Here is a 144,179-nt window from a genome sequence, read left to right on the forward strand (position 1 = left end):
GTTGAAAAACCATGTACAATGTGAAAGTTGTAGATGACAACCCGCAATGCAGTGACCAAGCGAGTCATGGCAAAATTGAATGGAAAATTCTTCACAGTCTACTGTGATGAGACAATGAGTGAGAATAACTGGAGTCAAAACCCAGGTCGAACCTGTACTAACTGGGTAGGGAAGCCAGTCACTCTGAACCTCAGTTCCCCAGCTCTGAAATGGTTAAAATATGTCCTCTTCCTATTCTATAGGGTTGCTGTGAGGTTCAAAATGAAATAGTAAAAGAGAAAGCTTCTTTAAACAGTCAAGTTCAATCTAGCAGGAGAGACTGACTAACTGCAGGTATAGTTACACTAATAAGGTGATCAGAATGTCAAAACTGATCAAGCTGTCATCCTGTTCTTTTCTTCAGGCAATTAGATGTTCAGTTTATACTGATCCCACCCAGTTGCTGGTGAGTTTCGAGACCACTTGCCTCCAGCTAAAGTAGGGAGAAATGTGACCTTAAAAAATGAAGCTTTTCAGTTTTTCTGTATGTTTGAAAATTTCTATAATAAAATGTTGGAAAACTAAATAAATGAAATAAAACTTTAAGTCTAGTCTCAATGAATTGCTCACCATTAGCACATACCTAGTATGGCCTCTTATTTTTTTTAATCACTAAAATATAGACGATAGAGCCATCTCTTGAAATTCAACATCTATATGTCTGTTGAACAGCTACTATTGGTCAGGCAGTGTGTTAAGGGGATACAGAGAAAGAAGGGAGGGAAGATGTGGTCCTTAAGGAAACAGCAATCTGCTCAGGGAGACAGACTGATAAAGGAATACGTGTAACACCCCACAAGCTCAGAGGAGGAGCACTTAACACCTGAGAGAGAGGAGGTGTAAAGGTTTCCTGGGGGTGGGGTGGGGATGGGCAATTAAGCTGAGGGATTTAGCCAGGGGGAGTGGGCAGTAAAATGAGGCAGGCACAGTGTAAGGTGACATAAGGGCGACGCAGGCAGAGATTGTGAGCAAATGTGGGATACTGGAAGGAGAAGAGCCTGAAGAAGCAGCCAGGGCTTCAGGAAGCATCCATACCATGGAGAGTCTCTCTTCTTCCATTGGAAGTGATACATAAGGATAGGGTGCTGAAAGTGCATACCACTGTTGGATTTCCTTTTGAGAAATTGAGTTGGTAAGTGTTGGAAGGAGCCATTACTGGCAGGAAACAGTGATCATAGACAGTTTTGGTGTGAAATGCACATTGAATAATAATCTCTAAAGCTCTTTCCGTTTTAATATTGCATGAATTTAAACATGGGCTTTAGAAAGAGCTGAAGAATAGGAACTGCTATTTTCTTGAGACTTTGGAGGCACAGTAAGCACTGTTTGTCACATACTTTGCTCTGGTCAGAATAACTATTTTAAACCAGAGAATGGCTTACAGAGTGCTTGGGCTATGTTTCAAAGGCAAATATAAAAGCTCTGCACTCCTTTCTTCCTCCAAACCTCAGTAGCCCTGAGAACATTTCCCTAGAGGTAACCAGGAAGGGAGCCAAAGTTTCAGGAGGACCAGCAATTTAAAGGAGTCTGAGGGTGGAGAATGGGTGAGACTAGTTGGGAAACCAAGACTTCCTGATGTGTGGGCTAAGCTGAGGGTATTGGATCCTGAGCAAGGTGCCTACACCTGGGCTGAGAATGGAAGGGAAACTGTGCCCTCTTGGAAGAACTAACACTTCCCTGAGAAGCACTAATGCCATGTCACCCAGAGGCCCACAGTCATATCTTCTGTTTAAGAAGGTTAACTTTATTCAAAGCTACACAATGATTAGTCATTCCATAAGCCACACATAACAACTTCAGTAAACATTAAAACACAATTCCCCAGCAATTCCATTACCTCAACAGAACAATGGCCATTGTTTGATATACCTTTTAATTCTAGCCCTTACACCTATAGGCTTTTCATGGTGGTAACCATAGCATAAATGCCATTTAAAAAAACACTTTATTATATGTAATTCCAATATTGCTACATATACCTGCTATTGTTTTTAATAACAATAATATTCTAGTAAGTGGATAGATTTTAACTCACTAAACAAGGTTAAATTGTTGGACATTTATGTGACTTCCATTAAAAAAAAAATTAACTGTACCTATACCAGTACATATTTTAGAAACATTTAATTGACAGCTCTTTTACAATAAGCACCAGACATTTTCTTCACTTTTCTTTCTGAGGTTTGTGTGTGTATAAACCTAGAGGATGTCTTCAGTGTGCTGGCTGCAAGGAGGGAATGTGGTCTGCAGAACCAGGAGAAAATGAGAGAGAAAGGTCTGACATCCCCCAGAGGCAAGTAGCAATGCTCTCAGCTTCAGGGCCTCCTAGTCTGAGTTCTTGTCAGGGTGACGACCAGCTTGGTGTTCTAGGGACTGAGGAGTTTCCTGCATCTCAAGACTTTCAGTGGTAAAGCAACAAAGTCCCCCATATACTGGGGTGGGTTGGTCACTCTAGGCCTTGGTCTGTGGGGAGGGGAAGGAATTGAGGAGATGAATCATTTAAGCCACTCCTGTGTCATAAAAGCAGCAGAGAAATCAGAAAGCCTGCTCATGCACAGCAATGTGAAACTCTTATCCTTTATGTAGGAACCAAATTAGATATTTATCTCAAGTTATTGCTGTGCTTCCAAAAAAACCATTAATTAACTTTTTCATTTATTCAGTAAATATGTATGAAAGATCAGGCACTGTTTTAGGCATAAGACCTCTGTTCTTGCTTCCATTACTCTGTGTGTGTGTGTGTGTGTGTGTGTGTCTGTGTGTGTATTGGGGGAAAGGAAGCAGAAATAAATGAAAAAGCATAAAATATATGAGGATGGATACAATAAATGCAGTGACAAAAATAAGAAATTAATGCAATAGAAACTGCTGGGGGTGGAGATGTGCTACCAACTTGGTGTTGGAGGGAGGTTACTCCAAAGAGCTGATGTTTAAGATAAGCCAGTGATGAGAAGGGCTGGTCATGTGAGTATCTACAGGAGGCATTAGTGGCAGAAGGAGCAGCATGTGCAAAAGCCCTGAGTGGAAACCAGTTGTTCTTCCTCGGGGAACTTAATAAAGGACTTTGTACTGTCGGGACAGAATGCTGACCTAGAATCAGCCTTAGTAACCACCCAGTTCAAGTTCCATCTTCACAAACAAGGATGATAAGAATGCTGAGGTCCACTTGCATTGACTATAGCCTCTTGATCCCTAATCCAGTACTCTTTCCACCAAGCCATGCCACACTGCCATTTCTAGCTACTTGGCTTAATTTTCTCCTTCTGTACAACTGGGAGTAAATCAAAGAGATTCATTTATTTTGGATTTGAGAAAAATTGGAGTTGGAATTGTTTGTGGATGTGCACAAAGGCCAAAACATTGGCCTCAAGGTGAAGAGAGGAACGTTGAGGTCCGGATGAACCTTCAGTGGTGGCCTCCCATAAAGATACGCTTCCAGAGCATAAGGTTAGGACAAATTCTGCAGCCCACCGAAACTGAAAATGAAACGAGTCGGTAAGGTAGGCAGCCCTAACATACCTGTCACTGGCATAGAACTTGTTTGTGCCAGTTCAGACCTTGTGGGTGACAGAGGTTGAAAGGTCCAGGGTTTGGCCACAAATAGCTCTACAAGTTTAAAGGGTTGAGAAAGCAGGTCACGCAACTCTGGGTGTGCCAACTAAAAAAGGTTGAGGATGTTGGGAGCCAGGGACAAAAGCAAATTTAGTGACCAGTTGAAAGGTACAGGGCTGAAATCCTGAATCCTCGCTCCCTCATCTCCCGCCCCCTGGGTGGGTGACAGCCACCACGGATTAAAAGAACTGCAACGTGAACGGCGATTTTGGAAACTCAAAGAGTTAACGTATCAAAAACTAAAGCAGGGGAGGAGAGAAAGACCGGCGCCAACCTACGGGAGAAAAATCCTATTGGCATCGAGGAGGCAGGGAGCCAGCCCCTGGGCGCGGCCTGCAGGGGGCAGGCAATCCTGCCGGGAAGCGGGGACAGGACAAGGCCGGCGGAGTCCGTGCCGGCTCCGCAGCTACCCGCAGCCGCAGGGAGTCCTTGCCGCGCCTCCGCCGGCTGCACCCTCTTTGGCCCGCGGACTCCGTGTTGCGCTCCACCGCTGACATGTGTGCCGCCCAGATGCCGCCCCTGGCGCACATCTTCCGAGGGACATTCGTCCACTCCACCTGGACCTGCCCCATGGAGGTGCTGCGGGATCACCTCCTCGGTGTGAGCGACAGCGGCAAAGTAAGCGGGCGCGGGGTCTGGCGCACCTCGACGGGCGGGCGGACAGGTGGAAGGAATCTCGCGCTGTGCGCTGCGAAGTCAGGAGTTCGCTCGGTGCCGAGCCGGCGCCGAGGCTCCGGAGTTGAACTGGAGTGTTTGGTTCTTGGGGATCCTCGGCAGAGCCCTGGCGCTGGGTTTGTGGGCTGGACTGGGAGTAAAGAGTTCCCGAAGCTGGGAGCCGTGGAGTACTCCTACCTCCGATTGGTTCGACAGCCGTCCAGGCTGTGGTGGAAGAGGAGCGAGGCTGTGCCCTCGCGAATCTAAAGAGATCATCAATAAATTAGCACTTCGTTTCGTTCATTTCTGTGTCTCAGGCGCCTGGCACAGTGCCTAGCACAGCCTAGGCTCTCTGTAAATTTGATTGAATTTACTGTGACGATAAAACAGAAGGGTCACTTGATCAGCGTTGTTTAGCCCTTTCAGTACATTAGAATAAGCAAAGAACTGATTTCATTCACCTGATCATTCAGCAGACGAGTTACTAATAATTCAGCCTAGACAACTTGTAATATTAGAAAGAATAGTCCGAGAGAAATTACCCTCCTCCCCCCCCATAGCCATTTGCATCAAAGCAAGCAGTTCCGTTTTAAGGTTCAAAATGAGTTCTATGAGTATATCTTCCACACATCTGTTTCCAAAATCAGGATTTCTACAGACGACATAGATAACTTGACTGTTCTGTACACACCAATGGTATTGGCAGTGGCCTGGCCAGTTTAAGTGAAAGCCATTGCATTTTTAGAAGAAAAAATAAAAATAGTGATGGGATATTTTTTAGCTTTTCCCCAACTACCGGTTTGGCTAGCAAAAGTATATATATTTGTGACTTGTCAGCTTGAAGACGCTATTCCTGACTAAAGATGCTTCTGAGCTGATGACAATTTTGAATCGTGACTCTTACATTTGGGGATAACTAAACCTTGTTTTCTTATGGTGCTTAAAAATCTATACTCTCTGTACATATTCAGGAAGCCTGCTGTTGTGTTTCCAAGGCGATGAAACTCTCAGAGCTCCCCCAAATGGGGAGACTCCAAGAAATCCTGAGACTGATGAATTGTTGCCTTGGGTTCTTGACTCTCTAGTTTCAGGGAGCCCTTAGGCTTGGGGCAAGTCCCAAGAAGCAAAGGAACAGAGACTGCTAAACTGAGGAAAGATCAGAGGTATTTGCTTAATCACAAGGGGATGTTCAACTCTTAGGTTTCTGTTTAAAATATAAATTTCCATATCCAGAATTTAAACTGATAGAATAGCAGTCAGGAGAACTGGCTTGGGGACTGGCTTTCACCAGTGGAGAAGAGGAAGAAAAAGAAGTAATTCATCTAAAAATTTACCATTTATGGGGGTTGTCCAGAAGAACTGTCCTGAACATGCAATTAGTAGTTGAGTCAGGGAGTCTACTCGTAACTAAGGAGCATACTAAAGTTATACATTTAGAAAAATGCCGTTCCCCCACAAGATAAAATTAGTGAGGAATTGGATACAAAGGTGAGTTAATCAAGTGGATTCGATTTACAGCATAAAATGCCCTAATCTGTGAATGGTAACTATTTATTGCTATGTGCAAGGCAGTTGATTCCTGACTGTGTGTAAAGGTTGGATGTCATATATATTTCAAGGCTTGATTTCCCCCATTTTGAAAGTAGAAATGCCTCCCCTTTAGAGTTGCTGGGATAAATAAGCTATTTATTAAAAAAATTTCAAGGTTCTTACAGAAAATTATATTCCCATGAAGTAAATAAATATGCAGAATCATCTTGATCTTTACATTTTTACTGAGTTCCCAAAGCTGTTCTCAAACCTTAGGATGAATCAGAAACATCTGGGGTGCTTGTTAAAATGCCAGTTCCTGGACGTCATCCTCAGAGAATCCGACTCTATAGGCCTGGAGAGGGTGCCAGGAAGTGGCATTCCAACAAAGGCCCCTGGAGATTAGGACACAGGTAGTGTGTGGATTACATTTTGGGTAACCTCAGTCCACAAGTTGTTTGATGGAACAAGTTGTATGGGGTCTTGGGTGCTCAGTTCTCGATTACAAGCCCTGGACTAGCGCAGCATCTCAGAGAGAAGGAACATGACTTCCTCTGTCCTCCCTCTCCCTTCTAGACCTCATCTTTCATTTCATGTAACTTCAGTTAGGCTCAGAGAATGGTGATGACTAACTACTTTTAATTCATTAATTAAAGCTCACTCAAAATTAGGTTAATTTTAAAGATTCTTTAATCAATATTTTAGTATTGGGCATTTTGAATTCAGAGTTAATTTTTCTATGCAAGTGGAATGTAGCTTTTTAAAAGAAAAACTCCAGCACGTATAATTCATTTGCAGATAGGTAATTAATCTTGAGACACTGTGTGCTCAGATATTACTAAATTACCCGATTCTTCCCACATGCAACAAGGTCAGGTTGACTTTAAAGATACATAAAGATGTCTTGGGTCTTTTATACACACTTACCTGGAAGCAAGATCGAGGAAGAGAATCATTTTTGTGGTAGTGCCCTGGGGTAGCAGAAGTAAGTCCTATAGAGAAATAGAGACCTGAGTTCAAGTCAGGTATCCACTGCTTATCTACTCTTAAGTCCATGGGTGAGACACTTAACTTCTCTGAGCCTCAGTCTCCTCATTTGTAGAATCAGATTTACTTTTGCTAAGTTATTAAATAATGTATGAAAATGCCTGTCACTTAGTGGATGCCTACATACAATGTTCATTTTGTCCCCTTCCTTCCTCTGTACTTAGCAAATCCTTAACCTCTTGCTCACGGTAGCATTTTTGCATTTTTTTACATGGTGGCCAACAGGTGAAGGAAGCCATGCCCTGGGATGAACCATGTGGGAAGAGGGGGAGGTCACTGGACCTCTGGTATGCAGTCTCACTGCTTATGCCACTGACCCACTGTGACACAAAGATGCAGCTGGTAAGAAAGATCTAAAGAGCATTTGCTGCCAGGTTCACTAGCACATTGTTTTCAGTCTCTCTTTTAGTCTTTAGTGTGATTATTTCCTCTTAAAGAAGGGGAAGTTGAGACTTGAGAAATCCTGCATCCAGAGATGGATTTTCTGAATTAACATGGCCAAAGGCCATATTCTCTTTACTAGAGCAAACCACGTCCCTGAGGCACAATCCATGACCTCAATGAACTTGCACTTAGACTTATACCTGTAATAAAAGTGAATAGATTCCTGAGCCAAAGACTGGGCTCATTGCTGGAGATAACACTGATGAATGAAATGTGCAAACTCTGCCCTGCCCTTATGAGATAGATCATCTAGTGATTAACAGAATCTGCTATGACCTGTCAGAACTTGAGCTACTCTGGGGGTGGAGAGAAGGCTTTCCTGAGTGTGAAGTGACATTTAAATTGTGATCTGAAGGATGGGTAGAGTTGAATAGGTAAGGCAGGCAGGATTGGAGATGGGGAAGAGCCTTCTAAGTAGAGGGAACAGCCTGAGCAAAGCTCTGGGTAGGAAGGAATGATAGCATCAGGTGGTTAGAATCCAAAGTTCTAGGCAAAGGATAACACAAGGTAAGGCTGGAGAGGTGGTCAGGGCAAGATCTTGGGGGGCATAGGGAGCTGGGAGAGGCCTTATGCCATGACCAAATTTTGCATTTTTAAAAGATCATTCTAGCTTTAGGATAAAAAATGCATTGGAGAGGAGTTGAGTGTAAGTAAGGAGATCAGATGGAATCCTTTTGCAGTAGTTTAGGTGAAATGGGTGTGGTTTTAGAAGAGAGAGGCAGTGTAGTTTATCCATTAAGAAATGAACTCTTAAAAGTGCCTCTATCACTTACTACCTATGTGAATTTGAGCAAGTTACTTAATTCTATTTCCAAATTTTCTCATGTGTGAAATGATGGCAGTAGTCTACTTCATAGGGTTGTTAAAATGAATAAATGAATTAATAATTTTAAATTACACAGAATAATGCCTTCCATGTAGCACGTGCCCAGTAAACATCAGCAGTTATTATCAGCAATGGATATGGAAGGAGGTGGACAGAATTGGTAACTATTTAAATCAGATCAACTGGATTTGATAATAGGATTAGAAAGATGTTTGTGAATGTATTAAATAGTATGATGGGATACAAATTGGTTGGTAATAGGAAAAACTTGATGAAAGAAGCCAAAGTTGAACTAGACATTAAAGAACACATAGGATTTGAACATGCAGAAAAGGGTTAAATAGCTTTGGTGAATGGAACGAGTCAATGTTCTTTAATTTCCAAAACTATTAGGAAGAGCAAGAGTTGTATTTCCCTGAGACTGCATCATCATCATCTTGCTTTGCCAGGAGTTCTCACAGTCTGAATCACAAATCTCAGTGTTTCTGTTATCATCTTTTCCTTCTTGGGTAGGTGAAGACCTTTCTTCCTTCAAGCTTAGGGACTCAGAATATTCTATAATGTTGAAGAGGAATTTAGGCTAAGATATCCCTTCTGAGGCTGCTGAATCAGAGCTCCACTTTCATCAGAAACATGTGTTCATGCCCAAGTATCACATTATCATCTTGTGAAGTCCCATTTTCTGGAAGGCATATTGCTTTGTTCAGAATGCTTGTGGCAGACACGGTAGGTTACCCACTCAATAGCCATTACCACTTCTTCCTTATTAACTGACGCTTTTTGAATTTGATCAGCCTGTAACATACTTGGCTCATGGATACATCATAGTGTAAGCCAGTTGTGGTAATCATAATCCCATTTAGATACTAATTTTTCCAGCTTACTGGTAGCTAAGGGTGGCCAGTGATGACATTCTGGTATGCAGAAAGTCAGCTCAGAGGCCTCTGGAAAATGTTTTTCTCCCTAATTGGTAGACACAGATGCAGGAAGCGAAGTCTTCCTTTTTTGGATGCTTTCATGTAAGGACTGGAGCTGCTGCCACCACTGTTTGAGACTATGAGAAAAAAATTAAGAGGATTTCAGAGGCACTAACCTAGTCCTTCTTTGACCCTCATTGAATGCATATATGAATAGCATCATTGAATAGTTAACGATTCCTGGAACTGCCTACTACTTTGACTTCTTTTGCAAAATAATGAAATGTCTTTTATTGTCTGCACCTCTGTCAGTTGCAGCCCAAAGCACCTCTAACAATCACACTGCTTTTTCAAGGAATCATATTATTTTTCAAAGGACTGCTAGCTGCCCTCTCCTTTTCCATTTTCTATCTTCTCCTTATTGGCCCAAAATATCAGTGTCTTTTCAGGCACCCATGTCAGTAGTCAGGCCCAGCCAGTTGAGCTCTGGGATGTCTTTGTGTACACCGCTTTCCATTTTCATTGGCGCTGTCCAGCTTTCCACTGTCTTTTGCCTGCAATGTTACAGGAACCTCCTAACTGTTTTCTCTCCCCCATTCTAATATCTTCTCCACATGACTGACAATTCCTTTCTTGCAGCATGGGTAGGATTATGTATCTTCTCTTTTGCAACCACCTATGGCTCTCTATTGCAGCTAAGATCCAGTTGCCCCTGGAAGAAATTTTAGGCATGACGTTTGGCCCCAACCTGCTTTTATAATACTTCCTCCTTCTCCATCCTTCTCTCTGGCAAATGGGAGTAGGATTACCATGACTGGTTTATACCATGAGGTACCCACGATCTGAGGGATGTCTATCCATGCCAATTTCTCACTGTTTCCCAGCACATCATATCTTTTATGCCTCCATTTTTTTTTTTTTTTTTTTGGTGCCAATTTCTCAGCCTGGAATAGTCTTCCTTTTTGTAATCCCTTTTCCATTCCACCTCTGTCAGAATGAAATCTTGCTCTTCCTCCAAGGCCCAATCTGATACCCCCTTCTTTCCAAAGGCTTCCCTGGCCACCATCCTCCAGTTGAAATGAATTACTCTTTTTGTCTTCCATTAAAATTTTGTATATATATATTCAAACCAGTGTTTTCCTGGTGGTTAAAAGCATGTCTTCTGGAGTCAGGCTAGGTGGATTCAAATCCCAACTCTGCCACTTACTTGGATAGATTTCCTAACATATTTGAGCCTTGGCACCCTCATTTATAAAATATGGACAACACTGGCACCTTGAAGGAGTGGTGAGGCAGATGAGATAATGTGTGTAAAGCACCTGGCACATAGTAATTGCTCAATAAATATTGGCCATTGTTACTATTTTTCTTTTGCTAAAGTAATTATTTAGCTTTATAGAATGTTCTCACTCACTTACTGATTTAAAGATCTTTGACGAGAGGGAGGTGAAATGGAGAGAAGGTAACATTTATTAAGTCATAATTTGTGTCAGACACTGCCAGATTCTTTGTCCATCAACAGTCCTGAGATGAGACATCATCATTATCATTGTCTTCTTCACTGTTCCTACTTTACAAATGAGAAAATGGAGGCTCAGAGAGTTAACTGACTTGGCTGTAGTCACAGCGAATAAGTGGCAAAGCCAAGACTCACACCAAAGCCTGTCTAATTTCCAAGGTCCGAGCTGCCTTCCCTCATGAGGAGGGCTCACACTCTATTGTCTTTAAGGCTCTTCAACATAGTCTTATTGTTTTAACACAAAGTAGGTGGTCAGAAAAGTGAATGTGATGTGTAATACAGAGACATTTGTATGTGATAACTACAAAAAAAAAAAAAAAAAAAAGAGAGACGCTTCTAACCCCAGAGATTTAAAAAAAAAAAAAAGATTTGACTTATTCTTTGAGGCCTTGTCTGGGCATGAGTGGAGTTTGCCACTCCTCTGGTTGTGTAAAGTTGTCGATTAAATCCTAGAACTTCTTGGCAGTCCTGACTGATGTGGTGCTGTGGCTGTGAGGCAGCATAGGTGTATCTGACACATGGCTGAGTTCCTGGGAGGTTCTGACAGGTGCAGAAGTGGTGGGCAGGATCTCCTCTGGGCCTGGACATGCCCCTTGACTTACCAGGCATTGATCTGATTATTTAGGGATAAAGACCATGTGGACTTACCTCCCCTGCAAGAAGAGAAATCCAATTGGCCATGTATTTACAACCACCCTTTCTGTAGGAAGGATTTAAGGCATCTCCACAGGGCACAGGCAAGTCGTGATGCTTTTATACATTTATGAGAGAAGAGTCAGTCATTGCCATAAAACAAAGCTAGGAATTAGATTTAAAGTGCATTGTGAGATGACATACACTCTTATTGGCTTCTAACTTTCCTAGGATACATGCTACCTAGTTAACAATATCTGTACTAAAAGCAGTTGCTCGAGAGGAACACACATATTCTTGATGCTTTGTTCAGACAGGAATTTCTTCTAGATGGACAGTGTATCTTATGATTATACTTAACAACTTTCCTGTGCAAGGTAGAGCTTCCTAGTATTGGCTCGCAAATAGGACCATTATACCTGTACAACATCTCTATTCAGGCTTTATTTAAATGCTTTCAGTGATTAATATAACAGAAATGTATTGATCTACCCATTTGGATGCCAATAATGTTACTTTTCCCCCCTATTTCTCAAAATTAAAAAAAATCAACAATCTTTTTCAAATTTTTAAAATTTCTTTTTCTGTGTGTGTGTGTGTGTGGCAGAATTAGGTTTACTTATTTATTTTTATATTTTATTATTTTTTTAACAGAGGTACTGGGGATTGAACCCAGGACCTTGTGCATGCTAAGCACACACTCTACCACAGAACTACACACTGCCCCAACTATTCCTCAAATTTTAAGAGAACCCCTATTCACACAATTATTGGAAAGTCCATTATCGGTCATTTTCGGACTTCTGTTTTCTTCTGCTCTGTAAGGATTCTTGGAGACTTTTACGAATCCAAGCATCGATTCATCCCTAGATATTGATTCAGTTATTTACTATGTCCCAAGTGCTGTTCTTGTTCTGGTATAGAGCTGTGAACAAGACAAAGCTGCTGACCTCATGGAAGTTCACTCCAGTTTTGAAAAGGGATTTCCAGATGTCCAGTTTTAATTGAGGAAAACCCCTTATCTCTGCATCCCTGGGGACCTTGGCTGCCCTTGTCCTTTGTGACCACATGATGCTGCGCTTGGGTGCTGATCCCAGCCATCTGTCTGCTGTTACTGTGTTGTCCTGTCTAGGCTGGCCTTTCCCAGGGTCAGCTCAGTGGCAACTCCGCACCTCTGTGCTCAGCTTCTTCTAGAGCCACTTGCGCAGACTGCTGTGGTCATGCGGGTCTTAATGTTTAGCTTCCCCTCTAGGGAGGAGAAACCTGTTTCATTCTTTTGTCCTGCATCCAAGACACTGAGAAAACAAAATACAAGATAAATTCTCAACTACAACAGTAACTTTTAAAAATAAGAATTTCATGGTACATTTAAAATAATTTAATTTAAAGTAAGATTTTAAAAGTTTGATCAATAAAAAGATAAGTAGCATATTTTTTATATTAAGCAGTTGTGCATTAAAATGCTATATGAAAAAAAGGAAACAAATTTTGTGTGTAAGTCATCTTCTTACATTGCATTGGGCTTATAGCCCATGACACTGGGTTATAAACTTGGAGACAGGAGGTACATTGATGGTGTTATCGCTCCTGTTAACTATAATAATATCGAACATTTTGTTATACACTTGTTATGTGCTAGGTCCTGTGCTGAGTGCTTTGCAAAACATCATTTTTCTGACTATTTTTTGAGGTGAAACTGTTACCGATTCCTTGTTATGTTCTTTTCCTACCTGATTATTGTTCACATTGTTAAGGCGAAATTACTTTCTTAGCAGCAAACAGAAACTTTATTCATTGGCCAAGGAAAGGAGAAGGCAGAACTTATGCTCTAAAAGCAGCTTTTTCCCATTCCAGGCAAGGCAAGCTTTCTATAGAAAAGGCTAAAGGAGGTTATAGGATGCTGTGATCGTTTGTCATCCTGATTCATGGAAATAGATGATTTTCCAGAATGCGGCCCTCCCCTCTTTTCTGCCCTTGTATGATCCTTCAGTGTCTGGGTTGTGTGTCAGTCTAATCGATATGGCATGGGTGGGAGGAGGTCTTATTATTACAATGAGATGGTAAGGAGCTGTAAAGTTTGTCCCGGTTTTGAAGTTCAGCCAGTTTATACCGGTTTCTCATGGCTAAGCCTTTTTGTTTTTGTTATGTAAACACAACTAGAAGATACTGTCAGATTTCGTTTCTCTGCAAGTTTGCCCCAGGAGGGGTTTTAGCAGAAGTGGGGGACTTCCTTGCCTCCTTGCCTAAGACAGGTGCTCTTGTGCTTTATAGAGACAGTTTAGGTATTGATTGAGGACCCTTGGTTGCTCCCTTCAGTGACAAAACTTTCAATTTATTTTATTGACAAGAAAACTGAGACTCAGAGTGTTAATCCTAAATCTGAAGTAAATAGCCAATGACTACACACTGGGTGGCTTCTCTCTCCTAAAGCTATAGTGTAGCTCTTTATTTTCAGATAGTCAAACAGCAGAGTTACAACAGTTTCCCCTACTTAAATTGTTAATACAGATTCAATTGTTAAGAGTAGAGGTAAAGACAGATTCATCTCTTCTAATGTACTTTTTTAAGACTGAGCAATAAATATTGATCATCTCTCCCCAAAATCTTTCTTTGACATTGCTTCCTACCTTCTAAAAAGCCTCACTCTTTCCCTTTTTGAAGGCATTGTTTAGTTGACTTTATCACACTAACTTACTAACTCTAAAGGATAAATTACATTAATTTTAAATTTAACTTATAGAGGGGAGGGTATAGCTCAACTTGTAGAGCTGTGCCTAGCATGCATGAGGTCCTGGGTTCAATCCCCAGTACTTCCATTAAAAAATAAACAAATAAATAGATAAACCTAATTACCTATCCCTCCAATTTTTTTTGTAAAGTTTAACTTCTAAGTAAGATGTTTTCCAAAACCTTTTGACTGTTAAAGTTCGTGCCTCTGCTTGTGAAATGCTTTTTTTTTTTTTAAATCATGAATTAGTTATTTGTACATTGTTAGTTATTTGTACATTGTTACCTGAAACCATTTCACAATAAATACCCTTCATGTCTTCTCTTCTCATCATGGCTCTACTCAGGTTGGCATCACCATGAGATCTCCTGTAGTCACAATGCTTTTTCTCTTCTCAGCCTGTTACTGGGTTTTAAATAATTATTTTGATAGAATGAATTTTCCTTAGTAACCTCCACCTGAAAACCCAACCGTGCTGCTCTCAATTTATCGACCAGCTATTGATTTGTAAGTTAAAAAAAATCTTTGCAGACTAAAGCAATTATAGGCAATTCTAGTTTAAAGTGAGTTCTTCTAGGCTTACCTATATTGATACAGGAATTTTAAGAACCCAAGGTTTCCCAGTAGTTTAAATGGATAGATAAAAGTGTATCAGATGACCATATGACCCCCTCCATTCACCTACACCCCTATATACACACATATAAAACACATTTCTGGAAGGCAATATTGAAATGAAAAACCTAAATAACATGTTTCATAGAGTAGGACTGGAGAGTTGGGGATGTTGAGAATTTTTACGTTCCACCTTAAAACTTTCTGCATTGTTAGCTTTTTGTGCTTTTTTTGTTTCTGTTTTACTTATAATTTTACGTAAAATTCACCATCTTAAAGTGTTCAATTCAGTGTCATTTAGTACATTCACAGTGTTGTATAACCATCATCACTGTCTACTTCCGGAATATGTTCGTCACCCCAAAGGGAAACCCTTTCATCGTGAATCAGCCACTCCCTATTCCTCCTCTCTTCCCCTCAGCAACCACTAATTTGCTTTCTGTTTCTATAAACTTGCCACTCTGGATGCTTTATACAGATGGACACATTGAATATGTGACCTTTTGTGCCTGGTGTTTTTCACTTAGCTAAATGTTTTCGAGGTTCACCCATGTTGTGGCATGTGTCAGAACTCCATTCCTTTTTTATGGCTATACAGAATTCATGGTATAAAATGTACGACATTTTGTTTATCAAGCCATCAGTTGATGGATATTTGAATTGTTTCCACCTTTTGCCTATTGTTAATAGTGCTACTATGAACATTTGTGTGCAAGTTTTAAAAACCAGTTTATTGTTTAAAATCTTTTTGTGGTTTTGCATTGCTTAATTGTGTGATAAGTCCAGGCCTAGCCTTGCTGACTGTTTGCCCCACCTTCCACATTGTTCATGCCTTTGTGTCTTTGTTCTTCTTCTTTACCTTCTGTCTGCTGGAGGAATAAACCTTTCAAAACAAATTTAATTGTTACTTCCTCAATGAGGACATTACTAACATTGCTCCCACCCTTCTGTCCGTGGCAGAGTTAACCCTTGGCTCCTTTGTGCCCCCTGTTCTGTTTGGCACCTTTTTATGGCTCTTACTTTATTTTGTGAGTCTCCCCTATAACCCAGCCCTAAAGGCAGGGGCCGTGACTCAATCACTTTTGGATCCACAACTCCTAGCACATGATAGGCACTCAGATGAAATATTTGTTGGATAAATGGTACTTGGATTTTTTTTTTTTTTTTAACCGCAAGAAAACCAGGTTGGTAAAGTTCACTTTAGGAGTCACCAGAATGTACAGCCAACTAAAAATATCTTCCAAATAATCAATTGTTTGAATAAGAACTCTGAGTTTTTCTAATCTGGATGATCGATACAAGGTATTTGGCCACTGGGAGCTGTAATTCATTTCATGTCCTCGTAAGTAATTAAGAACCCTAGAAAAGTAGATTCTAATTGGAACTCTGAGACTTCATAAAGTTCTCAGATGCCTTTACCTCGGACTATGTCAAGGATCTGGAATAATGTAGATTATATAGGCCTGCTTACTCCCTTTGGTTTTATATTATGGTTTGTTAAGTGTTCACTTCTTCATAAGATGGTAATTTACTTGAAATGTTGCTTATAAATTGCCACTTAACAATTTGTAGTCCTGGAACATGGTAGATCCTCCATAAAGAGCAGCTCTTATTGTCCATCTCCTGCTCCATAATACTTGGTACTTTAGCACAAAATCAGCATTCAGTAAATGCTTCTTAGTGAAAGAATGAATGGAATGGGCTGCTTTACTGTGTAAAGTGTTCTTTTTCATGCCCAGGTAGTCCTGGCTGTATAGACAGGAAATTGTTAATCAGCATTCTCAGCTGGTTGTAGCCAATATGTGTGAAGGTGAAGGTGTGCCTTCCAGTAGTGGGGCAGATTTTTCCCTCTGTGCTATTTAACCTGGAAGTTGTTTCCCTTCTGCCATGTGGAGGGTGGTCATATGTAAGCCCTAACCCTTTTTGGAAGTGCGAAACACAGGGAGAAGCCGTTCCAGGTCCTTGGGACATGAGCATAGTATGCATTCATTACCCCTGTGGAGCTAGTACACTTAGAATTCATAACAGCTGATAATGGCTGATGAAGAGAAAAGGCTTAAAGAAGTTTGGGATAAAAGGGCAAGCAAAAGAGATGCAGATCCTGCCTTATAATCACTCAGAGTCAATAATCAAATGAGCATGAGTAGGTATATGATCTCTACAAAGGAAAAATGCATACTGCTTTGGAGGTGTGAAGCCAGAGGACTTGGCTTATTTTGAGGAGGTGCTCCAAGATACATCCCTAAGGATGTTACGAAACGACAGGCCAGTCAAGAAACAAGCACCACTCGGAGGGTTGGAGTACTCAGATGTATTACGCCGGCGGGCTCACAGGGGCTTCTGCTCCGAAGCTCTGAGCACCTCCAAGACGTGCGCGTGAGGTTTTATAGGGTAAAGTACAAGCTTGGGGTATTAGGCCAATAGGCATGGAACAGCTTTAGCAGCATTATCATCACAAAAGTGGAGGTGGGGAGGCAACAAACCAACATTCCAAAGCCAGATATGTATCTTTGAAAACCCAGCTGGCTAGCAAAAAACATGAACAGCAAACCAACACTGATAAACTTAGATTTACAAGTTAGTCTAGCAGAACTCCGATGAGTATTCCAGTCCTTAGATTTGTGAGTTATCTTGTTAGCCCAGCCCAGCCTCTCCTTCACAAGGAAGTGACATTTAAGTTGAGTCTGAAGTTTAAATGAAAGTTAACTAGGCAGAGAAAAGGAGGGGGAAATGCCTGTGCACAAACCCAGTGAGGTGAAGGAGCTAGGAACCTGTGGTGGAAGATGGATGTGGAAACAGCTGAAGTTAGACAAGCAGGAGACGCGACAGTGTCTTTATAGGCCTTTCCCTTTATCCTAAGGGTAATGGGAAGGCAGTGAAGAGTTTCAGATAGAGGAAGATAGATTGGATTAGCATTTTTCCAATAGATGAACAATCACACCTGTCATCAAAAAACCCACAAATAACAAATGTTGGTGAGGATGTGGAGAAAGGGGAACCTTCTTACACTGTTAGTGGGAATGTAACTTGGTGTAGCCACAATGGAGAACAGTAAGGAGCTTCCACAAAAAAACTGAAAATAGAACTACCAGTACTTCCACTCTTGGGTATATATCTGAAGAAAACAAAAACAGTAATTCTAAAAGAGACATGCACCCCAGTGTTCATAGTAGCATTATTTATAATAGCCAAGATTTTGGAAGCAACCTAAGTGTCCATCAACAGATGAATGGATAGAGAATATATATATATATATAAATGAAAACAAACCATACACATATATATATGCAAGAATTACAGAATGGAGAACAGATGAGAGCAGAGAAGGAGTAGTTGCAGGAGGAGATTAATTGGAAGATAATTACAGTGAAACACAAAAGAGACAAAACAGGTGGTAGAATTGGAGAGAAATGGGTACACCTGTGAGGCACTAAGGATGCAAAAATCAGTGGTATTTGGTGACAGTTTGAATGTGGAAGGAGGGGGCAACCTTCTCTTAGGTTTCAGGCTTATACAACTAGATGGACGTGGTGGCCATCACAGAAAAAGAGGTCAGACCTTGAGATCTGTTTTGGTTATGCTGAGTTGAGGTGCCCTTGTGACATCTACGTGGAGATGTTAAATAGGTGTTGGCATGCAGGTCTGGAGCTCAGAGGAGACATCTGAGTAGGGGACAGTAGAGTAATGGTTGAGAATAGGAAGTAAAGTCCCGTGGTTGGGTTGGAGGAAGAGAATGAGTAAGATGAGAAGGGCAGAGGAAATGACAAGAGGGTAATGTCATAGAAGGCAAAGGATGGGGATACTTCAAGATGGAGGGAGTAGAGCAAATGCAACAAGTTACTGAGAAGTAGAAGAGGAGTTATGCTGGGAAAATACACAATGGATTTAGCAACCTGAGATTATTGTTCACCTTAGGAAGACTTATTTTAGTGGAGAAGTGTCAATCAGCATGGGTGAAAGATAAGGAAATACAGATGATGATCATAGACAACTCTTATGAGATAATGAATGTGTAATATTTCTATTTATCATAAAGTGCCTCCAACAGTAATAAGATACAAATAAGTTACATATGTTTTATTCCCCAGTTAAGTTATTTGAGGGCTCTTTTACAAACATCTGTGCTTGTAAAAGTTACATAAGCATGCTAGTTTTGCCCATTTACAAATACTTAATTTGAGTGGATGCCAAAGCATTGGCCAACATATATGTGCCAGAGCTTAGAATTGGTTGCAGCCTTCTTAATAATCATTTTACTATCTGTATGCTCAGGCCACTCAAAATGGCTGTTTTCTTGCTCTCTGTATGTCCCAGCTCCACCAGTGCCCACTTCACCTACACCCTCCTCACCTGACTGACCTTCCTGCATAATTGCCCCGGGCCACAGCTGTTTCTTATCAAAGGGGTGGTGAAGGGCGTGCCCCTCTGCTGGTTTCCCTGGTAACCCGTAAGCCAACGTGGCTTGACGTCAGTTCCCCTTATAACTGCTCACCTCCCGCGGCCCACTGGGAGGGAAAACTTCCAACAAGTCCTGCTTGCCGCCTACTGCACCCGGTGGGGTATCACTCCAGGACCTGGCTTCAGACATGTAAGCTCCCCCGTTCATTAAACCATTGATGTCTCTGTCCCTGACTCTCAGCTCTTTCTTCAGGCTTGAAGCTGGGCAAGTTCAGGCCTTGCAGACCTGCGGGGTGCAGCCCAACACTATCTTATCTTGGAAATGTAATTTAGCATCTCAGTGTCGCTGGAAACCTTGTTATTCAGTCTGTATTTTTAAGTGTGGGATGCTAGTATTAAAGTTATTTTCATTTTATTAAGATCAAACAGGGAAGGCATAATTTTTCTGTAAGTTTAAGATTATTTTGAAATTAAAACAAACAAAAGCAGGTAAGACACTAGAAGCAGATGCTTCCTGTATTTAAAACGCAGTTTGATTTTAGGGAAGCATTTTAGACTTCTGCCTTTTCTAAGGGAATTAAGAAAACCTCACCTCCTCCCCTTCTGCATGAATCACTGCAAGGAAGATTTAATCCAGCTGAGAAAAACAACAAAAATGACTCACATTAAGAAGGAAAACTACAACCCTTATGGGTATGAATGGAGGCATGAACAATCATTCTTCTTTTCTTTCTCTATCCAGACAAGCAAGGAGGAAGGAGAAAAACAAGACTTATGCTAGATTTATGCCAATTGAAATTAGAATCAGGAAAACTATCCGTGTAATCTAGACAGGATTGGATGCTTCAAAAATGCCAAATCATTGGGCAGAGAAAGTGAGAAGACAATAAGAGAAAGATGTGGAAAGGGAATGATGTAACAATTATGACGATATAAACACACATTGATTTACAGTTTTTATGTCTTTGGACTTCCCCATCTTTCTGTCTGAATGCCCTTACCCCTCATTCTTCCCCATATATACCTTATCCATCACCTCCTACAAAAAACAACCTGGTTTTTCTAGTCTTCGCTGATTTCGCCTTTCTGTTTTCACAGCTGAAGTTCATAATGCCAGTTTGGCGCTTAGAAACGTGCCACTGTGTATTGTTTTCAATTTCGTATCTGCATGTAAATTGTATTTCTCAGCCTGAAAATAAACTCTTGAAGGCGAGAATTATTTCTTGTACATGTATCTGAATCCTTAACAGTTTGATGGGCATATGATATATATTTAAACAATATGTGTTGCTTGAATTGTTACCAGGTGAAATGTGTTACTGAACATGACAAGAGGTAGGCTAGGAAGTGTGTTTTATACAACTTCCTACCAAAACTTGGCATTTTTTTCCCTCCTAGCCTCTGTATATAATTTGATTGCCATGTACCCTGTCACAGGCCCTTGGTGAGCACAGGTGTGACTTTTCCAGATGAACGTCTGCATCCCTGAAGCTGCACGGTGGTGTGCTGGTCAGTATCACTTAACTAGCCATCAAGTCCATCTTGCCCTTTAGCATCAGCACCTCACTGCAGTTTCTGGTCCTTTTTGTATATGCAATAACTCTCAAGAAGTAGTTGAAAAACAACCCACACTTAGCAGTTTTATAAAATGTCATAGGGTTCTTGAAAAATTGATGATCCCAATATCCATAGCAGTACTCTTTACAACAGTCAAGATATGGAAGCCATCTAAATGCCCCTCAACAGACGAATAAAGAAGATATGGTAAAAACATATACAGTGGAATATTATTCAGCCATTAAAAAGTGAAATCTTGTCATTTGTGACAACGTGGATGGATCTGGAGGGTATTATGCTTAGTGAAATAAGTCAAACAGAGAAAGACAAATACTGTATGTTTTCACTTATATGTGGGATCTAAAAAAAACAAGCAAATAATAGCAAAACAAACAGACTCACAGATATGAGAACAAGCACGTGGTTGTCATAAAAAGGGCAGGGAGAAGAGTGAAATAGGTGAAGGGGATTCAGAGGTACAGACTACCAGTTATAAGTAAGTCACAGGGAGAAATGTACAGCACAAGGAATATAATCAATATTTTATAGTAACTTTGCATGGTATGTAATCTATAAAAATATCAAATCACTATGTTGTACATCAGAAACTAATGAAGTATTGCAAGTCAATTATACTTCAATTATAAAAAATGATGAGCAACTGACGATGTACAGCTATCAAAGCAGTTTCTTTTTACTGACATTGCCACTGTCATAAACTATGAACTCCTTGAGGGCAAGATATTTATATCTTGCTCACATCATGTCCCCGGGACTGGGCACATCATCTGGTAGACAGGATGTGCTTAGCAAATATTAGAGGAATGGATAAGTAAGATAATGATTGATTTATAATAAAGGTAAAAGATTATATAGAATTTATTATATGCCAGGCACTGGTCTGAGTCTTTTATATATACTAATTCATTTAGTCATTCCAACAGCTCTGTGAATTAAGTACCATATATCTCCATTTTGCAGATAAGGAAACTGAGTCATCAGGACTTTGTGCCTTGTTCAAGGTCACATAGTTGTTAACTGGTGGAGTTATGGTTTAAGTCTACATGGTCTGGTTCTAAAATCTGTACTTTTAGCAGCTCTGCTATGAGAGACATTAAATGCTGTACTGGTACTCAAATGTTTGCGGGTTCATGAAAGCCTTAGGATATAGTCATCAGTCTCTATTACAAAATTTTTGTCTGCTTTGGCTTTGTGTCCTACCAAAGAAAACTCCTAAGGCATTCTGGCAATTTGTCAGTAAACCTTTTAAATCAATTATGTCTCTTTTCCAGGATCACTAATTTGCTCATTCTTAATCTGGTTTTCAGGGACATGGTTATGTCATTATATGTCAGAGCTCTGGAACCAGGGGAGCAGGCGTTGGCTTTTTGGAGTGGGGAAAAGTAAACTAGTGTCAGTGCATGGCTGGCATCCTCACAGGAGAGGGATTTGCAAGGCCAGTAGCTCGGTTTGTTCTGAGTTTCTTTTATTAGCTTCAGGAGTTGAGTATGAGCTAAATAAGCAGGCAGTTCAGTGAAGCTCACACTATGCTGGCCCTGTGAAACCTAATGTCAAGTCTATTTAGAGCCACTTAGAGACAAACGAGGGGGTATCAGTCACAGGGACTATTTCTGGTTGGACTCATATTTTACTTTTAAATCTACTTTTTTGGACATAGAGCCACAGTTTGACTCACTTTGGCTGCTCTGAATGCATATTTTCTAGATGGCCATCATGATTTCTTTACATGTTCATACTGACTTTTAAGTAGGACTTGTAAATGAAACCTTGGATTGACTGCCTGATGTGACTGACTTAAAGAGCTGTCCCCAGCCGCAGGTACGAAGTCTTGGAAATTCTGTTTGGCAGAAACAAAACAAAACCAAAATTTTGCTTTTCTGATTTCACTTAACTCCCTGTATATAGTCAGTCTGATTAAGACAAACAAAACAAACCAGGCTAGTGAGCTCACTCTGGAATTAAAAATTGTAAAACATTTAGTTTTCTAGGGGCACTGGGAAAGTCTTTGTAATGAATGTGACAGGAAAAACTGTAACAAGGAGGTTTTCAATTTTACCATTTGTGATAGAAGAAATAGTAATTTAAAAATGTCTTCCAGCTCAGATAGCAGGTGAAGTTCCTCTGAACTTCCAGGAGGAGGCGCTCTTTCGCATTTCATACAGCTGTGTCCCACTGACCAAATGCGATGAAGAGACAAATTGTAAACAAACAGAATGAAGCATAACGTGTTTTTTTTCCCTTTAAAATTAGGGAGTATAACATCAAGTACCATTCTCTGGTTGCCATGAAAATACAATGGGAAAGTTGGACTAGACCCACAGGTTTGACTAATAAATGCTGTGCTCATGAAAACACATAATTATCCTTGAGCTCTTGGGATGAAACAATTGCAGTAGCTTGGGTGGGTGAGGGGGCATTTGCACATATTAATTTTAAAGATAGAATCCTGGTTGGCAAAAATGACTCTTCTAGTACTATATAAAGGCTACAGCAAGAAAAGGAATACATATAAAGATGGAGAAAAATAAAGCTCATTGCTGTCCTCATTCAGTACAGATCTTTCTTAGAGCTTAATAAATGGATTTTTGTGTAAAGGAAATTTTATAAATTAAATGCTGTGAAAAAATGTATTAGGCAGAAGTCAGGAGACCTGAACTAGAGAAGGGATTCTATTACTCAAAGGACTGTGTGATCATGAGCTAGTCAGGATCCTTTGAATGTCTTTCTTCCTCATCTATGAAGTGGAATTGGGGATGTGGTCCTCTATAAAGGATTTCTGTTTTCTTCTGTTGGGAGCTTGGGACCTTTGGGGTCACTGGGCATTTTGTCTGAGCTTACTGCTCATTGTTCCTCTTTTGGCTTAGAGCCTCTCTTTAGTGTCCCCCCACCCCCTTTTAAACCTTGATACTTCCCCTATGTCCTGCAAGAGCTACGTAAAAAGTCTTATACAGCACAGAGTTATCTGTACCTTTAGAGTATTTGCCCACCTTATTTATGGAAGCAGAAATCACTGCATTATTGAATGCTTACTCTATGCCAGGCTTTCTTTTGAACATTTTACTGGTGTCATCTCATTTAATGCCAGTAACAACTTTATGATGAAGGTGGTAGGTATTTTTATTCTCATTTTAAGAGTGAGGAGACAAAGGTCTAGTGAGGTTAAATAATTAATAATTGCCAATGTAATACAACTGATAAATGTTGGAACTGGAATTTTAAAAAAACCTAAAAAAAAAATCCATGCATGTGATCAGCAATTCAGGTTTACAAAAAGATACATGTAAGTGGCTAGTAAGTCCCCTTCCTGTTCCTGTTCCCTAGACATGACAATGCCCTTTCCAACAGACAACCGCTGTTACCAGTTTCTTACGTATTTTCTAGAGAGAGTGTACAAAACATACAAGCTAATAATATATTTTATATATTCAAATACTTACATGTTTTTATATTCATTTTTTCCCACAAATGGTGGTACACTAAATGCACTGTTTAATGCTTTGCTATATTGGCCCTCATCCATATGCACAGGTTGTGCATCCAGGGATACAGGGGGCCAACTCTGGGACTTTGAACATCCTCAGAGTTTGATACCCTCGTGGGTCCTGGAACCAATACCCCATGACCACTGAGGGATGACTCTTGGACATCCTTCCATACCAGTACATAAAAATTTGCCTAATTTTCTCACTTTCCCATGATTTTCCATTGCCAAGATGGGTCAGAATTTATTTAGCCACTCCCTAGTGATCAGCATGTAAATTATTTCATCTGTTTTGCTGTTACAGACAGCATGGTGCTGGGATGTGAGCTCAGGTAACCTGATTCCTGAGCCCTACTTCTTTGCCAACCTTCTAATTTGCTTTCTGCTAAGGAGTTTCCTTTGTAGTCTGAAAATGATGAGGACGAACATTTTAAAGTAGGGGAGCGATGTGTTACCAGTGCTCTATTGTTGAAGGAGAACTCTGGTGGCTGCAGGGAGGAGAGTCTAGATGGAGAGGAGTCTGGAAGTAAGGGGACTGTTTTTCAATCATTAATACTACTTACCCACCTCCCTGTTCACTATGTGGATAATGTGATCTCATAATTTGTCCACCTCCAGGGACCTCCATCCTCTTTCCACTCCAGCCACAAACATGTCCTCACCCGGAATCTTTGTAGCTCTGACCACGACCTGTCTCTTTCCCTGTTCCCAGTTTCCATGAGACTGGGCCTGACCCTCTTCTCCTTTTTCTGAATTTGTTAGAAAGACAGAAATAACAAAACCAGAAAGTACTATTTCTTGAATTCTCATTTCATGCCTGGCACTTCTCATTCATTACCTCTTTTAATCTTCTGAAGAATTATTAGTTTTACTTTATAGGTAAGAAACTGAGCCTTAGAAAAGCTAAGTAACTTGTCCAAGGGTTTTCAGATAGTAAGAAGCAGAGCTCAGATGCAGACCCAAGTCTTCATGTTACTGAGTCTGCACTCTCAGCCCTCAGATGATGCTACCTGGGGTTTTTTAGAGGGATGGACACCCTTAGCCCCCGTCCGGGGTTAAGGTGAGCGCTAGAGTTAGGGTTCACCTTAGGATCGTCCTTCTATCTCTCATGCCCAGCCTGGATGTGGCCTACCCCAGTCTGTTTAGGGATTCCTGGCTCCTAGGAGGTGTAGGGGGTGGGCACGAAGCTCAGCCCTGCCTAGTTTGTTGACATTCATCTTACTGGTTTCATATTTAAGGATAGGCCTTTGTCAGCCACTGTCTCTATTTTGAAATTCCCTCTCTTTTTAATTCTTGTTCTAATTCTTTTCTTCCAGCCTTTCTGCAAACATTTATTTGAGTTTCTTTGCGTGTCTAGCACTTTGTTTAGTGCCAGAAATACCAAGGTCTGAGAGCATCACTGACTTTTGAGGAGGTTATACTTTAGTGGAGAGACAAATACATGAACTCCAAATTATCCTGCAGTGAGATGAGCACTTGTATTAATCTCCTATGATGTTACCACAGACTTGGTGGCTTAAAACAACACACACTGAGTCTCTTGCATTTCTGAAGGTCAGAATTCTGAAATCAGTTCCTCTGGGCCAAAATCAAGGTGTCAACAGGGCCCCACGCCCTCTGGAAGCTCTAAGGGAGAATCTGTTTCTGTGCACTTTCTAGTTTCTAGAGCTACACTTCTTGTATTCTTGATTCCTGGACCTTTTCCTCCATCTTCAAAGCCAGCACCTTGCTTCAGCAGTCACATCACTTTCTACTTCTGTGTCAAATCTCTGTCTCCCTCTACCAAGGACACTTGTGATTACATTTAGGGCCCACCCTGGTCATTGAGAATAGGCTCTCATACCAAGATCCTTAATTTAGCCACATCTGCAAATTGCCATATACGGTAATATTCACAGGTTCCAGGGATTAAAAACCAGGTATTTTTGGTGGTCATTATTCAGCCTACCACACTGCTGTTGGCAAATGCATGCAAACAATGCCAAGGGGCAGTTTATTTACCTTAAGGGTTCAGGTCAGAAATGTCTCCTTAGGAAGTGGCTGACCCTTTAGCTGAATTCTTAAATAGCAGGTAGGAATGAGCTTCTATTCCATTTATTACTCCCCAGTCCAGTCTCTCTGACTTTAACCTTTCATACTTCCTTTCCTGGCTCTTCTCACCCTTCTAGATTTTTAAAACAGCCACAGACCCCAGGCTTTCCCTGTCAGCCGTTCTCACTCCATCTTCTCTTCCCCAGATATGCCAGCCTCTTGCTTGGGGTTCATGTTACTTCTGCACAGACGAATGACCCCAGTCTCCATCTCCAGACCTGGTTGGCCCCAGAGTTCCAATTCTCTGCCCACATCCACTGCTGGATAGCTCTGTCTGTGAGTCTTGCTCACCTTTGCTCCATAGCTCCAAACCAGCATCTCCTTTGGCTGTCATAATTCCATCCTTCTGTCCTAGTCTCTCTTTCAGAGACTTAGTCTTCATGTATATCCGCACCACTCCCTCCAGATCCACTGTACTACCAAGTTGTGGGGGTCCTTCCTTAGCATTCTGCTCTTGTGATACTTCTTGTCTTCTCTCTCTGCTCCTCTCTACACTGGCCATTGCCTCCACCCAGATAAACCATTTGAATGGTTGGCTAATGGTTCTTCCTGTCTCTAAACTCTCCTCCCAACTTACCTTACAGTCATCGTTCTATTAATTTTCATATGTGATTCTGTTTAAAAACTTCTGGAAGAAAAAATTCTAAACTCCTTAGTGTGATACTTTAGGGTTCTGCAGAGTCCAGACCCTCTATCCTTTATTCATTCTTCAAATGTTCAGTAGGCACCTCTCGTGTTCTGAGACTCTGCCAGGAAGTGGAGGTATAATAGTAAGTAAAAACAGACATCTCCACCTTTGTGGAATTTGTCGTCTGATTGTAAAGACAGGTATGAACAAAATAATGGTTATGAACATGTGTGAAATTGTGAAATTGCAACTATTGTAAAACAATAGCTTGGACTTATGTAACATCTGTGATGTGTCACCAATCTAAGCATTTTACCTATATTGTTTCATTTAATCTTCTCAACATATTCGTAACAATGACCCCCACTTTACAGATGAGAACACAGGCACAGAGAGTTTAATTAACTTGCCCAAGTTTACACAACCAGAAAGGATTGAAGCCAGGCAGCCTAGATTTTGTGCATTTAATAACCACAATGTTGTATTTTCATAAAGAACAGGTACCTGGGGCTTTGGGAATCATTAATTGGGGGTGGGGATATGAATGAGGGATATGAAGAATTTGAGCTAGTTCGGAAAGGTTTCCTAAGGAAGGTATAGCCAAACTGAAATAGGAAAGAAAGGATTCACTGGACCAGAGGAAAGGAAAGGTGTTCCATGCCAAGGGAGGGTCGTGTGTGTAAAGGCCCGATGGTGGGGAGAGTAGGGGGCTTACAGAGTCTGAAATGGGGCCAGTGTGGTGGAGCACACAGAGGGGGAAGGAAGAACAAAGCATGGATTGAGGCAGAGGTGGAATTACGCTGGGAGGCAGGTAGGTGCCAGCCAGCCCCGCCCCAGGACCCTGTAGACCATGTTATGTTTTTCTTGACCCTAAATGCCGTGGGAAGCCATTGAGGTTTTAAGCAGAGGATAAGAGATGTGACAAAGGCTTCTGAGTTGTACCCTGAATTGATGTGGTCTCATTCTCTAGAACGGGAATCCTGGAAAGGGACTAGGTTCAGGAATAACATCACGGACTTCGTTTTGGGCATGTTGAGTTTGAAGTGCTTTGTGAGAAATACTAATGAGATATCAAGAAAGATATCAAATATATGAATCTGGAGTCCATATAGAAGCCTGGGCTGGACCTTTTAAGTTTGGCTGAGCAGATGGTACCATGTTGAAGGAGATGGTTCCTTCATATGTGATGGTTCGAAGGATTCAGCCTTGTTTCATTGACCATTTGCTACAGAGAGATGAACTTGCTGAATGAATTCTCTCCTGTTAAGGAGCACTTTTAAGACCTATTTGTGAGTCTTGTGTTAATCTTTTACAGCAGATTTGAATGTGGGATGATAATCAGCCAGAGTGGGAGGAATTAATTTTAGATTCCTCTCCTTTCTGCTTTTTACAGTAGAATACTATTGGATAATCATTTATCCTTTAATGATAGGGACTAGTTTTTGGAAATTGTGGTTTGAGTGTATTAAAGGGAAACTGGCAGGAAAAAGAAAAAAGAAAAGCTATGTGAGCAGGCTTCTTAAGACTGCAGTGTACCCTCAGTGTTCAGATAAAAATGGATTGTTTTTGTTAGCTACTGCTGTATAACCGATTACCCCAACACTTAGGGGCTTAAAACAATAATTTATTATGCTTACTGTTTCTTTGGGTCAGGGACTCAGGAGCAGTTTAGCTCAGGATCTCTTATGAGGTCTCAATCAAGATGTGGGCCAGGACTGCAGTCATCTGAAGGCTTGACTGAGGCTGAGGGATCCACTTCCAAGGTTCAGGTTCGTTTACGTGACTGTTAGCCAGTGCTTACAGTTACTGACAGCAATCCTTGGCTTCTCCTGATAAGAGCTTCTCTTACGGCTTCTTAAGTATCCTCATGGCATGACTGTAGTTTCCACCATAATAATCCAAGAGTGAAACAGCCCGGTGGAGGGTATCCTTTTTATCAGCTAGCCTGAGAAGTCACATAGCATCATGAACGCTTCATTTTAAGCACATTACTAAGTTCGGCCCACCTCAAGGCACCTTTTAAAGAGAGGAGCGTCAAAGAATTTGTGGACATATTTTAAAGCCATCACGTAGATGTTTAGAATCTGAGCTGTGGATGGAGCCTCTCCTCTCACCCTGTGTAGGAATTAAATTCTGCTACAATGCCCCTGACAGATGGTCAGTCAGCCTCTGCTTGGCACTTCCAACTATGAGGAGTTCACTACATTGTATCAGAGAATTCCATTTATATCCAGTTTTAATTGTTAGATGCTTCTTCTATTCATGAACTTGAAAACACTATTGCTGAATATTTCATTATTAAAGCCAGTTCTGCTGCTCCAGAATAGCACCTTTATGTGACACCTTTTCTCTTACTTGCAATGATGGTAATCTTCCCTCTTCTTCAGAGAAAATACTGTCTGTTCCATTTAGAATGTACTCTCATGTTTTGATTTCAGGATTTTTCCACATCCTGGTCACTTTCCTATAAAAACATTTCAGTTCAGTTTATCCCTCGACAACTGAAGATCAACTACTACTGTACTTGAAGCTAAGTGTAAAAGAGCACCACAGAGTAGTCCTCACTTTGCACAATAGTGCAGGGTGACAAAAAAGAACCATGAAAGCAGAAATCATGCAAAATAATCTTAATCAATGGGAAAAATTATAATTATTCCGAGACCTTTAAGAACTTCTATTAAAATATTAAAAACTTCCTTTCAGATCTGAATGCATGGGGAAATGAAAAAAAGTGAAACCAGTGTTCACTCAATGTACTGTAATTTAAAACATTAGAAACATAATTAAAGTGTTTTCTTTGTTTTAAAAAAAACTTGAGTAGTTTGAACAGTGCTTGCCTTTTATCATAAAACTGATAATTCAGAGTGAGCATCTTTTGTTTGCCTTGGCAAACTGTCATCCTGCTTTATAAATCTGGATTAGCTTCCAACATCGTATCTTTTGAGCTCTTAATGGCATGAGTATCTCTGAGGTATTTCTCTGAGAGTTCCTTGAACATGAAGATTTTTGTTGGTGTCATTTCTTCCAAGACATCTGCAAATCACTATCCTCATTTGTGTCAGTAAGTTCACCTCCACTAAGTTCCTGGGGCCGTAGATCTAGAGTACCTTGAATGGTGGCAGTGTCCACATTCCTGATGATTAGCTGTTTCTTCCATAACTCTATGTTAGACTCAAGTTTCACCGTTTCTGCTATCACTTTTCGTTTCTTTGCTGCACTTTCATCTTTGTTAAGCAATTTACTCTTTCATTCATTTTACTCATTTTTGTCAAATGCCTTGTGAGTTTATTGCTGGAAGACAAGGGGGCAGCACGACTATATGCTTTGTTGCCTGTGGATGAACTGAGGCACAGTGAAGCTCAGTGACCCATCACCACAGACCTCGGAAGAAGTGATGTGATTGGTCACTCATGTGATATGCATCTGTTATGTATGTAATGATTTGTGGACTGAAGAGTGAGAAGCCGAGTTTGTACTTCATTCAGTCACTCACAGTTAATATACCATAGTAACTTTTTAGGGGCTGGTTTTATTTAACTCAACCATGGTATCTGAAATTTATGTATATGAGAACCATGCAAAGCAAGGACTGCCTGTATTTGTACAAATTTGACCTTAGAATCCATTTTTATGGGCAACTATTCCATACTGCTTATTTTGAACTCATGATTCTTGGCTCTTAGCAAGTCTCATATATCTTGGGCATTTGATTTTTCTTAAATGTAAATGTTAGATTTTACTTGCATTCCTTCCTGTTAAGCTTCCATCTGATTAGTCTTAGCCTGTGGCTGTCTGTAAAACTTGATTATGCTATCTAGGGGACAAACTGTCCCTTCCAAATTGTTATCCTTTTCACATTTAAGCTGTTAATAAGAACACGGCTGGGGCAGAGATCGGTGAAATGTCTCCAGAGCTCGCCAGCCATTCTTTTCTCATCCTATTAATCAACCCTCTGAGTAGGAATAGACAAGCAGATAGGAATTTCTCCAGCTCTTCTGTCATCCAGCTTGCCTTTTTTGGGCTTATCCAGCAAAGTTAACTGTCTGGTGCCATCAGATGTCTTTCTGAAATCAAAGCACACTGTGTCAGCAGTTGTCTCCTGAAATACCACCCTGAATATCATATCAAAAGTAAACACTCCTGATAATACCTCCTGTTTAAGGAGAACTTTCACAGTTCACCCAGCGTTCTCCACATCTCCATTAAAAAATACTTTGTCTTTATAGGGCTGAAAGGAGATGTGGCAGATGTTATTACCATATTTTCAAAGGTGGTATTTGCTTTGTTTACAGAGCTAGTAAATAGCAGACTCTTGATATTTTTAGTTAAGTCTAGTATGTTTTCTTCTCAGATGAAGTGCCTACAGAAAACACAAAAAAGAGGGTTTCTGCAACGTTCTTCCTTTGCTGATTTCTTAGACCAGTCTTCTAATCCCCTCCCACAGGGTCTTGTGTTAGTTTGTTGGCTGCCACAACAAAGCACACAGGCAGAGGGGCTTAAACCACAGAGGTCTATTGTCTCCCTGCTCTCAAGGCTGTAGGTCTAAGACCAGGGGCTTGGCAGAGTTGGTGCTTTCTGAGGGCCACGAGGGAGGGATTTTTTCCCAAGCATCTTTCCTTGGTTTGTTGATGGCTGTTTTCTCCTGGTGTCTCTTCATGTCATCTTCCCTCTGTGTGGGTCCCTGTGTCTACACTTCCCCCTTTTATCTGGACACTGGTCATATTGGATTAGGGTCCACCCTAATGACCTCATCTTAACTTGATTACCTCCATAAAGGCCTTATCTCTAAATATAGTCATATTCTGACGGAGTTGGGGGTTCAGGACTTTAACATATGAATTTTGGGGTGAAATTCCTCCAACAGATCTCTAAGGCAGATTTTGTGTTTCAAAACAATGGTCAAAGGAGCAGGCTTGTGTAGCCAGGGGAGGTAGTGCATGCCTGTGTTTTCTTATCTATATCTATGTATCTGATGCAGTCTGTTGAGTTAAACTTTTATGTTCAGTTGATAACAGTTTTCGGTTTTCAAAAGAGAGTGGGAGACTTTTCCTAAAGTCCTTCTCAATTATCTGTTTGCTGAATTTAGTCTCTGAAGATGCCTGTTGTGGGGCAGCTGCTGAAATTATTACCTTGTTTAATGATTTCAGGGTTCAAGTGTGTCATTTAACCTTGGCTCTGAGATGTGTGGTGAATTTGACTGAGTGCTTGGTGATGATTATACACCTATCTAAGCAGATTCTTTATTCTACAAATTGGTTAAGGCATCAGAAGATTCTGAATTTAGGAAACAAATAAATTAGGGAGTAACAATTTGTACCCCCAAAGCATTCACAAATTATCAGGTGCATGTAATGGTTGTTTAGCACGTTACTGACTGTAAAAACAAGGGACAAATATGACATCCTTTTAAATTTACTGGCATCAGAATACTATAAGTGTTTCATCCGTGTCATTCTATTTTCTCTTTGCTTCTACTCTCCTCTAGTTTTACTTGGTCTTTTGGGTGTTCCACAGATGACCAGTGTGAACATTTTACATGATACAGACTTTGCTGTTTAAAAAAAATAACTTTTAGTGTGAGTGGAGAATTTGTTTTCGCTCATATAAAAAAACAGTTATAATGTCTCTGTAAGGCATAATGAATGAAGACATGGTGAACCATTCTGTTATCTCCCCACCCCATTTTCTTCCCTTCCACACTGGGGAAACTATGATCCTAAATTTTATGTTTATCATTTCCTTACTTTCCCATGTACTTTAAATATTTGTGTTTATAAACAAATACACTGTTTCATAGTTAAAATTTTAAAATTTTTAAGTCATTGCAAAATTTAGAAAAATGTTATATAAATAGTATGAATAACTCTCATGTAGACTTCACCTAGGTCCCCCAGTGTTAACATTTTACCATATTTGCTTGAGTTCTTCCCCAATCTCTCCAGATATATGTAGATATATACATGCCAATACATAACACATTTTTTTTTGAGTAGGTTACAGATATCCTGTTCCAGTCTACATACTTCAAATGTATTTCCTAAAAAAATAAGGACTCTATCTTACATAGTCATGTGCAATCATCTAGATCAGAAAATAATCCACAGATCCATTCAAACCTTGCCCATTGGCCCAATAATATCCCTGATAGCTTTTTTCCCCCTTCTGGTTCAGGATCCTCTCCAGAGTCATAGTTGAATTTAATTGTCATCTTTCTTTAGTTGCCTTCCGTGTGGAAAAGGTCTTCAATCTCTTTGTTTTTTATGTCCTGGATAATTTTCAATAATACAGAATAGTTTTGTTTTTTTTTAAGGAGTATCTCTCAGTTTGGGTTTACCTGATATTTCCTCATGTTACGCATTTTTTGGCAGGAATGATGCTGTGTTCTCAGTGCATTGTTTCAAGAGGCATGAGAAAATGATTTTTCCCATTATTTTTTTTAATTGAAGTATAGTCAGTTCACAATGTTGTGTCCATTTCTGGTGTACAGCACAGTGCTTCAGTCATACATGAACATACATATATTTGTTTTCATATTCTTTTTCACCATAAGTTACTACAGGATATTACATGTAGTTCCCTGTGCTATACAGTATGAACTCATTGTTTATCTATTTTATATTTATTAGTTAGTATCTGCAAATCTTGAGCTCCCAATTTATCTTTTCCCACTCCCTCCCCCAACCCCTGTAACTTTAAGTTTGTTTTCTATGTCTGTGAGTCTGTTTCTGTTTTGTAAATAAGTTTGTTCTTTTTTTTAGATTCCACATGTAAGTGAATCAGTATTTTTCTTTCTCTATCTGGCTTACTTCACTTAGTATGATGATCTTCAGGTCCATCCATGTTGCTGCAAATTGTATTTTATTCTTTTTTATGGCTGAGTAATACTGCATTGTATAAATATACCACAACTTCTTTATCGAGTCATCTGTCAGTGGACATTTAGGTTGCTTCCATGTCTTGGCTATTGTATATAGTGCTGCTATGAACATTGGGGTGCATGTGTCTTTTTGAATTAGAGTTTTCTCTGGATATATGCCCAGAATGGGATTGCTGGATCATATGGCAACTCTATTTTTAGTTTTCTGAGGAACCTCCGTACTGTTCTCTGTAGTGGCTGTGCGAATTTATATCCCCACTAATACTGTAGGAGGATTCCCTTTTCTCTACAGCTTCTCCAGCATTTATCGTTTGTGGACCTTTGAATGACGGCCATTATGACTGGTGTGAGGTGATACCTCATTGTAGTTTTGATTTGTGTTTCTCTGATAATTAGCGATATTGAGCATTTTTTCATTTGCCTATTGGCCATTTGTATGTCTTCACTGGGAAATTTCTGGTTTAGTTCTGCCCATTTTCACTCATATATTTGCTAATATAAAAAAGAACAGTTGGTTTTTTCCCTTAAGTTGTATGAGCTGTTTATATATTCTGGAAATTAAGCCCTTGTCAGTCTCATCTTTTGCAAATATTTTCTCCCATTCTGTAGGTTTTCTTTTTGTTTTGCTTATGGTTTCCTTTGTTGTGCAAAAGCTTGTAAGTTTAATTAGGTCCCGTTTGTTTATTTTTGCTTCTATTTCTGTTGCCTGGGTAGACTGCCCTAGGAGAACATTGCTGAGATTCATGTCCCATTATTCTAGATGTTACCTTTGTTCACTTGGTTAAGGTGGTATTTACCAGGTTTGTCCACCACGAAGTTACTGTTTTTCTCTGTAAAATACATTTTGTGGAAGATACTTTAAAATTACATAAATATCCTGTCCTGTTCCTCAACAAATTTTCATTAGTTTTACATTCATTGATGATTTCTGGATGAATTATTTATTACAATGATGGTTTTCAAATGCTCATTTTCTAATTCTGTCATTCCTTCCACATGTATTAGTTGGTATTTTGCTGAAGGGAAGAACACTCTGTTATTCATTCATTCATTTATTTAAAGTCATGGATTCCTATTTTGTTCATTGGGTTTTATTTTTATTTTATTTTTTAAACTTTTTTTTATTGAGTTATAGTCATTTTACAATGTTGTGTCAAATTCCAGTGTAGAGCATAATTTTCAGTTATACATGAACATACATATCTTCATTGTTACATTTTTTTCGCTGTGAGCTACCACAAGATCTTGTATATATTTCCCTGTACTATACAGTATAATCTTGCTTATCTATTCTACTGTTCACTGGGTTTTAATTCATTTCTGTTATTGCTTATTCTGATGCTCAAACTGGCCTATATTTGGCTGGCAGCAGCTTCTTCAAGATGGTTCCTGTCTGGTTTTTTGTTTGTTTGTTTTACCATTTTCCAATTACATCTTTAGCACTTCCTCACTTTTTGACACAAAATTTTATTCCAGATTTATCTTATACTTTTCTTTGTTCTCGCTCTAGAGTAATTCTGGTTCTTTTCTAGTGGAGAATGGTATATAGAAACCAAGATCTGATCATTAGGGTTGCTGATTAATACAGGGTGTCATTTTTTTCTAGGCCCTTTCAGCAAATAGAGCTAGGAAGGATATACAAAGATGTAGACACAGACATACATACACACACACAGATACACACATTTTTCTTCTTGGTCATTTGGGTGTTCCACAGATTACCAATGTGAGCATTTCACATGCTATGGATTTTGATGTTTTTAAAAAATAACATTTATTGTGAGTAGAGCCAGTATGTGTACGTGTGTGTGCAAACACTTGTGCTTCTTAGCTCTGTCTGCATACATTTGCACATACATGCACTTACGTATTTGTTAATTTATTGATCAGCCTAAATTAAAAACTATGAGTTGACACAAATACCTCCAAGTCAAATGTAACATGACAGAATTTGTTTTAGCCCTTCCCCTTTCCACTTTTGAAACTCCTTTCTGAGAAGCCTGGCTCTCATTATCCACATATAATTTACATACTTGCTTATTACCCTCTTATGTAATCAGTCTCCTGACCCTGGTGGCTGTCTCCTCAGCCACATCCCTGTCCACTTAACCTGCCTCCTTGACTCTATACTTCTCCAGTCCCACTTCTCTTGGCCCTATTAGCCTTCTCAGTCTTGACCCTCTTCTTAGCCCCAGTTGCCTCCACATTCCTGGCCTTCGCCTCAGCTGTATTAAGGGAATGGAAGGAAAAAGAAAGACACCCAGAAATATTTTATAAAGAAGGGAAAGGGGAGAGTTGTTTTATTTATTTCTTCATGAAAGATAGTTTTTAAAAAGTTTTTTTAAATGAATAGCATAGTGTTTAATAGCCCTTACCTCAAGGCCGACTGTGATTCAAATTCTAAATTTACCACCTACTAGCTGTGTAAATCTTGGGCAAGGTACTTAAAAATCTCTGTGCCTCAGTTTTCTCACCTGTAAAATGGGGCTAGTAATAATGCCTGCCTCAAAGTGTTCTTGTGAGGTTTAAGTGAGTTAATATGTGTAAAGTGTATAGATAGTGTCTTGCACACAGTAAGTACATTTTAGTATTTTTATTATTCTCAGACATCCTACCATTATGAAATATGTTGATTTATTTTTCTAATAAAAATTACTTTTATTTATCAAAAAGTATGTTTTCTACAGCAAAATGGGGCTTGTAAGGCAGCCAGAACTGGTACTTTTCCAAGAGTTTTTTGAATCAGGCCCTGAAGTTACTACAGGAAAAATCGTTAAAAGTTGTTGCCAATTGAAAACCAATTATAAATTAAGATAAAGCTTCTTAGAAATACTAGTGTAAACCACTGGGATGGTTTTCAAATTATACAATTTTAATTTGCATGCATTTTTTTAGGAATCTGCATCAGAGGTTGGCCATCTGTGGCCCACAGGTCAAATCCAGCCCATTGCCTGATTTTGGCAATGATATGGCCAGTGAATTAAGTGTGGTTTTCACATTTTAAAATAGTTTTAATAAGTAAGAATATTTTATGACAAGTGAAAATTACATAAAATGCAAATTTCTTTTTTTTTAACAGTAAAATGCAAATTTCATTTTCTACAACTTAAGTTTTATTGGGGCATAGCCACACCTATTTGTGTATATCTTTTCCATAGCAGCTTTTGCTTTACAGTGATGAGGCTAAATAGTTATAACAGACAATATGGTCCACAAAGCCTAAAGTATTTATATTTAGCCCTTTATACAAAGTGTCCTGACTCTTGGTTTACACTATTAGAGAAGTAGTCAGAGAGGTCTGAAAGAATCTCAGGGAAGATGGGTCAAGTCCAACAGATACTCCTGCCTTGCCTGGTGACCTTGGACAAGTCGCATATCCTGGTCTGCTTCCTCAATTATGAAATGAGAATATTGGACCTGAAGGTCAAAGTCCTTCATGCTACCCTTTGGTGCCTTTGTAACATGAATTCACTTGACTCTACCTTTATAGGCTGACAGGTTTTTTTAAAAGGCAGTCTCACTTCATCTTTCTTTTCCATTAATCTGTTTGATGTGAATCTAGCTAATACGGCAATTTTCATCTCTGTCCAAAAGCTTCAGAAATCTTTGAGACCTCACATTTTTTTAATCTGATTTTATCTTTACCATTACCACACTTAAGAGTGGGTTTTGTGTAACAAGTTGCAATGTATATTACCTTATTTTGTTGGATGGCCAAGCTCTTTCACAGTGGCCCAAAGAGCACTTTTCTCTATTCCACAGCAACAAGCCTCTTGCCCAAATTTGCCATCTGGTGTTTGAAGCCTCTATCTTGTGGGGATTTTTTTCATTAGCTGACAGTCATTACTCATCTGCTTTTGGCTTTGGTATTTCCGACATTCTCATTATTGCTCATCCTAAATAGTCCCCATTTCAAATAAGAGAGTACTTGGGGTTGTTTGCTTAACATAAGGGATTCAGTTTTCTCATCGGGAAAATAAGGGGGTTGCATGAGAAGGTTCTTGCCAGGTGGCACCATCTGTGATTTTATGAAACCTGGGTTTTAATGACTTATATATGTGCTTGACAGCCCACCTAGACTGTGCCTGTGAAGAGGAAGGCCATGGGCCATGGTAGGCACTCTTGATGGTGAATAGCCACATACACCCAGGAGACATCAGGATAAGAGAGCCATTGCCCCATACAGGAAATGCCAGTGATATTTTGTAACTTTGCCACCTACTTTCCAAAATATTTTTTAGGAATTTCCTAAAAATAAGTATCAAGGCCATGACCTACAAAACCCCTCACTACCTTCTGCAACTCATTTTTTTTTATCACTCTGTCTTCTAGTCCTTGTACCGTATCCCACTGGCCTTCCTGGTGTTTCAAAACACACCAAACCTCTAATTTAAACTGAATTTAAGTATACTTATCAAGGTCCTTGTACTAGCCATTCCCTCTGCCTGGAGTGCTCTTCCAAGAATATACAAGTAGTTTACTCCCTCGCTTCATGCAAATCTCTGCTCAAACATCACCTCTTGGAGAGACCCCACGTTTTTTCTTAGCCTTACTTTATTTTTCATCATAGCACACACTAATATATGCAATATGTCTTATATTCATCTATCGATTTATTGTTCCTAGTCCCTGGAATAGTGCTTCTCACACAGGGTTCGCACAAGCACTAATTATTGAGTGAATACACGAGTAAGAGCAAGAAAAAAGCCTGTTAAGCTCTTGATTTGTGAATTAAAGTTCTTGCCAACGCAGGCTCTGGTGTTAAAATACAGGTCTGTCTATAATACAGCTTATAGTTTTTTGCCTCTTTGCCTCTGCTCTTGTCATTATTTACCCCTTCCATACCTTTCCCTCCAGCCCCGTTTACTTATCAAGTCCCACGTCCTACCCATCATTGTAGGAGTTCTGCTTTTTCTTTGAAACCTTCACTGACCACGCCCACTGAACCACTCTTTCTGAAGTGGTGAGGTCCATGGCACTGCCATTATGCCCTCCCCTATCTGATTCATATCTATATCTGTGTGTCCTAACTCCCCAGTAAGAGGCTCTATAATTAGATTATATTTATCTATTTCTCTTTTTTATGTTACATTTTCATATACATTTTAAATGGAACTGACTTCGTTTTAGATAGAATAGAACATTTACTATTAACAATCTGGAATCCAAAAAGCTATAAAGACGAAAGCAAAAATTACTCCCAAGTTCTACTATAAAGAGATGATAACCACTGTCAACATTTAGACATGCCAACTCAACCCAGCCTAACTCAGCCCAACGCACACACACGTATCCCATATTCTTATAAAAATTTGATACCGTACATTTTATCCAGTAACCCGTATTTTAGAAAAATCTTAAGATTATGTCAAGGATAATTCAGTAAATATAAGTCTTCACTGATACCTTTCATTGCTGCAGTGTTTAGTTATATTTAACCAATTCCTTGTTTGATTGACTTTTGAGATTGTTTGCAACTTTTCACCATTAAACAAATTTGATGTACATTTTTGGCGTAAGTGGGTAGATGTTAAATCATGATGGTGGAGAGCTGACAACAGAAATACTCTTCACGTTTTTAAACTAACGTGCCCCCTAAAAGAATTTTGAAAAATTCTATATGCTTTTGCATTTTAAAAAGATATTTGTAGTTTCTATTAAATTAAAAAAATGTATGAAGCTTATAATTTCTGGCAAATTGTAAACACATGTGAGTTAAAATTAAGCTGTGCCATTACTTTTTAAAATGTGTCTTGGAATCAAAACATAGTGGTTTGATATATACCTTAATCTATTTTTAAAAAATCATGAACTAGCTCCTTATTAATGATTTGAAATGCTACATAGCCCCTTTTTCTCCTAGAATTACTAATTCTATTCTCCTTTCCTTACAGAATTTGTGCAAATACAATATAGTTTTACACTTGAAAGTTTATTGCTCAACCATTGCAATAAAACTTGTGTGCATAAATTTAAATATTTAAAATTTCGTAGGACCATAGAAAAATTTTAAATGTGTATTACACATTTTGAAAAGTAATTTGTTAGATGTAAAATAAAAAAGGCAATTTTTTTCTTCCAACTTGGTAGTAAATCTATGGATGAGTATTACTTTTTGGTAGAATTAAATAGGAGCAGCATTAATTTTTTCTTATTTTTCGTTTTTATAGATGTACATATTGAGAAACATACTCACATAAATCAAGTAGATGGGAATGGGTGGAGTTTTATTATAGCAATATCCCTCAATTCTTTGAACTCCTTTTGAGTTATTTCATGAAAATTATATATTAATCTATTACTAAAAAATATTTCTAATGATCAGTGGATAAGCAATTAGGTCTCCTGTCAGTTGTATTGACAGTGAAGACAGTGCTGGAAAAATGTCTTCAGGCGCCAGGCACAGACATTGGTTGGAGCCCCTTTAAGCTTGATGATCATGGATATTCTATTTACCATGTGATGTGTTTCCTGCAATGCTGCTTGGTTCCTCAGGTGCAGCCCAGAGAAGCAGGGCTGGGTTCAGTCCGTGTTGAAAGTTTACCACATGTATGTTAACTAAAAGATGTAAGAAATAGGAAATAATAGCTGGTGAGTTTAAGCTGGACAAGGAAAATGGTGAAAAAAGACAGCTGATAGACTGGGGGAAAGTAGAGAGGAAGAAGTAAAGAGAGGGCTTTTGAAGGTGGATGGTTGACTGGAATAGCTGAAGTGGCAAACAGGAAAAAGGAAATAAATGGTGGTCAGTTGTGTGAGTCTGTGGTTTTAGAGGTAGAGCAGTTATGGGTCATGCACATGTCCAAGGTGTGGTCACGATGTGAAGTTCATAAACTTCACTTGTTCATCAACAGATCACTGAAGGTGAGTTCATGGAAGTAGGTGCTGTGATCTCAAGAGGGCTGTCCATGTTGTCGTGCCTAGGAATAAAGGCAGGACTTGCAGTGGGGAGGAGTATGGGGCAGGTATCAAGATTTGAACAATGAGGGAAAGGTTGGTAAAGGAGAACAACAAAGAGAGGGAAAGGATGCCTTGAAAGCTGAAAGGAGCAGGTCTTAAAAGGAGTTTTGTTATGTTTACAAGAAGCTGCAGGAAAAATGGTTTTCAAATGGCTGTGGTGCATATGGAACCTCATTGCCTGACACTAATGTATGAATACTTGCCATCTGAGAAGTGTAGAGAAGGCTGTGTCCTTGGGGATGGACAGTTCCCTCCTTCCCAGTTCCTCCCAGTTATCAGGAGGGGAAAACTCAGCAGATATTAAAGACATAGGGGGGTTTGCTGTTAGTAGATGGGCAGTAACAAGAGGTCACAGTGAAGTGGAGAGCTGCGGAAGCAGGCTGGGGACAAGGAGGTAGAGCTTTATGAAGATAATGGTGCAGGTCAAGTTCCCTGCTGTGTATTTGAGGAGCAGGTGATTTCTAGTTTTCATGTTGACTGAAGAAAACAGAAAAAAGGGTAGGTAGATGTATTCCAGCCATCTCTGAGGAGTAAGGGCCCTTGCCTAACTACTCAACATCAGCTATAAGTTCATTGAAGATATGTCTTGCTTGGTTGAAATAATTGAGGCTTACATGCTACAAACATGCTGAATTACTATTTTAATGTATTTTTGCTTTTTATTGCCAGTATATCACTGGGATTATTTTTGCATCTATATTTATCATTAATTAGTTCTTTAATAATTAAATAACAAAAGGCATTGGCTTGTAATTTTCATTCTCTGTATATCTGCATTTTTATATATGTGTGTTCTTTGTCAGCTTTTGGTATGAGAATTGTGGTAGCTTTGGAAATAGAGAGGTGTCCATTGTTTTCCATGCACTGGAGCTCTTAACAGGCATTGTCTGTTCTTTGTAAGCTGGAAAGAACTTTGCTGTAAAATTCTCTGAATATGCACTAATAAGGTCTAATAAGCACCTGGAATGTAGCTAATATGTGTGAGGAACTGAATTTAAATTTTCAATTTCTTATTTTTATTTTAAATTCAATTTCTCATTTAAAAATTGATACTCAGTGTTTTAGTATTTTGAGGATAACCAGGGTTTCTGAGCCCACTTTTTTTGGTAGAATATATAAAGTCTAAATATACAGATGAAGTATTTCTAGTGAAAATTTCTCAATCAGATTGAAATGTACTTTAAATGCAAAATACACCCTGGATTTTGAAGACTAAGTACCAACAAAAAATTAAAATGAATAACTTTTATATTGATTTCATGTTGACATGATAATCTTTTCTCATGGCCACTATCTTGTTAAATAAAATATGTTATTAAAATTTATTTTACTTGTACCTTTTTACACTTTTAATGTGGCTGTTAGGAATTTTAAAATTATAAATGTGGTTTGCATTTGTGACAGGCATTATATTTCTATTAGACAGCATGGTTCTGAACCATGACCTTTCCTGAAAGGTTAGTAAAACTTCCTCAGTTTCTTCTAGAGTTGCTGGTTCATGCAGTTTTTCTATCTCTCCAGGATAAATTTTGATTGTTCATATTTTCCTCAGAAGCATTTATTTCAAATGTACTTTCAAATGTATGAGTGTAGTACTTTACCAATATTTCCTTCCTTTCCTTTCTTTTCTTTTGCCTTTAATGGTAAATCAGGGATATATTGATAAATTCTGTTCTTGTGATTTTTTTAAATTAATTTTTTATTCTGCTTTGACATTGACTGATTTAATATATTTTTAGAATCATCAAATTACTTGTCCATATTTGTAGGAATTACATTTTAATTTTCTTTTCTGATAGAAATCCCTACCTTTTTTTAAAAAAAAGGATATCATCAGTGAGTAGAGTCAGTATTTATTTTCTGTTCCACAATTTTTTCCACAGTATATTGCTTTGCTTCTAATTTGTTAGTACATTTTATATACCATTTTTCAATATTTTATGTTCCATTAAACATTTATTTTCACAATATTGCATTTAAAAATGAAACAGGCTATTTCCTGTATATGTCTTTCATTTTTCCTTGTCCTTTCTTGCTTTTCAATCCATTTTTATAGAGAAAGCAATCACACTTTATTTAAAAAAGAATCAACAATAGATATATCTGGCATTTAACATGTTCCAGGGATGTGTTAACTTCTTCATTGAAATAATCATATTTAGTCTTCACAGTAGCTCTGTGAAGTATATACTGATGTTAGCCCCAGTTTGCAGATGGGGAAACCAGAACAAGAGGGACTGGGACCCATCCAAGGTTTCCCGCCTGTTACAGGTTCACAAGCCCCATGTGAGAGATCATTCTGTTAGTGTCTCATGCACAATGCTAGAAAAATACAGCAGACCTCTTTATAGCAGATGTCTAGCTTCAGAACATCAACATAGTTCATGCTAAGATTCCAATGTCAGGCAATTACATGCAACTATATTCAGTGTTAATAAATGCCCCATGATATATGTGCTCTGTGCTCTGGACTTGGGTTTCCTATAATATCCTAACAAAAATCTTTCATTCATCTGCAGTGAGGCACACTTTCTATAAACAGTTGTTTCCCTTAATTATTTGGGGGGGGGGGTGGAGAAATAGATACCAGTTAGCCATTTTTAATATCCTGAATCTTCAAATTAGAATTTTGGAAGTGTTATATCTATAGAATGGCAGAAAAGGGGAAATTTCATGCACTTTACTTCTTTGGGCAAGCAAAGGCGAATACTTGTCTTTTTGCCCATAAACTCTATCCCATTTGTTATCAAATACCTTTTAAAATTCAGCTATGGCATAATCTCTTTTAAGATTTAGTAACAATAAATGACTATGGTTCATTAATTTGTGATTCTTTTCTTTCTTTCTTTAAAGATAGTGTTTTTGGAAGAAGCATCCCAACAAGAAAAGCTGGCCAAAGAATGGTGCTTCAAGCCATGTGAAATAAGAGAACTGAGCCACCAGTAAGTCAGAGCCAACTTCTTTCTTTGTGTTTGATGCCATTAACCAGTCTCAAATGACAAACTTGCCTTGAGAGACAGGCTTTTTTTTTTTTTTTTTTTTTTTGGAGGGTGAGGTGGGAAAGAGAAGGTAAATAGAGAACATAGAGCTGAAGGATGGAAACTTTGAGAACTACAGGCTGCCATCGTTCATTTTTCCTTCAGCAAATATTTACTGAGCTTATTATGTGCAAGACTAGGATTTGGAGGTGAAAATGATCTACAAAGTCTTGGCCCTTACAGGGTTGACAGCCCATGGGGAACAGGGGCATAAACAGGTGCACAGATTCGTAAGCATGACAGTGATGCCTTCTGTAAAGGAAATAAAGAGGGAGCATGATAGAAATAAACTAGTGGGAGGGAGGTGGGGAGGTCTGGGGAGGAATAACTCTAACAGAATGGTTAGGGAAGACCTATCTCCAAAACTGCATTTGAGCTTTGATTTTATGTTCCTACTTATTTAGTGGTTCTTAATATTTGTACCAAACGTGTTTCCTGTGACTGGCCTGGGTTATTTTTCTTTTGGAAATGGGAATACTATTTTTTAAACTCAAAGATTTTACTTGGTTTCAAGCCAAGTGTGTTTCCAAAGTCAGTAAAAGTTCCAAAGTCAACTAAAATAATTTTCATCCTAAAAAACATTTTTATAACTCGGAAAGTAGCCTCAGAATAATGTCGTGAGAAGAACACTGAACTAGGAAATTAGACTGCCTGGTGTGCACCCTCACCTTACAGCTCTGCAGCTGTTGGGTGGAAAGCAAGCCCCTTCCCCTCTTGGAGCTCATCTCCTGGGCTGTTCACAAAAGGATTGTCCTAAGTAATGGTGGATGCCTCTTCCACTGCAGCAGATCTGTGACTTGGGCTCCCCCTTAGGATTGGAGGCAGAGGAGCTGGTCAGTCTAGAGAGACAGGGTGACTGGCCCTAAAGTTTTGTTGCACTTACATTTATCCTCACATCTCCTCCCTCCTTCCCTCTCCCTGCTGCCTCTCTGGGGGCTAGAAGCATGCAGGCAGTAGGCAGGCATATGAATCCACTGGGCATAGAGATCATCTCAGTCACTTCTGCTGTTACCACCTGCTTCCTTTGCTAGATTTTCATGTTTCATATATTCTGAGGAACAACTGACATTTATAAGTCGTCATCTTGTGTGCCTCTGCTGTGAGGGATTAGAAGAAGGCTTGGGAGTGAATGAGACAGAGGTTGGGAGGGGGTGAGAGGAGGCTGGAGTGGCTGGGGAATGGTGAGAAGGGTGAACACATCTGGGAGTCTTCATATCTTTTGTCCCTCTTTATGAGGCTGCTTTTGGAGTTAAATCCATCAAACAAATGCAGATTCCAGAGGACCTGTAAGCACTGCACACAGAAAAGTGATGAAGTAAGAAAAAATTTAAACTTCAGTGGAACACTGAAATCTTTGAAGAAAAATCATACATAAAATACAAAGTGATTCTTATATCAAACACATAACATAGGTACTGTTGAATTTCTTCAAGTCGGGATTAAAATACATGATGTCTCTGACAGTCTGTTTAATAGAGTCAGTGTATCTACAGGTCTGTCTCAGCACGATGTGGATTTTGTTTTTAATGAAAATTACAACTGCAGCATTCTGAGCAGTACATTGATAGGAGTGGATCAGACTGTGACCACGGACTGAGAGAGGTTGAGAAGGCCAGAATTAAAGTGGTAGGGAGGGTGAAAAACTCAGTATTCAAGATAAATAATAGTTTAATGCAGTATTTTTAAAAATCAAAATTAATGAAAAAACCCCGCAATGAACAAAATACCAAAATTTTTAATAAGGACAAGATACTGTTTGTTTCACACCCTTGCATTTTTGTGCGGCGAAACCGTGGTTTTCAAAGAGCCCTGGGTTCTCAGGTCCATGGGACCATCGCATCCCCAGCAGGGTATGTTGATGAGGGTGGACAAGAGTGTGTGAGCAGATTGAGTAACTCAGGCTTCATAAGGACAGTCACGTGTTTTGATTGTAGGGCTTTTATGAACATTTTCCACCTGGCTAAAAGACAGGTGGATGTTCTGATAAGTGTACACAGGGGCCCATATTGTTCTTTTTCCTCAGGTTCTGATACAGCCTAGCTAGCACCACAGGTTTGGAACCGAAAGTTGATGGTTTTTATCTGGGGGAAGCTGAGATTTTTTCTAAAGGATTTAGGATAGTGATTAAGTAAAGTGAAAACAGGAAAGTGGAAAAGCAGAGGGAGAAAGGAGAGCTTTTTCACCTTCTCCTGCTTCAGCCTCCAAGCCCCTCCACTTTGCCTGCAGCTTGACTTTTGATGGTGACAGTGTAGCTGTAAATGATGTGTTGAGTGGAAAACTTGAGTTCTAAGCCTGGCTGGTCCATGAATGAGCTTGCCATTTCCAAGCTTCCTTTTGTTCTCTCTGTAAAATGAGTAGCTGGACTCAGTTACCTCTAATCTCATGTGCAGCTCTGATAATCCACATGCCTGCATGTTATCTGTAATAATCCTGGACTATATAACTTTGATTATGTGACTATTTCTGTTAATAAGCATTTCATAATACTTTGTTCCCTAAATGGGATTGCTGGGTTTTCTGGGTGAAAGTTAGACTTCAAATGCAATAAAGCTTTGCTCCCAGTTGCCTCTGAAGACTTTGTACCTTCGTTATCTCCTCTACTTTTTTCATCTCTGCTACCTTTAGGACGTGCTCGGGTTTCTCCTACATGGAAGACAAAAAGGGATTTTCACTATTCCCCAGTGTCACCATTTTAACTTTCACTACCAAATAGTTTTTGCTCAGTCCTTTCTCCAACACCTGTCTTTCATGTTCATGGCTCTCTCCTCAGCACCTAGGACAGCAACTAAAACATACTGGAGGCTTGGTTAGTGCTTAGATAATGAAGGACTGAACCCTTGTGAAATCAAGGGTCTCCACAACCACTGTATGGAAAGGAGAGCTCTCACAGTCTTTGGCTTTTGTGGTTTTTGACACTAGTCACTGTCCTGTACCCCTTCCTTTCATTGCTGTCCCTCATACCTCTCTATCCTCCTGAAAATGACTAGATTGAGCATGACCTCTTCCTCAGCCTTACTCTTTAAGGGGAGGGTCCTGCTCAAGGTTTAGGGCTTTTTTGGCAGGGGGTAGTAATTAGGTTTATTATTTATTTTTAGAGGAGGTACTGGGGATTGAACCCAGGACCTCATGCATGCCAAGCATGCACTCTACCACTTGAGCTATCCCTTACCCACTCAAGGTTTAGTTTTGTTCTTTCTTCAGAAGTTTCTGGCACCACCAACTTCTCAGGTTACCTATAGAGGAGAGACTCTCAGATCTGATTCTCATCTTTAACTCTGTGTCCTCTCACCACATGTTTTCAATTGCTTTTTGGAGACTTGGAAGCCATATTTTCACTGTAGGCTTAGTATGACATTGCCCCTCCCTCAAAATGGACTTTCCTTCTAAATTCTCTGTACTCCATGTCATGTGTTCAGCCGCACATGCTCAAAACTTACTGTTTCCTCTCCTTTGCTACCCTGAGCTAATAAAAGATCAAGTACTTTCTCGCGTATTTATCCTTTTCCTTTGTGTTTCCATCACCATAATCTTTAGTCAGAAATGCTCTCATGCTTGAGAGATTGGAAGAGTGCCCCACACGTGCCTGCCACCACCAGATTCTTCTTCCTAAACCCAAAGTTCAATATTCTGTTCTGCCAATTTAAAAATTAAAAAACCCAGGATAAAATGTCTCATGACTGCCTCCCCCCTGCCCCGGCTATAGACTAACAAGTACATGTTACTTCACTAAATTGAGTATTCAAGACCCTTTCTAAAAAAAACTATTTTGTAGTTGACTTTTAGGAAACATTTTAATTTGGTAAAGTACAGATCTTAGTTATATAATTTGATGAATTCTGACAAATATATATCTATTTGTCAAACACACCAATCAAGATATAAAACATTCTACTTCATCATCCATGTCATTTTTCCTGTTAGTTTTATCTCTTTTGTTCAGGAATCAAGAATTTTTAAAAATGTTAATTACCAACTTTCCTTGTTTTTCATAATCTTTCTGTGATTGTTACAAGCCTCATATAAAACCAACCGCATTAACATGAGGCAAAAAAAAAAAAAAAAGATATAAAACATTCTCATCATCTTAGAAAGTTCCCTTGTGCTGCCTCCAGTCACTCTTTAGCCCCTTCATCTGATTTCTATCAGAGACTACTTTTGCCTGTTTCTGAACATCATATAAATGTAATACTTAATATGTACCCTTTTGTGTTGGCTTCTTCCACTCAACATATTTTTGAGATTCACCCATATTGTTGTGTATGTTAGTAGTTCAGTCTTTTTCATTGCCAGACAGAATTCCATTGTATCGATACACCACAGTTTATCTATTTTCCTGTAGTATTTGGATTGTTTCTAATTTGAGGCTAGTATGAATAAATCCTCTATAAATAATCTTATACAATCCTTTTTGTAAACGTGTTTGATTTCACTTGGGTGAATTACTAGGAATGAAGTTGCTCCTTCTGTCTCTCTGTCTGGGTCTCTGTCTCTCTCTTACATGTGCACGCACACACACACACAGATGTCCTCACTCACCTCTAATCTCCTCGACTAGATTATAATCACTTTGAGGACAAGCATAGGTCGTTTCTCTTTGGACTTGAGGCTTAGCACAGTTTCTTTAACATAGTAGATAGTTGAGAAATATTACTTGATTGAACAACTTAACTACATGAAGAAATCACACTGCTATTTCATTTTATGGTGGTGGAGACAGTAAAAGCCCCAAGGACTGAAGTGTCCTGGAGAGGTCAGTGACGAACAGGAGAGGCATCTGTATCTCTGCTCCCTGTCTGCATGCCCCCCATGCTGTGGGTCCGCTTACTGATACCTTCCTGACGTACTCGTAGGCTGTTACTGCTCTGCGTTTCCAGAGTGAATGAAAAGTTCTGTCATACAGAGGGTAGTGACCTCGAGTACAGAGGCTGCTGCCTGGGTTTGAATTTAGGCTCCAGAGCTGAAGTTGAATGATTACTTTTTTCAAGATATTTAAATTTCCCGAGCTTCAGTTTACTCTTACATAGACGGGGATTACAATGCTACTTGACAAGTCTGTTAGGACCATTACATTATCATTATTATTATCACTAATATTTTTGGTGTTAGGCAGTGTTTTTACAAATGCTAATCCTCACGATAGCCCTATGGTAAAACTACTCTCTCCATTTTATGTAAGGGGAAACTGAGTCACAGAAAAGTTAAATAATATGTGGCCTATCCCACTGCTGGTTTATGGTGGGGCCTAAATTAAAAATCAGGCAGTCTCAGTCAAGAATGTATATACTTAACCCCTGTAATAGACTGCCTTCCCCAAATAAAATGAGGCACATAGAACGCTGTGCCCAGTGCCCAGTATGTGTCCGTGTTCAGTAAAGGTTACTTGCTTCACCATCATCATCATCATCACCACCATTCCTAGGTCTCTTTTTTTTTTAAAAGCATTTATAGATAGCTGTGGCTTTGTCTTCCATTTAGGAGGTACACATTTGAATTCGTATAGTATAAGGGATTCTTTGTTACGTCAGATTTTAAGTTCAAATTCCTACGTATATAGAAATGTAACTAATGTTTACTTGGGGTGATGGTGGTGGCACAGACTGTCCTTTAACAAATGTCTGTTTGGATGTGATTAGACACCAGTAAGCTGGATTTTTCTTTTTTAGAAAAGCTTTAAGTGTTCGTTAGCATTTGGCTGCCTCTCAGTTCTGTGGGTAGTGCCTCTGCGAAAACTCTTAAAAACATTAGGGAGACTGGGAGGGGCTGGGGTCCCACATGAGATCCCTGGAGTGGCAGGCCTGGACAGCACCTCCCCACCTTTGCAGGAAGCCCCTACCGCCTCCTGGCCGGACGTTTCAGGGTTGATTTTTGTTCCTTTCAACACCCACGTCCACCCTTCTTGCACAAACACACCAATGACCAGACTTTTGAGATGTCCTTTTTACAGTTTTCACACCTTCTCTGAATACTTCAATTTTTCCTGCCCCACACCCTCCAGCTCATAAGCATTCCGTGTCTCCTGGAATTCAGACTGCGGAAAATTCCGTGTGCTTTTCAAAAGACACTGAAGCTGCTTCATTGGTGCGTGCAACGCTGCCAAAAACAACACAACATATATTCTGTGTCTGAAGCCCATGCTGAACACCCAGGAACAGGTCTGCCCCTGGGCTGTTCCTACAGACAGAACCAAGGAGCAGACGCAGGCGTCTGACCCCTGGGCTCATGCTCATTTTTCAGGCAAAGTGACTCAAAACCATCTGTCCTAAAAGCAGCATAGCCCTCATCAGCCACCTGCCTGTGTTTCTGAAAATGCAGACCGGATGTGGAAACATTTGGCCCCTCCCGGCTCTAGGGCTCTTTGGAGTTACTGGCACTGTGTGCAGGAGGCATCACGGAGCCCCCACATAATCTAGTAAGGAGCCGTCTCCCCTGTAACCAACAGCACCAAGATGCCAGGCCCAGGCCGTCCTGTTTACAACAGTGGGTACCTGGTGGCCCACGCCAGGCTTGACCCCAGCCGACCTGTTTATAACCCTGCACCTCCCAGCAGTCACACAGACAACTCCCGCAATGAGAGAGGCAACGGCTAGGCCCTGAGGTCTTAGCTGCATAGATCCTGTTTCTTTACAAGTGGGCAAAAAAGACCCGAGCCCCAGGGTGTCTGGGGTCCCACATGCCTGACCCCATGCCTTTGATTCTCTGCGTGTGCTCAGCTGACGGCCAGGACCTGGAGGACGAGAGGGGCTGTGCCATCTCCCTCTGGCGTGGTCCATGCAGGGAGGGTGCGACACTCCCCAAGACTGAGGTCACTGCTGGCCCATCTTGGGGTCAGGGCCCAGGCTTCAGCCAGAGGGTGTGGCATGGGTGGGGCCGTGGCCTTAGCCAGGGAAGCCGTTTATGGAGATTTACGAGCCTAAGTGCCTTTAGCACCGAAGCCACTCCCTTTGCCTGTAAAAGGCCAATGACCACAGACAGACCTCTAAGGTGTTACTTCACTTAGTTTAAGTCAGACAGAGAAAAACAAATACTGTATGTTTCCACTTACATGTGGAATCTAAAAAATAATACAAATGAACAAGCATAACAAAACAAACAGACTCAAAGATCAAGAGAACAAACTCGTGGTGACCAGTCGGGGGAGGGGCAAGTCAGGGATATGTGATTAAGAGGTAAGAACTATTATGTATAAAATAGATAAGGTACAAGGATATATTGTACAGCATGGAGAATATAGCCAATAGTTTATAATCACTATAAATGGAGTAAAATGGAGTACAGTCTATAAAAATTATGAATCACTATGTGGTACACCTGAAACATAGAATATTGTAAATTAACTACATTTCAATAAAAAAGAAGAATCGAAAATTTTAAACATGTTTCCAGGACTTGTGTTATAAGGATTCATAGAAAGAGCAAAATTAATTGGTGGAGAAACAGGAGTATTCAGAAGCATCTGGAGAATGGCTGTCGAAACACTGTGACTGGATCTTCTCAGATTGCCTGTCCCTAACCAGCCTCAGTTTGCTCTTGCTGCTTCTGTTTCAGAACTCAGCTCCTACATCACATAGAAAAGGACTAGAATTTTTGCATCCAACCAAGGTCAAGATGACCATTGGGACTAAAATGGTGGCCACTCTGTTTAGTGACTTGTGTGTAATTCCTCATCATGGCTCTAGAAGTTTTGACCTCCTCTCACATCTTTGCTCGCTGTCCTACAAACCCCAGTTGTGAGGACAAAATCTTGATTAAATTGTCTTCACTCCTTGCTTGTGCAGTGACTGCTTTGCTTCTGCTCAGTGCTGTGCTTTTTCCTCCTTTCATCATTGTCTTTGGTTAACTTTACACCAGCCATTCCAATCTAGGACTCTGTCTCTCCTAGAAGAGTTCCATTTTTATTTCCTGACCTCTAAATAATAGGATCATTTACATTCATCTGATTGCATCTGCTCTAAACCTCGGTGGGATAAACAAAGCACTGTCTAGAGAAAACGTGATTAGAAGATGTTATTAAATTCTTTTCTCTTCTTAATTTCCAGTGAGTTCTTCATGCCTGGGCTGGTTGATACACACATTCATGCCCCTCAGTACTCTTTTGCTGGGAGTAATGTAGACCTGCCACTTTTGGAGTGGCTGACCAAGTACACGTTTCCTACAGAACACAAATTCCAGAGCATCGACTTTGCAGAAGAAGTGTACACCAGAGTTGTCGTAAGTATCCTGCTTGTGCGTGCTGGTGTTACGCTCAGTCATCTACAGAAACATCCATTTCTTGGGGGCAGATTTACGGTATAAGACACAGGTGGTTAAGGTCATAACGGACTGTAGAGATTTTTTTTAGTTCTTTGAGTGAGTTTGTGACCACTTCACCTACACAGTTAGTCACTAACAAAGAGACAAGTTGAATCTAAATCCCCAGATCCCCTGGGTTCTCATTACTCTCTGTCTTTTCCTTCTTGTGTTTTACTTTACTAAATTTGGGCTTAATGCATATGTGTGTTCCTTTACTCCTGCCAATCCACAGTGCTGTTCTGGGTACCATATGGAATAGCTGTGTAACCTTTGGAAAGTTCTGTGACTCATTTTCCCCATCTGTAAAAAAATAAATACTTTTTTTTTTAAATAAATGGAGATAATGATAGTACCTACTTCATAGGATTGTTATGATAATTAAGCAAGTTAATATTTGTTAGGTTCTTAAAATAGTGCCTGACATATGTATCTGCTTTAAAAATACCTGAGGAAATCTAAAATTAAGATACCACATTATTTTGGTAGGGGAAATAGGAAGGCCCCCTCTTGCGGGGCCTGTGGGACTGTGATGAGCGTTATAACCACTAGAGGGAACTGTGGAGCTGGCTCAGTCGGAGCAGTGGCTGTGGTGTGTGCCCACTATACATTGAAGGCTCTGAAAATGTCCTTCCTTCTACCCTCTCAAGAAAATCAGTTCCCTTTTTTCTTACTCCAGCCCTATGCCCAATCCACTCAGCAACCAGCAACCGCCTCTGCAGTTGAGAATTAAAGCTGAAAATATCTTATCTGACCACTACCTCTTATTCAGCACACTGAGTCTGAACATTGTTTGTTGGACCCTTAGATGGTTTTTCTCTTAAAGTGATGGCTATATGATGATGACAATTTTATAAGCCTTACACAGTGACTTGGCCACTCTGCCAGTTTTCCAGGTCTTGGCATCAGTCAAGCCTTGAAGAGTAAAAGCAAGTGCTATCGTTTATTCACTTGCCTCGCTTAATTATAAATGCAGTGTAACTGTGGATCTTACATATTTAGCTGGCATCCACATGACACCAGGAAGACTGAGGACTGAAGCTATGTATGAAGTTGCTGGTGCACTGTGTTAATGAATTGTGTTAACCACACCAAATCTTTTTATTTTCAAAGTTTATTTATACCTTGCATTGTTCTAAAAAAGGGTTAGAGATATCTTAAAATTGCATTGTCTACAAGAGAAGAAAATGAGTCACAAAATCACAGCAAGGAGGGAAAAAAAGGAGGAAAAAATAAAATAAAACCGAGAGGGGTCTATGTGCTTATTTATTACAAACTTTTGGCTTTAAGTGTTTAAGTATTTTTTTCCCCTCCTCCTGCTTCCCCCACCCACCCTGGCCTCTCTCCCTGTTTCTTTCTCTTACTTTTACTATATTCTTCCCTCTAATCTGCTCCTTCTTGTGGTATCAACTCTTAGAAAAATGGTGAAAGTTCTGTATACACTTTGTGCTACATTCTTAGAGAATGCCAGTGGCTCAACTTTGCAAGTTATTAATTCACTCTCAGTGTTACTGTTCTCAGGCAGTGTTACTCACTCTCAGGCCTGTTCCTCTTTCAAGGATACAAAGCCCTATCCTATACATGTAACAATGCTCATTTTAATTCATTTTATGCCACTTGTTGCATTGGTAATTCTGCTTCCCTAGGTGTTCATTCAGTAACATTTACTAAGCACACACTAGTATCCAGGCACTTTTTTGATTGCTAGGTATTGAATTTGATGCCTCTGTCATGGTGTTAACCTTTCTTTTGGGTGTGTGATTCTGATACAAGGGTAGCTCACCCTTTTCTATAGCTGACAGGCTCTAAACATCCTTCACTGACAGCCAGACATATTTTATTTCATGTGCAAAGTGTGTTAAACTTTGAAAAGACTGACATAAAAATCCAGTTTTCCTAATTATCTTGATCTTCAGGACTGACATCACTGGTCTCTCATTTTTTTAAACAATTGGCTGAAGCTGAATAGAGGCTGCCGCCGTAGGGCATGTTCTTCCCTATCATCTTAAATCCAAACTCTTTTCCTCCTGCAGACATTTACGTTTCTAACCCACCCCCATTCCAGTCAAAAGGGTCCTTTTATTTCATAAATGAGAAAACTGATGTTGAGAACGTAAAGCAACTTTCTCGAGGTCACATAGCTCCTATTATGCAAGAAGCAAGTAGGAACTCCAGTGCACTTTTTCCTCTGCCCTTTAAAAAGCTTCCGCTCTGTCGGGGCTGGGGGTATATGGGATATCTCTGTACCTTCCTCTCAATTTTGCTGTGAACCTAAAACTGTTGTAAAAAATTAAAGTCTTAAAATTTAAAAAAAGAAGAAAAAAACGCTTCCGCTTGAGACAGACCCGACTCAGGTCAATCAGTACTTTTCCAAGTGCTCGGGTAAGTCAGACACTATCAGTTCCATTTTCTTTCCTAAAATCTTCCCACTGCCTCCCTTTCTGTGTTTCACTCTGGTCGTGATTGTCTCCAGCGCTGCTGTATTCTGGGCATTCCCTTTGCTTCTTCTCTGTGTTTAATTCCCATTTTCTGGATCCAGGAATTCTTTTTTTTTTTTTTTGCATCACTTTCACATTTTGTTAAAACACTCCTTTAGGAGCTTTCTAAGCTCTTAGAGGGGAGAGATGTTCATGTCTTTGTGTCTCTAATCATATCGCTATTCTACCTTCACACTTGACTGATAATTTATCAGGGTATAAAATTCTACTTTAAAAATAACTTCCCTCCAGAATTTGGAAGGCATTCTTCAGCTTTCAGCATCACTGGTGAGAACACCAGTACCACTGTGACTCCTGTTGTCTGTCTGTGACTGGTTTTCTCTCTCTGGAAGCTTTTAGTATCTTCTCTTTACTTGCAGAGTTAATATCTCACAATTATGTTCTTTATTTGGCTTCTGTTTCTCACTCACTGAGCTGAGCATTCTATGAGGATTTTCAGTTTGGAGACTAATATTATTTCTCAAATAATTTCACCCATTTCCTTTTCTTAAAAAATTTTTTAGGATTCTTATTCTAAATGTTAATCCTCCCAGATTGAGCATAATTTTCTTTTCTTTTCACCCTTGACAGTTTGTCTTCCCTAAGAAATTCTCTTCTAATTTAACCCTTCTGTTGACTTTCATATTTCATTTTTGGTATTTTTACTTTCAGCGAGCTCTTGTTCTCTGATTTCCATGGCATTCTGTTCTTGTGGATACAGTATCTTATTTCTTTGAGGATGTTAATCATAGTTTTTTTTTTTTAAATCAAGCTTCCTTATGACCCTACAGGTTGCCTGTTTCCTCTGATATTTTTTCCAGATTCTTCCTTTTTTATAGTAGTTTTCCTTCAGTATTCATTGAACCTTACATGTACATGCATATTTAAGTGTGATGCTCTAAGATGCCGACTGGAAGATCTGGGGTGGCCCTTGTTGACTGGTGAACTGTAGGATGAACGGTGAAGGCCGGGAACAGCCCTTACAATTGTAGGTCCTAAATGTCATTGTGAGGACATCTTTCTTAGAGCCATTCATCTTTTCTAAGAAGAAATCCTTCAGTCCTGCCAGGAGTGGTGGAAGTAGTACATGTGCATTTGAGGGAAGATGACCACGGATCCCAGAGGCCAGATACCCACTTAAACCCGTTCTTTTCAGCCTGTGCCTCACCTTGTGCTTTTGGGCCTGTACTCTCTAAATACTATCCAGTTTCAACAAACAGCAAATTTCTTCTGCAAGGAACAGGTTAGGGGTGGTTGGCTGATCTCAGCAGGGAAGAGATGGGTCCTGCCAGGGTTTAATCATCTGTAAACAGACTTTCAGCCAATTCCCTGTTAACAACCACGCGATTCTCTTTCCGAGCTGCCTCCAGGTTCTTATCCGAGTTCTTTTCTTCCAAGAAGATGGTGAAATGTTTCCTCTGCTCACATCTCCTCTCTCCATATGGGTTTATAAATTTTATACTCCTTTATTTTAGTGATTTGCAGAGGAAGATAGATGGATACATGTGATCAATCTGCCAGGTTGAACTAGAAGTCTGGCTGAATAATTTTATCCTGAGATCACTAGAAAAATCTTATGTATTTATTGCCAGATGCAATAAAGTTTGCATATCCTTAAAGAATCCTAAAAAATAAGAAATTAATTAGTATCATATTTTATACTTTCTGTAACACAGAAATGTGTGAATCTAGGAAATCAAAAGCATCAACCTTTCCTCCAGCTAACACATTTGAAATATAAATACTTTTGCCATTTACCTTAACTATATTTCATATCAAGATGGCATGCCTTTAAATAAAAACCTCTTAAAACTGAAAACTAGAATTCTATTTTCATCTGTAAATGCCATGTGACTTTTCTGGGCACAGGCAATTCATGGTTTTTGTGATTTATTTTTAGAGGAGAACACTAAAGAATGGAACAACCACAGCTTGTTACTTTGGAACAATTCACACTGACTCATCGCTGCTCCTTGCGGAAATTACAGGTGAGGAGATGAAAGGATGATTTACAGGCACATGAAGCAGACAGCCAGACCATGCGGGTAGTGACTTACACTTGTGAGCAGTCCTGCCTTTTAATTGCTACAATCTGAGCACTGCAGTTCTTGCAGTTAGGTACTTGTGTATCACTGTGGCCCTTGAACTTTTTCTGTTGTTTTAAGTAATCTGATTATTTACTTCTTGTTTTTGGTTGCAGAATGAGGTGTATGGGTCTGATTTGGTATATTAATTTGAGGCTTTTTAGAGCAGGTTTACTAATTGTAGCTATGTCAACAGTTTATTACAATCAACAGATAGGTCTTGGCTGATGGCTAAACTTAGGGCACTGTGCTCGACGCTGGAAACACGGTGAAGTGGAAAATAGTCTTTGCCCTTGAGGAGCCAGATGGATTAACTGAAGAGTACGCTCAGTGATTGATAACTTTAGTAACAGCTGTAATGCTCTTACTAGATGCTGGTATTGTGCAAAGAACCCTACATGGATTAGTTCAGCTCAGGTGCAAACAGCCTTCTGGGGCTGTCGTCTGTGTCCTTGTGTTACGGATGGATAAACTGATGCTCAGAGAGGTCACGTAACATGCCCAAGTCACACAGCTAGTAAGCAGAGCTGAGACTGGATTTAGATTGATGATTCCAAAACTTGTACCCAGCACAGTACCTAGCACATAGCAGGTGCTCAGTAAATACTATTGGCTGATGTGCTGACGCTACTGCTTGCTGACCAAGGTAGCTTATGCCTAAGACCTCAAGGGTGACACTGAAAGCAAATATTGACAATTTTGGAGGAGGCAGAATGAGCCCAGAATCAGATCATCTGGGAAAACTTCAGTGAAGGGACCTTTAAATTGGTCTTTAAAGGGAAGATAAAGTGAAGAGATAGGAAAGTGCCTTTCAGACAGGAGGGACGACATGGGGGTTTGGGTAGGGAGACAGGAACACCCACAGTGGATACAGGAGGCAGAAAAGAGAGTATCTGAACTAGAAGAAAAGATTCATTGCACAGTGGGATGGGAGAGGCTGGGCAGATGGGATGGTTCAGACTACTGAGAGATTCAAATATGCATCAAAGACTCAAAACGTTTTAAGCCAGATGAGGTACGTGATGAAGGTGGTGTTTTAAGGAAGAGTAATCTAATGGCTGGGTGTTAAAAAGAATTACAGGGGAAAGAGAGAGGTAGAAAGACTTCTGAAAGACTCTTAGGACAGAGGTGGAGACACTGTTAAAAAATTTAACATTGCCTCATGTAGCATCAATTTTCTAGCTGAAATAGAATTTCTCTCGTACCTCTGATGAGCATTAGGTTCCACAGTGCTGAGTACTGCTAGCAGGACTAAGTTAAATTCCCCACAGATGATAATACTGGCACTGCTACAGTTAAAGATAGCGGCAGTATCTCTCCTAAGCCCTGTGTGCCAGACGCTTTATATACATCATTGGGTATATTCCCTGTAACCCTGCACGAAGCAGAGGCCACTGGGCACATCTGTTTTAGACCTTAAACAAATGATATCCTTCATCCTGGGAGGAATCAGAGGAGTAAGGGGCCAACGGAAGAACCCTTACTACTTACAGAATTGATCAGGGTTTTGTTGTTATTATTCTTAAATGGTGTGACAACCTTTTACATTCTCACTTATTTTTTAACCTGATTTTAATTTTATATGTTTTTAGAAGGCTCCTGAAAGGTACAGTTTGGGAAAGAAACATGACTTTAGATTCTTTCGGTGTGTGCCTCACAGATAAATTTGGGCAGCGGGCATTTGTGGGCAAAGTCTGCATGGATTTGAATGACACTGTTCCAGAATACAAGGAAACTACTGAGGAATCAGTCAAGGAAACAGAGAGGTATGTTTGTCTCGGTTTGCCTTGTGGATGGAGCTGGAGACGGAGAGAAGGAACCTGTCTAACCCAGGCAGAGTGTGCACATCTGTCACTGTGTCAGTTTGTCTAACTTTATGAAACTGATCTGATCCTAAGGAAAATGTTGCATGTCAGCAGTGTTCCCATATACCAAATTATATTTCAAAGCCTCCAGGAACTTGTTATAGGAGTCCTAGGGCAAATCCCTTTATAAAATGAAGGATTTTTTTTAAGTAAATGATTTATGCACTCCCTGTCCTTCATTACAGATCTTAGCTTCTCCTGTAGGTTAGACTTGTGTTAAGTGTGTGTGGCCTGCTTGTTAATTACTTTGGGTTGTGGGTTATTCTGCTGCCGGAGATCCTGAGCTTTTGTTATGTTCTTTTCATTTTACATGGGGCTATGCCACTGATCCTGTACGTATTTTTTCTGTATTTCTTTAATGGCTCTTCCATGGTGCCTTGAGGATTTGACAAGGAACTGTGTTGTATGACACTCAACATCCAAGAGATACCAAAAAAAAATTCTTTAGATTTAAGTCTCCCCAAGACCAAATATATCCTGATACAAATTTAAGAAGTCCAACTTCTCTCCATTCTCCAGGCCTCCTTCACCTTAAGTGTGTCCTCTGAAAAGGGTGGCTTAGGGGCTGCTGTGTGCCCACAGGGAGAAGGAAGCAGCACACACCTTCCCCTTAGCATCTGGCCACATGCTCAACTTTTCTGTGAATCTGTGGTGGTGGGGGGGGACAGTGGACCCTAATTTGCATTTTATTCTTCAACAAAGGAAGACCAGAAGGCAGGAAGCTATAGCTCATAAATATTTCCAGCCAGGGCAGAAATAGCTATTTCATAGGCCCTACAGATACAACTGGTAAGATTACCACCCCTGTCATTACCCATTTCACAACCATGTCTGGCCTGTTCCTTCTGCCTTAATCCAGCATCACTGCCCAGAAGGACTCGGCCTTTGGCAATAAATGATGCTACCGCGTGAGCAAGTAGCTTCCACTCTAGGGAAACCAGGAGTAGAAGGCCCCATGGCTCTTAAACACCTCCAGGTGCAAAGGACTCGACAACTCTTAACATCCGTAGAACATAACATATTACAATATTCCCCCAGACAGAGCTTAAGTTAGCAGAACACTTGAGTGCTGTGGGAATATTTGCGAACAGCCCAGCTGATGTTAGATGGTAAAGCTGCACTTCCCTGTGATTTTGTATTCCATCTCTCCGGCTGCAGATGAGAAAGCAGAATAATTACTGCTTGTTAATCTTTAATTAGTGGTGGTGAAACACGTGCAGCATTAGAAATGTTTGCGTGGAAATCAGGACATGTAAGGATCATGTTTTCACCCTTTTAAAAAACTTATTTGAGAAATGCCTAAATTTTCTAACTTCCCATTTGTTGTCTTATTTCAGATTTGTGTCAGAAATGCTCCAAAGGAACGTAAGTAAACTTGTTCCTGGCTCATTTCTGGATTGCTTTCGTGTTAGCTGTAGGATTCATTAAGTTGTTTGGTAGAGATTAGTCTGTGTGTGTATGGCTTATTCTGTGCATGCAGAAGTATTTTTCTCGAACCTTAAATTGTTTTCATGGTGGACTTATCAACTCAACTCAGTGAGGTCAGGCATTTTACTTTCTCAGTGGTTTTCCCTCCCTCTCCTCTGGGACCTTCTAATTTCATTGGACAGGTCTGTGGGGAGGTGGGAGAGGGCTTCATGGATGTAGACAAATTGGTGGCAACTGGAAGTTGTGGCACAGTTTGTTGGCCACATCACCACTGGCTCTGGCCTCTTGTACCCCTGATCTGGTCTGAAACACAGGTGGTGTCCAGCCCTGATGTCCCAGCCACAGACGGCCGTGGTCCATGTACGTGTGGCATGTCACATGGCCTGCAGGCGCTCAGCCGGCTCCCCCGCTGCAGCGCCCCTATGTTGCTGAGCCTATGGAGGCAGTGCTGTTGTGCTGTTTTCTGCCCCACCTCCAGGCTGGTCTGTGGCTCTGGTGTGCAGTCTCTACGATGGCAAGCCAGACTCTTCCCTCATCATTTTTAAAGATCTGATTGGAAGCCACAGGAAACTTCAGTATTTCTTTCAATCTTATCTTGGGAGACCTAGGTGCAACTTTGTGGATCCTTATCCTTACCACCCCTCTATGAGTCTGTCTCTGCTGCTCAGCCACTCACTCAGGTGACATCAGAGCCATGCCTGCAGCTCACTAGACAGTGCTCACGGATGCCATGGCCAGCATGATGTAGCAAGGGGAACAGGCCACCACTTCATTTTTAGTCTCCCCAGCATTCTCCTTTAGAACATCTCCTCTGCCTCCTAATTCTTTTCATAAAAGCTGCCCAGTCTGGGCCTTGTCTGAGCCTTCACGTGTCTTTCATTTGGGATGGATCTTCTTCCGTTGAACTTGGTGCCACAGAATATACCCTTGTGCTCATCTGTGAGCCATTTCCATGAAACCCAGCACTTCCACCCTCTCTTATAGAGGGGACTGTCCGCAGAAAAGAAGACATAAAATCATCTTGTCATATGATATGCATTTGGGGGTATGCTACACATTCAGATAGCCACAGTTTCCTTACCGAGTGTTTTTGATTATTTTTAGTATTCTAGGGTGCAGCCCATAGTGACACCACGTTTTCCCCTTTCATGCTCTGAGACTTTATTGGGTGAACTTGGAAACATTGCGAAGACCCGTGATTTGCACATTCAGGTGGGCATTTTTCTCCTGTTTGTGTCTCTGTCCAGTCCTGCAGGACTTCTCTGTACCCTAAATTCTGGCAGTAATCTGGCAGTCTCCAGTTCTCCTACTGAGATTGCGGTGGAGGTAGGTTTCCACTCTCCCTCTTAGTTCTTTTGGTTGGCAATTAACGTGACATGAGGCAGATTAACAGGAGAAAATCAAATTTATTATGTGCACACAGGGAATCCACGTAAGTATGAAGAATTCCAAAGACAGCAAGGCAAGGTGATGTGTGTGTGTGTGTGTGTGTGTATATATATATATATACACATACATATATATATATATATATATATACACACTGGACAAAGGAGTAAGAGATAGGGGTCTGAGGCTTCAAGGCGAATAAGGTAACTCACTGGAAGATAAAGAGAGTATTTGTTTGCTGAACCATCCAGAGACAATGGGACACAGAGAGGCTTTGCTAGATTCCTCCCTGTCTACCACTCCTAATCCCTTACGATAGTTATCTATGGTGATAGCACCTTTCTGGGACAGGCCTCCTACAGCAAATTCTTTTAGGTGGTGAGGAGGAAGTTCAAAAGTTATTCCAGAGTCTTTTGAGCCTTGACTGGTTTTTAGCTCAAAATAATCTGCCTGCCAGAGTGGTACATCTTGGGGCAGCCTGCCCGTAGCCCACCAAGATCACCTCAAGATTTAGCATCATAGGACATAAGGGCCCTTACAGACATCACCTAAATCCAGTTAATTTTTCAGGTAAGAAACCGGAAGTTCTTTACCCTCAATCTCCTCTTATGTGGCTTGAGAGATGAAGGCATCTTAAGTAACCAAGCAGGATCAATGACAGACTGGTTACCTGTTCTCTGTAGGATACACTTAATACATTTCTTTCCTGCTTCTCTTTTTATACTTCCTCAGTGTTCTAGTCCTTCATTTTTGGAGGAACCATCTATTATTTGAAAAGCAAAAAGAACCTAATTTCTACCTTACAAAAATGGATTTAAAAGCCCTTTTGTTCCAAGTTTCTTAATTTAAAATCAGGAACAAAAAAATTATATCTTACTTTGTCATTAAGCAGTTGCAGTTTAGGAATAAAACACTTTCTAAAGCTTCCAGCTGGGTTAAAATTGGGAGTTGGGAGCTCCCCTTCCCCCATCCAGGCTTCATTACATACTGCACTAAAATTTTCCCTTTTAAGAGCTGACTGTCTTAAAACAAAGAGCAAGTTGGGAAGAGCCAACACATTGATCCTTTATCAGTTTGTAGGGTGGAGAATTTAAAAAAAAAAAAAAGAGTGATCTTGTTAGGGCTCATTAACTGTTGTCATCTTTCCCCATTATTTTTATTTTTATTTGGTGGGCTGTGATGTTTGAATTCTCAATTCAATCCCATGCAATTGTAGGGGAGGAAAAAATTATGCTTGACCTTTTTTGGGTCCCTGGCTAGCCTGAAAACTAGACTAACAAAGACAGATTAACAAGAGAAAAGCATGTAAATTTATTTCACGTAAGTTTTACATGATAGGAGCCTTCATAAGGAAATGAAGTCACAAAGAAACAGACCTGAGTATTTTTGTGCTGGGTGTGATGACAGGTGCACAGCCCTGGAGGAACATGATAGCTTAAGGAGCATGAGGCAAGTGTAGTAAACTGGGGGAGACTTAGCAAGTTCTTCTTGGTTCCCTTTGTCGTCAGAGATAAGGATGCTCCTTTCTTGTAGGTATAGGGCAGGCACCTCTGATACCTGTTTCAGGGAAGAAGGTGGGGACAAGATCAGGGTGACCTTCCTGCTTCTGCCGTTTCCTCAAACTCCTTTGGCTTAAAATATCCAGTATTCCAAGGTGCCATATTTTGGGTTACTGTGTCCTGAACCCTATCAACAAAATCAAGTATATAGTCACGGAGAGTGTATATATGTGTAAATGCGCATTTACTGAAATTTATCAGAATGACACAGATCATCTGGTTGTCCTTTCTTTTCTGATGGGCCCATGCCCATTTCTTCACTGGTCTGGATTTCCTCAAGGCCAGGGATAGAGCTCATCCTCTAGGTGAAACACTTGGGTTTTAGTACATTGCTGTTTTAAAAATTGATTTCGCTATGCATACTCCACCTCAAGGAGAAAGGGAAATGGCATTGCTGTTCTTGGAAGTGGTAACTTGCTCATGAGTTATTTCCCATAATATATGCTTGTCACCAGTTGATCTGAAATGATTTTTGTTTTAAATGAGGGGTTGGGGTGGTGACACTTGTGTCTCAAAAACACTTTATGCCATCTCAGGTTTTGTGGTGCCCTGGAGAAAGGTCACTGTGGAGGCCAGGACTCACTTGTCTTGCTTGTGTGTGGATTCTTATGGGCTCTTTCTTCACAACTGCAGGACTGTCCAGCTCTGTTACTTTCAAACTTTCTTGCAGAAGAACCCACTCTGGAAGCTGATAATGGGGACAGAATGGAGACAGGGTCCCAGAGTCCTAACCCTGCTTCATCCTGAGAGGCAACTTGTTTATGCCTTCTCCCTATTGGATTTCTATGAATTTTTGTAAGAATAGCACATCTAAAGCTAAAAGAACTTGGAAAATCACTCATCTAGCTCAACCTTTTTATTTGAGAGATGAGAAAATGGAGATCCAAAGAAAAGAACTGACTCACCCTAAGACACAAACTAGAGTTAGAACTTGGGCTAAAATTCAGCCTTTTAATTCAGATTTCAGCTTTCCTATGAGTAAATCATGCTCTATCCTTTTGATGACCAATGAACCCTCTTCTTAAGTGGCCAATACCAGAAGAGGCAGGTGACCATGAATAGTTAGGCTCTTGACTCTCTTCAAGGAGTACTTTTTAGTTTTATTTATTCTTGCTATAGTTTGGAATTTGAAAAGACTTTGTCAGAAGAATGTTACATGGGTTAGGGTCAGAATATTACATCTTCATGTAATTATATATTCATAGTGTCTTTGTCATATATATGTTATATATATAAGAATCATTTTAAATAAAAAGCACAATTTTCATTTTGTTTCTATGTGGTCCCTTACATAGGCAAGTAAAAACCATCCATATCATTTTGGGGTAGGAAGTATAATTTCTAATGGGATTTTACATTTTAAAACTTAAAAATATTATTTCTTTTCTTACAGAGCCATATAAGTGAAAATCGTGATGAAATTAAAGCTGTCAAAAACTTATACCCCAGTTATAAAAACTACACAGATGTGTTTGATAAAAACAATCTACTGACAAATAAGGTAAACTGCATATCATGATATCATCTATGTAAAGTAGGGCATATTTATCTAAATCTTAAAATCTTAGTAGTAATCTTCAGACTTCTATAACACACATACATTTCCCAAAGTTCAGAGTGTGCATATGTGTTTGTGCATAGAGTTAAAAATGGCCTGAAGTTTCATCCCTAATGAATAAATCATTAAGTTTATTAGTAAATAAATCTTAAAGGCTTCTTTGAGGGTAGGAATGTCATTTGGTCCAAGGACATTTTGTCAGCATCCATTAGAATGTAAATGTGCATTCCTTTGAGTTAGCAGATTTATTTCTGAAGATCCATTCTGTAAGGAAAATGAATACGGATTCTAATTACATATGAAAGTTTAAAAAAAATGGCTCAGTGGGGAAATGTTTAGATTATAGAAAATACATAATTAGAATTTTATCCAACATTCACAAAGAATGAGGTATACAGACTTACAAAGGAGAATGCACAGTATTGTTTGATGTGTATGTGGATATGTATGTGGGTGCGTGCTCACTTAGAAAACACTGTCTCCAGAAGACACACATTGAATGTTAAAAGTGATCCTTCCTAAGGAAGAAAACAGAAGGAATTTTTACTTTTTATTTTTAAACACTCTAAGATTGCTTTTTTAAGTGAGCATGTATTGCATTTATATTAAACAACTTTAAGTTAACTAACATTAATATGAGGTGGGAGAGACCTCATGACAACACTATAACCTCTGGCCTTGGCCGTCAGTGAAGTGTAAGAACTACATGGAGAGTGTAACTGTTACAGCAAGTAAGTCCTTAGGGGCTGTGTGAACAGAGATCTGAATATGACTGATTTGAAAGGTAAATACTCTGCATAGTTCTTGTTTATGATACATCATAATTTTCATATCTTTCATATATTTCCATATGATTAATAAATTAACCTTAATTTGCATGCTAATTTTATTTGCATAGAGATTGAGAAAATTTTATTTTAGTAATAATTCTGTGGTCACTGAGCCAGGCTCCACAAAGAAATCTATTCAAATACAGGTTTTATACTGAGGGAAAAAGAATTTTACAAGAGTAGTCTTAATCAGGAAAATCTGTAAGTATTACTAGGACTGAAAATTAAGAGAAATCTCATATGTGTGCAGTGCCTGCCTTCTTGGGTAAATTTTACCTTCTCAATTAATGCTTATATATATTATGTTTCTTAATTTTTATGAAAATGTAACTATAGGTGATAAAGTTCATTTGGTTATATGTGTCAAGACCATTGGTGCCTATATTTGACTAGGAGCAGAAATAAAGAACAGCCCTTTCCAGGATCACTCCCATGGCTTCCACATCCTGAGAAAAGAAAGCTTATTTTTAGAAAGTTCTGATTAGAATAGCAACAAGCACAGCCCCACTAGTTGCTCACCATGTACACTTAGAAAAGAAAGTAACTTTATTTCCTAAAGTGGAGAAGAAGGAATCATGATGTCTCCCAACTAGATGGATATCCTCTACTGTAGATCACCTGGACCAATGCTCACTTATTTTATAGATTTAAAAAGGAGAAAAAAGTAAGCTCCACAAATGTATGAGACTTGTAATCCAATGTTTTTAGAGGCTTTTTTGAGGTGTAACTTGTACACAATGATTTTATACATACGGCTAATCATAAATGCTCTTGTGAAGATGCCAACAGATAAGTCACAGCCTCTATCTGCACCTATAATATCTTGTTGGGAGTGAGGACTAACTTTAGCATTTTTAAGTGGTAGACTCCACATAGGACACTCTTCTCTCCAGACAGTGATGGCGCATGGCTGCTACCTTTCCGAAGAAGAACTGGATGTATTCAGGGAACGAGGAGCATCCATCTCGCATTGTCCCAATTCCAACTTGTCGTAAGTAGGCAATTACTGATTGGTAGATTATGAATGTTTGGGGTGCAAATTAGCTGCCTTTGTTTTCTCAGTCATTCCTCCAGTATCTCTCTTCCGTAGTTATGTTTCACTGGGATGTGAGCTAGATAGAAGGACACTTACCAGTGCTGTGCTGGGGAGACAGGAAGTACTCAAAAGAGGCTATTTTTTGTAGAGTATGCATTTGAGGAGCACCACATCTCTTAAAATTTCTGAGTCTGCACAGAACAGAACAATAGGAAATACAACAGAAAGAGTTCAAAAACAATAGCATTCAGAACTTAGAGCTAAAGATCGAAAAGGTGCATATACCAGCCAGATGTTCTAGAGAAAGCATCCTGACTTCCCATGACCTTGTGCTGTACCTACCAGAAATGTGCAAATTACCAGAAATGGTGCAGTGCCACTAGAAGCCAACACCCTTCGGTAAACGTCATGCTGGTGTATCTGACGAGATGCCAGTTCACTGGGAGGGACCTTGTCCTACTGTAATTCCCCAGAATGTGAAAACTATTTATAACTGGTTCTTAACCTTCTGAAAGGTTGTAGATGTGTAAGTGAGTAAGATGAAAGCTGTGGCCTGTATCTTCAGGGGAAAAAAGCCCATAAACATAAAAATGTTGCATCTGATTTCAGGGAATTCATAGATCCCGTAACGCCAATCCATGGGTGCTGAATTAAGAACTCCTGCTGCAGGATTAGACACAGAAGGGGTCTCATTTCTGGTACTAGCTGACTCAGAACAGAGCTTCTCTCCTTAGAGGCAGATTGGGAGGAACCATTCATACATATTCATTCAATAGAGTTACTAGCTTCTGCTATATTTTCATTTTCTTGAGGATTACTTTATATCCTCTCGTTTTGGTTCTTGCAGAAGCTTGTGTACAAGTAGTTTATTTGAGAGGTGATCTCAGGAAGCACCTTTAGCGAGGTAAGGCAGAAGAAGGGCGCATATCATTAAGCAAGTTACCACCACAGGCTCTGGGATTGCAGCCTCCTGGAAAACTCAGGGAGACAGTGTACAAAGCAGACCTCAGAGACATCCTGCCTACAGAGGGGCAGTAGTTAGACCCAGACTTACTGGCTATTGGTGGAGGGCTGTTGGGTGTGGGCAAAGGGGCACGAAGTCCCTGGAAGTTCAGACCTCCCCCAAACAAGGGCAGAGCAGGCTCCATCCGTGAGAGGGAGCCTCTAGGCAAAGAGTAGGAGGGGCTGGCAGTCAGAAGTCTAGGTACTTTGTGAATGAAAAAAATTCTATGTCAGTGGCAGTGTGGGAAAGGCACAAGAGCCACGGTGATATATTTCTGGAGTATTCTGAGAGGTTCCAGAGGCTTCCATTTTCAGACATGACGGAGAATCTTGCCTGTGTGCAGCTTAGTGCCCAGATGGGGAAGGATTCAACATCCTGTGGGTTAGTTACACAGCATCTAGATTAAAATATTACCCAGCTTCGCCAATTGAGGTTTGAAGATAAACCTCTTTATAGCTGTGTTTTGGTTTGAATAGTCACTGCTATTCCTTTCTCCAACAACTTGGAGAGATTTATTGCATGTGCACTGGGACTTTGAAAATAGCACTTAACGTGCATCTTCAGACAGACCACTTTGACCTTTAAGTCTTCTCAGACTTGTATGGGTGGCTTCAATTTTTGTCTCTCTAGAGAAAGGTGGCACAACTATTGAACTCAGGGTCTTGAGATCCAGTTCAGCCCAGGAACTGTCTCCCCTAGTTGTTGCTGTTCTTAGAAGCAGCATTTGAACCGTAAGGCCCAGACTTACAGCCTGCACCCCCTTCTCCAGTTGTACCCTCTTTCTTTGATCTTGCAAGTCGCTTCTCATTCAGGGCAACAAATGATTCCAGAAAGAGGAAAGGTGATGCTTTATAATTTCTACTTCCTAGCATAGAATGGATTGGCTAAAAAAATGTTAAAGACCTATACTTGATAATACTGTATTGTATAATTGAAATTTGCTAAGAGAGTAGACCTTAAATGTTCTCACAAAAAAAAAAAAAAAAGAGAGAGAGAAGGTAAATATGTGAGGTGACAGATGTGCTGGTTAACTCAGTGGGGGGAATCCTCTCACAATGTATATGTGTATCAAATCATCACATTCTAGCCTTTAAACATCTTACAATTTTATTTGTCACTTATACCTCAGTAAAGCTGAAAAATATGAAAAATTGATGACTTTTGAACTAACTGCAAGATTTAATTTATTTATTTTTCCTTACAAATGATCCCTGCTCTCCTTTCTAATTCTTGCTGCTTCATACCCTCCTGATAATCTCTGCCCAAAGATTCAAGCCCCTTCATGATCCTTTTCACTCAAGGTCTCAAATGGTCTGATCTGACTAATGTCTTAGAACTTCGAGGAGGGAATCAGGTTCTGGTGAGATCCCACCCTGTCTGTCCTTCTCTTGTTGGGCCCATGCGGGTCCCCTTGTCCTCACTCTCTCCTCTCTCTGCAGGCTGAGCAGCGGCCTTCTCAATGTGCTCGAGGTCCTGAAACATGAGGTGAAGATAGGGCTGGGCACAGGTTAGTAGTCTGCCATGAAGAGCCATGGTGATCGATTAGGTGCATAACTTTTTTTTTTGCAAGGTTTATAGGCTTTTATCATCATTTGATACACTATATTCATCTACATATATATAATTATTATATATTCAATTTCTTCTTTTTGTATATATATATTTTTAATTGAAGTAGTTTACAACATTGTATCAATTTCTGGGTACAGCATAATGCTTCAGTCATACATGAACATACATATATTCATTTTCATATTCTTTTTCATCTAAGTTACTACAAGATATACAAGGGAATATAGTTCCCTGTGCTATACAGTAGAAACCTGTTGTTTATCTATTTTATACATAGTAGTACCTGCAAATCTTGAACTCCCAATTTATCCCTTCTCATCCCTTTCTCCTGTGGTAACTGTAAGTTTGTTCTCTATGTCTGTGTGCCTGTTTCTATATTGTAAATAAGATCGTTTATCTTTTTAGATTCCAGATACAAGGGATACCATATGGTATTTTTCTTTCTCTTTCTGGCTTACTTCCTTCTCTTTACTTACTGGAATGATGATCTCCAGGTCCATCCATGTTACTGCAAGTGGCAGTATTTTATTCTTTTTTATGGCTGAGTAGTATTCCATTATATAAATATACCACAGCTTCTTTATCCAGTCATCTGTCAATGGACATTTAGGTTGTTTTCATGTGCTGGCTATTGTAAATAGTGCTGCTATGAACATTGGGGTACATGTATCTTTTCAAGTTATAGTTCCCTTCAGATATATGCCCAGGAGTGGGATTGCTGGATCATATGGTAGCTCTATTTTTAGTTTTTTAAGGAAACTCCATACTGTTCTCCATAGTGGCTGCATCAATTTACATTCCCACCAACAGTGTAAAAGGGTCCCCCCTTTTCTCCACAACCTCTCTAGCATTTGTCATTTGTGGACTTTTGAATGATGGCCATTCTGACTGGTACACACACACACACACACACACACACAATGGAATACTACTCAGCCATAAAAAAGTATAAAATAATGCCATTTGCAGCAACATGGGTGGGCCTAGAGATCATCATTCTAAGTGAAGTAAGCCAGAAAGAGGAAGAAAAATATCATATGATATCACTTATATCTGGAATCTAAAAAAAAAAAAAAAAAAGACACAAATGAACTTACAAAACAAACAGATTCACAGACATAGAAAACAGTTACCAGGGGAGAGTGGGTGGGAAAGGATAAACTGGGTGTTCGAGATTTGCAGATACTAAATAATTACTCTATATAAAACAGATAAACAACAGGTTTCTACTGTGTAGCACAGGGAACTATATTAAATATCTTGTAGTAACCTATAATGAAAAGGAATATATGTATGTATACGAATGAGTGAAACATGCTTTCAGCAGAAATTGATGCAACATTGTAAATGACTATACTTCAGTAAAAAAAAAAAAAGTGTGCTAGAAGACTTCCCCAATTTTACATGAATCCAAGAAATTAAGAGTTTAAAAATTTTGAATTTCAGCCTTGAATCACTGAGATTGTGTAATACCTGGATAGAGTTGCAGATATTAAGGCAGGAAACCAGTTTTTTTTACCTTCACAGAAAAGCTTTAATAAGAAAAGTGACCAAGAGTTTTTTTTTTCTTACACACTATATAATTAATGGAAAATTTAGCAGATGTGCAAAAATTAGGTAAGTATTGCTTTCAAATTTTCTAGTTTTTTGGTCTCCATGATTTAATTCATCACATGACTTCCAGTTTTTGATTTGGGGTTGTACAATGATGGTCTAAAATGATTAGGTAAAACTCTGTCCCTTATTAGCTGTAAGACCTTCAGCAAATAACCTTAATTTTCTAATACTCTATTTCCTAATTTCTATAACAAGAAAAATAATTATAACAATGTCTATCTTATAAGCTTGTTTTGAGGCTTAATAAAAAAATGCACGTGAGGTGGTTAGCACATACCTGGCACGTCACACTAGTTGATAAAGATTGGTTTAAAAGGGAAAGAGTCAGATGTTTTCTTGATTAAAGATTTGATTAAATATGACATATTCTCATATTAACCTGGAGAATATGGTGGTGTTTTACAGTCTCTGCTGCAGCAGGCCCTCTGCACACCACTGTTTCCTAAACATGACCATTATGTATAAGCTTGTCCTTCTCCTTTGGCCTTTTGATTATTTAACCTTACACTGTGGACAGAGATCAGGTCCCAGAGTGGTTCACTCATCCTGTCTATAACAAGTGAAGGCAGATCTGGACTTGTTCAATTATTAGATAGGAGAAACATATGAAACTCCACAACAATATTTTAAAACAAGGGAAAGCAGTATCAAAAGGAATAAGAGGATGGATGTATCTCTGAAAACCACCTACTTCAGGATCCAGAATAAGATTTCAGAAAATTGCTATCATCCATGGAGTACAAGAAAACATGGCACTATGAAGCGACCATAAGTTATGATGGAGAAGGAAATTTTGAAAATGAAAAGAAGAAAACTGAAAAAACAAAAACCAAAAAGCATTTAGACTCTCATACACTACTGGAGGGAGAGGAGAGGAAACAGACAGCCACTTTAGAGAACTGTTGGCCATTTCTTATAAAGTTAAATATACATCTACATATGACTCAGTAATTAAATTTTGGAGAAATTAACACATTTGCAAAGAGTTGTACAAGAATATAAGAGCTTTATCTGTAATAGCTCCAGACTAGAAATAATTCAAACACCTGCCAACAGGAGGATGGATAAGCAAATTGTGGCATATTTACACAATGAAATGCTAGCCAGCATTTTTTAAAAAAGAATCAATCACTGATATGGGTAAACCTAAAAAATATTCTGAAAAAAGCCAGGCACAAAAGAGCACACAAACTGTATGATTTCTGTGTGTATGAAATCCAGGGACCAGCAGAGCTAACCTATATTGATAGATATGAGAAAGTAGTTGCCACGGCTTGAGGGTGGGGGTAAGGAGGTGGGAATTGATGGGAAATGGCCATAGGGACCTTGCTGGAATGATGGAAATGATTAATATCTTGGTTTTTTTGAAAGGTTGTTAAATGGCTATATACAATTTTTAACATTCATCAAATTGAACACAAGTTCTGTAAATTTTATGATACCTTAATTATACTTCATGTTTGTTTAAAAAACAACAAACAAACCATGCAGGAATCTATGAGAAGTAGAATTATTGTTGTGGAAAATTAAATCAGTGGTGTGGAGAACAAAGCTGACCAAGGAGGTGTTTGAGAATGACCCACAGGGAGGGCAGGCCACACAGCGCCAACACATGGGATTCTTCTGCCCACGGATCCAGAACTAATGGAACTGATGGAATAATCAGAGCTTTGAAGGGTAAATCCCTGTATTCTAGGATAAACCATACCTGAACCGATTGTGGTAAAACATCTGAATTATAAAGAAAACAGTTCTAAAACAATGAAGTGGGGGAGAAGTCAGTTATCAGTAAAACAATTAAAAACCAATTTGGTTGCAGGTGTTTTTGTTGGCATACAAAATACCAAGAAGTTTTGAGACAAAGTGGTTGTTATTTAAGAATATTGTATCAGATTACATTCTCCCTCGTATGTGAAGGCAACAAAATTCTATATACAAAGGTTTGGCAAATACTCTCCCCATGAACTCTGTCAATGAATGAAGACAAAATGGAAGGTCATGGTATGGGGAAGTAATGGTACAACAGGATGTCAGGGAAGGTAAAAATAAGTAATAAAAAAATTGGAAAGTAGTTAAAAGTCAAAATCAAAAATGTATTTCAAGAAAATGTGTACAATGCTTAAAGTAATACCTTTTTTAAAAAAGACTATCAGACTATGAACTTTAAACTGCTCTAAAAACAGTCTTAACAACAAAATATAAAAACCAAAAAATCAAAATGGCACCATAAATCAAGAAGATTCCTGGGACCTGATTATATGATGCTATTTTTGAAACTGAGTGTCAGGTCCTTGAGTTTTGGTGTTATATTTTCCTTATATCACTTAAATGTCTCCAATATTTCATAAAATTTGAAAGTAATATATGGTCTGCAAAAAGGAATTTTCTAAGTATTAAAAATTATTCTATTTTCTGATTTTGTTAACAGAAACCAAGACATTTGGTTTATATGTAAAGTTGAAAGGATGAAAATGTATTTGGCAAGTAGGAGCAAAATTATAAGTATAAACTTCCTTATCTCAGAAAAAGGAGACAGCGAATTACCATAAAACAGTAACCTAAGTGACAAAAATATGGAACAAGTTTGCAATACCACCACCTCCAAATTCATCAAAATAACAACATACATGGAGCCAGGGTACCACTTTCTGGGGCCAAATTCCTATTCTAACTTATTTCAAAGCAACATTCTTTGATCAACTTGTAGACTCCAATCCAGTGATTACATGCTTTCTCAAAATCCATGCTTCCTTTCCTAATTTACCCATCTTAGATGCCAGAGTACATCACTATTATCATTCCCTTGGAAACTTCCTCATTTCTACTGTCCCTCTCATAAGCCCAACACCCTTGGTTGCCTCAACTATTCCCCTTCTCAGTGTCTGTGTCCAGAGCAGCTGGATGGTGCTGGAAAAAAATCCTTTAGTGGTTTTATTTTAAACGTTGCTCTCAAATTCCAAACGACCCTCAGCACTATCCCAATAGACAATTATGTTTCTCCAATATGCCCCATATTCTAACAGACTTATTTCTTCCTAAACCTTCTACCTCATATCATACACTCCTCACTTCCAGCTAAATGACCTTATCTCACAAGTCAGTGAGAAAATAGAAAGTCAGAAACCCTTCTCTCATCTTCCCACCACCAAATGTATATACCTTCCTCCATCTGCTTTCATTTTCTCTTCTTTTCCTTGCTACAGCTGAAAAAAAAAAAACTTCCAATCTAAGGCAAAAACTAAAATACCCTCAGGTGTGTTCTGTACTCCCTCCTCTCCCATGATCTCAGTAATCAGTTCCACTGGCCACTAACTCTCCTGCATCCTCATTATCTCCTCCCTGCTAGATCATTCCTATCAGCACACAAACATTCTCTAATATCTCCTGATCTTATGAGCAAAGACATGAAAAACCCTCTCTCAATAAGACGCCCTTTTCTGGCTCCTGCCCTACCTCCCTACTCCCCTTCACAGCAAAACTTCTTCAGTGAGTGGGTCCCCACACTGCTGCCCCTTCCTAGACACTCTTCTGTCTCTCCACCCACTTCAGCCTGGCTTCTCACCACCCTCCATCGTAACGATCCTTGTCCTTTCACCCCTGTGCTGTCACCACTGTGATCTCTTGTGCTGCCAGCTCCAAAGGACACCATTCTGTCCTCATCACACTGGGTTTCTTTGTCCAAACAGCCTCACCTTGGACTCCATGAAACCACACTGTTTTAGTTTCCCTTCTACCTCTCTTGCCTGCCCTTCAACATCTTCTCTGAAGGTCTCTTCTCTCCCTGGCCATTCAAGACCTTTCCTCAAGGCTCAGTCCTAGGCTCTCTCCTCTTTCCACTTTATACTTTCTTAGGAGTCATCATCTGCAGCCATGGCTTCACATGATTACATACATGTAGATGACTCAGATTTTCATATCCAGCCAAGACTCCTCTTTGAATTCCAAACCTGTATTTTCAGTTGCCTGCTTTTTCCTTTCTCTTTGTCCCTCCTCATAGAATCCCCAAACTTCATTATACCCTCAAACACATTTAAACTTGGTTCTCTTAAATGGCTCCCCGTTTTAGAGAATTCACTTTCTCAAGCTAGAACCTTGGACATTGTTTGGGGAACCTTCTCCTTTACCACTTCTCCATGTCTATGCCAGTCTAATGTCCAACCTCATGACTCCTTAATATCTCCTAAATCCATCCTTTCTTCCCATATCAACCCGCCCCCACCCAATGCAAGCTGCTATTTCTTCTTGCTTGAACTCCTGCACTAGCATCCTCATCAGTCTCATCTTCATCCTGGGCCCTTCTAATCCAGTCATCTCTTCTCAAAAGAATCACAATGAAAATATCACCATTTCATCCACTCCTGATTACCACCCTTCAGTGGGACTTTGAATACGCAAACTTCTTTGCAAGGCCACAAAGTTATGCATAGTGTCACATGTCTCCACCTCCCAGCCTCCTCTCACACTGCTTGTTCCTCCCTACAGTTGCACCATTTAATCCCCTCCGTGAATCATACTCCCTTCTACCAAAAGACCTTTGTGCATTCTGTTTCTCTGCCTGGAATGCCCTTTATGCCTCTCTTTACCTGGCTGAGTTCTCACTTTTGTCCTGGTTTAAATATCACTGCCTTAAAGAGGTCTTCTCTGACCATCCTGTCTAAATGGGCTTCCACCTCCATTTTTCTCTATCACTAACAGAACACAGTTTATAGTTAGTATATGTTTGTTTGTTTATATGCCTCTTTTCTTTTTCCTTCACTAGATAGTAAGCTTTTGTGGAGCCTGTAAGTTTTATTTAACAGTACTTAAGTGAATCAAGCACAAAGAAGGTGCTCAATAAATCTGAATGAATGCATAAGAAAACATATATAAAGTCACTTCCTTTTATCTTTCTGTTGTCCTCTAGCTCAAGTTTTTACTCTGTACAGTGTTATTAGCTTCTTATAAAAAGGTCCTGAAGCACAGAGAGTTCCACACAGGATCAACCCAAAGAGGAACACACCAAGGCACACAGTAATCAAATTGATAAAAATAAAGGACAAGGAGAAAATATTAGAATCAGCAAGAGAAAAGTAACAAATAACATACAATGGAACTCCCATTAGGTTATCAGCTAATTTTTCAGCAGAAACTACAGGCCAGAAAGAAGTGGCATGATATATTTAAAGTGATGAAAGGGAAAAATTTAGAACCAAGATTACTCTATCCAGCAAGGCTCTCTCATTCAGATTTGATGGAGAAATCAAAAGCTTCACAGATAAGCAAAAGCTAAAAGAATTCAGCACCATCAAATCAGCTTTACAACAAATGTTAAAGGACTTCTCTAGTCAGACTACAAGAAAAGAACAAAAAGAAGAGAAAAAAAGACCTACAAAAACAAACCCAAAACAATTAACAAAATGTCAATAAGAACATATGTATCGATAATTACCTTAAATGTAAATGGATTAAATGCTCTGACCAAATGACATAGACTGGCTGAATGGATACAAAAACAAGACCCATATATATGCTGTCTACATAAGACCCACTTCAGAGCTAGAGACACATGCAGGCTGAAAGTAAGGTGATGGAAAAAGATATTCCACGCAATTGGAAACCGAAAGAAAGCTGGAGTAGCAATACTTCTATCAGACAAAATAGATTTTAAAATAAAGACTGCTAACAAGAGACAAAGACGGATACTACATAATGCTCAAGGGATCAATCCAAAAAGAGGATATAACAATTATAAATATATATGTACCCAACATAGGAGCATCTCAGTACATAAGGCAGTTGTTAACAAACATAAAAGAAGTCAACAATAACATAATAGGGACATTAACACCTCACTTATGTCAGTAGACAGATCATCCAGACAGAAAGGAAATACAGGCCTTAAATGACACGTCAGACCAGATGGACTTAATTGATATCTATAGAGCATTCCATCCAAAAGCAGCAGAATACACATTCTTTAAGCGCACATGGAACATTCTCCAGAATCGACCACATGCTGGCCCACAAAGCTAGCCTCAGTAAATTTAAGAAAACTGAAATTGTACTAAGCATCTTTACCAACCACAATGCTATGTTAGAAATCAACTACAAGAAAAAACTGTAAACACATGGAGGATAAACAGTATGCTACTAAACAACAAATGGATCACTGAAGAAATCAAAGATAAAATCAAAAAATACTTTGAGACAAATGAAAACAAAAACACAGTGATCCAAAACTTCTAGGACACAGCAAAAGCAGTTCTAAGAGGGAAGTTTAGCGATAAAAGCTGACCTCAGGAAACAAGAAAAATCTCAAGTAAACAACCTAACCTTATATGTAAAGAACCTAGAGAAAGAACAAACCAAACCCAAAGTTAACAGAAGAAAAGAAAGCATGAAGATTACAGGAGAAATAAATGAAATAGAGACCAAAAAAAAAAAAAAATCAATGAAACTAAAAGCTGGTTCTTTGAAAAGATAAATGAAATTGATAAACCTTTAGTCAGACTCATCAAGAAAAAAAGGGAGGGGGCCCAAATTAATAAAATCAGAAATGAAAAAAGAAGTTACAACCAACACCACAGAAATACAAGGGATCATAAGAGGCTACTATGAGCAACTACACATCAACAAAAGGGATAACCTACAAGAAATGGACAATTTCTTATACAGGTACAATCTGCCAACACTGAACGAAGAAAAAATAGGTAACATGAATAGACCAATTACCAGTACTAAAATTGAATCAGTAATTTAAAAACTCCCCAAAACAAAAGTCCAGGACCAGAATTCACAGGTGAATATGAATATTTATTTTGGTAAATACAAAATATTTAAAGAAGAGTTAACACCTATTCCAAAAAATTGCAGAGGAAGGAACACTTCCAAACTCATTCTATGAGGCCATGATCACCCTTATACCAAAACCAGAAAGAGATCAATGGAACAGGATAGAAAGTCCAGAAATAAATGCACACACTTATGGTCAATTAACCTACGACAAAGGAGGCAAGAATATACAATGGAGAAAAGACAGTCTCTTCAATAAGTGGTGCTGGGAAAACTGAACAGCTACCTGTAAAAGACTGAAATTAGAACAGTCTCTAACACATATACAAAAATAAACTCAAAATGGATTAAAGACTTAAATGTAAGACCGGATACTATAAAACTCCTAGAGGAAAACATAGGCAGAACACTTGGATATAAATAACAGCAATATATTTTTTGAGCCAGTTCCTGAAGTAATGGAAATAAAAGCAAAAACAAACAAACGGGACCTAATTAAACTTAACAGCTTTTGCACAGCTAAGGACACCATCAACAAAATGAAAAGACAACCTATACAGAATGGGAGAAAATATCTGCAAATGATGCAACCAACAAGGGACTAATTTTCAAAATATACAGACAGCGCATACACCTTAATATCAACAAAAAAGAAGCAACCCAATCAAAAATTGGGAAGAAGACCTAAACAGACATCTCTCTAAAGAAGACATCCAGATGGCCAACAAGCACATGAAAAGATGCTCAACATCACTAATTGCTAGAGAAATGCAAATCAAAACTACAATAAGGTATCATCTCACACTGGTCAGAATGGCCACCATTAAAAAGTCCACAAACGATAAATGCTGGAGAGGGTGTGGAGGAAAAGGAACCCTCCTACACTGTTGGTGGGAATGTAAATTGGTGCAGCCACTGTGGAGGACAGTATGGAGGTTCCTTAAAAGATTAAAACAGACTTACCATATGATCCAGCAATCCCACTCCTGGGCATATACCCAGAGAAAAATATAATTCAAAAAGACACATGCAACCCAGTGTTCATAGCCACAATATTTACAATAGCCAAGAAATGGAAACAACCCAAATGACCATCAACAGATGACTTGATAAAGAATCTGTAGTATAGATATACAGTGGAATACTACTCAGCTATAAAAAATAATAAAATAATACCACTTGCAGCAACATGGATGGACCTGGAGATTGTCATTCTAAGTGAAGTGTTCTAAGTGAAGTAAGCCAGAAAGAGAAAGGAAAATGCCGTATGATATCACTTATATGTGGAATCTTAAAAAAAAAAAAAAGGACACAAATGAACTTATCTACAAAACAGAAACAGATTCACAGACACAGAGAACAAACTTATGGTTAGCAGAGGGGAGAGGGGATGGGAAGGGATAAATTGGGAATTCAAAAATTGCACGTCCTGGGGAGTGATGGAAACGTTAGCTATCTTTATTGTGGTAGAGGTTTCATTGGTGTATACATCTATTGAAATTCATCAAATTGTACATTTGAAATATGTGTAGTTTGTTGTTCAGGAACCATACCACAATAAAGATGTTAAAAAAAAAAACCAGTCTTTATGTTGGCTCTGGCAAGCAAGTGATAGTGCCATTCTTTTTCATGACAGTAGAGAGGGCATGGGGTTAGGGAACAGATTTCTAAGAAAGACCACCCATTTTCCTCCCTCGACCATTCCACCATGCAGTTTCTACCCTTTGGTCCTCATTCCCCAGCCCTTACCTTATTTAACTGAATTTCCTCAATAACTGTTAAGACAGATGATGTTATTTATATTTTCTGAGAAAACTGAGGGTCATCAGTACTAAGTAACTGACCAAAGACCAACAAAGCAAAAAAAGTTCCAAATCCACAGTCGAGAGTCTGCCTACATTACAACTGCTGCAGAGGGATGAGGAAGCTTCCCGGGCTCAGCTCAACGGGGAGGGATCAGGATGTTAGTATCACAATGGAAATTCCTAAGAGAAAAGCTTGACTGTTACGCATACGGTCCTGACTAAATACCATTGTTGGCTGGTCCAGGGTTCATTCTTTCATCCACCCAGTATTGTTCCTCTGTTGGGACTTCATTAACAACAACCAGAAGAATATGGAATGATTAAGTCAGCAACATAAGACGGCTCTAGAAATTTTCTCAATAAATTAGAGCATTGTTTCCAAATCTATCCTTATTCTTTCAAAATGGATAGTTTTGATTAGATATCGAGGTAGAGACTACTTTCTGTCATATTTTATAAAACCTGTTATAAAAGTATTTAAATCTTCCATCCTCACACCATCTTAATAGCATTGCCTTGCTTCTGTTTCCTTCCAGTCTTTATCCACATATTTTGAAATACTTATTCAGTCTTCCCATTTTTCCACACCAGGCAGTGATATCATTTTATTCTGCCTTTAGACTCAATACGTTCTTTGTTCTAGTAACAAAGAATTGGTAGACAAAGTATTTCAAAGTTTAACGTGCATTATTCCCAAATCATTTGTTTTCTTAGTTTGATGCTATGACAAAATGAAGGTAGAATGAATGGCTATTGTTTATTAAAGTGGACTAATAATTAAGTCCGTGAATAAAACTTGTCAAGGAACTGAATGATTCTCTGGCAATACTGTTCTGGTTAAAGAATAGTATTTTCTAAAAAAATTATCATACAAGTTTCTCTAAAGACATGTAAGACAGGTGAACATAAAGTTAAACTGCAATCTAGGATTATTACTTAGTAGGCTGTTCCTTTTGATCCTTCTGGTACATACAGGCACTAACAATTATATGTGTCTACCTAGAAATGACAGGAGGAACCCTTGAAATATAGTGTATTTTATTAGCTGTAGATGTACTCTCCCTCTAATAAAACATGTTAACTTACTTGACATTTATTTATACAAACTCATTTAATAAATTCTACATTCATTCTTGTCAAAGGTAGTATTTCAATTTAATTATGATTAGGGGCTTATTTAAATCACTATAAAAAATCTCATTCCTCATCTAATGACGCCAGTGACAAATATAAAGCTGTCTACAGCAGCACTGCTCATTTATTACACTAATTTTCCAGAATATATAACTTCATTGTAAAAGCTTTTCCTGAAAAATTATGAAAGAAGTAGCTTTTTAATTCCTAAAGTTCTCATCTGAATTAGAATAGAGTTAGGACAAGTTTTTAGAACACAGAACTGTGAGCTTATTTTAAATCTCATGTTATCTAAATTATCTTTAGAACATTGTGGTCATATCTGACCAATTTCTGTGAGAGTTTAAGGAATATTCAGAGATGCTTTTTCTCTTTATTAAACATTTGGGCATTGTACTGGGTTGAACTGTGCTCCACCTCCCATCTCCCAAAAAAAGAGATGTCTACCAGGAACATGTAAATGTGATCTTATTTGGAATAAAGGTCTTTGCAGATGTAATTAAGGCAAGGAGCTTAAGATGAAGTCATTCTGAATTAGGGTGAATCCAATGATGACTGTCCTTACGAGACAGACAGGGAGAGGCACATAAAGACAGAGGGAAGAAGGCCATGTGAAGATGGAGGCAGACATGGGAGTTACACTGCCACAAGCCAAGGAATGCCAGGAGCCACCAGAAACTGACAGACGCCAGGAAAGAGTCTTCCTAGAGCCTTTGTAGGGATTGTGGCCCTGCTAACACTTTGATTTAAGGCTTCTGCCCTTCAAAATTGTAAGAGAAGAAACTTCTGCTATTCCAAGCCACCACGTATGTGTATGGTAATTTGCTGCAGCAGTTCTAGGAAACTAATACAGATACATTTGAAACTAACTGGAGGTTCTGAATTCCTTTAAATGTTACTCTGTCTATTCTGTGTTTGTAGACCAGATCTTTTCTTTGAAGTATATTAAAGACTGAATATCTGTCACTAAAGACAAAAACCACCTAATATACCTAATATTTTATTTATCTCATAAGGTTACTGTTTTGGCTTTATTTTATCAACCACAGATGTGGCTGGTGGTTATTCATCGTCCATGCTTGATGCAATCAGAAGAGCAGTGATGGTTTCCAATACCCTTTCAATTAATAAGATAAATGCAAAAAGCCTCACCCTCAAAGAGGTCTTCAGACTAGCTACTCTTGGAGGAAGCCAAGGTAATGATCATTTTATTTCTCTCTTGCACAGTGTACAACCATGTCAGTCTGTGCCTCTGACTGCAGTATAAGGGCACATGACAGTGGCGTCAGCATGGCATCCTGTGCTCATGATTGTCACATCTCACATAACATACCCAAAATTTAGCAAGTAAAGTACATGTTTAAGCATGTGGTGGAGGCATCATTCTTTTGGCAAGTTCCCTGTTTTTGGCAAAAGAGATGTTCAGTATGCAATTATATTGTTTTAATGGATACCTGCATTGCTCATATGCATGAGTTCTTTAAAACCATCAGCTTTTTCCATTGAGTCAAGTAACACACTCTCTATTGGCCTAAGTAGTAATACTAATAATAATAGCCATGAATCTTGTCATGTGATAGGCACTATGCAACATGCTTTCTGCATGTTATTATTTAATCCTCAGAGCCACTGTTATTAATTCCATTTTACCAGCTAGGGACCTGAGTGAGGGTTATATACCTATTAAGCTACTGTGTGCCATGATTTGAATCCAGAAAATCTGGCACCAGAGTGAAGGTTCTTACCCACTGCCTTCCATTGTGGTAACTTCCTGAATAAATCTCAGCTTAAACCATGTATTTTGTTGATATATTTAAGTATATTAATCACTCGAGCCTCTTTAAAAGGAGAAAGATGTAAAAATATAGTTGGTTGATATGCAAATATTGTTGATCAGCTTTTCCCAGTTTTCACATGTAACTATTTTTATGGAAAAATAGAAATTGTTAATTGTACTACTTCCAGTCACTTTAGTATACAGTATAATCTGGATAGATGACGGTGAACATAGCATGAAACCTTAAGTAGCAAGAGAGAAATAACACAGATCTTGAGAGGTGTACATTTTTTATATATTTTAATTTTTTTACATTTCTGATATATACCCTAGATCTTAGAAATGAAGGACAATGGAGGCCAAGAGTATCCTGGGAAGAGAAACTTCCTGGCTCTTCTTTGAATGTTCCAGGCTGTGATGAATGCCATAAAGGACATTTCAAGAAAAACAAGTAGAGGTCATGCTCTTTGCATTTCCCTAAGTCTATGATTTCATTTTCTGAAGTTCCAAGTTTTAAAAGTTCCATTATTTTAGCAACTGTGACACTCCCCACTGCCACCCCACTTTCACATCTGAGTTCAAGAAGTTGTCCTACCACCTTATTTTCATGGTATAAACATCTTGTATTTAAAAAGTGCTTTTTTTTAATTCTAGGCTCTCTGTGAGTTGTTTCTTCAGGATCCTGTGTCTGACCAGGCCGGCGTGGGGTGCTTACCACATCATTTCTACCTTGCTGTGTAGCTTTCAAATCTATTTTCTGGGCTGCTGGGGTTACTGCCAGGGAATTTCTTTTTCCTTAGCTTGTGTTTCTATGAGAGTCTGAGTGAAATGAGATGAATGGACCCTTGTTTAAAGTTGGCATCTTCCCAGCTTTACATTCACTCTCAAAATCAAGACATGCATAAATCACCTTCACAAAGCCATCACTGCTCATCATTTGCTCCAAAGACAGCAAAACTGCATTTCCTAAAATGCACTTGAGTTGCCTACCAGCCCAGCTGGGCCTCTCTGCAGTAATCTGAATTTAGGTCAATTTACAAATTCACTGAGAGTAGTATCTTTCTGGTTAGTTCATGCCTGAACTCTCCAGGTTCTTACAAATAGTCCAGTTAGTTCACAAACCCTGGCAAATGAACCTGGTTATCTGACCTATTAAACATGCAACAATTTTCTGCTGAATATAGTCATCAAAAGCTCATGTTTATCATGCTTCTTTGTCAAGGGCAAAACGAAGTAGAGTGTGATCACTGAAGGAGGAAAAAATTTCCAGTGATTTTCTGCTGCATTCAGTTCTTCCTCACACAATCAGTAGAAGTCACCTAACTGCTTTTAACATTTCCAATTATGTTTGCACCCCTGTCTTCCTATAAGAATTCTTTAGCTAAAAAGTTTTTCTTTTCTGAGAATAAAAGAGTTACCCTTTAAATAACCATTTAAGAACAAGGAGAACATCTAAGTCAGTGCTTAGAGCATTGCCAGAAGACTTCTGGGTATCCATACACAGAAATATAACGTAGCATGTATTGTCTAACAGGAATATGGGATCTAATATTCTCACTTGGGACTGTATCCTGACAGCGACAGAACACAACGAATACATGTAACAATTCAAATAAACAATGCTGCACTCCAGTTGGTACACTCTATTCAGATTTACAGGCTTTGAGGAGCTTTAAATTCAGTATCTTCATTGACCAGGAAAGCCAACTACCCTTATCTTCTGAAACTAAACCATAAAACTGAGATGTTCTTCCTCCATGTCCACAATTCACAGAACACGAATTTTAGCTATGAGATGGATCAAGCCAATAGATGTTACTGACCTATGCCCTATTTTAGAAAATCATTCTTCTCTGGCAATCAGAAAATCTTTAAGGTTACAGAGAATTTAATCTGCTTTCAAAGCACTGGTGCTCTTGAGTTATGAGGATCTATTTACTTTCAGAAGTGAATTTTTTCTATTCAAAAGGTTTAAACTAAGGAACTTATGATGGATATGTCTGCATTGACAGATATGCAAAAGAACAATTATTTTTTGTTTATTTGAGGTTCATTTCATAGCCACAAAAATAGATCTTGTCGGCTATTTCATAGAACAAAAAGAACAAAAAAAGCAAGGAAAGGAACTGGAATGTCAGTAGGAGAATAGGAGGGAAAAAAGATACATAAATTGTCATGTTTCTCAGAGGGATGAATGGAAATCAGAGACCAGCAGGGCTGTGAAGGGCCCTGACAGAGCTGAAACAGACAGACACCATCAGAATTACGATCATGGTGATGAGGAGAACTTCTTTTATTCTCAGATTTTGCTTTCCCTGTGCTTATTCTGCTTTCTGTAAGTTGAAGTCTTGCAACCTATTGGAATGCTTCACTATTAAGATCCTAACTTTTTTCTAGTGACAAGTTAGCAGATTCTGTCCTTGCAAACTGGGGCACTTGCATGGTCTGACGGCTCGAAATCCTGACTGTTTATTAATTTATTCCACCCTATAGCCCTGGGGCTGGATAAAGAGATTGGAAACTTTGAAGTGGGCAAGGAATTTGATGCCCTCCTGATCAACCCCAAAGCATCTGACTCTCCCATTGACCTGTTTTATGGGGATTTCATTGGTGATATTTCTGAGGTACGTAAAAGGAAGTTGATCAAAAGGCATTTATTTCATGAACTAGTCACAGCAGCTTCCCGATAGAAAAAAAAAATAAGACACTGGAACATTTTAATGGAATGCAGGAGAATCTTAAAAGAGAAGCTAGGTCCTTTTAAGTTATAGTTTCATGACAATAATGGTATTAAGGAAACAGTTGTATTTTGAATATATTTGTATATTTGAAGGTATCTGTCCATAAGAAGCCACAGTACTGCTATCCCTTACTGAACCCACTTGTGATGTGCCAGACGGCATAGGATTAAGTACTTTCATACATCATTTTTGTTTAATTACCAGAGCAACTATTATGAGAAGCAGGTGCTATTAATATTGTCATGAGGCTTAAGGGAGGTTAAGTGATTTACCAAAGGACTCATGGCTAGTAATTAGTAAGTAGTAGACAGTTTGGATTCCATCCCAGGGCTTTCTAACTTCTGGAGTCTGCGCTCTTGACCACAATGCTACACTGATTTTCTTAATTTTAAGAAAATGAGTTTTATAACTTTGTTCCTATTATTATAAAATGTTTTTCCATGTATAAACTGGTCCTTCTTACTTTAATAACAATTCTTTGTGAAATACTGTTTTTCTTAATGTGATCCTAAATATAACACATTGAAGTTTTTAGAAGAAAGATGCTGGATTATTTGAAGGTGATACCATTAGTTACTTTCATATTACTTATTCTGTTACTTTTTTTTATTAGAATGAGTTTCTGGGAATAGGTCCCACTCATCCAGGCATTTTTGAGTTATATATCTCTTGAAATATTTAAATTATTATATTAAATTAAATTCTTTGATTTATGTAACACTTTTCCTCTGAAGATTTCAAGGTTAAGAACTTTCAGGCAATGGAAAACATTTGTTAATAGTTTTTTTTTTTTTTTTTAAGGCAAAAGCCCATTGCTTTCTCATTAATAAAAGCAGGTTTCGGGGTGTTCAGTGCAGCTTAGGTGAGACAGTGACTGATAGCCATAGAAGCCAGCTCCTGTGAGTAGACTTAGGTCTTTTTGGCCATAGTTTATTTAGCATTTTGACTTGGGATACTGGGTTGTTAGTGACAAATAATTTCTTCCCCTTCACCCTTCCTGCCTGGCTCTGTTATTGGAATAGCCATCAGTGTATCCATTTCTGGGACCAAGTTCTAGCCAGGCTAAGAAAAATAACACAGCAGAGAAAAATAATTTTCAAATGGATGGATTATGTGTCTTGTATCAAGATCTTTTTAGGGCTTTAATTCAAAATATTATCACTGTAGCTCCTTACTAGGGAATGCAAGACTAAAGTAATTCAAATGTGTAAATGCAAAAAGACATTGATTAACCAAGGTAGCATCTTTTATGTAAATATATAAATAATTTTGGGCACAGAAATGTACAACCAACACATTTTTCTCTGTGGGTTTAGCCACCATTTCATTAATATATATGTTTACAAAAGAAAAAAAACGTTTAGGAAAAAAATTTTAATAGATTTTGCCATTGAGAAATAAATTTATATTTCTGGGTTCTGCCAACTACTATAGGCTGTATATTTAGTTTTGTAAATGCACAAAATATTATTTCTTATTATTACTTTTACTTTTCACTTTAGGCTGTTATCCAGAAGTTCCTCTATCTAGGTAGGTAGATACATGTCTTTATGCTAAATAAAATCTTTGTCTCTTAGGGTATGCTCTCTGCATTTACTGTACCATATGTTAAACCCTATGTGCGATCATTTGCTTTGAATCTTTTTTTTTAAACATTCCTCAGCATTGAGCACAATATTTAAAGGCACTATTTGAAATGAATATGCTCCTCTAGATCATACAGTCCTAAGTCCTAACCCGAGGACTGGCCGGCCAGAGGGGAGCGAGCTCCCTCCCTCCTGCACTCGCTCTGTGCCCCGCAGTCTGCCCTACCATGTTGTATCTGTGATAAGTATGTGATGGAGTCTTGCCACATGTGCTTTTTAATGTCCTCACATTCAGTTCTAATCATTGAGATAAGTAAATAGTGTGGAAGATTCTGCTCTTCCACTCTGCTGAGTGAGCTCTGAGTCCTGAGTGAACTTCGGATGGGAGAGACACACCTTGTATTTCTTATGAAAGCTCAATTCTGGCAGGCCCTTTATCTCACCATGCTGAGTAGGATTCTGGGGCATAAAATAAGCATTTCCTTTACAACTGGGGCTGGAAATGGGAACCACTCACTTCAGCTGAAAGGACAGCTTGGGTGCCGATTCAGCTTCATGTGAATTCTGCTTTAAATGCATATTTCAGACCCTAATCCTCAGATTAGAGGTAGCATCTTCTATTGGTCGTGTCTCCCCATTCAGGTTGTAAACAATCTGAGAGGGAAAGGGCAGCTTTTTGTATTTTCTCAAAAGTATTTTTTGTTTTTACATTCTTCCCAGGGACAATTAAAATACTTACTGATACAAAAACACTTTATAAATGATTGCTTGATTTTTCTTTCAGGGGATGACCGAAATATTGAGGAGGTTTATGTGGGCGGAAAGCAGGTGGTTCCCTTTTCAAGCTCAGTGTAAGACCCCTGCTTCTGCGAGTTCTCTTGGGATGACGTGGTTCTGCGTCTCCCTTGTGCCCAGGCGGAGTTGGAAAGTCAAAACGTAGTACCTTTTCTTGGAATGACTATCTCCTTCTGTGTCTAGTTACAGTACTCACTTGACAAATCGTTGGAAGGAAGTTGTGCTAATTCTCAACTCTCTGGTTGGGAGGATTAAAATTTTTTCCTTTTTGAGCTGTTCAGATTTACTTTAAAGCTCAAACATAAGGGAATGTTATTGCTGGTGGTGTTCTGATGATGAGATTTAAATAAATCTATTTCACATTTGGAAATGTGGAGAGAAGAGATATTCCTATAACGCTAGATATTTTGAGCTAATAAATGTGAAAATTAGAAAACAGAAAATGAACCAGTGAGTATATTTTTATGAGAGAAAAAGACTATAAACAAATGTTGGAAAATCACTTCAGATTGTGTTTGAAAATTATATACTGAGCATACTAATTTAAAAAGAGAACTTGTTGAATTTTAAAATGTGCTTCTAGATTGACCTTGTGTTCTGGAAATTTGAATTTAATGGAATTTGCATTTCAGAGACATGTTATTGTTGTGCTTTCCCTTCTTTGGGGATGAAATGTCAGAAATTGAATGCCACATGCTTTCTTAATATAGTTCTGTGCTTCAAAGTGTTTGACAGAAGTTGGATATTAAAGATTTAAAGTCTCTTAGGAATATTATTCACATAACTACGTGCCATAAATAGCTGTACTTCTGTGTACTTTAAAAATCACCTTAATGTATAACCGTGTGATGCTATTATTGCTTCAGTTTTGTTAGAAGAGAAACAAATCCCATACTCCACTCTTGTGTAGACCGGAGCCTTCATAAACTGGGGCAAATTCTAGGCACCCAGGAGCTGACACTACTAAAGGGAAGGGTGTCACTGCAATGACATATTCTCCCCAAGAACTATGCCATAGTTGCTGGAAATTTCATACACAGATGTCAGCCTGTCAGTACTTTAAAATGAAGGACAAATCCTATTAGACAAATATTATTAAAAATCTTTAAACGTTGCACTGTACATTGTACATTGCATATTGAAAGCACTCTATTTTTCAATTTTCCCCTTTTGTCTCTTTAATCCTTAATAATTTTCAGGACATTAGAATTTTAGGATAATGAAAAATACATAGATGTCCCACTAATGTTTATATTAATAGGACTTAATCTGTAGTAGACATCTGGGAGCAGTAAACAAAGCAAAGAGTGTTTTTATGCTTCCTGGCTAGTATAATATGCTTTCCCATAACCTGGAATTAAAGACAAATTATGACTTCATGATAAATCCTTAAAAAGTACTGATGTGAATGTTATTTAAGTATTAATTTAATTCCAAGTACTATAAACCAACAAGGAAAAGGAGTAAATTTTCTTAATGTAACACTCACACCTAGGGCTTAGGTTAGGGTGTAGTGCGACTCCTACTATCACCTCACAGTAGAGAACTTCACGTAATGCAGCTAACTCCCTAGCTACAGAACTCAGAACAAAACTCCTTCCTGGGTACTACAGATTTTATTCTCACATAGTCATGCTAATTCAGCAGTAATTTACTGAGTCCCTGGTGCCCTCCTGGGGAAGCACTTTTAGATTTGTGTATACACTACACTTAAAGATGGAACAAATTTGGGGTCTTAAAAAAAAAAACAACAACAACTGAGTTTGTGTGGGGGGTATTAATTAAGTAACTCAACTTAAATAAACCCAGTCTCCAGTCTCTGTCTATTTCCAGAATTTCTAATTCCTCAGCCGTGTCTAAGATGTCCCGCTGAATTTCTCTCCATTTCTTTATAGTGTCGGCAAGTGTTTTCTGCTCTATCTCCCAGTCCCTGACAAGGGAAATTTGTTTCCTGGAGTCTAACCCACACGAGTGGGCCTAGGAAGCTGGCTGACATGTGCAAGATCCACTAATAGGCAGCAGCTATTCCAGGCCTTTGCAAGATCCTATGCTTTTCCCTTCCTTAAGGGTGTACATTTTGATACATCAGTTTTCATTTAGATTTAGGACTCAAATGCAGTCAACATAGATAAGTGTAGCATCAGAAGCTATGGAAGAATGGCCATATACAACTAATCTGTCAAATGTTAAATTTAGTCCTGATAGTATGTTAAAACCTGAAATATCTTTTCTAGTAAAAATAGAACGTGTTGAAATGTTTATATGTACTTTTATCTCCCTGAATCGCTTATAACTTAGGTGTTTTATTTCCCCAAGTGCAGTGTTGCTGAATGTTGCATGTGCTTTCTGTGGTACTGCAGGCACTAGCCATACACGTGCCCAGATGTTCTGCACTTTGAAGTGTTGCCTTTGCTTCATGTAAATTGACTTTCTGAATTGCAGAGAGGCAGTATTCCAAGCCAATCCTATTTGTCACTTTATGTTTGAATATTTTGCTCTCTGACAGGAAAGGAAGAATTAAAACTTCTTCTCAGCCCCCTCACCCTACCCTGCACTATTTGCCTCAGGTTTCATGATACTTTTAATGGAATACACTTTAACAGGTAAAAACATATTCAATAATATGGACTGTCATGCATTTAAAAATACTTTTGCAACCAGAACACAAAAGCAGGCTAATCAGCTAAGGCGAATTTAATTTTCAAAAGAAAATGAAATACAGGATTAGGACAGGAGAGGCTGTCCAGGTAACTGTAAACTGAGACTGAGGAAACTCTGTCCCTTATTTATGCTTCCAGCTTCTTCTGATTTAATTGTCAAAGGTTTTAGAATCCAAGGGAGTATCTCGGAGTAAGCTCCCTTCTTGCCAGGAGGTCTTTCTAAATTGACATTGTGAGTGCTGAGCCCCACCGTATCTCTTTTTCATTTCTGTGAGAATTCTGTACCGTCAGGGAAGAAAGGCGGTGGGGAAGCACCTCTGTTATGCTTAGCTGATGTGAAGTGTGCCCTTGAATAGCCCTGTTGGCAGCTACGGGTGAGATCTCAGAAGGGAAATATAATGGCTGTGAGATCCAACAATGTACTTTGGATCTTCACTCCCTTCCAGACTCTTCTTATTCCTAATCTTTCATCCCAGAATCAGACATAAGGAAAGCTTTAAAGGCAAGCTGGGAAGCACATTTTATCAGTCCTACCTTGTGCTATACATGGAAGATGTCCCAAATTGGATGCTTCTGTAACCTAGTGGGCAGAGATAATGCTGCCAAAAACATTCACGTGTTTAAAAAGTGTTCTGAGTTATTATGAGGTGGACTAAAAAATGTGTTACGGACAATGTCTTGAAGTAATTTTCAAATTTGTGAATTGCTGTGAAATTTTAAGGTGTTTCTTTTACTTTGCAACTTCAGGTCTACTTAGCCAACTTTAGGTATGACTTTGGACCCTGATTTTTTTTTAATGTCTCTAAAGGAAAAGCATGGGAAGAAGTGCACCAGTGTGTGGACACTTGCTGGAAGCCCTGGCATTGGGCACATGCATGTTTTCATGCCCAGCCACCATTCCCTTCCCCTCCGACAGCCCTGAGTTTGAGAAACTAAGAGGTGAGGGGTTAGTTTGTACATCTGGTCCAAATTTAGTGAAATGCAAAAGTTGAACAGGCCATTGATAAAACTAAATGTAAATTCCAAGATGGTTTCCACAGTCTGGGGTTCAAGTGACTTGAGTAGCAGGTGTTATGTGGTGTTGATTTACCTGTTCACCTCCTGCTCAGAGGCCTGTCAGAAAGCTTTCTTTATCCAAAACCACCTTACATTGTGTTAAAACTTCTATTTGCTGCTCTTAAGAATATATCTATGTACGTATTCATGGGGACATCTTTCCTCAATATTTGTATGATTTGCTTATTGTTCTGTGCTGAGTGAGCTCCTTTGTGATTCAGACAAAAATAAATGAGATTTTTGTGTTTACATTTTTTGTTGTTGTGAGTTCTGTCAGTCTGATAGAAGGGGGATTAATCTTATAATGTTTTTCTCCTTTTAACGTGAATTTAAAAAGACAGACAGGGTCAACTGTATAGTGACAGATGGAAACTAAATTTTTGGTGATGAGCATGCTGTAATGTATACAGAAGTAGAAATATAATGTTGTACACATGGACCTTATGTAATGTTTTAACCAATGTTATTGCAATTAAGAAAAGAAATATCATAAGACTGCTTTAAAAAACCCAAAAAAGACAAAACAGAACATTTAGCTGTGGGCCAACATGTATCTGCCATCCTATAATAGTCACTGTACATAGCTCTTAAAAATTAAGCTATTGCTACAATGTTCAGCCCTTTAGAATCAGATTGCTACTGCCTTTGATTTCAGCAGAGTTGGAATTTCCTATTTTCTAAGCCACAACCCAGAGTGAGACATGCACTTCAACATCAAGAATTAGTTCACATACACACACATGTGCGTATGTATTGAAAATAAAAGTCTCCGCAAAGTAATACTTTCTCCATTTGTGATGCCCTGGGCTCTTTTCTAGTCTGTTCTATTCTATTCTCTGTAATTTTTTTTATGCTGATAGTGAGTTCCTAAATTGGTTCCTCGAACATCCAGTGGGTCGTCACCTGCAGTGTGGAAGCAGTTTCCAGGGCCTCTTGAGCTGTGTACTTTAAGTGTCCATGACTCCATTCTGTGATTTGGCTGTGACATGAATGCCTGCCTTAGACTCGTGAGGACTAAATAAAACAATAAATAGCCAGCACTTACGACAGCGTCTAGGACAGAGTGAGTACTCACTGTATGATGGTTATTATTTTGAACATGAATACAGACTGAACAGAAAGAAAAATAATTTAAAATGTATTGTTACCAGTTTTTTAGAATCAAAACCAAGTGATATTAAGGATCTCTCTGTACATAAAAATATTCTGTAAAGATTAAATCTGATTTTTTCCAGCACTACTATGTTCATTAGTTTTTATTTAGAACATGGAGCCTAAGAGAGCAGCAGATTTGGTCTATAAATTCTCAATGTTCCAAGAAACTTAATAAGCACCTTTTTTTTCTTCCTAAAAAAAACAACTTAGTCAAAATACCCAGAAGAGAATGTTCATGTGCATAATGTAGCAATAATGGGTCACTAATTTGCACATTGTGGGCACAGAGTTTGGTGACAGGCAGTTAACAGACATATGTGAACTACTGCATGGTACTCAATTCAGGAGTTCTATAAGGTAAGGTTTAGACGTAAAATAAGCACCTGCCTGGCAAAGCAGGGCCTGTGGTAGGATGCTTTAAGACTCCACAAAGAGGCCACTTGGTTGAAGGAACTGGACACAGCAGGTAGTTGTCACCAACAGGAGAAGGATTTTTTCCAAATCTTTTTTGAAATGGGGTAAAGGAAGTATTCTCTGTTCTTTGAAGTGACAGAATGTTATTTTAAAGTGTAATTAAGTTTTTTTTCACTAATTCAGACTCATCTCCTCTTACTATCAAGGCTGCCTACACCATCACTGTAAAATTACATTAGATTTGTCATACTTCTTGTTTTTTCATGCTTCCATATTAGTTAAGTCTATATTTCAGTGTGGGAAGAGAGAAGGAGGTGGCTAAAAAAGCATTCTCTATGGCAAAAACTTTGTTGCAAAATTTTTCAATGGTAACTCAGAAAAAATAAAACATTTTGCCCCAATGTAAAAAGTGATAAAATATGGATAGATGACCTGGATTTTCTCAGGCTATCTGAGCCCTCCTCAATTGCTGGATTCTGCCCATCCCTAAAGGGAATTAAGCAAACATTCACTGCTCCATTTGTAGAAAGAGAACTCAAAGTCATGGCAGTAAAATCTAACATAAGAGAAATAAAGGCCCTAGAAGGATTACCATTTTATGCGGACAAGAGGTTCTCATACACTTGCTTGAAAACTAAAACTTACAGCTTCACTGTGAAATTAATTTCTGTCCTTTTGATTATGGACAGTCTCCAAATTGCACTTCTGTTTTACTGCTGTCAAATAAAGGCCCAACCCATAAATGAACAACCCAAGGAAGAGTTTTACTCTTGATTTCTAACGACTAAATGTGCTTCCTGAAGCACTTGAGAGAACTTAAAGAGCTTTTGATGTTTTCTTTTTCTTTGGGCAAGAGCTGTTCTATCCACACCTGAGCTGGGGAACAAATGCAGAGATAGCTTTGTGCTTGGAGAGCACTTTGAAAAGCTTGACTGAAGCACAGGGACAGGTAAAGACATGAGAGGCTTTTGTTATTTCAAAGGATAAATTAAGGGGCTCAGAAAAAGCAGCGCACATATTTTTTCAATTCATGAATACTTTCCTCCTGGCAGAATTATGCAAGATGAATCAGGCTTTGCACATTACGTATTCTGGATTAATTTATATAACCACAACAACCCTCAGTATCGCAGACACGCCCTAGCGCGGCGGTACACCGCGCATCGGGTGAGATCTCATGGTAAAACTCCGCTAGTGTGTGTGTGTGAAAGAGCAGCTCTGGAGTTTAGGTTGGTTGTGGTTGAGGTTGTTGTAAAAGCAGTGACAGATCTTTTGATGTCCAGGACAACTGTGCAATCTTTTTCAAGTGGATATTTACCGTAGTTCACAGGAGGGGAAAAAAACCTATTATGTAGACATCTGTACAAAATTTTCATGTTCCCTATAAAATTACTGCCCAGCTAAAATAAGAAAGAAGTCAATATAAATGCCTATAAACCCTTCATTTAATGTCACTTGTGGTACTGTAGACCACTTAACACGGCATAACTGAATCTAATGGAAATCAACATACCAGGTTGCCCTGCAATGAACATAGCTGTCCTCTTGTGCTTCTCGTGTACTGATAAAATTGAATACTTAAAATCAGTTTTTTTAAGATAGAAATTCATACTTGCAGGAAGCATAAATAATGTTTAATTAAATAATGTTTAATTTACTAATCATGAAATTGGTTAAGTTTTAAACCATATTTATTCAAGTGATACTTATTAAGTGTACACTGGATACCAGGCATAGGCTAGTTTTGAGGGTTAAAAACAATGTTCATCTCTTTGAGGAACTCAATCTGGAATGGCAGGTGAGGGGAATATGTAGACAAATCAGCATATTAAGCTCATGACAGATACACAGAGAGCTCCGGGCACTCGGTGGCGGGGGGGAAGCTGCGGTGTGCTGGGGATACGGTGGGTGGGGAGAATGGAGGGCAAAGACTGTAGTAAATGTTTTGCGAAGGAAGTAACATCTGAGCTGAGAAGAGTAAGGATTTATTTTCCGTGTGAAGACTGTCAGAATGGTATTCCAAACAGAGCGTTCGGCATGAGCAACAGCGTCATCACAAAGAACCTTATTCTCTGAAAAAAGTAAAGTAAGAATGAGGTGGACAATCCAGTGACCATACGGGTCCCTAGGGGTACTGATTCAAAATGAACGTTTCCAGGCCCTTCTTCCTAGAGACTGACTCACAGCTCTGCATTGGGGCCCACAAATGTGTGTTATGAACAAATACCTTGGTAAGGTCAGGGGCAGGGTGTAGAGAAGAGAGCCATCCTGGTGATGACAAGGACCAGGTGTGATCATAGGTGTGAGATGCAGAGATGATGCAATGCCTACTGAGTCCAGAAACTGTCACCTTCATGTGCAACCTGGGTCATTAACTGTTCACTGGGCGGGTGTCTTATTAACAAACAGTGCACAGCTTCACCCTAGCTGGTGGGGAAAGAGATGCCCGCAGCCATGTTCCTGCCCTAAGGGGAAACCTGGGAGGGTGAACCTGCCCATAAACATCCAGAGGCCTTTTTCTGACTCTGGGGCTGGAGACAGAGAGAGGAGGCCCTGGGCTGGGTGGCTCCCTGATCTGATGGGAGACCCCACGGTTGCTGTGGTCCTATCATTCTGCCATTTTGTGGGCTACCTCAGTATCCTTTTGTTTGTTGTCATGTTTACTTAAAAAGGGTTAAAGGAGAAAAACAAGGATGTATTTATGAATTAAGTGAAAAAAATTAATTGAATAAAGAGCATATGGGTCAATAAAAAGTCATCAGCTCGAGCAAACATGTTTACAGCCTAAAAATTCACACCTTGCAAGTGAAATCCAAAAGCTTCAGCTAAAATTTCAAATACTTTTGAGCTACGTCAAGAACATAATGCAACCTCGCAGAAAATCCACTGAGGAGGGAATTAAATGCTTGGAAATAGAGAAGAAATTTCCCAAAGTGCATGAAAATATCAGTTATCTACATCAGAAGTATAGATGATGGCAGAAGCAGATGGCAGAAGCCTCGGAGAAAGAATCAGAAAGAACCATCTTCCCCTATCAAAGATGAATTCTTAATCATGAAGGAAAAAAGCACAAGAAAGTTGGTTAGCAGCTCTGCTGACTGAAAGCTCAATGAGCTAAACAAAGAAAATGGTCAAAAGAGACAAAAACTGGCTGACAGGGAGTTGAGATCCCAGCTTTTCCCAAATGGCTCCCCCTGTTCCACATGTAGCCCTGGGCAGAGGCCTGAGAGGGTCAGAGAATCCCGCTGGACATCAGGTCCCTGAAAAGAAGAGTTAAACTGTGAGGGCTCGGAGAGGCACCTGCAGACTTGATTCAGGTTTGTGGCAGGTGACTACCAAATGCCTACAGCCACAGCAGGACATCTGACCGTTTTCTCCCTTTGAGAAGAACAATTTTGGTTTACCTTTTTAGTTTAACTGCTGTTACTTAATTAATGCTACGTTTGTTCTTACTGCCTGAAACAGTGTTTTCCAAATGTATATGGTTTAAATATAATTCTTTGAATACATTATTCCCATTTCAATTTTATTTGCTCTAGAATCAGATGGTGTTAAGTATTTTATTTTTATTGAAATAAAAAGTCCACTATACTAAACCATAATTGAGGGAGATTTGACATGGCTGGATGAAGACCTTTGAAACAGTAAAGATCATTTCTATACGCTATGAGTTTTTATTTGAAATCTATAAAAATTACTTAATATTTACATCAATAGGTTTTCATTGGTTTTAAACAGTGCCAAACCCCCCACAAAAACCTAAATAACAATACCCCTAGCTAAACTTAATAATGTTTTTTATTAGCTTAATCCTAAATGTATTGGTTATTTCAGGAGAGCTGACACTTTACAACCATTTGTTTCTTTTGTAACTTCTCATAGCCTTTATTTTGCTTAAGATATTCTTTGCTGTTCCCACTCCTGGGCATATATCTGGAGAAAATGATAACTCTAAAAGACACATGCACCCCAGTGTTCATAGCCACACTATTTACAATAGCCAAGACATGGAAGCAACCTAAATGTCCATCAACAGATGACTGGATAAAGAAGATGTTTTATACACACACGCATGCACACACACACTGGAATACTACTCAGTCATAGAAAAGAATGAAATAATGCCATTTGTAACAACATGGATGGACCTAGAGATTATCATATTACATGAAGTAAATTAGACAAAGACACATATCATAGGATATCACTTATATGTGGAATCTAAAAAAAAATGATACAAATGAACCTATTTACAAACTGAAGTAGATACACTCACAGAAAAGAAATTATGGTTAATAAAGGGAAAAAGGTTGGAGGGAGGGATAAATTAGGAATTTGGGATTAACATATACACACTACTTTATATAAAATAGATAAACAACAAGGACCTGCTATATATAGCACAGGGAACTATATTTAATATCTTATAATAACCTATAATGGAAAAGAATCTGAAAAAGAATAGATATATTTGTATATGTATAACTGAATCACTTTGCTGTACATCTGAAACACACTGTAAATCAACTATACTTTAAAATAAATAAATAAACAAGAATATTCTTTGCTGTTTAAGAATAAACAAATGGGACCTAATTAAACTTACAAGCTTCTGCACAGCAAAGGAAACCACAAATAAAAAAAAATGACAACCTATGGAATGAGAGAATTTTTTGCAAATTAAACCAACAAAGGCTTGATCTCCAGAATATATAAGCAGCTCATACGACTTAGTAAGAAAAAGACAAACAACCCAATCCAAAAATGGGCAGAAGACCTAAACAAGCAATTCTCCAAGGAAGACATACAAATGATCAATAGACACATGGAAAAATGCTCAATATCACTAATTATCAGAGAAATGTAAATCAAAACTACAATGAGGTATCACCTCACACCAGTCAGAATGGCTATCATTCAAAAATCCACAAATGACAAATGCTGGAGAGGCTGTGGAGAAAAGGGAGCCCTCCTACACTGCTGGTGGGAATGCAGTTTGGTGCAGCCACTGTGGAAAACAGTATGGAGATTCCTCAAAAGACTAGGAACAGACTTACCATATGATCCAGGAATCCCGCTCCTGGGCATATATCCAGAAGGAACCCTACTTCAAAATGACACCTGCTCCCTGATGTTAATAGCAGCACTATTTACAATAGCCAAGACATGGAAACAGCCTAAATGTCCATCAATGGATGACTGGATAAAGAAGAAGTGGTATATTTATACAATGGAATACTATTCAGCCATAAAAACTGACAACACCATTTGCAGCAACATGGATGTTCCTGTAGAATGTCATTCTAAGTGAAGTAAGCCAGGAAGAGAAAGAAAAATACCATATGAGATCACTCATATATGGAATCTAAAAAAAGCCCCAAAAAACAAAAAAACCCCAACAAAACAGAAATAGACTCTTAGACATAAAATACAAACTTGTGGTTGCCAAGGGGGCAGGGCATGGGAAGGACAGACTGGGATTTCAAAATGTAGAATAGATAAACAAGATTATACTGTACAGCACAGGGAAATATACACAAGATCTTGTGGTAGCTCACAGCGAAAAAGAATGAGACAATGAATATATGTATGTTCATGTATAACTGAAAAATTGTGCTCTACACTGGAATTTGACACAACACTGTAAAATGACTATTACTCAATAAAAAAGTGTTAAAAAAAGAGAATATTCTTGCTGTTTAAATATTTCTAAATTTTATGAAGTCCAAAAAATCTTCATTTAGTAAAAAAAATTGCATGTGCTCCGCTGCCAGCAAGCAGCCATTGCTGAACTGTCCCTTACAAAAGGTGACAGTCTTTTCTTCACATAAGATGCTCTACTGTGACATCCTATCCCCGCCATCACAGATTGGCCAAGTATTTGTATTTGATCCAAGCTTGACCAATCCAGTGATCTCTTCCTAGAATTAGGATTCAGGACCCAAATAAACCAAGTGGGTTTGTCACTGGATCAGTAATGACATTATAGTCAGAGGCTGAGTATATATTCCCACTTGGGAGTCAAGGGGCCCAAAAGAGGAAGCAGATTCAGCCTGTAGAGAGAAGCAGAACAGGGCAGACTTGTGCAGAGAAGCAAAGACAAGGGACCACATGGCCCCTGAGAAGGAGAAAAGCTTTTTTGGCCCCTTGATATCTTTTTTACTTTCAGTGAAGGCTCCCAAAAGGCCTGTGTGTGCTTCCGGTTCCCCTCAGATTCATAAGATTTAATTGTATTAAATCCTCTTTGGCCTTCTTCTTCTTCTTCTTTTTAAAATGTAATCATGCAACTCTTGAATAAAGACCTGCCTACCATTAAAATGGAATTTTAAAATTCCTTCTATTACCCTGGCAAATATTTCTTAAGGCCCATATGGTGGTTGGGGAGTGGGGGGTGGGCATCAGGGGTATGTATCTTCTGCCATTCTGACAAGTTAGAGTGAAAAGTCTTCATTGGTGACTTGATATAAGCCTCTGTTACCAGACTCAGTTGGTCTGATTACACTGTTGGTATTCTTTATGTTTCCACTCAGTATCTATGAAATAATTCTCTGCACTTAAATAGCTGCCACCTCCTGCCTACTACTCAGTTACATACCAACAGTAGCTGAATGTCTTTTTATCAGTTTATGAGAGGAGGGGACAAGTGATTTATGCAATGGACTCTGTCCTCTTGGATAGGGTGGCACCAGTTGTCCCAGAGATAGGACACGCCAACCACTTTTTTCCACTCTGAGAAAGAACAGATTTTCCTGACTTCCTCTTTTACTTTTCTTTAAAATGTTAAATATAAAACTAAGATTGAGATGCTAACATAGCAAACACAGTGTATGCTTTGTCAGGAACAAAGAAATTTTCCTCTACCCTTCTAGGTTCTTCTGGCTGGTCCAAAATTAAATTGGCATGACACAGATTAACCGGAGAAAAATCAAAGAAAAAGTTCAGTAACATGTATACATGGGAGAGAGCCAGAAAAACTGAGTAACTCGCCAAAATGCAAGAATAAATACAATTATTTCAAGGTGAATGAAACTGGCCTTTTGGTACAAGAGATAAATTGGCACCTTTGGAATATAAATTGAGATTGCAAGCAATCCCGGAAGGTGGAGGTAATGTTTAACCAGTGCACCACCTAGTGGCCAAAGATTGAACAGACAGCTCTGTGAAACAACCAAGGTCTCCCTCCAAAAGAAGCAAGTTGCAGAGGCAAAAAAGAGGCTAAATTAATTCTATCTTGATACCCAGAATAGAAATTCATGATTTTAATAAAAGTCTAAAACAATACAACAAAATTTTCAATATTATTTTTCTAGCAGGAAGCTGGACATTATTTTTTCCCTGTGCAAGGAAATTAATAATTTCTTAGGTTACACCCAGATTCTGTAATAGGCCAAGCATAAAGAAAACTATATTCTTAATGCAAACAAATACCATTTACTTACTGTCCTTAATGAGGACAATTTCACAAGGAAAAAAAATGAAACAAAATTATGAAATCCCAAATGGCTTGCTTGAGTTACTTAAGTCCTTAGAAGATAAAAGGCAAAGATTTGCCCATCAGAAAAGGAATCTTGCTTGTGGAAATACTGCAAAATGATGAACTTCCATGGGTATAGTAAAGTTGGCTTAAGAAGTGAGAATGCAGTACAAACTGTTTTACACATTCACCATAATAAAATTCAACGACATTGCTTATGGTTTGGTCAGTTTAGACACATGACTCAAATCATAAAGTTTGCTCTAACTTAGGCAAAGCAACTACTAATAAAAGGCACCAACCCCTCTGCCAGAATTAGACAGTCAAATGAAATCATCAATCAGCAGGGAAATGGGGAAATGGTGTAGTAATGGTCCCAAGAAGGAAGCTAAGAGACAAGGGCTAGAAACTTAGAATCTCAGATTTGGAAGGAAACTTTAAAGATCATTTTGTCCAAACAGCTCACTGATGCTTGAATTCCTTGTTTAAAATCTCCAACAATGAATACCCAACGTTGCTTAAGCCCTGAGAGTGATTGGGAGCTCAAGGCTATGTCATTGGAAAGAGCTCAAAGCTTTTTCCATTCCTGGACCACCAAGTTGGAAAACCCTCTCTTGAACAGACAAAATCTTGCAACCTCTTACTCCACCCCATTCCACTGGTAACCCTTACAAGAACAAGTCTAGTCCATTTGCCTGTGACAGTCTTCACATATCTGAAGATACCTACTATGTTCCACTGAAGCATGTTTTTCGCCAGATGAAGCATTCCCAGTAGTGCATATCTCACCATTTCCCATCATTAAGGCCTCCTCTCCCTGAACGATATCCAGATAGTCCATTACCCCCTTTAAATAAGTTGCCATGGGTTAAAGGTAAATTTGTAATTTTTTTTTTAAGCAAAGAAAGATACAAGTATCAAATCCTTAACTCAGGACACTTTCTCAAAGTACGCTCCCCAGGACACAGGTTCTGGGAGATGCTTCATGAAAAAAAAGTTATTGTGGCCAAATAAATTTGGGAAAAATTACATTCTTTATCTACATCCCCTTTCCCCTGAAGAGTCAGGATTTATAGCAGCACATTACTGATACTGAGTTACTCAATATGGTTGGGAAGGTGATTCTGTGGCTTAGTTTTGTCTGGCTTTGTTTTACACATTATCTCCAAAATTATTAGGCCACAGAACCACCTTCCAGTCATTTTTCTCCAGAAGATATCAGATATCTATTATTATTCCACTTTTTTCTTTTTCTTTTTCTTTTTTTTTTTAAGATACAAGACTTCAATCCATGGAGGCTATGACCGTTTTTTGGTATTTGACCACATGACACTATAGACTCATACTGAGCTTTATTATATACCTGAACTTTTCATTCTCTTTCATACTGCTAAGTCATGCATTTTCTCATCATTAATTTTCTTAGTCATTGGAGTTTTCGATCCAGCTGCTGGACTTTTCCTCTACCCTTACTGAATTGCATGGTGCTAGAGTCAGTCCACCTTTTCAACCTATTAGTCTTTGGATCCAGAACTTATTATGCCCACCAGCTTTGTACCATCTTCAAGTTTGATGAGCCTACTTCCTTCCAACCACAGCAGGCAATCACCAGACTTATTTCATCTTTATAACCTTGTTATTAGTTGATGATACTTTGAAAGTGATGGTGATTGAGAAGCAATATTAATCCCATTTATTGAAAAAAAAAAATCAGGTGGCTAAGCTAGTCTCCAAAGATGGACCTTAATGAACCAGGCCTTTGTATAGTACTCGTACACTGAATCTGGGCTGGACTTTTGACTCACCTTGACCAACAGAATGCAGCAGAAGTGATGCTGGTTCTGGGCATAAGCCTTTAAGAAGTCTGGAAACTTCTGCTCTTCTGCTTTTCGGGAGCCTTAAGCCACAATTTAAGAAGTCTGGCTAAAGAGACCTATTAAAGAGACTATTTGGAATGACCACATAGAGAGGGCACATGGAGATGAAGAAGTCCTTAGATTACATGGAGAGAGTAAGAAACAGCTTCTCCAGCATCCCAACTGAGCTTTCCAGTCATCTCTGCAAGATGCCATATATGTAAGCAAACCAGCCTGGATGTTCTAGCTGTATATACTTCTTTGTTTGAACTGCTGGTTGGCACCAGGGAACACCCTGATTTAGGCTCAAACTGGTCCAAAATTTCAAGGTCTCTCTTTGGCTTGTCACTGACACGTTTCTCTAGATTTCTGTTTTTATGATCACATATAAGCTGTTCACTCTCAATCATATGCAAATCCACATCCCATTACTAAATCAGATATATACGTAATCCTCCATACACCCCAATTTAACAGAGGGTAGAGTGACACTTCCCAGGGTGTCCGATATGGTGCTCCTTGGGAGGGAGGAACAGTTAGGGCAGCCTGGACCAAGGGTCTTCTGCCCAAGCTAAGTTGGCCACAGTTAAAAGCGTTGATATTTCAACTGTCTAGGTTAAGCATGATTTCTTATTGCCCTTTGGGTCAAGTTATTCAGCTAACAATGAATGACTGAAGTCCTCTGATTAAAGAAACAACTGACACAATAAACAGTGATGTGAATGAGGCAGACTTAGAAAGCATGTTGTGGGCAAAAATGCAAATTGGAGCACATCTAACGTCTTACTCAATTGGGATATAACCCCACGCTCAACCCAGAAAATGAATAAAGCATATTAAATTGATCTGTCTCTGCAAATTTTAAAGTGTACGACTAGCTTTGTATGTATCTCAAAGTGCTATCAACAGTGCCATTCAGCCCAATTATAAGAATTTCACAGGCATCTTGCTGGGACAATAACTGAAAACAATGTCAACTATTTTGCTTTCCTAAAATTACTGTATCTTCAGGTCAACAAAAATGTTTTCACATTTACTAATTCATGTTTTTCCCCCTGGTCCATCAAGAGAAGAATCATGCATACAGTCAGCCCTGCATATCTGAGGATGTGGAACCCCGGGGATACAGGGGACCAACTGTACTAGCCGTTTTATATAAGGGACTTGAACATCTGCATGCTTTGGTATTTGCGGGGGTCCTGGAGCCAACCCCTTGAAGATACAAGGGACAACTGTACACTATTTGTTTACTGTAATGGAAATTGCTCATTGCATTTCAGAGAATGATAATCTTGGAAAGAATTTGTCTTTAAGGGAAAAAAGAAAATGTACCTGATCTGTGTTTTAAGACTTTGAGGACAGATTATGGGTTTGCCTGGAGATGTAGAAATTTACAACTTCTGGATCAAAAAGAGGCTACGACATTTGTATGATTAGGATTCTTTGTTTTAAGTGACAGAAACTGACCTGGACTAATTTAAGGATAGCTGTTTAAAAGCTCATCACGGAGGCTGGAGAATCAGGCTTAGAAATCAAGTCCCATTCAATGTGTGTCCAACTGGCTGGAGCCACAAAGCCAGGCCATAGGACCAGTCTGCCCAGGCCCCTGCTGACACCCCTTCCAGTGGACACTGCCAATGTTGGCACCACTGGGCGCTGCTGCCACTGTGGAATGCCACCACCATGAATGATTCTAACTGCCCTTCAACCTTGTTCCTGGGCATCAGATAGGCCAGCCTGGGTCACGCACCCCTACCTCTCCAGAAGCATGAAGTACGAAGCCTTCACCCTGAGCCTCCGCAGTGAGGGCGGAGCGCCACATCCCACTGACACAACCCGACTGGGGTACTCTTGCAAGTAAAAAAGGGAGTTAGATGTGGGGACAGTCTGGATAAAGTAAAAACTGCCCTCACTATTTATCTCTACCGTTCGGGCAAGTTCTGACTGCTGGTCCCGTTTTAGCTCTGCTTATCTCCCAGAGCAACAGTTCTGTTCCTCACATCAAATGCCCAGCCTCACTTCCTTCTTCCTGACCAAGCTTCAGATACACCAGTAATTTTACCCCCACCCTCGCCACTACCTTTTCCTTCCATTTTATGTTAGTTAGATCTTTCTTCCCACGTCATGAGAAACACTTCTCACTGGCGTGTGAAGAAGGAAGAACAAAAATGGGAAGAGGCTGAGGCAGGAGGTCATCTCCTGAGTACAGTCCTTGTTCTCACTGCAGCGGGAGTGATGTGTGTTCTGATGCCCGGGGTTAGAAGTCTGAATGCACATCCTATACAAATGGGCTCTGCAGAAGGTGAGCTCTGCATATTGGCCCTATGTCTTCACAGCAGTTAGGACTATTAGCTCAAAGCCCACCAGCGCCAAACTCAACTTTTTACATATCCAACTGCTCTAAATATAGCCCGACTAAGCATATTTATAGCAATCTAGAGCCTACCTGCTCTGCATACCTCATGAAACTGCTGGCCATACAGAAGATGAATCCCACGGCAGAGCTCTCTGACCCAGACACTGCCCCGCCTTGCTGCTGGGTGACACTGCCTAGACACACGGCCCCTACTCCAATCCCCCCTACCCCGAGAGTTCCCTGGCCCTCTTCCCCTTCTGGGTGGAGGCCCTGCACCACTGGCTCTGGAAGACCTCTCCCTGGGAGGAGCATCCTCTCTCATGTAGCCCTGTCCTGGAGCTGCCCAATAAGCATGCTGCCCAGTACCACCTTCTCCTGGTCCTGGCTCTTCCTTGATCAGCCCTGAAATTCTCAGATACACTATAGCACCTTACTTTACCTTTACCCAAGATTCAGAACTTCTCCAAGATCAGGACTAAATTTCAACTGTACCAAGGGTTAAACAAGCTTCTATGAACTCTTCTGGAAACATAACCATCAGAAATAAGTAACCAGTTGTCCCGATTTCCCAGGACTGAGAGTGTTCCCAGGATGTGGACTATTCGTGCTAAAACTGGAAAAGCGCCCGGCCACCTTTGATGAGTTGGTCACCTTAGGGATAGCTGTTTCTATTGGAAAACACATTTCTGCACTCCAAACAACTGATTTCAAGTCAACTTAGTGAATACAAGCTTTGGCAACAGCCTGCTGGAAACTACCTGGCTCATCTATTCAGTGTGATCTGGCTTGTAAACAGGGCAGACGTGGATAATTAATACGATTTTCTGACAGCTTTCACTGGATGTCTTAATTAATGATCAGGAATATTTTATAGTGGCCAAACCTAGGACACCAAGGATACAAGAGAATATTTCTGACTTGGCTGAATCAAAGGAATATTTCTTAGTGGCTTAAGAAAAGAGCCAAGTAGCTGGAGTCTTTCTTTAGAAATTTTTCATTAAAAGTTTTGATTATTTCTGGTTCCTAGTCAAGATTCACTGCAAACGGGCCGGTGAGACAATGCTGGCCAAGAGCCCAGTTGGCAGGACAGCTGACCTTAAAGTCTCATGGGAAATTCTGTCACCAACAAAACCTCAAGGTCAGCTCTGCAGGTGGGAAGGACTCATGGCTGAAAATTGCTAACACCAATGAAACCAGACTGAAAGGCTTCTGACTCAGGCAGATCAGTCTGAGGGAAGCTTCACACTTTCAGGAATTTCTGAACCTATTTTCTTTGTGACCAGAAAAAATAAAAACAAAACCAAAAAACCCCCAACTCTGTGGGAGTGAAGAGTACTTGTTCTCTGTCTTTAAACTACTTGATTAATATGTTTTTAATAGTACATCATCTAAATCTGTGAAAAAGCCAAGCTCATCATGATGTTTGTGTTTGTGTTCTCCCAAAAAACAGAGCCTGAGAAAATAACGTGTAAGTAGCTTATTGAAAGGTGATCCCAGGAAGCAGGGGTGAAGGAACTGGGAGTGTGAGTGTGAGACAGAGAAGGGAGAAAAGCCAATGTAAGCGCGCACTTTCAAGGTTACTGTCGTGAGCAGTGTGGGCTCAGTCCTGCTGGGAACACTGAAAAGCATACAGCTTCTGTGGACAGGGAATTTGGGGCCAGCTTGGCTGGGCTGTTCTGGCTAGGAGTTTTTTGCAAGGTTGTCACTAGATGTCAGCTGGGGCTTCTTTCCACATGGCTGCTTGAGTGTCCTCACAGCAGGGCAGCTGGCGTCCCCAAGGCAAGTGATCCAAGAGACCAAAATGCAATGTGCAGTGCATTTCATGATGTGGCTTTGAGAGTCACACATGGTCTCTTCTTCCATATGCTATTGGGCACACAGACAGCTCTGATTTAACGTGGAAAAGACCACATGAGGGCATGAGTTCTAGGGAGAGGGGATCATTGGGGTCATCTTGGAGGCTGGCTTCCACTTAGCCTCAGTTTCCTTATCCCTGGGAATAATTATAGGACCATCTCATAGTGTTGTTGAGAAGACTAAATGAGGTAATGAACATGAAATTCTTAAAACGTTGTCTGGTGCAGTAAATGCTTAATAAATATTAGTTATCACCATTATTACCAGCCTCTTTTCCCTTCCTTCTATGCAGTGGCAAACCATCCTCATAGAAGCCATAGGCTAATTTACAATTCTAACGCATTACCAAAAGAGCCTGAGACTGCTCTCTGTCTGAACTGAATAACCTAATGTAGATTTTCAGTTTCTGAAGAGCAGCAGGCTACCTGAAAGCCTGAGCGCTCCCCTCAGCTCCAGAGCTGTGGTGTGATTATCGCTGCATTCACAGTTCTGCATCCAGTTCAAGCTGTCCCTACTTGGGAGGCTTAGAGCACCTCCTCTCCTGGCACCACCCTGGTCAAGACACGACCACCCGAGAGCCGCTGGAGCTTGTACAAACTCACCTGTGTCCATCCCACAGCGGGGAAGGCGCACAGGGGATGCTTCCTTATGGCCTGGCTCCCCTCTCTGCCCCACTCCCACGGCTGTTACCTGACTTCTTTGGACTAGAAATACAATTCTACAGACGTCTTTGGTTTGATTCCTATTCTTTGGGGATAGCTCTGTGGATAGATGTTTTAAAAAATCACTTTATGCCCCCAAAAGCTGCTCAAATCCTCACCTGGGTCATGTTAATGTATTCTCCTTTGTCCCATCCAGTGAAGCAGTGATACATGAATAAACCCAATATTCTTGGCAAGAGAAAAGCTCTGTGACGGCTAGAGGCGCAAAACGTCCCCCCTGCCCTGTGTCACTTTCGGGGATAACGTGACACCTCGACTGGTCGTCTGCTGCTTTTCTCCCCCCGACTTGCTACTGAGAACTGTGTTTGCTTTCCCGTTATTTGGCCATTGCACTGTTTGTTTTGACATCCAGTAAAACCCTTTAGCCAGGAGCAGTGGTTCTCAACCGTGGCTGTTCATTAGAACTTCCTGAGAGCTTTTAAAAATCCCAATACATTGGCTGTCCACCAGACCAATTACATAAGGATCTCGGGGCGTGGAACCCAGGCATCAGTATTTTTTCCAGGTTCCTAGGTTGATTCCAGTATGCAGCCAAGGCTAAGAGCATTGATTCTCAAACTTTTTAACCTTAGCACCCTATCTTTCTTCAAAATTATTCGACTCCTCAGTGTTCTTGTTTATATGAATTCTATCTGTAGATATTTGTTGTGTTAGAAGTTAAAACATAAAAATTGTATTATTTACTTTAAAATGACAACAGTAATAAGCCTATTATGTTAACACAAACATTTTATGAAAAAATAGCTATATTTTAAAAAAGAAAAAAATTAAAAAAGTAGTGCTGTTTTACATGTTTGCAGGTTTTTTTTTTTAATGTCCAGCTTAATAGAAGACAGTCAGATTCTCATATCTACTTCTGCATTCAATCTGTTGAGATTTCAGCATCTTGTATGGCCTCTGGAAATCTCCTCTATATGTTCATGCAAGAATGAGAGTAAAAAAGGCAAATTTTTATTTTATGAAGATAGTTTTGCTTTGTGGGCCCTCTTGTGGGCCACACTGAGAACTGCTGCTCTAGAAGGCTAACCCCGCCCCCTCACTGCGGGTTAATTAACAAGCCCTCTACCATTTCACCCCCTTTCCTCTTCACTTACAGTTACCAACCTGTTCTCTCTGCCCTTATTACTGCTGGCCTCTAGAGGGCGCCCAAGGCCATTAATCCAACACCAGGCAAGCTGGTGCTGGGTCAAGTTTAAGAATGTGTATCACACCATAAGATTAGGGCAGGTAGATCTTGGGCTATAAGAAAACGAGTTAAAGTTTTGACTTCTACCACAGACTCTCTCTCATGTTTCATTCATGGTGATTGTGACAGACCTTGGATGTTAGGCTGAACCAGAGCCGTGCACGTGATCTGAATTACAGGCAGTGAGGACCCTCCATCGTGAGAATTCATGCATTTGCTGGGCATACTGCATCTCTTTCCATCTCTATGCCTGCACAGTCCTTTAGAGCCTTGTGCTCAGAGTGTGGTCCCAGGACCAGCAGCAGCAGCAGCATCACCTGGGAGCTTCCTGAAAATGCCGAATCTCAGGCTCCACCCCAGATCTGCTAAATCAGACTCTACAATTTAACTTCTACCACTGAAGTTAGAAGTAGATGCATGTTTCCAGCACAAAGACGTCTATAAAGAGGGCAGTCAAGATGGCACTACAGAAGGAGCCGGAGCTCACCTCCTCTCATGAACACACCAAAATCACAACTAACTACAGAACAACCATTGATAAAAAAGACTGGAATCTATTAGAAAAGATCTTCTATAACTAAAGATGTAAAGATGAAACCACAACAAGACAGGTAGGAGGGGCGGCAATATAATCAAATCTCATACTCCCTGGGTGGGTGACCCACAAACTGGAGAATAATTATGTTACAGAGGTTCCCCCACAGGAGAGAGAGTTCTGAGCCCCAAGTCAGGCTCCCCAGCCCTAGGAGTTCTGCACTGTGAAAGGGAGCCTCCAGAGCACTGGGCTTTGAAGGCCAGCAGGGCTTAACTGCAGGAGCTCCAGAGGACTGGGGGAAACAGAGTACACATGCAAAATCTCACACTCACTGGGACCAAGGGCAAAAGCAGTAATTTCACAGAAGCCTGGGCCTGATCTACCTGCTAGTCTTGGAAGGTCACCTGGGGAGGTGGGGGCAGCTGTGGCTCACCCTGCGGACATAGACACGGTTGTGGACATATTGAGGAGTATTCATTTGCATGAACTCTCCTTTCTGGAAGCAGACATTTTGCTTGGATCATTAGCACTAAAACCTGGCCCCACCCAACAGGCTGTAGGATCCAATGCTGGGATGTCTCAGGTCAAACAACTAACTGGGTGGGAATACACCCCCGTCCATCAGCAGAAAGGCTGCCTAAAGACTTTCTGAGACCACGGCCCTCTAGACACTTCCCTAGACACAGTCCTGCCCACCAGAGGGCAGAGACCCCGCTCCACCTACCAATGGGGACAGGCACCAGCTCTTCCTGCCAGGAAGCCAGCAAAAGCCTCCATACCACCCTCACTCACCAGGGAGCAGACACCAGAATCAAGAACACAACCTGCAGAACAAGTCCACAAATGCAGCCAGACTCCACCCGGGGACCCGCTGGCCCTTAGCCCTTTGGTGACAAGAGGGTAGTGCATTTCTGGGATGCATAGGACGTCTCCTACAGAAGATCACTTCTCCAAGGTCAAGAAACATAACTAACCTACCACATACATAAAAATATAAACAGAAACTTAGACAAAATGAGGTGGCAGAGGAACATGCTCCAGACAAAGGAAAAAGACAAAATCCCAGAACTAAGTGACACGGAGATAGGCAATCTACCTGAGAAAGATGCTCAGAGAACTCAGGAGGGGAATGGATGGACAGAGTGAGAAGTTAGACGTTTTCAACAGAGAGATAAAGAAGGGCACTACATAATGATCAAGGGATCAATCCAAGAAGAAGATATAACTGTAAATACACATGCACCCAACATAGGAGCACTTCAACATATAAGGCAAATGTGAACAGACATAAAGGGAGAAACTGACAGTAACATAATAATAATGGGGACAATCAATGGACAAATCATCCAGACAGAAAATCAGTAAGGAAACACAGGCTCTTAAAATGACACATTAGACCAGAAGGACTTAATTGATATCTATAGAGCATTCCATCCAAAAGCAGAATACACAATCTTCTCAAGCGCCCATGGAACATTCTCCAGAATTGATCATATGCTGGCCCACAAAGCTAACCCTGGTAAATTTAAGAAAACTGAAATCATACCAAGCATCTTTTCTAACCACAACGATATGAGGTTAGAAATCAACTACAAGAAAAAAACTGCAAAAAACCACAAACACGTGGAGGCTAAACAATATGCTACTGTACAGCTAATGGATCACTAAATAAATCAAACAAAAAATTTAAAAAAAAACAGAGACAAATCAAAATGGCAACATGATGATACAAAACCTATGAGGCGCAGCAAAAGCAGTTCTAAGAGGGAAGTTTATAGTGATACGTGCTTACCTCAGGAGACAAAAAAAATTTCAAATAAACCACCTAAACTAGAGAAAGAAGAACAAACAAAACCCAAAGTGAGTAGAAGGAAAGAAATCGTAAAGGTCAGAGCAATAAATAAATAAATTAATTAATTAATTAATTAAATAGAGCCTAAAAGAAAACAACAGAAAAAAATCAATGAAACAAAAGCTGGCTCTTTGAAAAGATAAAGCTGATTAAGCCTTTACCCAGACTCATCAAGAAAAAAGGGAGAAGGCCCAAGTCAATAAAATCAGAAATGGAAAAGGAGAAGCTGCAACCCACAACACAGAAATACAAAGGTTCATAAGAGGCTACTACAAGCAACAATATATATATATACACCAATAAAACAGACAGCCTACAAAAAATGGACACATTCTTAGAAATGCACAATCTCCCAACACTGAACCAGGAAGAAATAGAAAATATGAATAGACCAATTATCAGTATTGAAATGGAATCAGTAATTTAAAAACTCCCAATAAACAAAAGTCCAGGACCAGATGTCTTCACAGGCAAATTCTACCAAACATTTAGAGAAGAATTAATGCCTAGCCTTCTGAAACTATTCCAAAAAACTGCAGAGGAAGGAACACTTCCAAACTCATTGTATGAGGCCATCATCACCCTGATACCAAAACCAGAAAAAGATATCACAAAAAAAGAAAATTACAGGTCAACATCACTTTGAACATAGAAGCAAAAATTCTCAAGAAAGTATTAGCAAACCATCTCCAACAACACATCAAAAGGATCATACACCATGATCAAGTGGGATTTATCCTCGGGACGCAAGGATTTTTCAATATTCACCAATCAGTGTGATACACCACATTAACAAATTGAAGGATAAAAACCATATGATCATTCCAACAGATGCAGAAACAGCTTTTGATAAAATTCAACATCCATTTATAATAATAAAAAAAAAACTCCCCAGAAAGTGGGAGTAGAGGGAACATAATCAACATAATAAAGGCCATATATGACAAACCCACAGCTAACATCATACTCAATGGTGAAAAATTGAAAGCATTACCTCTAAGATCAGGAATGAGAAGGGTGCCCACTCTCACCACTTTTATTCAACACAGTTTTGAAAGTCCTAGCCACAGCAATCAGAGAAGTAAAGGAAATAAAAGGAATCCAAACTGGAAAATAATAAGTTAAACTATCACTGTTTGCAGATGACATGATACTATACATAGAAAATCCTAAAGATGCTACCGTAAAACTACTACAGCTCATCAATGAATTTGGTAAAACTGTAGGATACAAAGTTAATATAGGGAAATCTGTTACATTTCTATACACTGACAAGGAAATATCAAAAAAAAAAAAAAAAAAAGAAATTAAGGAAACAATCCTGTTAATCATCACATCAAAAAGAATAAAATACCTAGTAATAAATCTGCCTACAGAAGGAAAAGATAATAACTATAGGACACTGATGAAAAGAAACTGAAGATGACACAAACAGATGGAAAGATATACCCTGTTCTTGGATTGGAAGAATCAATATTGTTCAAATGGCCATATTACCCAAGGCAACACACGGATTCAATGCAATCCCTACCAAATTGCCAATGACATTTTTCACAGAACTGGAATAAAAAATGTTAAAATTTGTATGGAAACAAAAAAAAACCCAAATAGCCAAAACAATCTTGAGAAAGAATGGAGCTGGAGGAATCTCACTCCCTGACTTTAGACTATACTACAAAGCTACAGTAATCAAAGCAGTACAGTACTGGCAAAAAACAGACACACTGATCAATGGAAGAGGATCAATGGAACACATGATCAGGCCCAGAAATAAACCCAGGCACTTATAGTCAATTAATCTATGATGGAGCTAAGAATACACAATGGAAAAAAGACAGTCTCTTCAATTAGTGGTGCTGGAAAAACTGGACAGTTACATGTAAAACAATGAAATTAGAACATTCTCTAACACTATATGCAAAAATAAAACTCAAAATGGATTAAAGACCCAAATGTAAAACAGGATATTCTAATAAAACTCCTACTGGAAAACATAGGCAGAATGCTGTTTGATATGAATTGCAGCAATATTTTTTTTGATCCATCTCCTAGAGTCATGAAAATAAAAGCACAAATAAGCAAATGGGACCTACTTAAAGGCTTTTGCACAGCATAGGAAGTTATAAACAAAATGAAAAGACAACCTAGGGAATGAGAGAAAATATTTGCAAATGATGTGACCAACAAAGGATTAATTTCCAAAATATACAGCTTATACACCTTAATATCAAAAAACAAACAACCCAATCAAAAAATAGGCAGAAGACCTAAACAAACATATCTCTAAAAGAAGACATCCAGATGGCCAACAGGCACATGAAAAATGCTCAATATCACTAATTATTAGAGAAAAGCAAATCAAAACTACAATGAGGTATCACCTCACACTGGTCAGAATGGCCATATCATTTAAAAGTTCACAAACAATAAATGCTGGAGAGAGTGTGGAGAAAAAGGAACCCTCCAATAATGTTGATGGGAATGTAAATTGGTGCAGCCACTATGGAGAACAGCTTGAAGGTCCTTCAAAAACTAAAAACAGAGTCACCATATGATCCAGCAATCCCAATCCTGGACATAGATCCAGAGAAAATTCTAATTCAAAAAGATCCATGTACTCCAACGTTCATAGCAGCACTATTTACAGTAGCCAAGACACAGAAAAAACCTAAATGTCCATCAATAGGTGACTGGATAAAGAAGTTGTGGTATATTTATACAATGGAATAATATTCAACCATAAAAAATAATAAAATAATGCCATATCCAGCAATATGGATCGACCAAGAGATTATCATAATAATGTAAAGTCAGTCAGACAGAGAAACACAAATATCATATGGTATCCACTTGTATGTGGAATCTAAAAAAAAAAAAAAAGATACAAATGAACTTATTTACAAACCAGAAATAGACTCATAGACATAGAAAACAAAGTGTAGCTACCAAAGGGGAAAGGGATAGGGGATGATGGATAAATTAGGAGCTTGGGATTAACATATACACACTACTACATACAAAATGAACAAGTTTATACTGTATAGCACAGGGAACTATATTCAATATCTTATAATAACTTATAATGGAAAAGAATCTGAAAAATAATAGATATATATGTATACATATAACTGAATTATTATGACGCACATCTGAAACTAATACAACGTTGTAAATCAACTACACTTCCATTAAAATAAAAAGAAGCCTACAAAAGGAAGTTTCTAGGAGAGGTTTGTTCATTTTTCAGGGCCCTGAACATAGCAAAGTCTCAGTATATGTTTACTTGAAGTGGTTTATAAAACTAGATAAAGGATGAGAAGTGATGTAGCAGGAGAGGGTAAGCCGAGATGTCAGGATGGGGGTCTTGGAGGAGTCACAAAGCACTAGGAAGACTCTAAAAATAGTTTTGGAAATAAATTATCTACTTTTCTATTTTGTCTTGAGTTCACTCAATATTACTGGTTACAGCTGGCTGTCCCAGTCCTTACCAGGTAAAGTCACTGTACCAGTTAGTCAGGATGTGGACTGATGAATAGCCACCATGTGGCAGCATCAGGACCTCATCCCTCTGCTCTCCTGTACCCAGAACTGCTGCCTTTTCTCATTCTGTATTACTTAGCTACTGGTGCATAACAAAGTAGCTAAAAGTTTAATGACCTAAGACAGTACAGACATTTACCGTCTCATATTCTTTCTATGGATCAAAATCCAAGAGCAGCTGAGCTGAGTGATTTTGGTTCAAGGTCTCTCTCTTCAAAATATCTGCCTGTGCTGTCATCATTTTGACTGGTGCTACAGGATCTGCTTCCAAGTTTCTCACTTACATGGTTGTTGGCAGAAGGCCTCAGTTCCTCGCCATGTGGACATCTCCATAAATCTGCTTGGGTATCTTCATAATACAGCAGTTGGTTTCCCTCAGAGCTAGGGATCCAAGAGAGAGCAAGGCAGAAGCCACAATGTCTTTTATGACCTAGTTTCAGAAATGACACTCCATCATTTCCACAACTTTCTACTGGTTACACAAGTCGGCCCTACTCAGTGTGTGAGAGCACTACACAAGGCCATGAATATAGAGAGGTGGGACCACTGAGGGCCTCTTGAGGGCTGATGACTATATATCCTTAGACTCTGCTGTTTCACCTTCATCATTAAGACATACTTCTTCTTCAACACAATGTCTACATACATAAGCAGCATATTGAATAAGCCTGGGTCATGACATAATCAAAACACAACTTTATTTAACTCTTCTGCATTCCTGCAAGATTATTCCACAAGGGCGATCTTACCTAGTTCCTAGCGGGACCATGACTTCACAGCTCACTCTTAAGCAACACTCATACAACTGTCATTTAGGGAGCCAAACCTATTCTTGGTTCAGAAATTAGAATATTTAATCCAAAGTATAAATTCAAGCACTGAAACTAAGTTAACTTTGAGGTATTATATGTAACTGGGGTTGACAAAACCTTTGTTAACTCTCAGGGAATTCTCAGGCCCATGCAAGTGGTCTCAAGACCACAAGCAAAAGAATGAAGTTGAACCTCTTACCTTACACCATATATAAAAACTAACTCAAACTGGATCCTAGATGGAAATGAAAGTGCTAAAACTATAAATTATACTTCTGCAAGGTTGTTTTGGCTTTTCTGGGTCCCTTGATTATTCACATGAATTTTAGGATCAGTCAATTTCTGCCAAAAATGCAGCTAGGATTTTGGAGATTGCATTGAATCCGTAGATCAGTTTGGAAAATAGTGCTATCTTAACAGTAAGTCTTCCAATCTAAGAACACAGGATATGTTCACATTTATTTCTATTTATTGAGATCTTAATTCCTTTCAACAATATTTTGTAGTTTTCAGTGTACAAGTCTTACACTACTTTTGTTAAATTTATCCCTATGTATTTTATTCTTTTGGTGCTACTGTCAATTAAGTTATTTTAATTTCTTTTTCAGAAATACAACTGCATTTTGCACATTAATCCTGTACCATGAAACCTTGTTGAACTTGCTGATGAGTTCTAATAGTTGTGGGTGTGTGTCTTTTCCTCATGGTTTTTTTAATGTAAAAAAATCATGTCTTCTGAAAATTGAGATGGATTTACTTCTTCCTTTCCAACCTAGATACCTTTTATTTCTTTTTCTTGCATAATTGCCCTGGCTAGAACTGCAAGTACGATGTTTAAAAAAAAAAGTGGTGAGAGAGGACAGCATTGTCTTATTTCTCCATTGATGAAGGAAATTAAAGAAGACTTTAAAAAAATGGGAAGATATCCCAAGCTCTTGGATTGGAAGAATCAATATTGTTAAAATGGTCACATTGCCCAAGGCAATCTACAGATTTAACACAATCCCTATCAAATTTCCCAAGACATATTTCACAGAACTAGAACAAATCATTACTGAAGAAAAAGAAAGAGGCTGGAGGAGTAACTCTCCCAGACTTCAGACAATACTATAAAGCTACAGTCATCAAGACAGCATGGTATTGGTACAAAAACAGACATACAGACCAATGGAACAGAATAGAGAGCCCAGAAATGAACCCACAAACTTTTGGTCAACTCATCTTCGACAAAGGAGGCAAGAATATACAATGGAATAAAGACAGTCTCTTCAGCAAATGGTGGTGGGAAAACTGGATAGCAGCATGTAAAGCAATGAAGCTAGAACACTTCCTTACACCATACACAAAAATCAACTCAAAATGGATCAAACACTTAACCGTAAGACAAGATACAATAAACCTCCTAGAAGAAAATATAGGCAAAACATTATCTGACATACATCTCAAAAATGTTCTCCTAGGACAGTCTGCCCAAGCAATAGAAATAATAAATAAATGGGACCTGATTAAATGTATAAGCTTCTGCACAGCAAAGGAAACCATAGGTAAAACACGAAGACAACCTACGGAATGGGAGAAAATTTTTGCAAATGAAACTGACAAAGGCTTGATCTCCAGAATATATAAGCAGCTCATACGACTTAATAAGAAAAAAACAAACAACCCAATCCAAAAATGGGCAAAAGACCTAAACAAGCAATTCTCCAAGGAAGAAATACAAATGATCAATAGACACATGGAAAAATGCTCAATATCACTAATTATCAGAGAAATGCAAATCAAAACTACAATGAGGTATCACCTCACACCAGTCAGAATGGCTATCATTCAAAAGTTCACAAATGACAAATGCTGGAGAGGTTGTGGAGAAAAGGGAACCCTCCTACACTGCTGGTGGGAATGCAGTTTGGTGCAGCCACTGGGGAAAACAGTATGGAGATTCCTCAAAAGACTAGGACTAGACTTACCATATGACCCAGGAATCCCACTCCTGGGCATATATCCAGAAGGAACCCTACTCCAAAATGACACCTGCACCCCAATGTTCATAGCAGCACTATTTACAATAGCCAAGACATGGAAAGAGCCTAAATGTCCATCAACAGATGACTGGATAAAGAAGAAGTGGTATATTGATACAATGGAATACTACTCAGCCATAAAAACCAACAACATAACGCCATTTGCAGCAACATGGATGTTCCTGTAGAATGTCATTCTAAGTGAAGTAAGCCAGAAAGAGAAAGAAAAATATCATATGACATCACTCATATGTGGAATCCAAAAAAAAAAACCAAAAAACAAACACAACATAAATACAAAACAGAAACAGACTCATAGACATAGAATACAAACTTGTGGTTGCCAAGGAGGTGGGGGGTGGGAAGGGACAGACTGGGATTTCAAAATGTAGAATAAACAAGATTATACTGTACAGCACAGGGAAATATATACGAGATCTTATGGTAGCTCACAGAGAAAAAAATGTGACAATGAATAATATGTATGTTCATGTATAACTGAAAAATTGTGCTCTACACTGGAATTTGACACAACATTGTAAAATGATTATAACTCAATAAAAAATGTTTAAAAAAAGTAGTGAGAGAGTACAGCATTGTCTTATTTCTGATCTTAGGAGGAAAACATAAACTCACCATTGAGTGTGATGTTAACTGTAAGGTTTTCATAGATGCCTTTTATCAGGTTTAGGAAATTTCTGTCTAATTCTAGTTTGTAGAGTGGTCTTATCATGAAATGGTGTTGATTTCTGTCAAATACTTTTTCTGTATCTATTGGGATGATCATGTGATTTTTGCCCTTTATTATACCAATATGGTAAATTAAAAGATTGATTTTCAGATGTTAAATCAATCTTGCATTCCTGGGAAAAATCAGTCATGGTGTATAATCTTGTTTATACACTGTTGGTTTCAGTTTGTTTGTTGAAGATTGCACATAGTGTCTTTGATAAATACGTGTTGAGAGAAGGCATGCATAAATGAACAAATGTTTAGAGAGGAAAGGCCTCCCTTAGGCAGACCAGAAAATACATGCATACAAATTTTGCACATGATTTCAGGAAATTCAAGGACACAAAATTAGTACCCTTGAAGAGTTTGGGAGGATGTATTATTGCAGGATCACCGTGTGGAAAGGAGGTGGTTATACTGGAATCAAAAGGTGGTTAATAGCTTTACTTTGCTAATTCCTAGGTGAGAGAACTTATATAGTTACCTTATTTAGAGAGGCTGTTTCTTCATCTATATAACGGAGGTGGGAGAGAAAAAGCTTGGGGAAGGGGTATATTTGAATTAATAATCTCTCAGATACCTTCTAGTTATAATAATCCATGATTCTCTAAAGTACTAGTGGAAATTCATTTTTAAAGAGAACAGTTTACATGTTTTTGTAACTCTGATTTTATATCTCTGAAGCTTTGGGGGAGAAAAATATATCAATGATTTCAGTATAGTATGATAAATGCAAAATTTATTTATAGTAGCACAGAAAAGAAAATGGCTAATCTTTTTTAAGGGAGTATGATTAAGCTTGAAGACAAGAAGACATCTGAGCTGGGTCCTAAGAGAGGATAGGAGTTTGCCAGCTACAGAAGGCAGGGTAGGAAGAGATGTTTTCCTCTATTTCTGCTACTATGTTTGTTCCTAAGTTTTCATTTTAAAATTTTCAAGAGGTAATTTAAAAAATCTGCTTCTAAAGTGTTCTCATAAATAATTTATGAAAGAAAATCCCTTGGTCTTAGATGGAATTTTATAGAGAACTCAGTAGTGGGATCCTATCTTAGTCCTGAACTCTGAATTTTCTGGACTGAGTATGCGATTGAAGTTAATCTGAACGGGCAGTGAGATCTATAATTTTAAAGGTATTTAAATAATAATAAAGCCTTATTGCAGGTGTTAGATTGGGTCCTCAACATAACTGCACAGTTCCCCCCAATTTTATTTCCAGCTGTCGTGTCAACACTACTCCAGCAGGGGGCAAGCTTTTAAAATTAAACTCCACAAATAAGATTCCACATCCCTTTTACTTTTGGTTCATGGACTTTAATTTTTCTACATTTATCTTTGCTTAGGTTGCAGGAAATAGAAATTATTTAAAATAAAGTTAATCCTTAAATCATAAGACTACAAGAAGTCACTTTTCTAAACAGAAATAAAACAGGTGGTAATGAGCACTTAGCTTTACAGAACCAGCAACAAAGACTGTGTTCAAGCATGCAGGATAAAATAAAGACAAGGCAGCTACCCAGAAAGCCAAGACAAAAAGAATGCTTTTTGAAAACACTTTTGGAACATTTATGTTCAGTTGAAGGTATTCTGACTTGGTCCAAACAATTGTTTTTTGTTTTTGTTTTTGTTTTTTGCTTTTAGACGTCTTTGCATTGATACACAACTAACAAGCAATCTGTTCATTACTACATGCATTCGTAATGCTAGGGTAAGTAGGTCATTAGACAGGGCTCCAGGGACCCCACTTCTACTTTTATGTCCTCCCCTTACTAGTCTAATCACCTCCCTTTAGGGCTCATGTTGCACACAGTGAAGACTGTGTCATTTGCCTGCCTCAGTACTTGTTGAGGGACAACACATATAATCAAGGACAACACATATAAAAGGGCCTTTTAAAACAACTAAGCTGCATGCAGGTAAGTTCATTTTTACAACAAGAAACACTCGGTCTTACAACGCTCCTCCTGCCGTTAGGAGACGATACACTCAAAGGCAAAAAGTCTGTGTGAATTCCAGAGCCTTACCTTCCTTGGAGGAAGGCCAGCTACACTTGCAACCTTCATGTAAAAACCTTAATCACTGACGCACAGGGTCTTATACAAACAAAAGAACTCACTGGAATGGTAAGCATGGGCCTTGTTAGTGACTATCCTAAAAGTAAATATCTGTGGAAACTAGCCCCCACATTACAGCACTGATCTAGGCATACATATTAACTCATGTTGTTTAACAAATACATACTGAGCACTTGCTCTGTGCCAGGCACTGGGTTAGACACAGGGGACTCTTCAGTGAATAAAACAGACAAAAATCTATGTTCTGTGGGAGCTTCCGTTTTGGGGTGGGGTAATAGTTACCAGGATTTTTGTTTGCTCATTTAATAGGATATAGAAATACTTGAAGGGAAGTTTGCATTTTCTCCCCTAACACATTTTTCTAGAAATCATGAGCAAATTTCTGCGTCATTAAATAAAAACATTGATTTTATTTTTATTTCATCTCACTCTTGGGGAAGTTTCATTAAGAATTCAGTTTTGTTCATGGTCAATACTATTTATTCAGCACCCACTGCAGAGAGTCTAACAGGCAGAAATCAAACACTTAAAGTGGCTTCTGGTTTAGTCTGTGTCATTTTTCCCATTTATTTTTCTCCATTTTTTCTGAAAGTTCTTCCCAATCTTCTTACAGAGATTGGAGAGCAAACAGCCTTGCAATGGGCATTTAATATTAACTCATATTTTCACAGCGCTTTTTATTAAGTATTTTATACATAATCTCTTTTTGAGACAGCCAGCAATCCCATCCATAGAAGCTATTTCTACTTCACAACAGAGGAAACCAAGAGACAGTAAGTAACCTATTCAACACTGCACAGCTACTGAAAGGCACTGCTGGGATTCAAACTCACATTTTCTGTATTCAGCTCTCAAGACCTTTCCTCAAGGCCACCTCTTTCTCTTTGGAAAATGAAACTATCACCTGACTTTGGTGTTCTACCTCCTTCTTAAGCATGCCCAAAGTCACCTGTCAAGAAGTTTTGTATAGTTATTAGGCAGATGTAGGCAAACTATAATATTTTCTCTTTTATGTTTGTGTAAATTCCTGAACCCCAGAGTCTAAAGGTTAATGAAATCAATAATAATTAACACTACTGGTACAAACTACACTCGAAATCTCCTTCCTGATTTACCTTCATGTCCAACCTAAGCTACAAAAATGCATCAGTTCTCAGGATAGGAGTGGGAATTTCCTCCGGACACTCTACAATGAAAGCTATGTTAAGGTGAACAACTTTTAAGAACTTGATTCTGCCTTAATTTCTATTTAAAGGAGATACTATTACCAACTGAGGTAGCAGATATGATCTGAAAACAAGCAAAAGCACTTATCATCCATTAAAATAAAACACTGAGCAAGCTTTACTCCAAAAGGCCAGGAACGGCCAGCTTTAGGAAGAGACACGCAGGACAACGCACGGGCTGGTTTAGCACGTGGGCCAGAGCTGGCCGTTCAGGGACACGGGGGCCGTGCTGTGGGTAAGGAACTCTGAGTGGCTGTATTTAACGTCGTGAACCTGCTGCTGATCACCCAAGCAGTGCCCAGGGTGGACGGTGGATGGTCTTGCAGTCCGAGCAAGGGAGACATACGACCATGAGGAAGAAAGTAAAAGAGGAAGAAGAGAACAGAAAGACACGGGGTTGGTGGTATGCACAGCACTCACAGGCCAAATTTATGCCACAGGCTTCCTAGCCCTGGATTAAGAGGAGGTGGGACTCAGAATTTCTGTGTTCCTGTCCTTCTGTGCTTTCTGTCAGAATCTGTGTGTCCTGAGTCCACCACAAACATGTGTGAGCCCAGGGTGAGAATACAAAGGAGATGCACATACCTTATGTCTAAATTTAAAAGTTCTAAGTCAAGTGGACAACCTGATAAATGGTATACCTTGACAAATATACCTTCATAATGACCTGGGGGCCAGGCTGGAATTTAGAACTGTCAGCCTCCCCAAAGCTCCTCACTGGAGCACGGTGGCATAGAGAGAGCTGGACCCTGAAACCCCTCCACTCTGGCCATGTCTCCTCAACCCTGAGGGGCTTTATGCTGGCGGTGCGGACACCCCAGACTGTCCACTGAGCTCTGTCCACACCACACGGGCAGCAGGTCCTTGGTTACCCAATGGCCGGGGGTTTTCCCACCAATGGTGCTATCTACTCCACTGAGGACAGACTCAGGGATGAGGTCTACAGAAGCCCTCCAAAGTGGCAGAAACTTCATTTATTCACCCTAATGTGTCATCAGTATCTTACCATTTTCTAAATATGCCCTGAAATCAAATAGGTTAGAGGGCTTTGCAGGAGTAGTTTCCCCTTGAACGCATGTGGGGACACGTCGAGGTGGGGAGGGGACCGCTGGATTCCAGACGGGCACATCCCTCTGGCGCCATGGCTTCCTCACCCCATAAGCAGGGATGTCACTTGAGGGAAGCCAGAGCAGAACCCTCCAAACTATGTGTCCCAGGACAAGGCCCCTCCTGCTCGGGTTTAAAAGTGAAACCTCTGTGTCCTGGTGTCCACTCCAATTTACTAATCATGCAGAACGCACGGAATGTTCCCTTTCAACCAGCCTTGGAGGCAGGAGCTGCTGTGCCACCACCCGAAATGTGCAGCCACGCATGTGCTGTCCTGCTGCTTCGGGTGGACTAATAAAGCATTTCATAAATAAAACCCAGTTCCCAGCATTCTGTGTGGGCAGACATCACCTAATAAAACTGTGCTTTTTACTGTCATTATTACTGTTTGACTTTGGCTGGGGGAGTATTTAAACTCAGAAACTAAACCACGACGTCTTAATTTGTTTTCATACATCATAGCTGGCTTCCTTTCTCCCGTCTCATTTTAAACCTTTGGACTAGCTTCACCATTGGGCTAACGTAAAATTAACTGCACAGTTTCTCTGTTTGCTTTGCTAAAACGTGGCTTATAGTTTTAGACACTTTCAGGTTGTAATTATGGAAAAACACCAAGAAATACTGGTACACTTCTATTCTCCCTGAGCACTTTTGAAGCTGTTTAGAACAGGCCTTAGAACCAAGACACGGACTCCCTTCAGCCCTCAGGCAGCTGGTGAGGCCCCATGACTGGAGCTCTGTGACCAGTGGTTCCATTTTCTAGGAGCCTCATTCAGTTACCCCAATATGCCATCAATATTTTAACCATTTTCTAAATATGCCCGGAAGTTAATGGGGTCAGAGAGCTTCGCAAAAGTGGTCTCACTGTGAGTGTACTTGGGGATGTGTGTGTTCAGGATCACCTAAGTTACTAATCGAAACAATACTGGTATTTCCTTCAATTTAGCAGTTTATTCACTCACCTCAATCTTCTGAAATGCTTCTCCTTCCTCCCCCTCCTAACTTCTCCCACTCACTCCCACGTATCCCTCACTGTCTGCCTAAGTGGTCTACTCCCTTTCCATTTTTGGGACTCATAATATATTTCACTCCCACTATTTATTTGAACACAACACCTTGTTATTTCAGTTCTGCTTTCACATACATAGATCCAGTCTTCCCAATGAGATTACAGGTCCTTGAAAGAAAACACTACTTATAAAGTTTTGTATTTCTCAGTCCACCTACTGAAATGCATTTAGCATCTGTATCAAATCTGCTGACTAACTAATCATGACTGTAGTAATAATAAATAACAATGAGGTTTTGGGCTGAACTTGGAGTGGGAGAGGTGGTGTGCCCTGGTGCCTGACGTTGAGAGACTAGGGAAGGGAACACAGTGTGGCATTTGGTTCTATACTGTCTGAACCCTCTAGGGCAAGAGGCTGCAGACAGATGATGGAGCAGCTGTTTTCACAAGGGAAGCTGAGACACAGAGGTATCAGCTGCCTGGCTGCTTGGCCCGGTGACAAGCAGTGACGCAGAGCAGGGCGGGTGGTGTCCTCCCCGCTGCTGGGGCCTGGCTGGGCTGCAGTGAGGGCTGCAGAGGGGGCTGTGCTGTCCGGGCACCCTCAGCAGCAGGCAGGGCACCCTGGGCCCAGACATCTGTCCCCACTGAGGGCTCTGGCAGGGGCGGTGATGAAGAGCTTCCCCAAAGGGGCTTCCTGGGCAGGGCAAGAGTGGAAGAATGGGAAAGCTCTGAATACCTGAAAGCTACCTTCTGGGATTTATATTGAGCTACAGTCCTGCATTATGCAGTTAAATGCAAGACAGTAAAATCCAAGTTAGTATCTCTTACAGGCTGAACTGTATCCCCCCAAATTCATACGTTGTAGTCTAACTTCCAGGACCTCAAAATTTGGAGATAAGGCCTTTAAAAGAGGTGATGAAGTTAAAATGAAGCCGTTAGGGTGGACCCTAATCCAACGTGACTGGTGACCTTACAGCCAGAGGGAGAGACACCGGGGGTGCACATGCATAAGGGGACAACCGTATGAAAAGGCAGCAAGACGATGGCCTCCCACAGGCCAAGGAGACAGGCCGCTGAGGAAAGCAATCTTGCCAGTGCCGTGATCTCTGACTTCCAGCTTCTACTGTTTAAGCTCCCCAGTATTTTGTTAAGGTAACTCTAGCAAATTCATACACTATCCCTGAGAAGATGTGTCTCATGCCCTCAGGCTGGTGAGACCTGGGGCAGCTTGGGGTGGACTCACATTTACCCCTCACCATATGTGAGGCAGGTAGTACCACTCATTTTTATAAAGTGGGAAACCAAGGTTCAAGAAAAGGTAAGCAGCTGGCCCAAGATCGCACAGCTCCTAAGTGATGGAGCCTGGATTCAAATCTAAGTCTCTGTGGCTCCCCAACTCACACTCTATGGGACTTCGCCTATTTCCTCCCACACTCTCAACAGTGATGTGTTTTACCCACATACTAATCACTAGGTGATCAACAGCACTGACATATCTCCTACTGCCCTGATGATACAAAGAAAACTGGTTCTTCATTTATGAATTCACTACAACTGACTGTGTGGTAACAGAAAATCCAGAAAGATGTGCTAGCAAAGAAATACCTGATTTCTAAAAAACATTAAAAAAAATCCAAAACAATTGCTGCTTAGTGCCATAAAATGATCCTATTAAAATGATATAGAGTGGGGTCTGAGGAAGAAAACAGATCCACAGGCCTATTCCTGAGGACGTGTGTTTTGTGCAAACAAGGGAAATAAAGGAAATGGGTAGGGAGGAGAGAAGACAGAGATTCCCCCACATTTTTCAAAGTCCAAGGCTACGTCCTCATCACTGCTGCATCCCCCAGGGTCTTACAGAGTTTGGAATACATGGGCTTTCAATGTATACTTGTTGACTGACTGAACAAATGAACAAACAAATGAATGAACTCGATCCCCTAATGAGACGAGAAGAGTCCTTAGGCCTTTTCAATGACCTAAATTGGTCAGTGTATTTTGGGCTTTTCCTAATTTACTTCCTGTTTCATTTAATCAAGTAAGATGGAACTCAAGAGGAAGTAAAGATCAGACTGAAGAGTTAAGCCATAGACCAAAGCAGGGCAAAAGACGTGGTTTGAGCCTGCATATGTAAATAGAATTAAAGAAAATATGTCTCCTTGTCACCATCATCTTGGAAATCAGCTTCACCCCACTGCCCCAGGTAAGCTCAGAGATACTTGTTTCTGGAGAATATTCTCGGTCTGTAGATAAGCTACAATCGGAGACGCTGATAGCTCAGAAAATGGAATACAATGGTAAATACAGGCCACAGTCATCTAAATCTGGTGAGCCAGATAGAATTTTCTCAGGCTGATGATTTTTAAGAGCTGTCTTCAGAGCATCTGTTATTTTAATTATGCTAAAAATAATTATCTAATAGGCAGTGCACAGAGGATTTTTAGGGCAGGGAAACTATTTTGTATGATACTATAGTGGTGGATACATGTCATCATACATTTGTCCAAACCTATTGAATGTACAACACCAAGAGTAAACCCTAATGTAAACTATGAACTTTAGGTGATAATGACATGCCAATGCAGATTCATCAATTGTTACAAATGTACCATTCTGACTGGGGAGGCTGATAATAAGGGAGGCTATGCATGTGTTGGGGCAGAGGGTATATGGAAAAATCTCTGTACCTTCCTCTCAATTTTTCTGTGAAGTTAAAACTGCTCAAAAAATAAAGTCTATTAAAAATTATCAGTTAAAAAAAATATGCCAAAGATACCCCGTCTTCCCTACTCTAATCAAAAAAAGTGGCTAGCAAGCTTAGGAACAAGGGAAACCAAAGCAAGATGTCCTTAAAGTTTCCAGGTACTATTCTAAAACCAACACTTTAGTACCTTCTATTATAATAAAATGCAAGAATTCCTGTGCGCTCTATTCAGATTTTGATCATGTACTGTAGGACAAAGGGAGTGTTTTATCCACTCTATCTTGGCATATTACAGTTATTAATGTGGTAGCTATAATATCTTGGTTTTTTTCTTAGATGTTATTTATCTATTAGTATAAAGAATATAATAAATCAGAGTGAGGTGCTTTGTGTTGATACCTCCCAATGTTCATTGGGGACACAGATAGTTCAAGCAATTGAATAATTTTAACAGTTTTTTTTCCAGTAAACTCATCAATTTATTATCCATCTGGGAAAATTTTAATAAGCTTTCAATTACAATGTTTCTATTTAACTTTCAAATGGAAGATACCTCCATCCTACTGTCTGCTATTATTAAAAACACAGCTTTGAGTCTGAACAATCCAAAGCTGATTAGAGGTTTTCAGCAGTAAGCAATGGTCTCATTTCCAAAGTTTAACAAATAACACAATACATAATTCTCTGGCACGTCCAATCCTTTTATGTCAGGCAGTTGAAGCTCTCTCTACTTGCGACAAGCAAACAGAATGCATACTATAATCAACTGAGCAGGCCATGATTAACTTTGCACAGAGCTGTCCCCAAACTCCCTACAAATTCCACAGTGGTTCTGAGACAAAAATACAGCAAGGCATAGTCTGCTAATGAAGACAAAATCTCCAATTAAGAGGATCTGATGTTTCTTATTTCTTAGGTGATTAGGAAGAGAATTAGCACAGGGCCTAGCCACAACTCTCTCTCCTGTATTTTCACTTGTTTCTGCTACACAAAGCCAATCATTTGTGAGGTGCTGGCCTTTATAATGTGGTTGGGACCATTATGTTAATTAATTATCTGAGCAATAATGCAGACAGCTCATTCCCATTATCCCAAAATGGGACACATTCCAGCCACGTCTGTAAAATCAATAGATGCAGCAGTTATTTCCATGTTTCTTGCGTGTCTGCAGTTAATCGAACATTAATAATGTGCTTGAAAATATGCTTTGAAGTCACAGCTGGTAGCCAACAGCTCTGAACTCAGGGCATCTTCACAACCTTGGTTACTCGCTCTCTTCACTGACAACAAATGTTTAAGTTGCAAATAGGAGGAACACAGAATCTCAGCCATCTTCCCATGAAAAACATTAGCAACCATTTGGTGCCCCCATACACCCAAAAGTCTACATGAATTAACAGTATGAAAAGCCTTTAGACCTCTCCAGGGACAGGACTAGCATTCTCTTTGACTCCAGAATCGACTCCAAACCACTTCGCTCTAATGTCAGTAACTTCTTTAGTATCCCAAGTAAGGTGATGATAGTTATCTTCTGGCTAACATGTTTCCCTCTCTGGGAAAACTTTCTTATCAGGTGGGTTAATAAGGTGGCTAAGTATGCAGAGGTACTAACTGAGGAGAATCTGTCCAGGAGAGTCACTCCAATTTCCTCCCCAAAAGACCTGGGGGTTAATATGTCTACAGCGTAACTAGATTAACTGAATTCCAAAACCTAAGTGATTTCTGGTGGTGTGGGTGCAGTATGCCTTGCCACAGACCCCCGTTTCAGGACTGATGGATTTATTCCTTCAGGTGTTTCTTGGAAGGATGTCAGCTGACAGTCCTTAGAGCTGTTCCACCCAAAGTCACATCCCTTCCTGGGGCAGCCAGCACCCCATGATTGGTCCATGCTTCCTCCTCCCAAATCAGAACAACTCTGAAAAGCCATCCCAGCTTCAGTGCTCCCCGTGGGGCCACTCAGACCTTGGCTTAGACTGCATTACAGCGCTGCGGCCTTCCCTTCCCTTCCCAATCCTGCTTCCTTCACTTTCCTTCCCTTCCCAAGGTTTTGATCTTTAGAGTGCTTCCTAATGAAACTTTTGCATACTAATTTCCATCTCAGAGTCTGTTTCCTGGAGAACCAACCTGCAATATCTGGTTTCCCCTTTTCCTTACCTTATACATGTTACTGCTTTCTTGCAATTGGAATTAGCCAGTGGAGAACGTATTAACCAGACACATACATGATTTCCACATGGAATTTCTGAGGGTGTGGAGCCTCCCCACTCTATAGTCTATACTCACTGAACACCCAGTACAGTTACAATTTAATAAATGATAACCGAGCAGAAGCAGCTCCAAGGAGGGGTGGGGTGGTGAGTATTATTACTCACAGTAAGTGGTAAATATCTTACTTGGGACTAACTAGTAACTTCAGGGGACTGCAAGTAAGTTAAATTCATTCAGGGCTAGCATTGTGCACAGACAGCTACTTTAAACATTGGAAAGTGCCTGCATATTGTTTCCTTTTGGGTATGGTTAGGGTGGGGAAACTGACTTTTTGCAAAGCAGTAAAGTGAATAGTTTTCAAGTTCTTTATTTCAAGGTACTTTTGGAAAATGTCTTCCCATGATCTGTTTTTCACTCTGCATGTAGAACTTATTTGTTGGCCTTTTGGGTTCCTGTTTAATGGACCAGAGTTAGAATTGAGAAAATTCTTACTAGCAAGTAACGTTTTTGTCAAACAAGTAGGAATAATATAAGCCATAGTGAGTTGTAGTCATTCTGCCCCTTAAGATCTAGAGGAGATAGGCTCAACCCTCTATCCCATGTGTAAAGTCTAAGGCATTCCTCAACAGTCCTATGGATTTCTGGAGGGCTTGTATTCTGTCAGCTCTGACTCCAAGCTCCTATTCTGCTCAGTTTGTTGAGTTGAGAATTGATCTTTTCATCAACTCCTGTTTTCGTTATTTTGTACCATGCCAACACAATGTAAAACCCAGTATTTCTCTCTCTCTCTCTCACACCAACACACGCGCACACACCATTCACACAAGGCATTCTTGCATATAGCAGACTTTACCAGCATTTTGGGAAGGTGAAATTTACTTTACGAAGATTGCAAAAACATGAATATTTGTCACCCTTGTTTTTTAAAAACAAGTCTTTCATCCTTTTCTACAACAGCTGGCACTCCAGCCTCCCTCCCCTCCCCCTCTTGTGAGCCCACTCTCTTCCAAGAAGAAAAAAAAAATCCCCTCATTCTCTTATAGAGACTACTTCAGTCCTATAGACACTTATTAGGTCATTTTTACTGCAAGTGACAGAAAACCCAATTCAAACTGGCTTATGCAAGAGATCTATTGAGCCTTAAAATACAAGTCGAGGGCTAGATCTTGTTTTGGGCATGGGTGGACTTGGGAGCTCTGCTATGGCAGCAGATCGGTTTCCTTCTTTCAGTCTGTTGGCTCCATTCTCCCTCAAACTGGCTCCCTCTCAGATGCCTTTTGCCCACTGTCTCAGGATTATCACACCAACTTTTCATATCTTTCAGCATTTAACAGCAACTGTGTGAGCCTGTCTCAATCCCAGAGATCTCAGCAGGCCCACTGCATCGCACTGGCTGTGACCGAAGCCCAGGCATACACGCCTATCCCTCAGCCTGTCACTGTGGGTAGGGGATGCCGTGTACTCACTGGTGTAGGGCTAGTTCTCACCATCCAACCTGGGAGCTTCAGGAGGGGGTTAGTCTGATTCAAACCACATGGAAGGACAAATTTCTCCAAGGAAGAAATACAAATGATCAATAGGCACATGAAAAAATGCTCAATATCACTAATTATCAGAGAAATGCAAATCAAAACTACAATGAGGTATCACCTCACACCAGTCAGAATGGCCATCATTCAAAAGTTCACAAATGACAAATGCTTGAGAGGGTGTGGAGAAAAGGGAACCCTCCTACACTGCTGGTGGGAATGTAGTTTGGTGCTACCATTATGGAGAACAGTATGGAGAATCCTCAAAAAAACAAAAATAGACTTACCATATGACCCAGCAATCTCACTCCTGGGTATATATCCAGAGGGAACTCCCATGCGAAAAGATACGTGCACCCCCAATGTTCATAGCAGCGTTAAATACAATAGCCAAAACATGGAAGCAACCTAAATGTCTATCAACAGATGACTGAATAAAGAAGCTGTGGTATATTTACACAATGGAATACTATTCAGCCATAAAAATAATAAAATAATGCCATTTTCAGCAACATGGATGGACCTAGAGATTGTCATTCTAAGTGAAGTAAGCCAGAAAGAGAAAGAAAAATACCATATGGTATCACTCATATGTGGAATCTTAAAAAAAAAAAAAAGGACACTATGAACTCATCTACAAAACAGAAAGAGACTCTCAGGCTTAGTTAAAAAACTTGTTTACTAACATTTGTAAATATCAAACTCCCAAATTTACCCCCAGGGAAAGAGGGTGAGAGGGGGTAAATTTGGGAGTTTGATATTTACAAATGTTAGCCACTATATATTAAAATAGATTTTTTTAAAGTTTCTTTTTTATAGCACAGGGAACTATGCTCAATATCTTGTAATAACCTTTAATATTAAAAAATATGAAAACAAATATATGTATGTATATGCAAGATTGGGACAGTGTGCTGTACACCAGAAATTGACACACTGTAATTGCCTGTACTTCAATTAAAAAAAAACAACAAAAAAACCACGTGGAAGGAGTGACCATCTCCTCGGATATAAACTACCTAAGAGTGAACAGGTGGGTGAAATATCGCAGAGCAACAGCCCAAAACAGCAAGATCCAGTAAATGCTTGACCCACCCCGGTGGTCACCTTAAGGCATCCCTCTGAATAGCTAGAAACTCCGTTAAGTTTTAAAATACTTGCTTGCACGTGCCTGCCCAGTTAGGTCTGTAGACAAAGGCTGTCTTATTACCCATTGATAGTTTAGAGCGGGGAAGTTCATTTTTACAGATACTCTGAAATAGCCTGCAGGTGCCAGAAATGTTCCATTTCTTAATGGTAGTGGTTTACATGGGTGGATACATGAGTAAAAATTCACCAAGTTGTACACTGAAAGTTTGTGTATTTTACCATATAAGTGTTACTATATCTCAGCTAATTTTATTTTTTAATTTTCTGCAAGATGACTGACAAATGTCCACTATGGTCTGGAGTGCAATAATCAAGCCTCTTATCTTTGGTCTGCCTTTATACTAAGCCTTATTCACCTAGAGGTGAAGACATAGCCTAGCTGATGCCACCAGGATAGGAAATTCAATGTGGGTTTGGGCTCAAGCCTCAGAAGGTATTAACACAGTTATGTTTTCCTGAAGTCTCTTCTGGGACATATATATCCCTCAGAAACTTAATATATTGACATAAGAAACATTTAGAAGCTGAAGATAACCTGAAAGATAATGTCTTTATTTAAGGCTTCTAAACATTTCCCTTAGTTATTCAGGTGAATATATTCAAGGCAGAAAAAGTCTGCCTTCTATTATAAACAGAGCTAATCAGTCAGTAGTCCTTAGTGACACAACCACGTGTGATGTTCCCTCTAAGCAGGTTATAATGGCCTTTGAATTGGAAGACCTGTGTTCAGGTCTTAGCCTCATTCTTTACTAGCTGTATGACTTTGGGCAAGTCATTTGATTGTGCCTGAGCTTCAGTTCCACATCTATAAAATAATGATAGTAGGTGAGGATCCCCTGTCTCAAGGCTGCTGTAAGGAACAGAGATGGCATACACAAAAGGTCTTTGTGAAACACTTGAGACTCACTATTATTCTGGTCTCCCCTGCCCACTGCTTTTGATAGGATTAATCACACTTTTTTTTCAGCGCCTCTTCAGAACTTATCTTCTTCGACACTCTCCTGAATGGATTTTTCTCTTCATAACTACCTCTAAGATTAAGTGATCAGAGATGGTCCAGCAACCCCTTCCATTTTGCCAGTACATTAGAATACCTTGCTTGAATTTCATCTTACATTTTTAAGAAATTATATCCATATGGCTTCTTCTTGCCTTTCTATATCTTTCAAATTTCATCACCAACTGTGGCCAACCCAAGTAAGGACACAGTTTTTTGATTTCTCAGCAATTGTTTCAATTATTGTATACTGTTTTGGCTGAACAAGTAAGACAAAGAAGGAGTAATTGCTGGTAAAGATAAAGTGGCAATTTTCTTTCTGAAAGGTGGGATTATTTTTACATAAGGAAAAGCTCACTGTTTTTCATAAGCTCTGGAGAGAATTATGAGACAGGAGATTTAATGAGGACTACAGAAATATTTCAGAGATTAGCTCATTACCTTAGGTCTATTTACAGGTCTATGTAGCAGGTAGAAGGCACTGTTTTAGGTACTTAATCTATGTTTTTTACCTAATTTAATCATTATCACCATTCTAAAAATTAGCTATTGGTTTCTTTTTTTTGACAGGTTTTGAAACTGAGGTTAATTTGCCCAAGGTCACATGGTGGGTGACACAGAAGAAATATATTTGGATCAAGATGCACTAAATCCATACCTGTGCTTCTTCCAAAAGATATTCTTCAGAGGCCCTTATCTGATAGAGTTTGGTGGATCTCCAACCAGGTAAAGACAAGAGGTAAGTTCTGATAACAGAATACTGACTTGCTAGCCACGTGGTATAAATGTACAGGATTCATACATTTCCTTTTAACTAGAATGTAAATCAGGAAGGAACCAAGGAAGAAAAATGGTCACTTTTCTCTGCTTCTACTGAGGACTGCTCGAGAATAATAATTTTTAAAATATTAGTCTTACATTGCTTCAGTAGGAAGTTCTATTACTTTTAAAGAAGGTATCCTAGAAAATGGGTTATTCCGTGTAGAGATGGACCGCCATGCAAGCAGTAGAATTAACCTTAATGAAAATACAGTGTCTAAAGCCTAAGACCAGTAACTGCCACCTTCCAGCACAGCAGGAACCTGGACTCAAAAGCCTTTTGAGAAACTGTAATTTTATAATGTAATTACTTCCTTTAATATTAACTTAAACGCAAAATTGAAAGATTTGAGAAGACCATCTAAGTATGTCCTCATGGGGGCATTATCTGTATTATAAGTCTGCAACCCAAATGGCTACAATGACACATTTACCAACATTTAAACACGCTAACATGAACGTGACTAATATTACTGACATGTTGAGATATATACAGATATTTGTTAAATTAGCATATTGCTAGGAAAAATGTATACTTAGAGTAGATAAGAGTGCCTCCCATCTTTCGTTATTCTTTTGAAAAAGCAGACACTGTTATTCACTATAAAGTCACAGATGATCCTCCTGACTTCCAAGGCCCTGGTGGAGTATTACTGGGCCAGGGAGTGACTTAGATTTACACTCCAAACAAGCTCCTCTTCTGAGACTGTGTGCATCACAGCCTTCACATCCCTCCTGTTGAATCACAGCAACTACTACTACTGCATTTCAGGGATTTTTTTTTTCTTTTTTACTGGTTCTCATCTGTGGTTCCCCAGATTCATTGCTCAAGATTAAAAAATATATACACACAGAGATCACAGTTCGGCTTTGAAATATAAAAGCATTATGTCCAAATGTTAAAAACAAGGTCAGCAATAAATCATGTTAGAAAGAAGCAGACTGTCATAAACACAGGACAAGAGATTATAAATCATAATTCATAGCATGGAGCTCCACAATCCTAAGAGAATTAACTAAAAAGCAGCAATGACAGTGAAGGCAATGACAACAAATAACACAGGCCAGGGATCTGAGGTTTAGGAAAAAAAGGTCAAAATATTCAGAGGGTTCAGAGAAAAAGGCAAAGGGCAAAAGTCACATGCCTAGACAGATATCCAGACTAGGTATCATTGTAATGTTGGTTTGTTTGTTTATTTTCTTCGTCCTGGTAAATGCTGTGCTTAGAATAATAGACTTTCTATTTGTTTGGTTGGTTTTCAAAACTCACTCTAGGAAGTGTGTTATCAGTTATTTAGAGAACCCTAAGAATCAAATCTCATGTGTTCAATTAAAGATGCTCCTAATATCTTAAAGGCAAAACACTGAAAATCTTAAAGTAGGCAAGAGTAAACTTACATTGTGCTCTTCTGGTATCAATCACTTGGCAATGCCGAACATCATCCAGACTTCTTTCAATATGTGGTACAGATCACTGACACACACAAAAATAATGACTTACTGTAAGATAGAGAGAAGCCACAGCCACAAATCTAAATGACAGCTTTCTAGGTCAACTACAAAGCTAATGATGATTTAAAACTATCAATGACTGTACATCGTATTTTTCTTGTGATAAAGCATAGTTATAGTATGTTAATATTTATGAATTACATTGAGGTTCTCAGATTAAGTGAAGTGATAAGCAAGTACATAAATATTACATAAATAAGTAATTATACAAGCAATTAATGCCTCTGAAACTGTGGACTATAAACGTGAAAACATTAATTGCTTCACAGGATCTAGGCCCATAGCCAACAAAAGAAGTAATGTCATTTAGAATGAAGTCAACTCCTCTCTGATCTGACTTGAGACCAAAGAGGAAAGTAAGGTTCCAATCTACCTCATTTTTCACATACCACTGAAGACATTCTGAACACAGTATCAGTTCAGGGTAGTTGATTAAAGGATGTAAACAAGTAAATGGTCTGATCTTTTTCTATTACGTGTTCATATGCAATCTGCACATGAAAATGACTTTTAAGTATCTCAAAATATTTGATGGCCAGTATAGTGAGAAATATGAGTGTATTCTTTGACTCATATTCAGATGAGATGTATATATTAAGAATTGTAAATATCTAAATGTGATTATGGAAAACTTGATTTTTATAATTTTCTTTTTTAAGGTATAATATTTTAATCTTTTATACTAGGTAGGAAAATGAGGGAAAATGGAGAGAAGGAAATCACATTTCTAGTTAAATTTTTTAATTCACAGCTTTGGAAACTCAAGATTCAGGATCATCTTGGAAGTTTAAAGAAAGCAAGAATCCAGTTTGCCATAAATTTCAAAGCGTTTGAGGATGTCATAAGCTTACTTTACCCCCTAATTCAACAATTCTCTAGAGATTGATCTGTAACAATTAGGAGCAGGGAAAATTTTCTTTTTTCTCACTTGACTGCTTTAAAATGACTTATGGTAAAATACCTTAAAATTGCCCTGGAATCAAAAGGCTTTTCTTTGTAGTTCTTCACACACACACACAAAAAATGCACAGGTATTATCTAAACCCAAAAGAGCTTTGATTTTGGGCCCAGATCACACACTAAGAAATTTAGCTTAATTTTACTGGCTTCTTTATACTCTTCCATATTTTCTAAATTTCCTACAATGGACATATATATCACTTCTATAATCAGAAAAAAAATCACATAAAGAAGTTTAGTTCATATCCAAAACCTGCTCCGGGCCAACAGAATTGAGAGGATAACCTGGAGATCACGGTGTAAGTTCTGTAAGCACCAGCATGTGAGTCTGTGCATGGCTTTAACAACTATTTCTTATGTTTAGTAGCAAACATTCTGGATGATGTAAACTGACACTATTACATCTTCCCTCCCTTACTGATGAGCACTGAAGCATGTGCGCACATACATAATTTTATTCAGCATAGAGGTTAAAAAATAAATTTTCCAGCAGCTTTACAAACAATCTGAAGGCTGCTTTAAATAAATCTGAAACTTTGGACAGTGTTAAGCCATCTGAGATTTCTGCTAGGGGAGACTGTCAGGCCTATCAAAGGGAGCAAGGACGAACTTCTCAACTGAAAATTATTATTTTAGGGAGCATAAGGAGAGGCAACATATTCTCATAAAAAGTTGGAGATCAAAGCAGCAAGAGGCTGGATATTTACCACTAGCTCTGGTACTTACAAGCTCTGTGACCCTGGACCATTTACTTAACCTCTCTGAGCCTGTTTCCATTTATAAAATAATAATAGTACCTATTTGGAGGGTTATTGAAAGGATTAAACTAGGTAAAGTGCTTAGGACATGTACTAGGACATGAAAAGTGCTCAAATGTTAACTCTTATAGACACCAGTATGGACTTCTCCACTTACATGACAGTGGTGTAAAAACGAAAAGCAGAGTTTGAATGTTTTAAAATATATTTATTATGCAGTAGACTAGGTTGGACACAACCAAGTTCCCTTATCTTCATGCTAAGAGTACTATTTGGGATTAGAATCTTCAACTGGTCCCTAAAATGATGCCACTTAAGTAGTTGTTCTTTCTAGAGGTGGCAAGTGGAAATTCCTTATGCAAAACTGGAGAAAGCCTATGCTTGTGTTTAAGGTTCTAGAAAGCGTTTTTAGAGGGAAATCATGTTGCACTGGAGGATAAGAATCTACTTACAGTATAAACGGTAAACCAATCCCAAATGTTCACTTGGAGTGAGAGAGTTGCCAATTACTTGCCCCATGTTGGTTTTTCATGACTACCCCAGGCAGCAGGTAGTGTTTTAATCCCTGCAGAAAACTGAGGCTCAGAGAGGTTAAATGACTTGCTCACTGTTACACAAGTAAACGGCAGCCTGGGCACTCCCGTCTCTTAACTGTAAATGGGATCACCATTTATTTGAAGGAAACTACATGTTCGCCTTCCCCTTAAAACAAATGATGGTGGTGCGGAGGACACCAATAAGAAAGAGAAAAACAAGGAGTTAAAATTCAGCCAGCCATTTCTTTTCCTGGAGGGCAGAGGTAACCACAGTTGCCCCCAGAAGCAAAGCTGGAGCTGGCGTACCCTGCGTTGAAAAGACAATCTTCCAGGGAATCTAAGGAGAAGGTGTGCTTTCAAAAGGTGTTCGCCATGGTATTGTTCCCCTCCCCCAATACCCACTAACCTGTTTGTGGCTGGGAAATGAAGCGGTTTGGGTTTGCATGCCTTCGTCGCCAGGGAGTGGAGCAAGGCCTTGTGTTATAAACAAGAGCGAGTGCCAGAGCCCACCGCCAGCCTCCCCAAGGCCAGACTACCAAGGAAACCTGGCGTTGTGACTCCAAGGACCATTCAGCACGGCCAGTGGTCACCGAGGAGCCACTCTGGGGACGACAGCTAGGCGGGGCACCCCCAGGCTTACCTTGGAAAGAGTGAGGTCTCTCTCCTTAGTGAGTTGCGTAGGCTCTGAAAAGTCGTCCAGCCTGCGTTTCTCAGGAACCCGCGGGGAGTAAGTAAACGTGTGAGTGCGTATGCGCACGCGCGCGCTTGTGTGGCTGTGGCCGCGTGTTGCAGGTGTGCGCATGCGCGCCCGCCCACACACGTGCACATAGTTTTCTAGAGAAAAGGTGTAGAGCATTCAGCAAATTCTCAAGAGCCCAGCACCCTCCCGCGAGAAACCACATTCAGGAGAAGAACATACTCTGATCTTCCAGAAAAGAACACCAAACTCACCACTTTTATTTCTGGAGCAACCGAGCCCAGGTTATCAGCCCACTTTCCTCTTACAAAACCCTAAGGCACTTAAGAGAGACCACAGGGGAAAAAAATAACTAAACCCTCTTTCTAATCTAAACCTAATCCTCCTTAAACCTCGCCTGACCCGGGATACCAGGAATCCTGCCAGTGCCAAATGATATGATGTTTATTCAGCTTAGGTCTTGGCCCGCTGCTCCTGAGCCACAAAATCAAAGGGGAACGTTCCAGCAGCCACCTGCTGATGAATGAGTAAACAAGAGCCAGTCAAGAAAGAGGAGACCCAGTGTTTGAGGACAATGCCTTTGTGTAGTTCTGGCTCAAATAAGGGCACAGCTCCTAAGGAACAGGCTTGAGACATGTACAAACGCAGTGCCAAGTAGTTCAGGAGCCTGGGTACAGCTGTTCCTAATGCGCCCGGTGCCCCCGCTGCCCCCTCAAACCTCAATAGAGTGCCAGGGACACTGTGCCCCATCTCGCAGAAGCTGGCCAAGTTATAACTTGCAAACCAGTTAGGTTTGTGCTGGAAGAACGTTTTCCACATTATTCTCTGAGAAGCCTCAGCTCTGTAAGAGCAACGTGGAGCTCAGGACACATGGCCTGACTCCCATTTTACCAGAGCAGTAGTTCTGATCCGTCTTAAATCTGGGGAATCTGCATGAGAGTTGTAGTGTGAGGGAGTTCTGTTGCTAAAAACAATGTTTGAAAAACATTCTTGTAGCATCAGATTTGGCATAGCTTTACCCGAGGGGCTTAAATGAAATAAATCTTACGATGCTGAGCTCCAGAAGCTGGTTTTATTCCCAATTTTAACTGCTTCCCTTCTCTGAACAAATGCCTCCTTACAACTCTTTGTAAGTGTGCTCTAACTAGCATCATCCTCTCAGTTATAATAACCCTGAGAAGAGTGAGCTAACACTTTATTTGAGACCTGTTGTGTGTCATGTGACGTGCCGGGAGATTACATGCATTATCTCACTGGACCCACTGCAGCCCTCGGATGGACCATTGCCCTCCTTAGCTCTCAGGTGAGGGCAGTGAAGTAGAAACAACTACAATAACAACAACGCCCACAACAGCAGCTTCCTCCAAGTAGCCAGTGCTCGTAAATGATGGACCAGAACTATAACCCAAATAGTAACCCAAAACCTGAGTTCTAACTGTGTGTACAATGTCACTTCTAATATTTAACAAGCAAGAGGTGTACGGGAGTGTGCATGTGCATGTGTATGTGTAAATCAGATGTAAATTGATTTTACATCTTAAAAATAAATATGCACAATAGAGGAAGTGTGAAAGTAAAAATAGGAATTGAAAAAAATCACCCATCTTTCCACCATTCCAAGACCACCAACTGTTAATGTTTGAGCATATATCCTCCCAGTCTATTTTTATGCATAATTTTTAGTTCTGTACATTTAAAACAGCTGTGATTGTCTATGCATATTTTATTTTGCTTTTTTCACTTAATATGACAACAAAATATGATGCTTTTTTTCATAACATTTCAAATTCTGTATCATTTTTACTGGCTAAATCTTTTAGGCTGAGCAACTCAGTTTTGCAAACATTTATTGGGTACATAATATGTAATACTATTCTTCAAGGAACTACCTGTCTAGTGTAGGGCAAATAGTTCATAGATAAGTATATAATTATAATAATGACTAACACTACTGAACATCTACTGTGTTCCAGGCACCATTCACATAAATGACCTCAGTGAATTCTCTTATTAACCTTATGAGTAGGAACAATCTCTTTCCTATTTTAATAGATGATGAAGACACAACACGGGAGGCACATCTTTTTAACAAGATGGTGTTTCTAGGTAGAATAATAGCTCCTTGAAGATGTCTACCTCCTAATCCCTAGAACTTATAAATATTAATCTACATGGAAACTACCTATAAGGTAAAATGATAACACATAATGTTACCTTAGATGGGAAAGGAACTTTGCAGATGTGATTAAGGATATTGGGGGTGGGGGGTTGAGGGGCATGATTATCCTGTTACCTGAGTAGGTCCAGTGTCATCACAAGAATCTTTATAAGAGCGAGACAGCAATATCAGAATCAGAGATGTGACAATGAAATCAGAAGTGGGTTTGTGTGTGTGTGTGTGTGTGTGTGTGTGTGTGTGTGTGTGTGTATGAGAGAGAGACTTGAAGATGCTACATCACAAACCAAGGAGTGCAGGAGGCCTTTTGAAGCTGGAAAAAGCAAAGAAACAGATTTTTCCCTGGACCCTTCAGAAGAAACACAAACATGCTGACACCTTGATTTTAGGACTTTTGACCTCCAGAGCTATACGATAATAAATTTCTGTTGTTTCAAGCCACTAAGTTTGTGATAATTTATTGTAGCAGCCATAGGAAAAGAATACACTAGGATTCAAACCCAGGCAGTTTGGCTCCAGAGCCATTATTCTTAACTATGGTCATATAGGTTGGGCGAGGTCATTAACTATGCTCAGGGCACTGTAAAAACCCAGGGAAAGGACACTTAGTAGAGCTTTAGGGAAGGAGAGGAAGGCAACAACCTGACTTTCTAAAGCTGGGCAGGAGTTATGAAGGCAGTCAAGGAAGGAAGGGTGAGGAACTGAAATAACATAAGAAGATATCCATGCTATCATAAGAGAAAAAATTACAGTGTTATGTATAATAGTTTTCCTATTTCTGTTTAAAAGTATGTCTATGTTTATAATCACATGTGCAGTGGATACACTCCCATTGTTACCTCTGGGGAGTGTGTCTATGGGAAACGTAAGGGGAGATTTTTTCTTTTTATTTACAAATTTTCATATTTTGGGGAGATTTCACCAGACATCTATTTTACATTAAATTTTTTTGAAAAATAAATAAATTAGTATATATATTGGACTATTTTCCTAAGTTGAAGAAAATAATATGCATCAGTGGGATGCAAGTCTTTGTGCACAAAGCATTGTGCTTCTGTAGAATGATTTCCTTAGGATGGAAAATTCCTGGAGGTGGAATTGCTGAACCAATGGATAGAAACATTTAGAAAACATAAACATCAAAAAATAACAGAGGTAGGACCTAGTGGGTAAGCCGAAATGAAATGTATGAGAGGAGAGAAGATATTTAACTGGTGAACAGAAGAGATGATAGTTGTCTACCCATGTATGAAAGCTGATACATGGTACATCAGTTTACTAGTACCACAGACTAGGCAGTTTTAACAATAGAAATTCATTTTCTCACGAGTTTAGAGGCCAGAAGTCCAAGATAAAGGAGTTAGTAGGTCTAGTTGAGGGCTCTCTCCTTGACGTATGGATGGTCTTCTTCCTGTGTCTTCACATGGCCTTTTCCTAGCTCCTCTTTGTATAAGGACATCAGACAGATTGGATTAGGGCCACCCCCAATGACCCCGTTTTAATTCAACTACCTAGTTGAAGATCCGTCTTCAAGGAAGAAACCATGTTCTGAATTACCAGAGATTAGGACTTCAACATATGAATTTTAGGGGGGGACACAATTCAGCCCATAACACAGAGAAAACTCTAGAAGAATGAATCAATACCAAGGAAGAGAATTTCTGTTCACTGTGAGAAGGAAACTTTGTAATTTAACATTTCCCACAATGGAACAGGGCTAGAGAATGATGGTTACGCCAGCTGTAGGCTCACTATTCCCAGTCCGGCCCCAGTGCCTGTCTGGGTCAGATGGCCTGGCCCACAGAGAACTGCATACTCCTGTACGCTGACATTTCTCTCTGAAAACTTACACCTAAATCTGCTCTCAACAGCTGCACGACTCTTCCCCAGTACCCACCGTGGTCCCACTTTGTTTCTGCCGTCTATCTCCACCAAAGGTAGCATAAGATAGGACAGCATAAATCATGAATTGGAAAAGAGCTTGGCTCCCTTTACCCTCCCAACAAAAGCTCCACTGTGATCTGTGTGCCCTTCACCTGTCTTTGATTCACATCACAATCCTCCCCTCTTGGAGTGAGAAAAGAGGGTGAGGGTGAGATCTTGAGCCTTTTGTCAAGGTTAGAGTACATCACCCATATAAAGGTTTGCAGAGTCTAAATCAGGAGTCAGCACACATTTCTGTAAAAAGCCAGATAGTAAACACTGCAGCATTGCCAGCCACAGGATCACTGTTGTGAGTACTCAGCTGGGCCATGGTAGCACCGAAGCAGCCACAGACAAAACGTTAAGGAAAAGAGCAACATTATGTTCCAATGAAACCTAATTTACAAAACAAGCAGTGGGCCAGTTTTAATCTATGGGCTATGGTTTGCCATAATTCAAGAAACCTGGGACTATTTACTAGGTTGAACAAAAGCATGTAGTGAGTCCAGACTGATAAACTATGAATTTCTTTGGTTTATTTAATAAACCATGTATTTCTGAGTGTAAATCATAGTCTAGTACCTTCTGAACACTCTCTATCCATTTTTTGTCATAAAGAGGAAAGCTCTGAAAGTTACTTTAATAATAGCATATTTCTGAACATAAACTTAAAAAAAGTTTTTGGCACATAATGCTTAGGTTAAATCTGCCACAGAAACGACACATCCACATGCTATAAGTACAAATTAAGGAACAGAGATAAAGGTCAAGACAAGTCCCCAAGAGCTGGTGTTTCATTCTGTTATTCATTCAACCAGTATTTGCACACATACTGTGTATAAGGCACTAAGGCAAGTGCTTTGGAGAATTCCAGGATGAAATAGACATGAACAGTATCTTCAAATCTCCAGTGTTTCTCTCAAAATGAAGTTAGAATAGAACACCCCTGGCTGTGGGTGATTAGCCTAGGGGAGAGCATGTGACCAAGTTAGAACAGACTCTTCCCATGGAATTTGAATTTAAAGTAGAACACCATGGATGGAAGAGCATGCAACTATTTCACCAAGGAGAAATTTCATTACTTCCCACTGTGACTGGCTTATTTCACTCAGTGTAATGTTCTTAAGGTTCATCCCTGCTGTCACATATGACAGAATTTTCCTTTATAAAGACTGAATCATATTCCATTGTATGTAAGCCTGCCTTCAAAGACCTAGCCGTTCTCTCCAATCAAGTTATTTTTTACTTAGATAAGGAACCAATTTATATTTACTGCCTGGCAATAAGCTTAGTTAAACAGAATGAGAGAATAGGAATTTTTTTCAAAGTGATGCCCTTGCCTAAACTTATTCTTGTTATCTATACGAACATACATGTAACTATAACAACTTAGAGATTCAAGGGGAAAGTAAAGAGCAAAATACAAAACTTTCCTTGCAGGATGCAGTTGGATCCTTCATTTTCCCCCCTCTTTAAATCTTTGCTACATAGTCCTGAGTTTCACTGAAGACCCACAGATCCTCTGGGGGAGAGACCAGAGAATCTGCATTTTAACAGGCTCCCCTGGTAATAATTCCCTGTGCTAAAATTTGAGAACACTGCTTCCTGCTTTTCTAATCTCAGCTCGTATTCACTGGGGAGTTGTTTTCTCCTTTATGGAAAAATCGCCATCTTAATGATTGCTACCCAGGGCTGCCTTATTAGGTAAAAGGGGCACAGAGATTTAACTCTCAATGGCTGGTGATTATTGCAAGGTAATTCTTGCTATTTTCCCCTCCCCCAAGGAGTAATTTAGCAGCAAATGGCTATTACCTTAACCAACTGAAAAGACAATCAAACCACCAACCAACTAAATTAGTTTTTGTTTGGTAGAAGAATTGGCTGCCTCTGTGGTGTGTCATGAGGGCTGAAAAAAGGCTCAACTCTGCAATATATCTGTCCTACCAGTCTACCAGTGGGCAGTTCTGTGGTTTGGGGTCTCCTAAATTCCAAATATGTTACCTACAAGGCAAAATAAGTCACACCTTAAACTGTTATTTATTTCAACCACGGCTTAAAGAGGATTGCAAATTTAGCTATCAGGCAATTTAGCAAATAACCACATAAAGCCTTGAGAGAGTAAGATTTTAGAACAGTATATTTAGATGTGTAGAAAAAAGACTAGGCAAAGTCAAGAACATGGGCTCTTTCAAAGGGCTAAGTACGTATACAGAACCAGCACATCTCCTTCTTCCACTGTTTGCCTTCAGGCCACTTATATTGCTGCCAAAGCAGGAGTCTGCAAGCTTTCTTTGTAAAGGGTCAGAGAGTAAATATGTTAGGCTCTTTAGCCATTATGGTCTCTGTCACATTACTCAGATCTGCCATGGTAGCACAAAAGCAGCCTTAGACAATATGTAAATAAATGAATGCAGATGTATTTAAAGAAAAAAAAAAACTTTCGTTATGGACCCTGAAATTTGAATTTTATATAATTTTTACACACTGCAAATTCTTTTTCATCCTTTACCTTTTCCCCCAAACATTAAAAAAAATATAAAAACCATCCTTAGTTCGGGGGCCATACAAAAACAGAAAAAAGGATGGTCGGGTCATAACTTGTAGACTCTTAGCCTAAGCAAAAACCATTTGCTATGCTATTCCATTGCTCTACATTTGCTCCTGCTGTTTCTTCTACTTGGAATGTTATTTTCCCATCCCTACACTTCCATATTGTATTCACCTGGTTGAATTACTCTCTCCCTTCTGAAGTAATCACTCATACTCTAACTTCCTTCATCTGTATCTCTCTGACAGCCTCAATCATTTCTGATTTGCATTACTTTGTGGTCCAAGATGTTTTATTTTTTTATCCTCCATGACACTGAGCCTAACATAGAGTTAACACTCATAAATGTTTCTTGAGTCAAGGCAGAACCATTAGCATTTAGGAAACAAAGTAGGGGTAGAATAAGAATAAAGTTGAAAGAGAAGTGAAAGGCATGCTTAACACCTGTAGAGGGTTGAATGGTGGTCCCTGAAAAGATATGCCCACCTTCTAATACCTGGATCCTGTGAATGTGACCTTATTTGGAAATGTGTCTTTGCAGGTGTAATTAAGTTTAGGATCTTGAGATGAGATTATCCTGGATTACCCAAATGGGCCTTAAATCTGATGACAAGCGTCCTTGTAAGAGACAGAGAGAAGTAGACCTGCAGAGGAGAGGGCCATTGAGGACGAGGCAGAGATGGAAACAAGGTAGACACAAAGATTGCCCACAACCACCAGAAACTGGAAGAGGCAATGAAGGAGTCTCCCTTTGAGCCCCCAGAGGGATTGCAGCCCTGCTGACAGCTCAGTTTTGGCCTTCTGGCTCCAGAACTGTGAGAAAATACATTTCTATTGTTTTAAGCCATCTAGTTTGTGCTAATTGCTGTGGCAAACTTCAGAAGCTAATCCAACCTCCTTCCCCAAGTTAAATGTTAATAATAACAGCTGATCTTCATCTAGCATTTACTAAGTGCAGCTTTGCATAGAATATTACATTGAATTTCACAGCAATCTTAAGAATTTGGCATTATTTTTACCCCTTGTACAGATGAGGAAACATTCAAACATTCAGAGAAGTTGAGTAACCTGTATAAAGAGCCACCCACCTAGTAAG

General features: G+C 39.4%; 1 protein-coding gene across 5 annotated transcripts; it reads left to right on the forward strand.

The window, feature by feature from the left end:
• Positions 1–4,035: 4,035 nt before the first annotated feature.
• Positions 4,036–91,787, forward strand: GDA (guanine deaminase). Of its 5 annotated transcripts, none has more exons than XM_064490273.1 (15): positions 4,036–4,269; positions 7,108–7,224; positions 43,428–43,516; positions 51,649–51,820; positions 56,276–56,363; positions 58,120–58,225; positions 59,662–59,689; positions 60,857–60,964; positions 64,094–64,201; positions 65,982–66,079; positions 68,567–68,634; positions 81,076–81,222; positions 84,297–84,427; positions 86,047–86,074; positions 88,821–91,786. In XM_064490273.1, the coding sequence occupies exons 1-15, from the start codon at positions 4,147–4,149 to the stop codon at positions 88,904–88,906; spliced, it is 1,497 nt and encodes a 498-aa protein (XP_064346343.1). In that variant the 5' UTR covers positions 4,036–4,146; the 3' UTR covers positions 88,907–91,786. The 5 variants fall into 5 exon arrangements, with proteins under 5 accessions (XP_064346343.1, XP_064346344.1, XP_064346345.1 ...); XM_064490274.1 differs by having other exon boundaries at positions 86,915–88,903; XM_064490275.1 differs by lacking the exon at positions 60,857–60,964 and having other exon boundaries at positions 88,821–91,787.
• Positions 91,788–144,179: the final 52,392 nt, after the last annotated feature.

Source organism: Camelus dromedarius, chromosome 10 (genome assembly GCF_036321535.1).
Source record: "Camelus dromedarius isolate mCamDro1 chromosome 10, mCamDro1.pat, whole genome shotgun sequence".
Lineage (NCBI taxonomy): Eukaryota > Metazoa > Chordata > Mammalia > Artiodactyla > Camelidae > Camelus > Camelus dromedarius.

Coding starts and splice junctions, on each gene's coding strand:
- GDA (XM_064490273.1), top strand. CDS start 4,147: ATGTGTGCCGCCCAGATGCCGCCCCTGGCGCACATCTTCCGAGGGACA. Junction 56,364..58,119: donor GCTCCTTGCGGAAATTACAG/GTGAGGAGATGA, acceptor TGTGCCTCACAG/ATAAATTTGGGCAGCGGGCA. Junction 86,075..88,820: donor CCAGAAGTTCCTCTATCTAG/GTAGGTAGATAC, acceptor ATTTCTTTATAG/TGTCGGCAAGTGTTTTCTGC.